A 144,179-nucleotide genomic window follows, 5' to 3' on the forward strand; every position below is an offset into this window, starting at 1 on the left:
CATAATTGCCCCCTGTGTAGTTTCTTGCACTTTCCCCCAAAGCATCTGATACTGGCTACTGTCAGTCAGCATATTGGACTATGTGGACCATTGGTTTGATCTGGTATGGAGATTCTTATGTTGAAAGTAGTAAGGGAAAAAATCCTTGTGTGTTCTTGAAACAGTACTCCTGAGTGCAGCAGTTTGACCATCCCACAAAATAGAAGATAAATTAGAATACAACATTAAATATAGCTGAGCAACACAACAGTAAACTGTATTTGGCATGCAATGCTATAAGTTGTAAACATCTCTAATGTTTTCACTGGTGATCTAAACCAGAATTTGAACACTGATTTCCAGCTGCTAAGCCTAGTGAAATATAGTTGCTCTGAAGCCTCCATTAAAATCAGGATGGGGGGGAGGGAGATATATGAAGGGAGTGTACTACATAGAATATTCATTCCTTAACGACTTTCCACAGGAGCTAACTGTGGATCCAGATAAAAGATGGTTCCACAGAATGGCTGAATCTCCACCGAATAGGTTTCAAAGATAAAAGATTTAGGCTCCTTAATATTCTGTTGAATACAGTCCTCAATTTGTGCACTTCCTTCCCAAGTCAGACAGCACAGAAATTAAAGAATTTACTTACTGAAAACATGTACCAAAATGTGTAGCTACTTCTTTTTACAAGTCTACTTAAATAACATTTTCTAACAGGCCTATTTTTTCTCTGCCAAACAGACAGTTTTTGCAGGCCAAAAAAAGGCAGAGGCAGCTTTAAGAGGAGGTATTTTTGGTTCCAAGGAGTGATTTACATCTGCACACAATGAACTTTTAAAATTTTCCAGAAATGAAAGTGTGTAAATCACTCTAGATAAGGACATGAGGAGGGATTGCAAGATTTCCTTAACATTCCTTTTGTCGCAGGATAAAAAAGACTTGAAATAGAAACAGAAGTGATTCTAAAAGGTTCAAATGCTTCTGAAAAGTAGAGGTTACTTACCTTGAATAGCAACAGTTCTTTGAGAGGTGTCCCCCTGTGGCTGCTCCATGTCAGTCTGTTCACACCTGTGCACTCTGGATCAGAGAGTTTTCATCAGCAGGGACTTTGGGTCTGCAACTGTGCCCTAGGCACCTTCAAGCTCTGCTACAAGGGCATACGGGGGGGCGGACTCACCACCAACACTCCAGTTCCTTCTCAACTATGAAAATCCAGTAAGAGACTCCAAGGCAGAGGGGAAGGAGGTTAGGTTGTGGATCACCTACAGGGAAACAAATCTCAAAGAACTCCAGTTACCGTACAAGGTGAGTGAGTGCTCCTTCTTTGAGTAGTGTTGCTAGGGTGCTCCCCAACAGGAGACTCCTGAGCAGTACCTCCATGATGGAGGAGGGTACTGATGAGGTGGATTCAGCTCTGGAAGAATTCACAAGAGCATAGTGCTGGTAGAACGAGTGTAATGAAGACCTGATGGCTGCTCTGCAGATATCTGAGATAGGTATGTTTCTCAGCAGGGCAACAGAGGTAGCTTGACCCCTGGTGGAGTAAGCAATAACTCTCAGAGACAGAAACCCCCTGAGGCTTTGTAAAAGGTTAAGATGCATCCAGCAGCCCATATGGACCATCTTTGAGTGGGAATTGCCTGTCCTTTAGTTCATTCTGCAATTGAGATGAAAAAAAATCTGGGTGAAGCCCTAAAGGACCTAGTCCTGTCTAGGTAAAATGCAAGAGCTCTTCTTATATGCAGTGTATAAAGGCTCATTTCTTCTTTTGAAGAACCCTCTAACATACAAAAATGAACTGTAGAAATTAAATTATCTATTTAATTGTGGGTAGGCAATGGGTTATTTTTGCTACACAGTTTAAGAAGCCACAGTTACAATCATTTTATCAGATACAGAATTTTATTACATTGTTGTGTGCATACAAATATTTTAAATAATTTACTAGCTAAATTTATGAGTAATTTGCTGGACACTGGCACCCTGAATATCCTTGGGGGCTACAAAGTTTATTGCAGTGTCACATACAAAAGAAACTCACATTCCTAAGGCCACTCTATGTTGTTAATAATAACTTGGCAAAATTGGTTTCACTGGACTTTCCCCATCTCCCATCCCTATTACATCTTCCTCCTTCAGAGTTTGAGAAACTTGCCCAAAGTTTCATATCTAACATTGTCTTTTGCTTAAACTAGGCTCACTTCATTCCAATACATTTCAAGATATGTATCTGGATGGAAACAAAGCATTGAAAGGGCATCATGTTTTGATATCTTAATAGAGAAAGACAGAAGATGATGCTTTAAGAAATTAGAACTTTTATGTCAGTGCAAGATTCTATTGCTAGGGACAAGATTCTGTGGAAGTCAACTGGGGGAAAAAAAAACTTGATATGGCTAAACTACAGAAAGTTTCCCCAAGAAACTTCAGTGGCCATGAAATGTAAAACAATGTAAATGACTGCTGGAAGCTGTTGCTAAGCAACTAGTGCTCCACATAAATGGTGAAGAAGTTCCAGACCAGCTTGTAGTTTGACAGTTGGAAACAGAGCTGGCTGGTCACATGACAAAGTTTGGGCTGCAGACCCCAAATCTTTGATCAGTAGGTTCTTTTGTTTTTGTGTTCAAAGACCACAATGGGAATTATTCTTTCCTAGCTCCTGCCCTGGGTACTTAGGCATTTAAATTGCCTAACATCAGAAAAAGGGGGAGGGAAGTGTTGGGGAGTGATGCCTGGGCAAGATGCCACTCTTTATTTGCTGAACAATCTAAAAATGTAGTTCCTATTAAGTGTCTCAGAAACTAAATGTTTACTGAATTGCCATGATGCTTCCTGTGTGTCGTCTTCACTCTGTTCACTGTCAAGTCTGCCTGGGAGATTTGTTTAAGGTTGCCAGAAGAGACCAAATTCTGACTTCATCTACCACATTGTTCATATTCACTGGCACTAAAATATTGTGGATCCATTCTTAGTGAAAAGAACTGGTGTAATGAAGTCTAATGAGCAATCCCTAGACTGCTTGGAAGCGCTCTGCCTGAGAGGGTCACCTAAGCGTTAAGCCTGAATACTCCCTTCAACCTACATTGAAGAGTTTGAATGAAAAACTCACATTAAAATAATGTCACTGACTCCTTAATTGTCAATTACAACTAACAGAAGAGTAGAGCTATGCATTATTATGAAAGAGCAAAAGCCATAGATCAGCCAAATCTCCTCCACATGAAATGGCAGCAATTTAAATCAATACATTTTATACAGTATGTGCCCACTGTTATGTGTAGATTGCTTCAATACATTACAGGTCCTGCCCTATATGTGAACTACTCATGACTTTTATATAAAATAGAAAATAATGATATCTATAAAAACAAGCTCTTTCCAGGACCCTATTCTGCAACTCCCACTGAAACATTTCAGCTGTTCACTGTCTCTCATTTTGAAACTGAAATCTGTTTGTGCAGAGGGTAAACCTGTACTTAACATATGGAGTTGTGCTCAGTTTCTGACCTCCACCTTTAGGTCTCAGTTCCATCATTGTGAAAGTTCTAGCAGTTGGGCTCCCATTCAGCAAAACGCTTAAGCATGTGTTTAAGTCCCATTGGCTTAAAGTTAAAATTAAATATGCATTTAAATAATTGGTTGAACTGGGGCCTTAATCGGGACAGCAAAGTTCTTTAATTTTCACAGATCTCTGTGAGAAACTGGTTTGAGGAAAGGGAAATCAGATCCATATTTCTCATAAACAGATCTATGTTTAGCTTGTATTGGCTTGAATGAGTTTTTTTCTCCTGCAGTATGACTCTGTTTGTCCTGATGGAATCCTCAGTAATTTCCTCATCAGACCTAACCTGGCTCAGTGCATAAACTTCTTACCAGTACTTACCTAGGGAGAAGATTCTAAAGCAGGGGTAGGCAACCTATGGCACAGGGGCCGAAGTGGCACATGAGCTGATTTTCAGTGGCACTCACACTGCCCAGGCCCTGGTCACTGGCTCGGGGGGCTTTGCATTTAATTTAACTTTAAATTAAGCTTCTTAAACATTTAAAAACCCTTATTTACTTTACATACAACAATAGTTTAGTTATATATTATAGACTTCTAGAAAGAGACCTTCTGAAAACATTAGAATGTATTACCGGCACGCGAAATCTTAAATTAGAGTGAATAAAAGAAGACTCGGCACAGCACTTCTGAAAGGTTGCTGACCCCTGATCAACAGTAATATGGTTCAACTGGTGGTCAGTGTCTTCTTGCATGCACATCTAAGCTGAACATCATTCTACAGCTTGGAAAGTGTGTCTGCATGTGGGATACTGAGAGACTAAGGAAGGCTGTGGAGAACAGAGGTTAGTTGTCAGGATTTTGAAAACAGATATAAACTGTGGTTTTAATTGTTTTCCAGCAGCACGGGGGGAGATGAGAGTTCGTTTTGAATTTTGGTCTCATCATTATCTTTACAAATCCATTTGCACACTTACTCCTTGGGACAAGTGAGGAGCCAGAGTTTTGTCAAATGATCTCTATTCAGATAGATCCCTATTGACTATATCCCTATACAATACTACATATGTAAATTATTTCACATCTGATTAGTGGTAATTAATGTTTTCTGCATGGGTCCAAGATCCAACTGTTTGAGTGGGTATCCTCAAAAATTTTAACTTTTTTTCATATATCTGCATTGTGGAACAGAGTGCCAGAATCAAGCCCTTAACAAACAGAACAATAAGACAGGGGCACAGGACAGCAACAATTTAAATGAAAGCAAGTTGGATAACTGAACCTTAAGTCTTTAGTGACTTCTCATTAAATAACCGTAAAATAATATTGCCCTACCTTGCACCGTGAGCCTTTTACTGAAATTCACAGTAAAATCAAACAATACAATAGACATTTCAGCAGCAGACTTTCCAATTTTCACTACCACCTTAAACAACTTACTCCGCTAATAATTTGGATTTAAGGATTTCATGCTCAATCCATAAACATAATTACATTTGGGAAGCTTTTAAACAGAAGGCATTATAGAGTTGAGATTAATTCTCCCAGTGTTTCATTAAGGGAGGGGATCTATCAAGTACAATCATGTAGAAAATATTATACAGCTTTAGAAATAATTGAGGCTTGTAGGGCTTAACACGGTTTGGTATGTGCCTTGCTTTGTTAGATTTGTACAGTCTCTGTTACTCTCAGTGTAAGGAAAATATTTTGTTCTATTTATTTCAAGTATTCAGAAGGTTAATGATGCATGTGCCTTGGAAGGGGGAAAAGGGTGTGAGAGGGAAGGCTGCACCATCCTTAACTCAGCCCACATTCCAGCTTTCTGAATAGAAGAAATGGCCTGATCGCTATGGTGTGATTTTTACTCATCAAAATGCAGCCTCCCCACAGAACAGGTCCCTCCCTCCTTCTCCTGGAATACCACGTGCCTCGCAGTCACATTACATTCCACTTGACTCAAACACAGTCTTGAATGATTACAAAGAGAAACACTGAAAATTCTCATGGTCTTAGAAAATTAAGAAAATGCACAAATACAGCAAAAATAACTTCAGCTTCATAACAACAAGGACAAGGTTACACCCTGTAATCTGGAAGCATTCTTTATTAACCCTTATAATCTGAAACTGTATATAGTTTATGCTTGATATTAATGTGTACCTTATGAAGGAGACTTTGCCTGATGCTGGCTTGCTGTACTTATCTTGCTGTTAGAAAGACAGTATTGGCTTCACTTTAGCAGACGTATATTTCAATTGGCTGTAGTGAAAAACATATGTAACACTGCAAGGCTATTAAATTCATACAATGCGCCTTTTTGAGTGGCATAATTCATGTACATAATATTTTTATTATATACAAACCATAATGAACATTTAAATGTTACTTTTAGAATTTTGTTAGATCACCGATACATGTTCTATGATTAAATCTCAGATGAAATCGAGAACCTTTTAAAATAAAACTCTTCAGGATTAAACCTGATCTTAATTTCAGATTTCTATTTTGCTATATTTTCTATTTAACATTTCTCAAATCAGAAGACATTTAATGAAATAATTATGAACACAGAATTAAATAACTTTTTGTAATATATAAATATAAACACACACAGATTATATTGAATTTATCAAAGGAAACAAGTAAAATAATATTTGGGTCTATAAAAAAGATCCAAATCTTAAAGTGCAACATTTTACTTAAGATTTATGCAGAATAGTTGTTAATTTCCTAGAAAACTCTTAAAGGATTTGATCCTGCAAATCATACTCATATAAATATTCCTTATTCATAGGAATATCACAGTGAACTCAGTAGGTTTACTTACATGAGTAAGGATTGGGCCACCAAAGTGTCTGAAGACTATGAGGTCTGAATCAAAGAGATCCACAGAATCATGCACAGTTAGGCTTTTCTAGTAGCATTTACTGTGTATGACATTCAGCTTTGGAACTACAATTATATTAAATACATCAAAATCAAACCTCAGCTAATCTAGAGAAACTTTGGAAAGGGAGAGCCAATGCAGGAGTTTTTCAAAGCTTTTTTTTTTTCTTTTTTTTTTAAGAATTATAAAATTATAGTACGCTTCTCAAAAGACCCACTTTGAACAGCATAATGTTTTGCAATGAAGCAGGCAAGATCTAAAAGAAATGTACGTAGTCTGCAATCAGTGTGCATATTTTATATTTTTCTTTTCAGAGCAAAACCTTTCAAAATTATACATTTATCATTACTATTCTGTTGAGAGGAAAGGATTAAAAAGAAGGCAATACAGTGGAATATCATTTCATGTTAGTGGAGACAAGATGTTAAGGATATACAAGTAATCTTTTGTCTCTACCCAAGGACAAACAGTATTAAATTTATATGCATGCTTCTGTCCTGACAGCAAAGGACTTCCACACAACTCTTACTGAGGGTTAATAGCTCTTTGAGATTCTACTCTCTAATGTACCTTGGCATGAAATGGTCTCTCCTGATTCATCTCCCCTTTTAATAGTAGCTCCAAGACTACAAGCACTTTTTTTTTTTAGGTTCTTTTATCCCCAGCTGAAGCAATCTGCATTTTCATTGGATCTGAGACCACATAGCGTGAACATTTTTTTCCTTTCCAGTTCTATTCTCCAGCAGCCCTCGGCAGACAGTTAGGCAATCTGAAGAACCTATTGAATATAGGGCACGATGTCATGCCACCCATAGAGGGGCCAATGAGGACTCTCCTTTGGACCATCACAAGGAGAAATGTACATATTGGACTGTATTTTAACAGCTTCTAGGAGCATTGTAAACCTCTGTGAGTTCACTGTAAATAGTAAGGGAACCTTAAGGGCTTTATTCCGTTGGTTTTTTGTTATTTTTTAAATTTATCTTTGCTAAGTCTTCATGGTGCAGGAGTCACACAGTAGCATTAAATATCAGCAAACATCTCTCTCTGCACTTCAGAAGATTTGTTTGGTTCCCATCGATATAAGATAAAAGCCCAAATCCTCGTGTCTGTCTTTGGAGTGGACAGTGCAACTCAGGAGGGCCTGGTTGTGAAGGGAGCCCTAAGGCCCAGGCCAGCTATGTGCCATGCTGGTCTGCAGGAGCAGTCCAAGGCTGACCGCACTTACACTAGCTGCCCACATTCTGAAGGTATGTCTACACTGCAGTTAAACACCCATGGCTGGCCTGAACCCAGGCTCCAGCCTGAAGCTGAACATCTACACTGCAATTTTACACCCCAGACCTACAAGCCCGAGTCAGGTGACACAGGCCAGTCATGGGTGTTTAACTGCATTATAGACATACTTTTAGGGCAGAGGTCCCCAAACTGTGGGGCGTGCTCCCCTAGGAGAGTACAGAGAAACACTCAAGAGGTGCGACTGGGGCCCAGGTCAGCCCACATGGGGGGCAGGGAGGGAGTGCCACCCAGCTCCGCTCTAGCCTTGGCCCCAGCTATTGGCCCTGGCTGTTGGCCCCATGCCCATACCCAGCTATGGCCCCAGCCTTGACCCCTTTATCCCTGTCCATGTCCCTAGTCTTGGTGGGCATGAGGTAAAAAGTTTGGGGACCACTGCTTTAGGGGTTAAGACAACCAAAAATCACCAGGGCACAGAGAAACCCATGCCTCTATGCCAACCTTGAGCTGGGCTTAGGGAGCCAGAGAGGGTTTTTTTTTAAGAGCGGTTACATCAGCTCTACACCACCAGGGGATCCCCCCATCCTTGCTTTGCGCCACTGGTTCAATACAATGCAGCCCTAAAGCAGGGGAGGATCTGGGCTAAAGAATGTTCGAGCTTCTTCTTGAAGTAGATGTTGGCATGACAGCTAAAATATTAACACATGGGAGTTACGGCTATAATATATGTCCATTACATAAAAGCAGTCAGGTGGTTGTCGTCCTCATAAATATTGATTTGGAATTTGTTTGCAGGTTCAAGCACTGCTAGGGTTGCCAACCCTCCCAGATTGGCCAGGAGTCTACCAGAATCAGCCTCAATCTCCCAGTGACTATTAAAAGCAGTCCGGTCGGCGACTCAGCAGGGCTAAGGCAGGCTCCTGGAAGTGGCTGGCATATCCAGCTCCTAGGCACAGGGGCGGTCAGGGGGTCTCTGTGCACTGCCCCTGCACCCCACCCATTGGGGACCACGGCCAGTGGGAGCTGCAGGGGGCAGTGCCTGCAGACAGGGGCAGCGCTGGAGCCACCTGGCCGCCCCTGAGCCTAGGGGCCTCTCTATAATAACAAGCCAAACAATTATTAGAAATCCTAACACCTCTGAACTCTGAAGATGTTCAAAATCTCTTCTACTTCAGACATTTCTAACACATCCCTCACCACCCCATCTAATTTCTGAAATTGTGGCCCAAACCCAGACATTAGTTTTTCAATTAAGGTGTCTCAGTAGAATGAAAACCCCAACTCCTCTGTGCAATGAAAACCTCAAATCGAAAAGCCCAAAATACTGACAGTTATTTTAAAAGCACTTACAAATAGTATCTTGTGTGTATAGATTGCTATTCTTTCTAGTGGATTAACGCATGCACCCTTACCAATATTCCCCATTGATTTTCCCCCAATAACTCCATAAATTGAAAGCGTGAAACCCTGGCAAGCCCCTTTCTCTGCTGCAGCTACACACTCTTCATGATACATCTTTTTCTCTCTATGAGCTTGTAATTGCTCACTAAGTGATTTATGAGGAGTGAGATGTGTCACAATAAGTGTCACGGGACCACCGCTCTCTTTGTGCTAGCTGGATCACCTGCTTATTTGGAATGGAGCCTCCTCTTGGCTATGAGGAGGCTATGAACAGGTAGGCCTTTGGGGAGACTACTCATGCAAAGCTTAACTCATTTTATACAGACCTGTGTTTTTTGTTTTGTTTTTTTTTGGAAAACTGCTTCTACCCCATCAGATGGATACAACTTTTGTATTTTTAAAACACTATTGCAGCAAACAGCCTTTGAGAAGTAACCATGCCTAAACAACTTATTAAGAATCTCTTACCTGCAGTAAAGCTTCTTCTAAGATATCAAGCCTTCATTGGGAACATGAAGAGATAACCTTGTTGCTGCAGCTATAGACCTCAGACTTCTGATGAAGAGGTTTCCTTTGCTTTTATATTGGAACTGAAAAGAGATTGGCTGAAAAGAGAGGGAAGGCTCCACTTAAGTTCCACTCCTAATGGAGGCGAGGCTACAAAAATGGGCCAGAGGGGACTGGAAGGAGAATGTGAGCAAATTTGCCATGTATGGATTACTAGGGGAGAATATCTAATCAGTGTTTTTCAGTTCTAAGGTACTTAACTCTAAGAAAATGTTGTATATATCTTTATCGGTAGGTTTTAAACTTTGTTGTTTAACACTTTCCTTTTCACTCATGGTGGAACATCACTATTACCACAGGCTTGTTCTGTTCTATATGTAGGTATTGCAAACTCATTAGACTATCAATGTTGAAGTACATCACAGAGTATGTCTGCACTGCAAGCATGCAGTGTGACTGTAGCTTGTACAGTCACACCCAAGCTAGCTTTTGGGGAAGTGCTGTGTACTTTTTGAGGGTGGGGGGCATTTTTCTTTAGACTTCTTGAAGTGGTGAAATTAATCTTTTTGAAAACTGGTAGTTACTTGAAATATCATTTTTATGTGATGCAGAGAGATACTTTGCATTTAATCTGCTCCCCCCTCCATTTTTTGTGGAAAAAATTAATTTAAACTGTCAGCAGCTGTCCCTTCCCAACTCTAGTAGGCATGGTTAATGCAGTTTTACATTAAACCTTTCTGAAGCATGCAGACTTTGAAGAGCATCCATCCCTGCATGAGGATAGAGTTTACTAACTATAACTAGTGTTCTCTATTTACATTAATATTTTAATTAGAAAATGTCAGGCTAAAAAATCAATATTTCTACTTGAATATTAGGTGAGCTGGGATCTCTGTAAGAATGCAAGGAGTAACTGAGAACAGTCAGATGTACAGAGAGGGGGGGAATACAGAAAACATGTATTAAAATGAGCCATGAAGACACAATACTAATGTGGTAAGTCAGGGCAATATGCAAATAACTGCATGTCCCAGAAACTCTAATCCTATCAAGAATGCCTAGGATGTTAATTTGACCATTTTTCACAGCTCATAAATCTATCCACTGCAAAGCCAAGCTGCCAGATGCCATCAAGTAGCACTTCTTTCAGGCTAGCAGCTTCAGCATAGATGCCTGGATCATGCCTCAGTAAAGACTAATAAAGAGCTTTGTATGTGTGGACTTGAGAGCAGCTTCTCACATTTTGCTACAATAGAGCAAAACAGTGGGAAATGTGAATGACTGATTGTCAGAACTGGTGGTCTCTTTTGTGCTGTCTTTGCCATACTGAGCTATAGATTTCAAACTGTTAATATGCAGATGAATTTATCTTGCTTCCTAACAATTAATAGTATAAACTACTGGAGGATTAGTTTATTTAATCCTCAACTATAAATACAAATTTAGCATAGTTCTTTTTATGTTAAGCAGACAATCCTTTTATATTTAAAACTCAAATATATACCAAACTGTTTCTGTTATGGTGTGATTTAATTATCTTATTTCATTCAGTGTTTAGACTGGAAATTATCCTGTTTTAAAGCAGAGTAATTTATATTTTCCTCTGAAACATGCATCACTTCTACCATTCACAGTGTCATTTTAAACTCTGTCTAGCAGTCTAGGCTTTTGAGTTTGAATCAGAAAACATCCATTCTTGAGATCTGTGCCTTTAAAGCATGCTGTTACAGAGTGGCTTTTAAAGAACCCAGTTAAAGAGGGTGAAGTGAAACAAAGGTTGTTCTCACCAGGCTTTCACCTTTTCATAACGGGGTTCAAATCTGACTTTGATCTACAGTGAAAGGAGTTTTTGAACAGTTCCTATTGGACATTTGTTCACACCACAAAACGACCACACAGAACTACCACCAAAGTGGTGGTAGTTCACAGGAAGAAACCAAGCCAAAGGGCAGTGTTTGATATTGAAATAGACCTGGCCCTAGAAGAATCATAGGAAAAAACGGTTACTCACCTTTCATAATTATTGTTCTTCGAGATGTGTTGCTCATGTCCATTCCATTGTAGGTGTGTGCTGGTGCTGGTACCCTCTGGAGTAGTGTGCATATGTGCTGGTATAAGGGGAGCCGCCAATCCCCTCCCTCCCTCAGTTTCTTCTTGTTAGAACTCCTTCTGAGGGGAAGGAGGGTGGGTAATGGAACAGACATGAGCAATGCATCTTGAAGAACAACAGTTACAAAAGGTAAGTAACCTTTTTTTCTTCTTCAAGTGCTTGCTCATGTCCATTCCATTGTAGGTGACTCCCAAGCAGTACCTCTGGAGGCTGGTAGGAGTTCAAGGACGTGTCGATTGCAACACAGCTCTGCCAAATCCAGCATCAACCCTGGCTTGCTGGGTAATGGCTTAATGCATTGTGAAGGTGTGTACTGATGACCACGTAACAGCTCTGCAGATATCCTGGATGGGGACATAAGCCAGGAAAGCGGCCAATGACGCCTGAGCTCTTGTGGAGTGAGCAGTTACTATTGGTGGAGGCGTCATCTGCACCAATTCTTAGCAAGTACGGCTGCAGGTAGTGATCCAGGATGAGATCCTTTGGGATGACACTGGGAGGGTCCTTCATTCTGTCAGCCACCACAAAAGAGTTGAATCCATCTGTGGAAAGGCGTAGCACATTCCAGGTAGAAAGCAAGGGCATGCCTGATGTTTAGGGTGTGCAGATGTCTATCTGTGTTAGACGCGGCTTTGGACAGAACACTGGGAGGAAGATGTCTTGGTTGATATGGAACTGCAACACCTCCTTATGCAGGATGGGGATGGAGCTGGATCTAATCCTTGTAGAACACCCTCCGATGTAAGAACTTTAATCTTGGAGACTTTCAAGAAGCTTGAAAGGAGGACCAGCGAGCCTGGAAAACACTAGATTGAGATCCCATTGGGGAACTAGATCCCAAATCAGAGGGGAAAGCCTCTTGAGGCCCTTGAGAAACCTGATTGTCAACTTATGTGAGAATACTGATCTTCCCTGGATGTGCAAATGAAAGGCTGATATTGCTGCCAAGTGCACCTTGATCAATGAAAAGGCAAGGCCTTGGAGCTTTAAATGCAGGAGGCAGTCCAAGATGGATTGTAAAGAGGCACTAAAGTGATTTTGGAAGGAGGCTCAGAAGCAATGCAGAAGCAGCACTTCCACTTTGTGAGGCAGGTAGCTCTAGTGGAGGAATTTCTGCTTTCCAGAAGAACCTGCTGAACCCGAGTGGGGCAAGCCTGTTCCTCGGAGCTCAGCCACACAGCATCCACCCCGTGAGGTAGAGAGAGGGGCAAGGTTCAGGTTCAGCAACCGTCCGTGATCCTGAGATAGAAAGTCCAGATGGCTGGGAAGAGTCCATAGGGATGCCACTGCCAAGTCCATGAGAGTGCCAAACAATTGCTGGTGAGGCCAGGCTGGGGTGATCATAATGACTCATGCCTTGTCCTTCTTGATCTTGAAAAGGACCCTGCTGATCAGCAGGATTGGCAGAAAGGCATATATGAGATCCTCTGATTGTGACAAAAGAAAGGTATCAGACAGTGAGCCGCTGTTGAGGTCTTGTAGCGAGCAGAATTGATGGCATTTTCTGTTCTGTCTGGTGGTGAACCGGTCCACTTGGGGAGCTCCCCACCTTTCGAAGAACATCCAGGCAACCTCCAAGTGGAAGGACCACTTGTGGTGATAGAAGAAGGACCTGCTGAGACAATCCGCCAGCATATTCCGAACTATAGGGAGGTGGGAGGCTTCTAGGTGGATAGCATACTGGATGCAGAAGCCCCAGACAGAAAGAGCTTCCTCGCACAGGACTGACGACTGAGTTCCCCCATCTGTTGATATAGAACATAGAGGCCATGTTGTCTGTCAGTACGTGCACTACCCAACCAGATAGATGGGGAAGGAACACCTCGCAGGCCAGGCGGATGGCCCTGAGCCCTCTGACATTTATGTGATACGACAGCTCCTTCTGCGACCATAGTCCTTGAGTTTGAGGGCACTAAGGTCGAGGTCGGATGCATCTGACACCAGGGACACTGTGGGCCGTGAAGCTGCAAACGGAACCCCTTCCATCACCGGATTTGGATTGTACTACCATTGGAGGGAGGCGAGTACCCGGGGTGGGACCGTGAGGAGCCTGTCCAACGGGTGCCTTACTGGGGAATAGACTGATGACAACCATATTTGAAGGGGCCTCAGATGCAGCCTTGTGTGCTGGACTACATAGGTGTATGCAGCCATGTGCCCTAGGAGTCAGACAGACCTGAGCTGTGGTGACTTGGGCAATCAGATCTGACATTGCTCTGAATCTGGCTTGTGGTAATTACGCTCTGGCTTGGGTAGAGTCAAGGACTGCTCCGATGAACTCTGTCCTCTGAACAGTGACCAATGGTCATTTATCAATAGGCCCAGGGTGTGACAAGTGACTCACAGCACCTCGATACAGCACTGCACCTGCCCTTTGGGGCAACCCTTGATGAGCCAGTCATCCAGATTGGGATAGATCTGGAGACACACACCCTGACGCAAGCTGCGACTACTGCCATGCACTTTGTAAACACTCTTGGCGCTGTCACTAGACTGAATGGGAGCACTGTAAACTGATAATGTGTCTGATAGACCAAAAACCATACAAATCTCTTGTGGCCAGGAAATATTAAGATGTGAAAGTAAGTATCTTTTAGGTTGAGCGCTGCATACCAGTCTCCAGGAAGGGATGATGGAGGCCAGGGAGACCATATGGAACTTCAACTTCTGGAGATATTTGTTGAGGTCTCACATGTCGAGGATGGGGTGTAGGCTCCCTTTGGAATGAGAAAGTAACGTCAGTAAAAATCTTTCCCTCTTGGTTCTACAGGAACTTCTTTCACGGCCCCCAGCTGCAGGAGGGCTTGTACCTCCTGGCAAGCAATTGCTTGTGAGAAGGTTCTTGAAGAGGGATGGGGAAGAGAGGTGAGAAGGGGGGGATAGAACAAAATTGGAGGGTATATCCTGCTGCCACCGTATTGAGGGCCCAGCAGTCCATAGTTATGGCGGTCCAAGCAGGAAGGTAAGACAACAAATGGGAAAATAAGAGGTGAGACAGATCATGGTTGTGGGTTGGGAGGGTCAAGCGTCCCTTCAGAATAACTGCCTGTTCTTAGGAGGGGTGCAGCTCTAGCCCAAATGAGCCCCTGCTGCTGACAGCTGACCTTGGCGGTGCCTATAACCCCTGTTGTTTTTGCGGTATGGTTCTGCTCTGGCCTGGTTCATGAACCTCTGAGCATGTTGAGGCTTAAATCACTTCCTAGCGTGGGCCAAGAGGTTCAGCGAGCAAAGATGGCCCTAGAATCTTTCAGGCCATGTAATCCGCTGTCCATTTGTTCAGCAAACAGGGCCGAACCTTCGAGTGGGAGGTCCTGGATCAATTTTTGGTCTTCTGCTGAGAGGCCAGACAACTGCAGCCACGATGCCCATCTCATTGACACCACCAATGCCATGGCTCTGGCTGTGGAATCTGCTGCGTCTGAGGTGGCCTGGAGGGAGACTCTTGCAATCGCCCTACCCTCATCCAGCATGGCACTGAATTGCTTAATGTCCTGTGGGAGCAAGTCAGCAAACTTGGCTGTGGATTGTCATACATTAAAATGACAACTGCTGAGCAGGGCCTGGTGGTTTGCTATGCAAAGCTGTAGGCTGGCTGTAGAATAAATTTTCCTGCTGTACAGATTGAGTTGCTTAACGTCTTCATTCTTGGGGGTTGAGCTGGATTGACCGTGCCCGTCATGCTCACTGGTCACTGTGACTACCAGTGACCTGGTGGAGGAGTCTGTATACAGGTACTCGAACCCTTTTGCAGGGACGTAGTACTGACGCTCTGCCCTTTGGGACATAGTTGGCAAGGATGATGGGGTCTGCTACAGGGCCTTTACAAATTTGACTACCCCATCGTGGACTGGTAGGGCCACCTTTGCTGGCACTACTGCAGCCAGCATGTCAAACAGGAAGTCCTCTGGTTTGGACATTTCCTCGGCCTTTAATCCCCATCTATGCAGCTCCTGGTGGGCTTTGACATCCTGGGGCACTGCCTGCGAGGGGCCTGCTACTGTCTCATCAGGCGATGAGGAGGCGGCAGCCAGCCCAGGAGGAAGGGTGGGTTGTGCATCCCCGCTGCCTGGGTAGCCACATGTCCTGGACGGGGTGGTTCCTGGACCCCTTGGCCTGACCCAACCTCCGAGCCCAGGGCAGGGCTAGACACTAATGCTGAAGGTCCTTCCGACACCCCCAAGACTAATCAGAGAGTCTGAGGTCCTCCAGCTTGGGAACACGCCCGTGGGTTATACCCCTACCAGGTCCATGGCCATTGACCTTGTGGCCACACACTTGCAGACTGACATGCTGGATGCGCAGGCGGTGGTAGGTCTCTGGGGGCTGGCAACTCCTAGCTCTCGGAGGAATAATCTTCCTCTAGCGACCATGTCGGAGCCACCACAGGGTAGGCTTGCCCACTGTATCTGGCGGCCTCACACCTGCCATTCTGGGAGCGGTACTGGGAACCCACGTATCCATCGATCAGTAGTGTTGTGCACAGATCCGCTAATAATCTAGGGAGTGATCCGACCTGCTTTGAGCATAGTGTGCCAGTTCCGATAACTGGGAGCGTGGGGACCATCCTTCACGCTGTAGTGATTGGCTACAGGGCTCTGATGATGAGGTTCTGGTGACTGGTGTCACGGGTCTGGCAAGGCTCCGAGGAGCGGTGCTAGGACTTCTGAGTGCCAAGGGGGCTCTGGTGAGCAGCGCTTGGGCACTAAGGAGTGATCTACGGGGCTCAGAGGACTGATGGTGTGCCTCTGTGGCTCAGTACCGTGGGTCTGGTGACTGGTGTCGGGATTCCCAAGGATCAGTGCCTGGACTTCAGCGATCCAGGTTGGGAACTCGCCACCTGCTTGCAGGCGTGTGCTCTGGGATGCAGCTCCAAAGGTTGTTGGCATGGCTCTGGGGAGTGGGATGAAACCAGGGTATGTTGCCTCAGGGATGGCTTGTGCAGGGGTACCACGGAAGGCTTTCCTCTTGAAACAGGTGGGAGGGAGGGGTCAGTGGGCTGCTCTTCCAAAGTAGGTGGCACCTGAGGGAGAAAATCTCTCTTGCTGCTTGCAAGGCTTCCGGGATGGATTGTACCATGAGGTACCGCATGCCTCTAGCACTCTCAGGAGTGGGAGGCAGCTTGTGTGGCGGAGTAAGTTCCATCAGTGAAGCTGTCGCCTGGCTGAGTTCCAGGGACGGCGAGTCGGTCTGGATTCCACCTGAGCCTTGTCCTTGTGGGTATCCGCGGAGTGCCCCCTTCCCACTTTTTTTTTTTAAATGTCTTTTGGCTGGTACCTAAGATGAAAGGATAGCCTATGGGAGAAAGTACAGAGCTTCTTCCATTGCACTTCATACTTCAGCTGTATCCAACTGCTTTGCACAGGCAGCCCTAACTTGGGCATAAACCATGTCTGAAAATCTTACTAACAAGGTTTTTAAATCTACCATGTGAAAAATTTCTTCTTTATCTCTACGGCATCATCCAGCTATACTGTAGGAAAATTAAAGAATTACTTAACCTGTGATGGAGGTTAAGGAAAATTAGTCCTTCCTTTCCTCGAGCCACCAAGTGAGGGACTTCAGAAAGTCTTAAAGAGAAAGCAACAGATTTTGAAGAAGAGAAAGGTTGATGGAATCAAGTCAAGAATACAAGATCAATGAATGATTCTAAGATAATCCAGAGCCAGGTCTCCTCAGGGGGAATAGGAGAAGAATGATGCATTTTTCTTTGTGATAGATAGTTTCTTCTTCTGCCCAAAAGGTAATGGAAGTGATTTTGTCAAGCTATGATATCAAATTCTAGAGAACCACTCATCCTAGATATTATTCCAACACAATTTCTTCCAATTCTTTTAAATAAGTTATTTCCTACTTACTAGCAATTAGAGCCATAGAATGTATACCTAAAGTGGAGCAATGATAAATCTATTTTACATTCTTCCCAATCTCCAAATGCTCAGCTGGAAATTCTGGATTGAAAACATTGGAACAAAACTGGCAAGAGGATAAAATTCCCAGTAGAGATTCTGCCATCTATGTTAGCAGTAATTTCCAAGAGGGTCTTATTATGTATAGATGTCGGGGAATCCTGCCTCCAGTGGTGTCACGGAAATTCTTCTTGTTTGCTTGCTCATGTCCATTCCATTCTAGGTGTGTGTGCTCACCATATGCAACAGTGCCAGAAGAGGTTCTTCAGTGGTTTCCGTAGGGGACTAGCTCTGGCGACCTCTAGAGTGGTCCGCATATGGACCGATATAAGGGGTGCTGCCAGCCCCCTCTCCCTCCTTCAGTTCCTTCTTACTGCCAGTAGGACTGTGCTGAAACTCTCCCCTTGCTCTAGCAAGCAGTTCCCATTCAGTGGTTCTTTGAACTTTTTCTTTATAAATAGTTGGATACAGCTAAAGTATGAAGTGCAGTGGAAGAAGCTCCGTACTTTCTCCCACGGCTGTCCTTTCATCTTGGTTCACTCAGGAAAAGTGCCATCCCCGAAGTAAGGTGGCTGTGCCTAAGGTGGATGCTGTACTGCTTCCTTGAGCCATTATTCAGGGAGGCATTACTGCAGGCATCTTAGGCAAACTGGCAGAATCTCCTTAGTACTAGGAATTGCGTAAAACTTCTGCACCTGACTGGAAAGACTTCCATATTTATTTGGCTGTTTCCACTCTTATTTGATGAAATATTTTAAGTAGTTTCACTTTCTTTCACATCACGACTGTCCTGCACTGGTGAAACCTCATCAGATTTGATATCAAGAGAAATCGTTCTGAGTAGCATTACCAATTCAAAGTGATCTGCTTAGATACTTGTTTCTTCCATGGTCTCAATTCAGGATCTGAGAGCTCTTCATCCTCAGAAGAGAAAGATTAAACCTATATTAGATCTTCAGAAATCACCTCTGGTAAGGGAGGTAAACAGGTATTTTTAAGTAACAATTTTCTTGAGCTTTTGTAGTTTTGATCTGCTGTCTTTGGTCTTTCTTTCTTATGAAGGAGAGATCTAGATGCCAAAGACTGTGAAGGAAGTGGGCTCTCTCCCACTTCCTCTTCTGTTCGGTCCTGGACAAAGCAATGGAGAACCTAAGCTTTGCCAAGGACACTCAATTCTGGGGATCCTTTCTGAGAGGATTAACAATCCTTTGGAGGGGCTCATACGTCATGGTAGGAGGGATGGACTGAGTTCAAGGAGGGCATTACTCTTTTGAAGGGAATAATTCCAGAGAGATGGGGAGTGAAGTTCATCTCCTCCTGGAATAGGGTTCAATCTCTTTCTCAGCAGAGAGTAGAGGGGGAGGATGGAGCATTGTAAGGATAAGAACGTCTCCTATGGCTAACATATACTCGTGGGATGGGATCTCAGAAGGTACCATTTTGTTAGAATGAACAGGAAAGCAAAAAGACCAAGGAACTGGTCCAAACACAGGTGGTTGTAACAGGCTCGCTGAGGTCAATAATTGTGGCGAAAGGGCCAGAAAGAAAGAGATGAGGGCTTAAATGGAGATGTCTTCCCCTGAAGTGGATCCAGGCACTACTACTGTAGGATCAGTGCTGTTTAACTCAGTCAGGTTCCCCAGAGATAGCTACAACAATGGTGGAGAAACTGCTGTTTGAGGCCACTACAGTTCTTGAGGAGGAAGAGAGCAACCAGAGGTGAGAGGAACAGGATCAGCTACCCTATTGGAGCACCCTCCTAAGTTAGTCAGGAGGAACAAAAAACAAAAAACACACTCGGGCAAGAAACTACCGGTGAAAGGTATTTAGTGTCCTACTTAAAGTGCCATCTTGACCCTCAGTGAGGGACAGCTGCCAGCTGCAGACCAAACCTGTTAGGGAACACTGAAACTAAATATTCCACTACAGCAAGCAAACACCAAGGATGGGGAAGAAAAACAACAAAACAGGTTTACAAACTAGAGCATATGATCTGTGAATTTGCCTGAGGCAGGCCCTTTCCTTGACTAACAGGTCTGGTCCGGTCTCATAACTAAGGCCCTACCCAATTCATGGTCCATTTTGGTCAATTTCATGGTTATAGGATTTTAAAGATAGTAAATTTCATGATTTCAGCTATTTACATGTGAAATTTCAGTGTCGTAATTGTAGGGATCCTGACCTAAAAAGGAGGGTTTTTTTTTGGGGGGGGGGGAAGAGTGGGGTTTCAGAAGGTTATTGTAAGGAGGGTTGTGGTACTGCTACTCTTACTGCTGCACTGCTGCTAGGAGCAGTGCTGCCTTCAGAACCAGGCAGCTGGAGAGCAGTGGCTGCTGGCCAGGGGCCCAGCACTGAAGGCAGACGCACCGCTAGCAGCAGCGCAGAAGTAAGGATGGCATGGTATTGCCACCCTAACTTCTGTGCTGCTGCTGGTGGGGCACTGCCTTCAGACATGGGCACGTGGCCAATAGTAACCGCTCTCTGGCCACCCAGCTCTGAAGGCAATGCCGAAGTACAGCTGGCAATACTGTGACTCTCCTGCAACTCCCTTTGGGTCAGGATCCCCAATTTGAGAAACTCTGGTCTCCTAATGAAATCTGTGTAGTATAGTAGTTCATAAGACCAGATTTCACAGGGGGAGACCTGATTTCATGGTCTGTGACACGTTTTTCATGGCTGTGAATTTGGTAGGGCCCTACTCATAGCTGATAGAAGTAGAGACAACCCATTGTCTGAAGCGATAAACCTGCAGATGTTGGAGAACGGTATTTCAGCATTAGTAGTTGGGAGTTTTCCCCATAGAATGAGACAGTGCACTTGGTTGAGAAGTCTACTGGACTGTTCCAATTAACAGCTTAAAAAATACCCTAATTTTATAATACTAGAACACCTATTCCCCTTTTTAATTTAGTTTTCTATATATAGCAACATCTAGAGCCAAACAAGCTTGGGTTAAAAAAATACAGGACCACCATGCTAAAGGTGATGAGCAAGTGAGCTCAAGGCAACCCACTGCCTTGACCAAAACTCAGTAAGCTGGAGGTGTTGAACTTCACAAAACTCTGTATCATGAAATGAGACTAGTGAGTTAGACATATTGAGCCACTGACTGTACAATAAATAGTCTTGTCTTGACAGTCGTACAAGCAAGCTAGAGCCACTGCATTAATAGTGTCAAGGAAGAGGACTGACGACAGCCCCAGCAGCTACTGGAACTATAAACGTAACCTCAAAAGAGCCTATGTCTGACACTGGCTCAACATCTCTAGCTTGCAGAGGGTCAGTGAGAATATCCAAGCAAGTTAGAGCTAGTGACCTGACAGAGAACTTATCCTTGATATCAACCCAGCAAGCAACTGCTGTTGTGCCAGTAATCTTCAGAAACCTGTGCCTTGACATCAGCCCCAGCTCAAGATTCTGAACGAGAGACTTCAAAGGGACTTGTGCCTTGAAATCAGCTCAACAGAGGCATCGAGCCAGTAACCAATTTGTTGCTCAGCAAGCTTTAGGTGCTGAGCCAGGAACTTCAAAGAGGTCCATGTCTTGGCATTATCACAAAAAGGTACTTAGCTAGTAACCTCATGAAAGGTGTTTCCATCAGGCAGCAATATAAAGTTGTTGAGTTAGTAGCTACAGGGGCCAGTGACTTGACATCAGCACAACAATCTGGAGCTCCTGATCAAGGAATCAAACTAAGAACTCTATGGAAGCACCCCTCCTCTTGCAGAGGTCATTCCTTGCTCTTTCTGCCTCTTCATGATCTACAGAAATGAAAATTCTGGAGAATTTGAAGTGAGAGCAGCAGAATGGGCTGGTGCCTGTCCCCAAGCTTTCCTGACAGAAATGGTAATGGTCCCCCTCCTACTTTGATTTACTTTAAAAACCACTTTTTTCATTTTTCTGGACAGGCAACACTAACCCTATTTGAAATTGGCTATAATGTACCTAATATTAATGTTCTAATATTAATGATGGTTTGTATGGTTAATCTTAGTCAGGGCTATATACTGCAAAGAACATTTTCCTGAATTGTTCTGATTTAAACTAAGAATTAAACTTGAAATTTGTAAAGCTTTCAGAAAAACTTTGCTATATTATTTCATTAACTGCAGGTAGGTTGCTATACATCTACCTACAGTAACTCCTCGCTTAACATTGCAATTATGTTCCTGAAAAATGCGACTTTAAGCGAAATGATGTTAAGCGAATCCAATTTCCCCATAAGAATTAATGTAAATGGGGGGGTTAGGTTCCAGGGAAATGTTTTTCACCAGATAAAAAACTATTTTATATAGCTATACACACAGTATACATTTTAAACAAACAATTTAATACTGTTCACAGATATGATGATTGTAAAGCTTGGTTGAGGTGGTGAAATTAGAGGGTGGAAGAGAGAGGGATATTTCCCAGGGAATGCCTTGCTGCTAAATGATGAACTGGCACTCAGCTGAGCCTTCAAGAGTTAACACATTGTTTTTAATGTAGCCTCTCATCAAGGCAGCACAAACAGGAGGGAGGGGAGACAGCATAGCAGACAGAGACAGATATACACCTTGTGTGTAGGGGAAAGAGATGCACACTGCCTCTTTAAGTAAGCTGACCCACTCTAAGTGCATTGTCTTTTTTAGTGGATCAGGAAGTTGAGACAGCAGCTGCTGCCCCAAGCGCTCTGTCTCTCTCTGTCCGTGTCCCCTCCCTGCTCTATATGGAGAAGGGGTAAGTGGGATGCAGGAGCAGGGGGGAGGGGGACACCCTGACATTAGCCTCCCCCTTTCCTCCCTGCACAGCAAGGAGTTGTCTCTGGGAGCAGCTCCAAGGCAGAGGGCAGGAACAGCATATGGCAGTGGGGGGAGGGACAGCTGAACTGCCGATTGATAGCCTGCTGGGCAGCTGCAGTACAGGGAACTTAGGGGAGTGGGGAGCTGATAGGGGTTTGCCGGTCCACCCTGGTTACAAGCCCCCACCAGCTAGCTGCAACAGGCTGCTCTTCCTGCAAGCAGTGGACAAGCCAGGCGGCTACCAGAAGATGTCAGAAGGGAGCATTGCACAACTTTAAATGAGCATGTTCCCATATTGATCAGCAACATAACAATGAAACAATGTTAACCGGGACGACAAAGTTAGGAGTTACTGTATTTAAAAAATAAATGTTATATGTAAACAGAGTCACAGGTTAGAGTTGTTTTATATCGGGGTAGGCAACCTATGGCACGGGTGCCGAAGGCAGCAAGCAAGCACATTTTCAGTGGCACTCTCACTGCCTGGGTCCTGGCCACCAGTCCGGGGGGCTCTGCATTTTAATTTAATTTTAAATGAAGCTTCTTAAACATTTCAAAAGCCTTATTTACTTTACATACAACAATAGTTTAGTTATATATTATAGACTTATAGGAAGAGACCTTCTAAAAACATTAAAATGTATTACTGGCATGCGAAACCTTCAATTAGAGTGAATAAATGAAGATTTGGCACACCACCTCTGAAAGGCTGCTGATCCCTGTTTTATATATTAAATACCTAGACATATATTAGGTGCTTTTGAAAATCTCACCTTAGTTTTTCAAGAGCACAAGTCCCAATGAAATTCAATGGAACTTGTGCTCTTATGCCGTTTTTGAAAATTCCACATTACAGTCTTAGTAGAGTCACATTCCTGCCCTCTAGTGGCCATAACTGTTCACCACCACCTCATAAGAATAGCCATCTTTGTGTTTGGAAAGCACCTACCACATTAGTGTCTGCTACTGGAATAAAAATATATTTTCAGTGTTACACTGACTGTTCCAAGCAATGCTCTCTGCCTTTACTCATTTAGATAAAATGTCCTCTGAAGCACCTGTACAGTAAAGGATAGGCAATTGTTTTGAATTCCTGGATTTGAAGATTATTATAGGTTTTACAAAACTGCCTCAAACAATCAGGTAGATTATTCCTTTTCAACCTTGACCATTTTTTCGACCAGCCGACAGTGTTTTAAGCGCAGAACTCTAAAAGTAAAATCTTAGTTTAATTCTTCTCTCTTGTACCAAAAGATGTTGAGTAGAATTTTCTTCTTCAATATCAAGCTGCAAATTACTCCAATACTCCACTCTTTTCATCTCTGTTAAGAACTTATCCATATTCCGAACTAAATTATGTTCTACTGCAATCAGTTTATTGTAATGATAATCTGCATTCTTGTACTCAGAAAGGTTGATCAATTTACTTACATTATGCCTTTAATTACTACCATGCTACCAGAAAACCAGTGAATTTAAATTTATTTAGTGTTAAATGGGTATGGAATGTGGTACAGTACATGTAAGACACTTTAAGATGAGTAAAGCAGACCTAATTGCACAAGAGATAAAAATTTCACCTCAAAAGTCAAGACTATCAAACCATTACAATTTCCACCTTCAGAATGCAAGGTATATCATGCAAAAACTAAACCAGACAATAACAACATTGTGGTGCCATTTAAATGCTATCTTACCACAATATTTTACAAGACATTAAGTAATCATTCATAGAGAATGAAATATTTTAGCAATGAAACTAAAATATCAATATTTTAATCATATTTACCAGATTTTACATGACCACCAGTTCCAGCATTACACTAAACCAAGGAGTGGGCAACATTCTGGGAAAAAATACCTTAAATAAAGCACCTTTTATTCACTGTCAATATTGCTTTCTGCAAGAGTTAGCTTTTATGATCTTGTTTATTACTTAGATTCCTCACATAATTTTGTACTTTTCAGTACACTTACTCATGTACAGAATAATTACATCATCACCATATCAGCAAGACAATTTAGTAGTCTTGACTAATTATTACATTTAAAACCATGTTACAGTCATATGACCTGCAAACAAATTAACTTATGGGGCAGAGTCCTAGATGTAAAAATATAACCAATTAAAATATGCTCTTATTCAGTTTAAAATTAAACCCATAGTATCAACTATATTTTGTTTGCATTATATTTACATTTTTAAATATGTAGGTAAAAATTGCAGATGGAGTAAAAATATAGAATGCAGATGAACTATGATGGGGGTGAACACGAGGACAGTGCATTCATTTATCTGTAATGTTCCTTGATCAGGTGGTTTATCTCCTTTCCTTCCTTATCCCCCAAGAGATAGTCACAGGGCAACTGTAGCCAATAGCTGCGTAGCTCTTTCTGCTCATGCACAAGTGTTTTATCTGTCAAACTAATGCAACAGACTAGGATCCTACAATCCTATCAATTTCATTCAGCACAAAGCACTGCAGCAGCAAACTTCAATTACTGCTGAAGCTACCAGCCTGAGCATAAACAAGGAGGAAGCATAAACAGAAAGAGACAGGAATGGCCTAAAGATGTCCACCCCATAATGTTTATATTCTGTGAGCACCCACAAGTTACATGGACTAACCATGATGTGCCAGAAAATAAATCAATTTATTCACTCTCATAGACATTATGTATTCAACTTCCTTGGGTTAATGTAAAGTGTTAGGGACTTAACTAGAAAGACCTCCTTGAAGTAAAGTTTCCGCCTACATTCAAGGAAAATCATTTATTAGCCATAATTCACAGGATCTACTAGCCTTGAAATAAGACTACTGATTAACTACAGATCTAGTCCAATACAAATTCTAGAAGACAATTTCATGACCATGAAATGTGAAATTCTGGTAAACAGGCAGCAAAATACTTCAATAATCAAATGGAGTGTCCTACTTTCATAGGCCATGAATCTCTGGAATGCATATTTTGTAAATAAAACCACAGGAGTATCTTTTGAATAACTGTTCAAGCATTGTATAATTCTAAACTGGTTAATTAAAATCAAATTTATTCTCCCCCTTCCCAAAAGACAAACCCTGGAATCAAAGTCTTCTCCTGTTTATCGTATATGATGAAACATAGATGAACAATGCAACATTTGGAAAAAATACTTTTTACAAGGTTGCAGTTCTAAAACACTTATATTACAAAGCAATGTAAATAAATATCATGCTAGTACAAAAGCTCTTATTTACAGTTTTACAAATGAAATTGTATTCAGTGTGAATGCAGTGTTTTAAAGAACACAGTATAAGTAAAATGAATTCCTGTGTGGAATATTATAGTTTCTGCTAGATTTCAATGTAGTATTATATAAAAGCATAGTTCAAATTAATTTATGCTTATAATTTAGTACAGACAAACCCAGTTTACCTGGAATGGTATCTGTTAAAGTGCTGAAAAAGAGGAAGTTTTTGAAATTTTAGAAAACAGACTGTACATTATTAAAGCTTTATCAAGTCAAAATGTTAGATTTTTTCACATTTTCTACCACAATGCCTGTGGATAAAACATTTTCATCAATTCAATGTAATTTAGAAGATGTTAGGTATTGGTATCTTCATTTTCAGATCTGTTGATTTCCAAAAGCAATCTGCTTCAAGCTTCCACGGTACCTTCAGGTTTCATAATCTGGTAAGTAATCAAATATTCTGGATAAGCCTGAAAGGCAAATGATTCAGTAAGGTTAATTTTCATAGCAAATTCAGAACACACATTTTACAGGATTGCTTGCCATCTGAGCAAAAGGTGGAACATGTATGTTATGGAGATGGGAGAGCAAAATATCTGCCAGAAGTTTTCAGTAAATAAGGACCTGTGATTCTCAACTTTAAAAGCTTAGGTTTTATTTATATGCACTGAAAGACAAACTCCAATAAATCCAGAGAAGAGGCTCAGTGTCAATGGCATACCAGTGAAAAATGGCATTTGGGCTTCTTAAAATTAAGTATATTTTGACAAGAAAAAAAAAACCCATTACCTGTTCTCCTCTGTATATGACGTACTCTGCTAAAGCTAGTCCATTTACACTAGGTCGACCAGTAACTGAATGATGTCCTGGAGGAGAATGAGCCATTTTCATTGCACTGAACTGCAGGAAAGACTTGCCCAATGTTACACGGCAAAACAGCAACTGCCTATATTAAAGAAAAACGTTTACAACCAAAAATGTATGGAAAGTAGGAAAAACATTTCTTGGTCATTCAAAAGCTCTATTCACAGAGAGAACTGTAACTTTAAACCACTTCAGTCATTTTCATATTCCACAAATTCTCAAGTTTTATAACGTTATGTTCCCCTTTTTCAGTCCTGGTTCCTTTCCCCAACCTCCAGAGATTTTTCTGACTACATACAATGCATGTTATATTAATTGTTTGTGGAAATAGAATGTTTAATAGTGAACTCAAAGACTGTCACCTCAGCTCTTTATTTTTTGGCAAAGTATATGTCACTCAGACAAACAGATGAAGTCTACATAAAAGTATGTAGTAGTTCTTAACACTAAAATTTGTGTATCTGTCTCAGAGAAGGAAGCCATATTCAAACTATTACCAGGGCCAACTACAACAGGTTTACTACAAACCCTAGCTCAAATTAGACCCACCACGTAGCGGAATTTGTCAGTATATTAGATGTGGTTGCTTTTTTTGTTATAAAAAGGGATACAAGGACACATTTCCTTATGTATTGCCAATTGTTATCTAAATACTTGGATACAAAAATGTAATTATGCTTTACCACTGAAGTTCGTATACTTGATTTCAACGTCCTGGGACATTTGCTTTCGGTCGCACAACCAGCAACGGTACAGACTATAAAAAGAGGAACCACCAGCGTTCCCACATACTTCTGGAAGGGATGGTCAGGAGACCTACAGCTAAGTTGGGAAGAGGGTGTGTGCAACAGAGAGGACCAAAGAATAGGAAGACTGAATTTCCTGTTTCCTCCCCAAAGGAAGGTGGCTCCTGTGGCAGCACAGCTCTTAATACACTCTAAACAAAAATGCATTTGCTGACCAGTTGACAAATGGGCCAGTCAAGGTGGCAGGTCATATAGCTCGAATGACATTTCTCTGTGTTCTGTCCAGGAAACAGCAACTGCCCAAGCAGAGTAAGTCCAGGAAAGGAGACTCAGCAGCTTTGTAGGTCAACTAAATACTGAAGCCAGTTTGTTGGGCTGTGCTCACTCAAGACACTTCTTGCCCCTTTTCAAACCTTTCACATAGATTAAGTAGTAAGTCCCTCTTATCTGATTTGTTGACAGGAATCCTGAGTCCTCCTCAAATCTAAACAGTGCCATACCTTTCTCTTCTTTGGCTGGGGCTTTCAAAGAAGCTTGGAGAGTCTTGCCTTGCTTCAAATGAAAAGGGGCACAAGTCTTAGGAAGGAAACTGAAGCAAGTCCCAACTACCACTTTGGAAGCCAGTGGGACAATGGTAGGACAAGGCTGCAATTTCATCACCATTTCTGGTTGAAGTGACAGCCAACGGGAACACTGTACAGTGAGAAAGCTTAAGTCTGCTGAGCTGAGAGGTTTCAAAAGGAAGTGCTAAGTTTCTAAAGCATGAGATTTAAGTTCCAAGGGAAAACAAGAGACACACATGAAGAATGCTTTTAGAAACCCAGAAACTCGTGGGAAGGGAAGTTCTACAAATCTACCCTGCACTTCCTCAGAGCAGTAAGGATCAAGGTCTGAACCTACAAGCTGGGGTCAAACATTACTGAACTCATCTTGAAAGAAAATACAGTATGATCATAATCTCGACGCATCTAGCAGACACCTCCCCTGCCATGAACCACATAAATATGCAAGTACTGTGCTCTTCTAGAATTCTCCTGGTTTGTGTACTGTCCAGCAGAAAAATAATTATTGATTAATTTTTACTGTATCTTTCATACTTTTAAAAATCTCTAGCAAATCCTCTCTTCATTTCCAGGCTACACAATTCTGGGTTTTGGTATCTGAAAGGAGGTGAGTCTTACAATGTCTTTAACTATCTCCATTGCCCCTCCCTGGCTCTTAAGTTTGCACTACAGCTTTAAAAAGTGGCAACCAAAACTCATATAGTGGTACTGTCCATTTTAACTGTTAGTTCATAGGGAGACATCTCTACTGACCTATAGTCTTTCTTCAAAGACTCTGCTGGGGACTTGACTGCCTCTAACACAGGCTGCACTTGAAAATTCAGATTTCTTGGTATGAATGATTCTAGTATAAAGTATTGTAACTTACCTGTGGCAAACATAACAAGATCTATCTTTGTGAACTGGGCATCCAGTGCCACCTCCAATTCCATATACATACTGATTGCTTTTGGAAGAGTTTTCAGCAAAATATATACCAGCTCCAAACATTCCACCTATGTATGCATGTCTCTCATCAAAACCTTTATGAATGATTGCATTCACAAACGGGGAACCTAGAAATAAATTAATACAGAAAAACATTTAAATTAATCACCTACAGTTTTTAGGTAATCATTAATTATTAAATCATTTCAAGAGCCTATTGATTGTTATATCCTCCCTGCCAAAAAACCCTAAGATTTACCAGTAAAGTTACCTTTTGTTTAAATAGATACATTTTCAACAAGTCAGAGCAACTATGTGATTCAGTATTAGTCTGCCACAGCAAACACTTAATATCCACTGTATTACAGCAGTGTGCACTGTTACATTCACAAAATATTAGACATCTAGGGACAATTCCTGACCTGTCTTTACAGGGAAAGCTGCACAGGTACTGGACACCCTTTCTGTAGAGCTTAGGTCTACAAGTTTCCCTGGAGGACTGGCAACCCAAGTGTGAATTATGGTGCAGCACTTTGGTGCACACTGCTATTCACACTAGGAGAGTGCACCAAAGTGTTGCAACATAACACTACCATATAGATACTATGGGCAAAAACTAAAAGGATCCTAGTTCACATTAATGTAGACTACTCGGGGTGATTACAGTGCAGCACTTCGGTGTGCACTGCTTTTCACACCCCTGTAGTCCAGCCTGCATGGCAACGTAGAGAAGCTCACAAATTCTGTTTCTTTCCAACACTGAGGATGCACTAGAGCTTCAACCCTAAGGCTGTAGTAGCTGCATAGCAGCTCTGCTTGCATTCAACAACTAGGGTAAGGAGAAGGATTCTTAAAAGTACATCTCTACCCCGATATAACATGAATTTGGATATAATGCAGTAAAGCAGTGATTGGAGGGGGCGGGGGGCGTGCTGCACTCTCAGGCGGATCAAAGCAAGTTCAATATAATGCAGTTTCACCTATAACATAGTAAGATTTTTTGGCTCCCAAGGACAGTGTTATATCAGGGTAGAGGTGTATAGAAACATAGGGCTGGTAAGGACCTTGAGAAGTCATCCAGTCTAGCGTCTTGTGCTGAGGCAGGACCAAATTAACCTTGACCATCCCTGATAGGTGTTCGTCCAACTTGTTCTTAAAAAACACCAATAATAGGGATTCTTCAACCTCTCTTGGAAGCTTATTTCAGAACTTATCTGCCCTTATAGTTAGAAAGTTTTTCCTAATATCTAACCTAAATCTCCCCTGCTGCAGATTAAGCCCAATACTTCTTGTCCTACCTTTAGTGGACATGGAGAACTGATCACCATACCCTTTGTAACAGCCCTTAACCTATCTGAAGACATCTCAGGTCCCTTCTCGACTTCTGTTCTCAAGACTAAACATATCAAAGTTTTTTAACCTTTACTCACAGGTCAGGTTTTCTAAACCTTTTATCATTTCTGTTACTCTACTCTGGATTTATTTGGCCACAACTTTTCTAAAGTGTGGCACCCAGTACTCCATTTGAGGCCTTACTAGTGCCAAGTAGAGTGGGATAATTATGTTTCATGCCTTACATATAACACACCTTTTAATACATTCCAGACTGATATTAGCCCTTCTTGAGACTACATCATATTGTTGTCTCTTATTTCATTTTGTGATTCATTATAACCTTCAGATGCTTTTCAGCAATACTACCACCTCACCAGTCATTCCCATTTTGTCGTTGTGCACTTGACTTTTCCTTGCTAAGTGAAGTATTTTCTACTTGTCTTGTTGATTTCAGACAAAATCTCTAATTTGTCAAGGTATTGAATTCTAATCCTATCCTCCAAAGTGCTTGCAACCCCTCCTAACTTGGTATAATCCAAAAATTTCACAAGCATACCCTCTACCCAAACAAGTGATTGAAAATACTTAACAGTACTGGACACAACACTGGCCTTTGTGGGACACCACTAGATACGGCTTCCCAGTTTGGCAATGAACCATCGATAACTACTCTGAGTACCGTCTTACAGCCAGTTGTGCACCCACCTACTTGTAATTTCATCTAGACCACATTTCCTTAGTTTGCTTATGGATCGTCATGGGGAACTGTGTCAAAACCCTTACTAAAAATCAAGATATATCATGTTTACTGCTTCTCCCCATCCACTATGCCAGTAACTCTGTCAAGAAAAGAAATTAGATTGGTCTGGCATGCTTTTTTTCTTGACAAACTCATGCTCACTATTCCATATCACCCTATTAGCCTCTAGTGCTTACAAACTGATTGTTTAATAATTTGTTCCAGTACCTTCCCAAGTATTGAGGTTAGACTGACAAGTCTGATTCCCCAAGTCCTCTTTGTCCTTCTTTTTAAAGATAGGTACTAGTACGTATGCCCTTCTCCAGTCCACTGGAGTGCTCCATGAATTCTCAGAGATAATTGCTAAATCATTCCAAGACTACTTCAGCTAGTTCCTTAAGTACCCTAGGATGAATTTCATCAGGACCCGCTGACTTGAATACATCTAATTCAGAGGTTCAGGAACAATTTGAACTAAACTGTAAACCCTGTATATGATGGAAACCACTTCAAGTCAGGGACTGTGGCAGTGTTCCCTATGACCTGATTTATGTAAATATTTTTTAACCACTTCTGCCTCTGCAAAACAATGTTTAGTTATTTGAGCTGGGTATTGATCATAAAATTTAATATTAAGTTACCCATTCAACCTGGAAGGTGCTCTGCATTGCAGCACCTATCTTTAAAGAGACCTGACATATCCGGTTTCACAAAGATGCTCCTTTTTACTAAAAAGGTTTTTTAAATTACATGTAAATATAAAGGTAGTTATAGGATTATTGGGACTGTTTTGTTCAGAAAGGAGATGAACAAGAGAGGACATGACAGAATTGAGACTTATGTAAAATAAAAATGTTATACTGAAAGTAGATCAAAAACTCTTATTTACCTTCTGTGTAATAAAAGAACAAGGAGACGTGAAATAGAAATGGATAATGAAAAATAATAGCCTTTTTTTTAAATACACAAACTCATTATTAACTTGTGGAACCATCACAAGATATCACTGAGATTAAGAGGTTAGCAGGATTAAAAAAGGGGAACATGTATGTAAACATCCATCATCACTTTAGATAGATACAGAATTTGTAAGGGATATAAGTGCTCATGCTTCAGCACATAATCCAACCACTATCTGACCAGGTTAGGAAGAACTTCCCCTACAGATGGGTTATATCATTAAAGGGCTGCCTGCACCTTCCTCTGGGCTGATACTGGCCATTTTCAGAGACAGAATAGCAAACCATTGGTCTGATCTGGTATGATAATTTCTCTGTTATTATTATGCCCATCCAAAGCCTGTATGAAAGAAACACTAAAGTTACACTGTTAAGCACTCAGCTGGGAAATGACAACATTGCATCAGCAGCAGCTGACCCCTTTCTATGTAAGCAAGACCATGATCTTTAATTACAATCACACATTGTAATTACACACATCACATACACACACACACAATCACATATTATTTGTCATCTATGTCACATTTTTCTACATGGTTTAGATATACATGGTTGGAATCTTATATGTGTATGCCAGAATTCATTAAAAGATTTTATATGACAAATACACAAACTATTCTTACACAACACACTACCGATGAAGTATAACAGGAGTGACAGCAAAGGTTTGTTGGCATATATAAATCATAAGTCTGTCACCAAGGTAGTGTTGTAGTTTCTTTCTGATCCCAAGTTATAGTTAAGGCAGACTGTGCTACTAGTTGGGGAAAAAATTGCAAACTACATGACTACAGACAGTTATCTTCTCTGAGGAATTTAATTATGTAAAAAAAAATCTGTCAAAAATATGGAAGACCATTATGATTATAAAAATAGTGTAAGTTTACAAGAATGAAAATATCTAAGATACCATACAAACATGTATATCTGTGGTTACAGAAGAAAATGTTAAATTATATTAGAGAAAGTTTGCAATCATGTAACTATCATAATGCATATCCACGAGGGGCAGAATTAAGGTTGGAAATGCAATCTTAATTCACATTCTGAATTTTGATTAGTCTGAATTATTTTTTTTTCCAAATAAAAAAAATCCAAGATGCTTACAACGGACACCACTGGACCACCGTATCCCACCAAATTCTAAACTCTGCAGTAAGGAGCTGTGCAGATTTTACTTATGCAGCTAACTTAGCCATTTAGTAAGTCACTGTGCATATGCAGGGGACAATTTTCAATAGGTTATAACTGTCGAATCAAAACTTAATTTCACTGAAGCTCAAGAAGACACTTTTGAACAAGGGCTAACATGCCAAATGTAAAATCCATCTTGGTCAGAGTTGGTAAAACAAATTGTAAGAAAGCTTCCTCACTCCTACCCCCTTCAAACTGAATTTGCTGACCCGTTTTTCTATTTTTCATCACACTAAATAATCCCCCCGCCCCCAAATCCATACCTCTCTTTGGGCAAAGACAGAGCAGAAAATTTAAGCAAAAAAAGCAAGGGGTTCAAAATTATAAAGCAACTGAAAATGGGAATTAGAATAAATATAGCTATAGTTGTCATCTCTGTGATAACATGCAATATAGGGTAACAGGCTTTATCAAAATTATGAAAAAAATGTAAATCAGAGTTTAGTTTATTTCCAGTTGTTAATTATATAGCATATTTACCTAAATTTTTGGCACCAACAAAAATATTCCCACCAAGATTAACAGTACTGATAATGGAAGAAAATGTAAATTTCGAAGTTCTTACCATGAAACAGCATCCTTTCATTAGCATGGTTATGATTTTCTTCAGAAACTTCTTTCCTCCTGTGAGTGTATCTTTCCCAGAGTTTTTTGTTATACACTTTTTGAATCTGAAATAATTAAATCAGAATTCAAATTCTATTTTGAAGACAAGACCTTCCGATTTTTTGCTTTATCATTTGACAGACATTTTGATGCACAATGGGTATATCACAATAGATCCACTCCAAAACTGGGAACATTTAGTCAAATTTCTAGAGAAGAAATGAGATTATCTCCCTCAGAGTCTAAGGAATTCAATTCTTCTTCTAGCATGATATAGTGAGTAAAAATCATCACTACCATAACCCTAAGTTAACCAAGCCATTCTGTTCTAAACCACTGTTCAGTGATCTCTCTAAAGTTTTTAGACTGACATTTATCAGGCTTAGTTACAACTTAAGACTTTTTTAGACTCCAACCCTGAATCCATCCAAACTTTGATAAAATAATTCTCTCTCTCCATTCAAAGAACTGCTAACCCCTTTTTTTAGATTTATTTACTGGCTTCCTCACTTTCCACATTAATTCAAGCTGCTTATCACCACCTTCAAGACCCTGCACCACCACTCCATCTCTGTTCTCAAGTCCTGGTGGATAAAAACGGATCTTTTTTCAAAACAAATCTGATTTTTAAAATTTAAATTAAATACATTTCTCTTTTTAAAAATAGATTTAAAATTAAATTTTAAATAATTACAATCTATATTAAGGCCCTACCTTACTATAAATAATTACAACTATTTAAATAAATAAAAAAGTAATATGATGCATCAGTGAGCCCTCTTCAAATCTTAATGAGTTAAAGGATGATGCTTTTTAAATTATATATAGAATCAGGGGAACACATCTTTAAATTTTGAGTTCAACTGACGTTTTCTAAATATATCATAATGCCCACGTTCTGCATTACATAGCTATATTCTTTTCAGTCATTACAAGGGCTGAATTGCCCCTAGCAACTGCAGACAGGAAATGACTATCCCATATATGAGAGATGCTAGGCTGCAGGCAGGAGAGAAGCAGATCTACTAATTCTAAAATCCTGCAGGACAAGGGATCAGATTTTAAACACCTAAAAATGCAGATAGGCACGTTGTGGGGTTTTCAAAAACACTTAAGCAGATTAGGTGCCTAATACCCACTGATTTCCACATCAATGATTTCAATAGGAGTCAGGCACTTAATTTTCAGTCATTTCTAAAAAAGATGCAAATAGGCACCTTGGAATTAACTGCCAAAATCCTCTTGAAAATCTGATGCATGGTGACTAGAAATAATCTGCCAATTCACTAACTACAGTGAGTACTTCCTTTGTTTAATAAACTTTATTTTTAGAAGCAAAACATGTTTTAATAAGCTTACTTTTTTATCTTATGTATCCAGCACATTTAAAGGTAGCTTTATTTAACTAAAAAAAATGGCATTTTTATGCATTAATAGATTTCCAGTTTCCATCCAAGTGCAGCTTGACAGACGTCCCAAATATAAAATTATCTTCTAGTAAACAAGAAATGATCATTTTCTAACATAATAAAATATAAAAATTAAGAATCAGAACAAACGTACATTGAGCTACATAATTGCTTAAATAAGTGTGTAGACATAGTGTATTCTCCTGGTTAGCTAAAGGAAGCATCAAAATTAATGTAAAGTCTATATTTAGCAAGCAAATCTGCATATTTTAATAGTCATACCAACCCATGAAAATGAACCAAAGGGTTGAGCGCATAGCTATCATTTAAGAACTACTAAACTGTGAATGGTACCTTCAGAAAATTGTATTTGTTGAACACTCCACCAGCATGCCCACCATCTCTGTGCTCTCGGACTGTACTCTGCATCTGAAGAATAAGAGTTTGAAGGCTGTACATTTTGGACAAATATTCTAATATTCTTTGTAATAATCAAAGCAGTTGATTCTATTCTTAAAAACAGAAGACACCTATTAGCTAAAAATTAGCACTGGATCCTCATCACAACAGGTTTTGTGATTTTTCTACAAAAGTTCAAAGATTCTGAATACTTTGTGGAACATGCAGTGCTAGTTCTTAATTTACACTCTTCAACTGATCACATCTACTTAGAATCACACGCTCTGCAATTATTCAAATACTGGGCAGAAAGTAGAAAAGAATTGATTAGAAATGGGGTCTGGTATATGTAGGGAAATGACTGTAGTGAAGATTTCCATGCTGCAGAAATAATTTAACCTCAGATGGAGACCTCTCAAGTATGTTACTAGAAGGAATGACATTAAGAGAGACAAAGAGTCTTGTCACTTACACTTTGGGCTGGAGTAGTAATTTCTAGCTCAAGATGACACAAATATGGTAGCTTTGATTGAGTGAATGCACTAAAAACAGACATGCAACCACAGCAGTAAGAGCAATGGAAGGGGCTAGCTGCCTGAGTACGTACCTAGTGCCTTGGATTGATACACAGCCTGCTGCAGAGGCTACACTTACATTTTTAATATGCCAGTTCAATTAAAGATAGTGCTGGTATGTCTCCTCAAGCTGGAAATTATACCTCCAGCTTGAAGTGTAGACATACAGTAGAACCTCAGAGATATGAACACCAGAGTTACGGACTGACCGGTCAACTGAACACCATGTGAAACTGGAAGTAACCAATCAGGCAGCAGCAGAGACAAAAAAAAATTAAAAATAAAAGCAAATACTGTAGTGTGCCTGTATTGCATCTTAAAGGTAGACACATCTGGGCTGCCTGTCCCCACCCCTAGCCCTAACTTCACCCCAACACGCAGGGGGAACGTGGAATCTGGGCTGGAGTGTGAACTGCTGGAGTCGGAGCTGTATTTTGTTCAGAGTTATGAACATTTCAGAGTTATGGACAATCTCCATTCCCGAGGTGTCCATTACTCTGAGGTTCTATTGTATGCTAAGCTGTGGACATGTCAAGCATGGATTATAACAGTGGGACAGCACTGACAAAGGAAAAATGGAATAAGTGTCTTGATGCAAGCTTTAATCCATTACGTTTAGTAGTATTTAAGTCTTATATTAATAGTCTCCCGGAACTCATGCATTGCCTACCCATAAGTGACAATGCTAAAAAGAATTTGAGATGCTAGGCAGCAAAACATACCTCCTCTTCCACTGACTGAAATTCCTTATCATCAGGAGAGAGATCTATAAGAACTGTTCCACTACCAGAAGTATTCAAAGTGAGGTATGGGTTAAGACCTATAAATACAATGAACGCACATATTTCAGACGCAGAGAACAAAAATTAAAAACACCGCCACAGTGCCATTTCCCAGGAATGAAAAGGTGGAAGATGTCATATAGAGACAAAGGTAAAGAAAAGGGGAACATTTGTGATTTTGAAGTTATATTAACTTTCAGTTTAAGTCTCACTTAAGTAGTTTAAAGTTTTAGTTTTTTACAACATATTTTGATTTGCCTTTGTAATTATGCTTCTCTGAAGATATCATGCAGGATACTCATTTCTTGGCCTCAGCTTCCTAGGTAAACACAGGCAGAATCTAATGGTAGTAGTGGTGGCCAGGGCCATAAGCCAACTTCCCTCATCCCCACAAGTGATTGATTGTGAACCACCTGAGACTCTGCCATCCCTGAAACATTTCAGTCAGTAAGTTCCTTCCTGAGTCCCAAGTAAAGGATCCCTAAAGTAATAGGCCTGTCACCTAACATTTTACAGAAAAATCATGCTTCAGAAGCAGAAAAACTTAAAGCACAGGTATCTGTGACCTAAACAGAGCCTATCCAAACTCAGGGGGGTGGGAGCGGGGGGGGGGGAAGAGAATGCGTGTCTTCTGCAAGACTTCTTTTCCCATCTACCAATAAGATTTCTCACATTGAGCAATAGAGCACCTGCTCAAATACATCAGGCAAGTGTCACTCTTCTCTGAGTCACATCCTGAGCCATAAGGTTGATGTATTTCTGGTGGGGCTGCCACAGAATCCAGTTATCTATGGGGTCAGGATGAGACAACGTAGTTCAGCATGAAATCTAAAGACTGAAACAATGGTTGCAACCAGACTCTGTGCAGACGGCAGCAAAACCTGATGGTGATGAGATCAGGGCTTCACGCACAGAAGAGAGCTGACTATTGAAGCATAAGCTCTGACCTCTGCATAAGAATTCCTTGACTGTGCTGAGATCTACTTTGGGTTTCTTACAGTATTTACTACCTTCGTCTGCAAGTGTTTCTGGCTCAGATTATGCTGCAGAGCAGAAAGAAAACTTTAAGGCAGTTTCCAAACCCAGGAAGCCAAAGTCTGATGCTGGCTATCCTCAGGACCCTCTCTGTCGAAAGCTCCAAATACACCAACAAACAACTGAAGCTTGATATGGTGGCCAACACCAATTCTGATAATGCCAAGAATTCTGAATGAGTTGGCAAATAACTGGCAATCATTTATAGGATTTAAGAACTCTGGGCATCCCAGCAATGCTTTCTGCCAGGAGCCTATGATGTTTGAATAGTCAGCAAACACTTGACTAGGGAGCCTATGCTCATGGATGTGTGGCTGGAACCTAGCAAATTATATAGAAGTGTCTGGAGGTAAGACACTCTGACTTAAGAAAAGCATCAAAATGAAGCTCCAAAAGAAAGTTCTAGTTAACCCTGAAACAATGGGTCCACTGTATCCAGGGAAGGGTGCAAATGCGCTAAAGCACCAGAACACTGAGGCAAAGCACAGAGACCAGAGGAAAGCTCCACAGCTTGAGTGTTAAATCAAATGAGGCGAGGCAAAGCTTTGAAATATTCAGGTAAGGAGTTGAACATCTAGAGATGACAATGCTAAGGCTTTTCAAGGCAAAAGAGCTGAAAATCTCTAAAGAACCTGCGCAAACTGCAAGACCAGGGCTCTAGGGACCACTCAATGTTCTTTGGTTAGAGTGTTTGACTGCAAATTCAAAGATAACAGATGAGACCCAATTGGAAAGCAAGGACACTGTATAAAATGATACTTGCAGCACTGTAAAACTACACTGGAAACAGGAACAGACTGGCAGCTGAAGAGAGACTCCCACCTAGAACACCTTCACTGATGGCAATTAAGACGCAACTGACTGTTCAAGGGACAGCTACTGAAGCTCCAGGTAGATACCAGAACATGATGAAGTGGTTGTTTTGTGGCCCTGATTACTACTCCTGCTCTTAAGGGCCAAAAAACCTTTAGAGTGTGGGGAGTTCTGCCTGTTTTATACTAGAGTTCAGATTTGGGAGTGAGAATCCACAGATGGTGCCTAGAAAAAAAAAATCAAACTAATTCTAACTAATATTCCATTTCTATGAAATGTAGTGAGACAATAGTAGCCAATGTTTCAATATAACAGAATCAATACAGCGTGCTCTTTATGTTTTTCTTCAGCTGTAGTCCAACAAAACATGTTATTCCTATGATTGTGCTGTCATCAACAATGCTGCAAAATAAAGAGGTTTTTATCATAAAACTCAGTGCAAGTTGAAGTTGTTAAACAAAGCAGCTATGCTAATTTCAGCTCCCTTGGAAAGATACCAACTATTTTTTTTAAAAGAAAAATATTTAAAAACATCAATTATCCTTTTGGGAGAAAGGACACAGCCCGTGTCACTCAGTAAATAATAATTCACCTTTCAATCTGTATTGTGATAGCACATAAGAACCCCAGTCACTGACCAGAACCCCACTGTGTAGGTACAAACAGAATAAAGAAATAGTCCCTGTCCCCAAACACTTACAGTCAAAGTTCTCTAAATCTACAATCCAACTAATGAAAGTAAACGGGGACAATGACCATGATAAAGCAGTCAAATATTAAAGGCAACAGAATGCTGGTGTTCATGATAATTTATACCACTAGTGAATGCGTCTCACACAAGCTTCAAGTTGAAAGATAGTGTATACTGCCAGTAAGCACAATTTTACATTTTGTTGTATAAAGAACTGCATTATCAGCTCTAATAAGAGATGATTTGGAACAAAACTGGTAAAGTTTATAAAAATTAACTCTATATTAAAGTAGTGCCACTTCAGTAATTTGATAAAAATATACCTTGCTGTCCAGAGATCAGTCTTTCAACTCCTTTAATGATTTTATGCCTATGTCCATAAGCATTGATCCCAATTTCCTTTAACTCTTTGTGGCCCATTTCAACCAATACATCCAGTGTTATCTAGAGCAAAGCACAATATAATTTGTTCAGATTGGTGTATACATTTTAATAAAAATTTCATGACAAATATTTCATTAGAAAGGATCAATAACCAGCTCAGAAATAAAATTTATGATAATTTAGTTAAGTTATAAAACAGAGTGGTGTACAGATATGCAGCCCCTGGAGACCTGTATATTATGCAGCAGAAGAAAAATTAGGGAAGTTGTAAAACAAGCCGTAGTTATAAAAGAAGCCATAAAACAAGTATATTAAATTAAAATTAGATTAATGGTAACAAGAGTCACATTCTGAATGTTTAATGTAACAGTTCATCCTTGGCTTTGTGTCTACTGTCTTCCTTAGCATGAAATTTTGCTTTTGAACATAAAACATGCTACAAGTCATAGCAGAATTGCTGTCATCTTCCCCATTTTTTTGTTCATCATTTTGCATGACCCTACCTAAAAAAATAGGCCAGTGGTACTTCAAGAGTCATTTCCCTGACTGGGGAATTTCACTTTCAGGATATATTACCAAGCTAACAGAATAGTCTACACATAATTTCATGATATTCACTTCCTATTGATTTCATCACCTGTGCTAAGATAACAGAAACAGGAACTTAATCTGTTGGTCTCAAATTGCAAGTCTTTCCTCCTACTTCAAAAAGGAACCCACTGGGAGAGTTTTCTAACCCAATATATGTATACAGCTACTCACTTGCTCTCTCTCAAATACGTCAATCAGATGTTCAAGTCCAAGACTCCTTACAAACTGATTTATGCTAAAATCTACACCTGGAACTGAATATAAAGAAGAATATATTAGAGATAATATGAATGTGAAAATATCTTAAACACAGTATAATCCATACCTACACTTCTGCTATAAGGGGAAATACAATAATTTTTAAGTATCAGAGGGGTAGCTGTGTTAGTCTGGATCTGTAAAAGCTGCAAAGAGTCCTGTGCACCTTATAGACTAACAGATGTATTGGAGCATGAGCTTTCGTGGGTGAATACCCACTTCCTCGGATGCATGTGACCAAGTGGGTATTCACCCACGAAAGCTCATGCTCTACTACATCTGTTAGTCTATAAGGTGCCACAGGACTCTTTGCTGCTTTTAAAGAATTTTAAAGAGTTGGTAACATTAAGAAAAATATTTAACTTATGAATAAGACACAATTATATATTACTGTTTCTGGTGGCACCTAGAACACACTAGGTTCTTAATAAAGAGAGAAATACATGGTCCTGGCCTCCAAAACAAGTAAGTGTTGAGCTACTAGTACTACATATTTAAGCAATGAACAGAAGTTATTAAAGCAACCTTGTTCATAAATTATCAGTCTTGCAAATCTTTTAGAACCTGTGATACCATTTCATTGCATATAAGACCATTCCAATAAGTATTTATTTGATTTCTATTTAAAACTTGATTTATCAGTAAGAGTCTATCTGGAAAAAATGCCTGAAGACCCCTGCCCAAGAGTTAAAATTTTTGTTCTTTTGGCTATCTGCTCCTTATCAAGCCACAGTTGGAAACAGAGATAACAGAAGGCGAAGGTGGTTAATGCATAAATAGAAAATTCTAGTAAGAGCTGAAGAGTACCCACAAAACTCACTAAATTAGCTAAAAATACTGAAAAAGAAAATTATTTTTCAACAAAATCATGCTTTATTTAACTTTATTTATATAAACTGCTCAAGAGTCATTACTTCATATCTACAATGAGAACAAAAATATGCCTCACCTTCCTTTTTCTCTAAAACAGTTGCTCCCTCTGCACCATTTGTACCAACAACTGAAGGGAGTTCAGAAAAGCTACCAGATAAGTTGTCAAGGCTACTGGCAGCAGACAGATTGGATGGGCTGGATGGAACGGAAGACAGGGAATCAGCTGTAGGTCCCGTGGTTTGAGATACATTTATAACCTGAGGTTTATAACAAGATGGCAAGGCAGAAGGAGGCATAGCAGCTGTCAACAGCGCATTAACATCATCTGCCTAAACATCAAAAGACAGTTTATTAAAATGGAGGAAGCCTTCCATGCAAAGTTATTTTCTGGAATAAAGGTAATTAAATACTTGAGAAAATTAAGCCCAAAGCCATAGCGAACAAATATGTAAGTATAATGCAAACATTTCAACCAATTAAAAAGCAATCTTTCATTTAAACAAAATTTAAACAAAACATAACTTAAACAATGTTTTTTAAAAAAACATGTTCTAAATTAAAAGTGCAATATATGAATGTTTTGATATTTGTAACATTTTTCCAGATAAACACAAGGTCAAACAAAACTCATTACTAATTTACTTTAGAAACAAGAAATCCCAATGAAGCAAGAGGATCCATTCAGCATTACTCTGAAAATGTGAAGCTTTTGATTGTATTATAATACTCTAAAACAAAACCTTAAAACAGCCTGATTAAGTTGTATAAAATTAGAAGGTTTAATAAAGTTAGACTAAATTTCACCTCTAACGCAGTTTTTTGAGGTCAAATATATTAGCCAGTAAAACAGGTAGATCAAGTACCCAAAGTAAAATTAAAAATAGATAAATGTCAATTCTGGAAGAAATCAATGTTTGTTTTCTTTCTCCATCAGGCAGTCAGAAATACTTTGCAGCAATCTTGTGCAAGAGAACAGAGAAAAGACGTATCCGGGTGTACTGGCTTGCATAACCAAACATGCATAAACACCCAAGAAACCAGAGTTTATAAATTGTGCACTAACTCCAAATTTGTACTTTGAATAAAAAAGTGTCTAAGAGCATCTTATATAAACCAGGCGAGCAACCACTAGCTGCAGCTAAGCACAAATTTCTCAAAAGATCCCATCACTTACGGTGACCAGGTCTAATGGTGTTTGTCCTTCCTGGTTTTTCAGAGTAGGATCAGCTCCATGTGCCAATAACAAGGCACAAAGCTGTGTCCTTCCTTTCTGGGCTGCTTCATGCAAAGGTGTGAAAGCCCATTTGTCCGTAGCATTCACACACGCATGATACTTTATAAGTAAAGCTGCTACATCTACGTGCTGGAAAATAAAATATCCTGTTACATTCCAAGATGGTAGTTTAATAATTCTGAGAGTTTCGGTATATCAACCAACCCTTTTTGTAACTTCATTCTGGATTTTCCTAGAATAGATCAAAAATAAAACACTAACAAAACAGAAGAGACTATTCTGAACTATAATGCACCTGTGTATAATTAAGTCATTTTCTTCTGTAAAACAGAAATAGACCGAACCAGAATCCCAAATACAAACTCCTTTGAATTTAAGGAGAGCTTATTTCTGCTCTGGGTTCACAGATGTCTGAAATCTCAGAAGATCACCCACAGAACCGTAAGTGAAATCTTTACTAGTGAAATTCTCCTAGTATGCGCACGTGAAAACCAGTTTTACAGGACATCTTTTAGGCTGCTTGTTTTTACGATAGTTTTTGAATGACATTTCTCAACATAATTCCCAACAGTGATTTTACAAATTTAAAATCTTCACTTCTGCAATAGTCAGCTGAATTTGATTTGCAGTTATAATTTAAGTAATTCCAAATATGGTGATATTATAACACAATGACAAAAGCTTTTTAGAGATTGTCAGGCTACACAATTAATGCCAATAAAAGCATCATAGCACAACTTTTTACAGAAGTTTCAATCTGTTCCAAAAGATAGTAAGTTAGAGATTCTTACCCCATAAGATGCAGCATTATGTAGAGGAATCAATCCTCCTTTATCCTGTGCATTCACATCAGCTCCATGCTGTAACAGGTACTCTGCAACCTCCAAATTGTTGTAACCAGCTAACAGTCAGTTAAGGAAGGAAGAGAAAAACTGTCACCAGAATACTACTTATGATTAAATTAAAAAAATTATTTTAAAATCACATTGGAGAGAAAAAAGTCTGCAAATAAATAGCCAAACTGTGCTATGCTGTGTGAAACCATTTACTACAGCTATGGAACAAATTAATCCCGTGTATTCAATTCCACAATAAATGTCACAATCAATTTGCAAAGAGAACTCCAGTGCTATATGTTTTTTTTTTTTAATATTTCAAATGTTTAAGCAAGCACATACTCCGATTCAACATCTTTACTTGAAAATAAAGATGTTAAATATCTGCACCTAGACATTTGGCGTTGAGTATTTAAATTTTCCAAAATAAAAATTAATGGATTTCAAATCAGCAGTGATTTTGGAAAATCTAAATTCTCCATTTACCAAGAGTTATATTTCTAATGGAGTGAGCAATTAAATAGGAAACTTCAGTTAAGCATTTTCATTCTGATGGACAAGAAAATTCTGCTTCCGTTCCTCTGATAAAAACAGCCCACTTTTATGCCACCCATCTCTGTTTCTGTTCTCCAGCAAGTTTTCCACCTTCCTTCACCTCTTCTACTGAATCCCACCGAGCTGTCAACCCCTTGCAATCTGTTCTGCTGGCCCCACATTAGCAAAGTCACTGTACTGACAGGGTATCAACTACATGTCGTCTCCTCTTGCTGGTGCCTGGTTTTAAGGAGAAATTGGGGAGGCAAGGCAAGCAGGAAGGGTACTTGTCAATAAGGACATTCCTCATTACAGATGAGAATCCTGATTTGGTGTCTCTCACTAAAAACTCTCTAGATTTGACAAGATCAGGTTAACAGTTCAGGTTACTACAGATAACACACCTGACACTAACCCAAAAAAGCAAGATAAAGAAAAGTTAAACCACCTAACAGAATATACCTTCTATTCCTTTGCCAACAGATGGTTAAGCAGCATACTTTTTTACACCGTGCTTTTGTGTTGCATATAGCAAACAATTATCTAATACAACTTGTACATTTACTTCCCAGTTTTTTTTAAAAAAGGGAATGTTTAAGCATTAGCTGTAACATCTCCATGTAAATCCACACAAGCCGTGCTTTTCTCTTCACCCCCTTGTCCCTTGGAATGGCAGCCTGTACCAGTCTTGGGCCAATTAACTTGTCATAGGAGATCCTCCTGAGGTAAGCCATGAGATCTTTATAGGACGCAGAAGCTAGCATAGTAAGAAAGCTTGGAGCTCAGCTCGCCAGGAGTTTGCCTGCCAGTTCTGCCTCATCCTGTAGAGTCTAGGGGCTGTGACATTAAGAAGAGGACAAATGGAGATTGCTGTGTAGGGGTTTGAGGGAGGGTAACAGAAACTATACTGTCAAATACAAGCATTAAAAAATAATGAGACTGGCTTAAATATAATACAATTTAGAAACAAATTACATTTTTATTTACCTACTGATTTTTGTGCCTTTAGATGTAAGTCACCCACCTCTAAATTGGGTATGATCATTTCGGATTCAAAGGTCAATTTTAAAGGGACAAAAGTGCCAACCTCTCCTTTGCCTGCTTAGAGAAGACTCCACTTATCCAGCTGCCACTCGGTCCTTCTCCCCATCACTATCCTGCTTCTTCCTCCTGGTCTTCCCTGTCCCACTCACGTTCTTCCCCCATGCTACCTACGTCTCATGTCTTCCATCTGCTTCCTTAATATTTGCTCTCCCTATCTCCCCAGTTTACTGTTCCTCATATTCTCCTTCCTGCCTCTATTTCCTTGTACTTCTCCCAACTTGCTCTTCTTGTCTTCTCCGTCTTCCCTCCCATATTCACCTGCTCCTCACAGTGCTATCCTTTGCTTCTTTGGCAGAATAGAGAGCCACCATCTTCACTGAGGACAGCTAGATTTCACTCTCTTTGCAAAGAGCAGCCTAAATTTCTTCATGAATAGGCTGTACAGAAATGGTGACTATCTTAACTGATGGCAACCTATAGGCTCACTTCCACTGAAAATAATACAAAACACCTACCCAGACAGTGTTAGTTCCAGTCACACCCCAGGGCAGAAATGTGGAAAAGGTTTCAAGGCATGTTGCTGCCATGAGGAGAGGAGGAATTTTGAGTAAGGAGATAAAAAGGGATGAGTGGCAGGGAGGAGAGACGGGCTGGGGGACTCAGGTGAAGGGTTGGGAGTTACATGAGATAGGAGGGTAGGGACACTGGGAAGGGGGACATGGAGATGAATGGTAAGGAGACAGGAAGAGGAGCAAGGGCACCTGCCAGCCCCACATTCTTGCTTCCCAATGTGTGCACCATAATCTGGAAGGGCTATTTCTCCTTGGAGGTCTGTGTCTCTCTCCTTACCTGCACATGTGTGCCAGAAATGGGGAGACCACTGCCCATACGTGGGGGTCTGGCCTCCCCTCATGTGAGCTGGGATAAGGGGGTGGGCTTATCTTTCTGGTAGTGTCCGAGTCCCTTTGCCTACCACCCTTCATGTGATCTCGGGGCGCCAGCCCCTCCTGGGTGTCAGAATTTCTCTCTACCTGCCTCATGTAAGCTGGGATCTGGCGGACCTCATCAGGATGGGGAGTATGGGGGAGCGGGAGGTGTCAAAGACTTCTCCCTGCAAGCATCTGGGTGAGAAGCTAAGAACAGGCATACCACAAGCATGCATCAACAACACACTGTATATCAAAGGCTCTCCAACACTGGGGGTCAGGGAAGGGAGAAATGGGAACATTCAAGGACATTAATGGAGCAGCTCATACATCTCGGAGTTATTGTTACACTTTATTCATCTCCATAAGATGTTCTCATTCAGCTGAGATCATCATACTGAGAGGAATAGGCCACTTCACACCTCTCAGAGTCTCCTAGGCTTTCAGGATTATCCTGTCACAGAAGTACATTTCCTTTCTAATGAATCTAACCAAGGGCTTGTCTACACTACCAAGTTTAGTTGACAAAACTTGTGTCGACACCCAAAAGTCAACAAAACAAAAAATTGCCAAAGGGTGTTCACACTTGCTCCTTCTGTCGACAGATCATATCCACATTGGGGACACCATCATCGACAGGGTGAGCAGTGCACTGTGGGTATACATCCCACAGTGCAGTGTTGTGGGAAGGAAGAGCTGATAGCTGCATATCTTGGGATTGTCTCCGAATTCTCCCACCGCCCCCTCAGCTGCCAAGAGCAGCATCATGAGTAGCTATGTGAGCTCTCCACGTTGAGGAATGGCAAAGCAGCACAGCAGTCTGTCCTTCTCCCTCTGCAGCAGCAGAACAGAAGCATTCCGGTTACTTGCTCCGTTTGTTCACCAAATGGAGCAGTACGCAGATATTTCCTGAAGCTTTGAAAGGGGAGGGGCGCATGCCTGCAGAGATCAAAACACTGACCAGAGCAATCAGGGCAGGCATTGTGGGATACTGGCGAAAGCCAGTTCTGTCAACAAAACAAACAGCAATGTCTACAATGGCTCTTTGTCAACAATAAACGGAGGGGAAAAGACAAAAGTCTCTCAGGTGGGTGGAAGTTTTTTGTCGCCAAAACTGGGCATTTTTCACGACAAAAATCCCATTGTAGTGTGTATGCTCTTGCTGTTTTGTTACCAAAAGGCAGTTTTTGGCAACAAAACATGGCAGTGTAGACAAAGCCCAAGTCAACTAAGGGCATGCCTACACTAAAAACTTAAGTCAACCTATGTTGGGTCAATTTATGGCCATCACATTAATTGTGGTAGCTCATGTCTACACTACACCTCACCAGTAGCGCTTCCACCGACCAAAGAGGGACAGTGTGAGGGGGCTGCAAGTCTAGGAGCCCAGCTTCTCCTCACCCGAAGGCTCTCAGCTCCCTGCTGTGAGCCTGGCTGCCCCCAATCCCCGCTTGGAGCAGGCAGTTACCTCGGGCTCCTAGCTGGGGAGCTCTGCACCCAGAGCTCGGGCAGCTGCTGTGCTCAGTGCAGCCAGGCTCCCAGCAGGAAGCCAGGACCCTGAGGTCAGCTGGGCTCTAGCTGGAGCCCCCCCACCTGCTCCAGGGTGACAGCACGAGCTGTGAGCAGCTTTCCTGTTAATTTCGTGGCTCCAGCATGGAGCCATGGAATTGCCAACAGTCAATGTAAGTCACCTACAGTGAACATGGACACTGCATCACTCTAACTACACTGACATAAACTCATCACCTCTCACGGAGGTGGAGTTATGTCGGTGTAGTGGGGCACTTACATCGGTGGCAGCAAGGTTGCAGTGTGTACACTGATATAATTAGGGTGACCTAGGCTGCCGTATGTTGACTTAAGTATGGACTAGGGCTAATCGTTTAGTATTTAATAGCGCTAACCTGCTAAATGTAGTGGTGTTGAATGTCTTCCTTGTGTGTCACGACAATTTACATTGTCCGGTGAACAAAGCTTCTTTACTCGGGCCAAACAACCCTTCTTGGCAGCATCTAGCAAAGCTGCATCTCCTCTAAGTAGGTCTTGAATATCAGTATCACCATCTTTAACAAGATCCAAGGCAGTATTTCCATCTCTGTTCTTCTTTGTGGAGTCAGCACCATGCTGCAGCATATAAAAAGCCCAGAAGAAATTAAGAACTCATCTCACGTTAGCAATTGTCAAAAATGGAAATAATCAGAATAAGTATTTCTAACTCTTAGATAGCTTATATACCCCATTGGTAATTTATTTCCATTCACATTCCACTTGTGTAGAGAAAAGCTATCATGTATCCAAAAGAATAAGAGTCCACACATTGCGAGAGGAAGGATAGTGTACCCTTAAAATTTATTTCTTAATTTAAAAATTCAGCTGTTTAACAACTATTGACTGGAAACCTGATCTGAATAAAATCCAATTTCTTACAGAAGCCCTGCCCCGTACTTCGGATTAAACATGACATACTTATTTCCAACAATTAACCTCCTCTCTATCAATCTGTAGAGTACCTGTAATAGAAGTCTGCAGATCTCATATTTTCCTTTTGCTGCAGCTTCATGTAAGGGAGTGAACTTCCACAAATCAGCTACATTTACAACTGCACCATGTTTAACAAGCAGTTCTGCTACTTCATAGTGACCATAGGAACAAGCATTGTGCAAAGGGACGAGACCTCTGAAAACAAGATTAAGCAAGCTTCTCTGAATACATGCTACATTTTAGGGTTACATCATTCTGTCAAAAACAGATCTAACTTTATTACACCATGAATATTCTACAACTTGTCTAAAAACAATCATTTTTTTTAAACCTTTGAAGAGAAATCAAGCCATTAAAATATGAAAAATAGGTAGTTACCTATATATTTAGAGATGCTGTAAGACTAATATTTAATTTTGCCATTGTGTGCAGGTATCCCTTGTGAATGCATGTTTGCCTTTCAATGGCTTTAAATCTTTAATAATCCAATGCTAAAAAATGCTCGTTACTTCTTTGTCAACTAAAGTGGCCTTAATTTTATCAATGAGCATAACTGAACAGATGAACATAAAGGCGGCCATACTACGTCAGACCAACAGTCCATCCAACTCAGTATCCTGTCTTCCGACAGTGGCCAATGCAAGGTGCTTCAGAGGGAACAGAACAGAACAGATCAGGGATCAGCAACCTTTCAGAAGTGGTGTGCTGAGTCTTAATTTATTCACTCTAATTTAAGGTTTCGCGTGCCAGTAATACATTTTAACATTTTTAGAAGGTCTATTTCTAGAAGTCTATAATATATAACTAAACTATTGTTGTATGTAAAGTAAATAAGGCTTTTAAAATGTTTAAGAAGCTTCATTTAAAATTAAATTAAAATGCAGAGGCCCCCTCCCCCAGTGGCCAGGATCCAGGCAGTGAGTGCCACTGAAAATCAGCTCGTGTGTCACCTTCGGCACATGTGCCATAGGTTGCCTACCCTTGGAACAGATAATCATCAAGTGATCCATCCCCTGTTGCCCATTCCCAGCTTCTGTCAAACAGAGCATAGGGACACTTCAGAGCGTGGTTTTGCATCCCTGCCCATCCTGGCTAATAGACATTGATGTACCTATCCTCCATGAACTTTCTAGTTTTTTTTTGAATCTTGCTATAGTCTTGGCCTTCACAATATCCTCTGGCAAAGAGTTCCACAGGTTGGTGTGTGTGTTGTGTAAAGAAATACTTCCTTTTGTTTGTTTTAAACCTGCTGCCTATTAATTTCATTTGCCGACCCCTAGTTCATGTGTTACGAGAAGAGTAAATAACACTTCCTTATTTATTTTCTCCACACCAGTCATGATTTTATAGACCTCTATCATATCATCCCCCCGTCATCCCTTTTCCAAGCTGAAAAGTCCCCATATTATTATTCTGTCTCATATGGAAGCTGTTCCATATCCCTAGTAATTTTTGTTGCCCTTTTCTGCACATTTCCGATTCCAGTTTTTTTTTTTAGATGGGACGACCAGATCAGCATGCAGTATTCAAGATGTGGGTGTACCATGGATTTATATAGAGGCAATATGATATTTTCTGTCTTATTATCTAACAATGCTGGGAATCATTAGGAAAGGGATAGCTTTTCTGACTGCCATCGCACATAGAGTGGATGTTTTCAGACAACTATCCACAATGACTCCAAGATGTTTCTTGAGCGGTAACAACTAATTTAAACCCCATCATTTTATATGTATAGTTGGGATGATGTTTTCCAACATGCATTACTTTGCATCAACACTGAATTTCATCTGCCATTTTATTGCCCAGTCACCCAATATTGTGAGATCACTTTGTAAGTCTTTTCAGTCTGCCTGAGACTTAACTATCTTGAGCAGTTTTGTGTCATCTGCAAATTTTGTCACCTCCCTGTTTACCCCTTTTCCCAGATCATTTATGAATATCTTGAACGGTACTGGTCCCAGTACTGATCCCTGGGGGATGCCACTATTTACCTCTCTCCATTCTGAAAACTGACCATTTAGTCCTACCCTTTGTTTCCTATCTTTTAAACAGTCACTGACCCAGGAGAGGACCTTCTCTTTTATTCCATAACAGTTTATTTTGCTTAAGAGGCTTAGGTGAGGGCCGTGCCAAAGGCTTTCTGAAAATGTAAGTCACTGGCTCACGCCTGTCCACATGCCTGTTGACCCCCCTCAAAGAACTCTAGTAGATTGGTAAGGCATGATTTCCCTTTACAAAAACCATGCTGAGTCTTCCCAAACAAATCGTGTTCATCTACATGTCTGATAATTCTGTTCTTTACTAAAGCTTTACTATAGTGTGATACTTATGCTGATGTTTAAAATGCATATTCTGTACTATATATACACACACATCACTATTTCTCACTTGTGTGTTTTGACTGGCCTAAAGTACATGATTCAGGTCCTGTAGACTATATGGTGGGTATATTTTAAAGTCCACACTAGAGTGAGTGAGAATTTCTTATAGCGTTATACAGGAAGGATTTTCCAAAGAAATATAAAGTATCTGAAGTAAGACGGAACACAAATCAGTCAGTAAAATTCAAGGACTCATAACTACCACAAAACACAGATAACATCTTTCAAGTACTTGTATAATAAGTACTGGGAAGAGTACTCACCCTTTATCTTTTGCATGAACATCAGCACCATGCTGAAGAAGATACTCAACCACAGACACCCTGTTATATCCTGCTGCAAAGTGAAGTGGTGTGGACTGACGCCCTTCAATATCTCTGCAGTTCACACTCTGAATTGTACATAACTTCTGCGAAACAGACAAAATATACATTACTATACATATAACAAAAAACAAACATGTAGACACTGGTCAGAAAATACTGTTCTGCATATCTGATTTGAAAAATTACTTCTATTTCCCAAAACCAGAAGATTTAATAAAACTCATTATAATCTGTACATGGCATTTAATTTGTCAATGAGTTTTTACATAAAGGCTTTACTTTTCAGAGATCCTATATCTCTGACAGAGCGAAGAGAATCACCTGTTTCCCTCTCTTTAAATCTGTAACTATTGTCAGAACTATTTCTTTTCAATGAAGAACTGAATAGGACTCCAGAAAAATGGTCAATATTACTCTTTAAATCTGACCAGCGGATTTTTGCACAGTATGAGGGGAATCAGGACAAGGATCATGAGTCTACAGCACTCAGACTGAGAAAGGCTCTCCCTCTTTTTAAGCAATGTAAATATAGTTTGACAAAATATGCATGCTAGTAAATATTAAAACTGCACAGTCTTACTTTTACAGTATCCACATCTCCTGCCTTTGCAGCTTCCAGCAACTGTCGATCTGCATCTGAATTACCTAATGGGATGCCTTCTACAAAAGAAAATAGGGTTATAAAGAAAGGAAAGTGTGTCATGGAGACTTGGCATTTGGTCTCCTGGGGGAAAGATGCTGTTTCTCAAGTCTTCCCCAGCACTTTTTCATTTTTAGAGTTTATTTAAGGGAACATTTAAGATCAGACTACTCTATAATACTTCAAGGGCTGCTCTTAAGTAAGTCGGGACATTCTAGTCGATGTATGTCTTTTCATATAATCCCCAAAATTTAACTTGTGGTTATACCTTTGAATTCACAGGTTTCCAAAATTGTGTTAACTTGCCCCTTGCATTGTCCTCAACTTTGGAATATTACAGAACCAGTCAAACTTCCCTATTCAGTCTTTGAATTTCAATTATCCCTAAAAAGCTTATATATGTTTAGCTTATACATTTATTATTCATGGCTTTTTTTCACTGAAAAAAATCTCCAAGCTATGTATATACTCTCTTACCTCTGGTCACAAAGGTAAAACAAAAATAGCTAATACTGATCCTCACTCTTAGCCTAAGAGATTTCTTTTCAGTGTTTCTCCAAACTGATTGGAAGTGTCAGGTCTACTAAATACACTGAGAAGCAGTTAGCAGATGACACAAACATATAAAATATGTTTTTGCTTGAGCTCAGTGCTATTCCTTAATGGCTGATGATACAGCAAATGAAACAAAATATGACACCATTTTTTAAATGGACTTATTTCCTAAAACAAACATAGTACCTTGTAGTAATTGTTGCACATTTTCCGACCCCATTTGTAAAGCTGTAAAACCCTGCAGTGACACAATTGAGGGATCACATCCAGAGCTTAACAACAATCTGCATGTTTGCAGATGGCCAGAATGTGCAGCTCTATGCAGAGAAGTCTGACCAAGATTGTCCAATGCATTAACCTAAAGAGAACATAGGATTTAAGAACATCAAGTATCTTATTTTCACAGATGACCAGGTAGAAGTTCACAATGAGCAATTAAGACAACAGATCTGACCCCTGGACCTGTGAAGGAGAATCCTGATTTTCACTTTAAAAAAAAGTTTGTAACTCATTTCCATGCAAAGGTACAGGGCTGGCCTTACCATGAGGCAAACTGAGGCGGCCACCTCAGGTGCCATACTAGGGTGTAGGGGGGTGTTGCAGGGCTCCAGCAGCAGGGCTCTGGGGACGATTTAAAGGGTCCAGGGTGGTATCGGCAGCTGGAGCCCTGGGCCCTTTAAATCACCGCCCGAGCCCCTGGCTGCTGCTGCTATCCCGGGGCTCTGACAGTACAGCTCGGGTGGCGATTTAAAGGGCTCAGAGCTCCCACTGCCTCAACCCTCTGGGGCCCTTTAAATCACCACCAGAGCCCCGCTGCTGGAACTCTGGGGTAGCAGAGCCCCAGGACCTTTAAAGCTCCACCAGAGACTGGGGCCCCCTCCAATGGTGATTTAAAGTGGCTGGGGCTCTGCTGTGGTAGCAACAGCTGGAGCCCTTTAAATCACCCCCAGGGCTCCCAGCTGCTGCTACCACAGCCCTAGCCCATTTAAATCCTGATTTAAAGTGCCTGGGGATTTAAAGCCTCTGCCTCTTCCGGTAGAGGCCATGCCCCCTCCTAAGGACTCTGGAGTACAGTAAGTCCTTTAAGTTACTTTCACCCCTGCTGACATGGGTCAGCTGACTCTAGTTCCACTAACCCATGGCTTACGTTGCTGTATAGACATACCCTTAACTTCAACATGGAGTTTAAAGAGCCAGTACCAGGGAGGAGTCTGGAGCTCTGCTTCAACCAACATCATGAAAGGGAAGGAAAACAGGCTTCCCTTTCATATCAGCCAAAGTAGACCAGACAACCTCAAGATACAAAAGGCACACATTCCCTGAATGACTACCCTGTCCACCATAAAGGGGGACCCACTCTTCACCTGTTTGCCCTATAGCTAGAGGCCTCAATATGACACACCACTGCCGGGTAGGGAAGCCACCCAGAGAGTGCTCTGAAGTGCTAGGGAGGAATAAACATGGTGAGTTGAGAGTTATTAGGGAAGATGGCTTAGCAATTCCCACTCCACATGACAAATAGTTCATTTAACTGACAACGGTAATGCTAAGAATTAAAAAAGGAACACAAAATCTAGTCTGCTCTTGAACACGGCATCTAGGCTAGAAGAGGATGCATTTTTCTCTGAAGTTCAGCACTTAACAACTTTTGGCAAGTACCACAGCTTCAAAACGAAAATCTTACTGCTTTATTAATACAAGTTCAGTAAGGCTGAAGCTATGTTAGACCACTAAAATATGACCTAGAATGCATTAGAAATGACTTGAAAAAGGAAAAATTGTGAAAATTCTTAACTTCAGTAATACATTCCTATTACTCTGCATATAGGGAAATATTCAGTACGTTACTGAAGTTTAAGGAATTTAACAGCATATTGGGCTGCATTATAGGAGCATTGCCAGCAGATTGAGGGAAGTGATTATTCCCCTCTATTTGACAAGGGGGGGCGCACATCTGGAGTACTGCGTCCCATTTTGGGTCCCCCACTACAGAAAGGATGTGGACAAATTGGAGAGTACAGCAGAGGGCAACGAAAATGATTACGCGGCTGGGGCACATGAATTATGAGGAGACGCTGAGGGGACTGGGCTTATTTAGTCTGCAGAAGAGAAGAGTGAGGGGGATTTGATAGCAGCCTTCAACTACCTGAAGGGGGGTTCCAAAGGAGGATGGAGCTAGGCTGTTCTCAGTGGTGGAAGATGATGGAACAAGGAGCAATGGTCTTAAGTTGCAGTGGGGAAGGTCTAGGTTGGATATTAGGAAAAACTATTTCACTAGGAGGGTGGTGAAGCACTGGAATGGCTTACCAAGGGAGGTGGTGGAATCTCCATCGTTAAGAAGTTTTTAAGGCCTAGCTTGACAAAGCCCTAGCTGGGATGATTTAGTTGGAGTTGGTCCTGCTTTGAGCAGAGGTTGGACTGGATGACCTCCTGAGGTCTCTTCCAACCCTAATCTTCTAAGATTCTGTAAATTTTGAAAGTTTGTTCCACTTTTAAACTACTTTTACTGAGGAAACAAAAGCCAATTTCAAAGACATTTGTGACAAATAATTAACAATGACAATTAAACCTACTGCTTGTGAGAGTTACAGCCAGAGCTTGGAGCGGCAGGAGCCTGGGTCTCATTTATGATCTTATATATTATCCCCACGCTCAGGTCACTGTTTAATAACTAAATAAGATGTAAAGAACAGCTTTGTCTACATCAGCTAATATTGGCCATTCTGATTTGAGAACCTCTGGATTTTTCTAATAACTAATTAAGAAATTCAGTAACTCGACCCTACAACAAGTAGCTCTCTATTCTTCTCTAGACTTCTCTCTGCTTCTCTCAATAGCCATGTCAGAAGTCCTACAGCAGTCAGCCTATAATCAAGTTCCAAAAATCAGAATCCTCAAGTCTCTATTTTAGCTGTCTTGTTCAATGTGATTACAGTAAGTGGCACACCCTATTTCCATACTTTCTCTATGTGAAAACTTGACCAAAATGCAGTGCATTATAGCAGCTGTGCAGCATCTTGACTTGATCTTAATTTTATTGCCAGTGACACCATTAAATTTTTCTCCATTTTATCTTTTCAAATTTAAGCCCCAGAGCTTCTACATACTATTCTTCTAACTAGTTTATTTGACACCTCCTCTTTTTGTTGTGTTTTTGTAAAACACCTTCACAATTCTATAGCTTGTAATTAAGCTTTTTTCCATAATTAGTGATAGTAGTAGTAGTAAAACTACAGGGTTTTGTGTCTTAAAACTGTACAAATGTATGACATCTATATACGTAATTTTATACAACTGTGTGTATCATCTCTCTGTCTTGCATATGTAAACATGTATACTTACAAAAACTAATTCTATGCACAATGCTGAATTTACAACAGCAGTCTTTCTGTCAACTTTGTGCTGCAATGTTACATCTTATAGATAATTCTAGCCAAAGAAATACAGGAAGTAATTCATACCTTAGCTTCATGCTTCACAACAACTTCAACAACATCATTATGAGCTTTTTCTGATGCCACATGGAGAGGTGTCAAGAAGCTTTATTAAAAAATAAATATTACAATTAAGTTGTATGCTATAAAATTATCCTGAACAATGAATAGCATCCATCAGTAGCACTCACTCTTTTGTCTTTTCATTGATGTTGGCTCCTTTTCTCAGAAGTAATTCACAGACTTGCTTTCTCTTGGGATACGGAGATGCAGCAGCACAGTGCTAAGTATTTCAAAATTGCAGCATTAATAATGCTCTTGTTATATACAGCATTTTATTAGTTGCTAATGAACAGCAAACTAAAGCAAAATCCTGTGTCAGGAATCGCTAGAACAGACCCATGCACAGTCTTATTAATTTCAATGGGACCTACATGTGGATTTGTACCACGATTTTCCAACACAGCATTTAACTAAAGTTCTAACATTAAGTTGCAGATTCTAAGGCCAGAAGGGACTATTTACTCTGACTTCCAGTATAATATTATAATGTTGGAGAAATTAATGAACACAGAACCAGTAAACTGAAAAACAGGTAGATAACATGTTCAATATTCCTCTGTTAGCTTAATACAACTGCAGTTAGACAAACTGGCAACAAGAAGATATAGGTGAGAAGAGAAAATATCTTAAGGGTAGAGTCCTCTCTCACCAGTGGAAAACACGTGATACTGTAAATCTACTGTTGATACATGAGTTCAGGAGAAACACTTTTAAAGTGGGAGACATTATCCTGTAACAATGTCCTATTACAATGCCATGATTTCTGTCCAACTAAATGGCTGATGAAGACTGTCACTGTACATTGGGGATGTTGCTGCAAAAATAGAACAATTATTATTATACAATTGTCCTTTTATGCTTAGATTAGCTTGCAGAACAGTTCTACTGATTATTTCAACCACAGAGCAGACTTCAGTACTTTTAAGCGTATGTAGTATCTTACTCCTGAGGGATTTAATAATTAATATATTAATACCTAGAGGCATAAGTTCTAGAAATGGCACAAATACATGAAAGGTATATGAGCACTTAAATTAAACTGATCTCAAAGTGCTTTAAAACAGGGAGGTTAGGCCCAGATTTTTAAAGTCATTCAGGAGTTACTGTGTTCAGAGTTGCAACACCTAATTGATCTATGAGCCTAATTCTCATCTTCAAAAGAGATTTAGGAGCCAAAAACCTACTGACAGCCAAAGAGATTTTGGCTCTTAAGTGACTAAATCCCTTTTGAGGGCAGCAAACAGTCTTACAGACTAACAGAAGTATTGGAGCATGAGCTTTCATGGGTGAATATCCACTTCGTTACACGCATGTAGTGGCCACTACAGGCATCTGACGAAGTGGGTATTCACCCATGAAAGCTCATGCTCCAATACTTCTGTTAGTCTATAAGGTGCTTTTACAGATCCAGACTAACACGGCTACCCCTCCGATACCTAAATCCCTTTTGAACATGAGACTTAGGTGCTGCAATGCTGAGCGCAGCAATGTCTAAATATCTGGGCCTTAGTCTCAATATTAATGGTAAAGCAAATATCTCCATTTTACAGATGAGGAAATAGGCAAAGAGTGATTAAGTGACTTGCTTAATGTCGCATGGGCATCTGGACCAGAGGTAATAGAACAAAGATTTCTGGACTTTTCACCCTACATCTTACCTTTAGACCACCTGTCCAATTAACCACAAGCTGGTCTGTCTCCATCTTAACAGATCCAGAATAGAAAATTACAGCTACCAAAGGGGGTTTAAGTGTGTGGTCTATAACTAACTATCAACAAGCTATGTTTGTATGTCTGATTGATAACCCATACAAAGGATACCAAGGTTAATACCAAGCCAAAGAAAAACAAACTAAAAATTCTAATATTAGTGTATGGGAGACTCAGTATAGCTCACTTAACTGAGGCGGACAAAGTTGGGTATAACAGTACCTAGGACTTCGAGAATCTTGAGGTCTATGTTAATTACAGAGATGGATCAATAATTTTTATATATTGGATGAAATCCTGGCCCCAGTGAAATCAATGAGTGTTTTGCCTTCAATTGAGCCAGGATTTTACCCATTTATTCAGTACAGTAAGAGTAGTTTTAGGTTTGGAGGTTGAACTTATAGAACTACTCAAATAGCTAGCAACAAAATGTATTTAATTATTATTTATATAACTATATTAGGAAATCTAGTTTCAGGCTCTTATATTTGCATAGTTTTACTAGACTAAATTCATCCCTGGAATAAGAAAAAGGCAAGGGAGTTACACTGGCTGACTCTGGACCAGGTAATCCAGTATTTCTGGAAAAAACTCTTTTCAGGAACTGTAACTAGGTCAATACCTAGGGCCCTACTAAATTTCAAATTTCTGGTCAGACCATTTTAAAAATCATGAATTTCTTGATTTCAGATATTTATATCTGAAATTTCATAAGGTTGTACTTGTAATGGTCCCCACAAAAAGGAGCTGTGTGGGGGTCAAAAGGCTACTGTGGGAGTCTGAGTTACTACTACCGTTACTTCTTCTGGCAGCAGCACTGCCTTCAGAGCTGGGCGGCTAGAGAGTGATGGCTGCTGGCCAGGAGCCCCGCTCTGAAGGCAGAGCCACTGCCAGCAGCAGTGCAGAAGTAAGGATGGCATGGGACCGTATTGCCACCCTTACTTCTAAGCTGCTGCGTGCAGAGCTAGGTCCTAGGTCAGCAGCCACACTCTCTGGCCGCCCATCTGTGAAGGCAGAAGTAAGGGTGGCATCGTATGGTATTGTCACCCTTACTTCTGCACTGCTGCTGGTGGGGTGCTATGTTCAGAGCTGGGTGCCAGGTCAACAGCCACCGCCCTCAAGCCACCCAGCGCTAAAGGCAGTGCAGAAGGGTGGCAATACCACGACCCCCCCTAAAATAAGCATGTGACTCCCCCACCCCTTTTTAGGCCAGGACTCCTTTGAGAAACATTCATCTACCCCGTGAAATCTGTATAGTATAGGGTTAAAGCACACAAAAGACCAGATTTCATGGTCCATGATGCATTTTTCATGGCCGCGAATTTTGTACCATAGGCCATATAAAGGATATTACACAATACCATTTTCTGTTCTTTCTTCCTCTCTCTTTCCTTTTATTTTGTTTGCCATTTCCTCTCTATCTCCCTCAACATATAACAACTATCAGAATAAAGTAATCAAGAGCAAGAGAGTGGGAATCAAGCATGAATTTGTAATGATCAAGCCACAAAAATCTGGCTTATTTTAACAATTACTAAAATTACTAGATGAAGGTGCCAAATAATTTTCATATGGAATGAAAACTGGCTGGATTCTAAGCAAAAAAAATTAGGATAAATGGCTGTGTCAGGAATAGAGGCAGAGAGAAAGCTGCCTACTGCAGCAGTTGGCATTAGACTGGGCTTATCTTAATTCTCTCAATTCACTGATGAAACATGCATACGAAATTACACTGAAAAGTGAAACAAACACCTACAAGGATAGAACTATAAAAGCCATTAGAAGAGATTAGAAATAGGAGCAGACAGTAAGTGTGGTTCAACCTGAAAAAAATAAGCTAATATATGTAGAAGAAAACGTAGAAACTCAAGTATTCAGTGGATTGAGAAAGATGACACACAGTGGTAGAAACGACCTAGAGAAAATAGACAAATTGGGTACAACCTTTCACTGATATGGCAGCAGAGAACTATCCAGCAAGACTCGACAGGAATGTGAAAAGTTTAAATTACAAAAGGATACTCTACTTGTGTTATCTTAATAACTTATTATACACTAGAGTTGACTTGCCAGTCTTTATCAAAGTCAGGTTCTCAGAAATTGGAATTTGTCTGTTTTAAACATTGCCCAACATATTTAGTTTAGCCATCACACATCTTAAATCACTAATAGATCTGAAATATTACCAGTGCTGTTTCATGAGTTTGAGGATGCTTGAAATTCACTGTTTCCAAAGAAAGATATTTTTTGATGCGAGCTACATCTGATTCTCTGGCCGCCTGCAGCAAGGAGTGACCTTTGAATTCATCTAGAAAAGAAAGATTATACTCTTAATAAGTCCGGAAAGTATTAAAGGGATTGTTTGCTTCCAGTAGGGAAATGCTCCTTTCAGTGCATGGGAGAGAACTTGGAAAGCCATTTCTAGTAATTTACTGTAAACGGGCTCATTATATGGATGTAGCCCAACACTCCAGAAAATTACTACTTTGTCCATGCACAGGCTGAGCATGAGGATTCCTTAGCTATGCCAGACAGAACTCATGTCTTAATTCTCCACTTCAGAAGTTTAGAGAAAGTGACAATATTTAATCTCTATTCAGAGTTCTAAGTAATTATGATGGTTTTTTTGTTGTTGTTCAAATGATCTTTGCTGAAGAGAAAAATGGTTTTGCTGTGAATACATTTTTGGAAAGATCATAGAGAGAAGTGGGGAAGCAGCAGGAAGAAACAAGATTCCAGGAAAGAAACAATCTACACAAGTCATTACAGCTACAAGACTGTTGAATAATAACTAAAATCAGTTTTTAAATCTAGGTTCAAAAGGTCCTGTTAGTTGTATATATTTGAGACTATTTCATGTTTTAGGATAATATAATCTTCAGGCAAGTATTACACAACTGTTTGCAAAATGTAAACATTTTCTCCCAAACTTGGTATCAGTGTGATACTGTTTATGAAACTTAGGGCACATATTACAAAGAAAAACAACTGATCAAAATTAGAGATGAGCTATGAAATGCCAACTATCCTATTCAGTTTCACATTCACTTTATACTCACATGCCAATCGTTCTTTTAATTGAGGTGTTGGGGCTAAATCAATGGTGCTTTTATTGTGACAGTTCAACAGTGTTGGATCAGCACCGTAACTTAGCAAGAGAGAACACACTTCCACCCTGTTCTTAGAAGCTGCTTCATGCAGAGGAGTGAACTGCCATAGATCCATAGCATTCACACATGCTCCATGCTGGGAAAGTTACAAAAACAAAGCAGACTATTAGAGAAAAACTGCAATAATAAATTGCAACAAAGCAGACAGCAAGATAAATATATAACTACAGTTTATAACACACAGTTTCCAAGATATTTTTCCAGAAATATCTATTGTAAGTCCTTATACTGCCCCCATTACCCATACCATCAGAGTACCTCATAATCTGTAGAGAATTTATCCTTACAACACACTTATGAAGTAGAGCACTATTACTATCCCCATTTTATAGATAGGGATGTGAGACAGAAAGAAACTAAAGGCCTAGTCTACTGTAGAAAATTAGGTCAGCACAATGAAATCACTAAGGGGTGTGAAAAATCCAAACCTGAGTGGCACAGTTAGGAGGACCTAAGTCTTAGTGCAGACAGCACTTGGTAGACTGAAGAATTCCAAGCCTTGGGGAGGTGAATTACTTACGACAACAGAATCCCTCCAGTTGGCATAGGTAGCGTCTACACCAGGTGTCAGCAAACTTCAGCACGCGCCTCATTAGAGTAATTCGCTGGCGGACTGTGAAATGTGTTTAGATTGACTGTCTGCAGGCACAGTCCCCCACAGCTCCCAGTGGCTGGGAACGGCAAACCTATCTGAGTAGGAGCTGCAGGGGGCCGTGCTTGCGGATGGTCAACCTAAACACAATGTCTCGCGGCCTGCCAGTGGATAACCCTGATGGGCCGCATGCCGAAGGTTGCCTACCCCTGCTCTACACTGAAGCGCTGCAGTGGCGGAACTGTGCCGCAGTAGCATTTTAAGTGTAGACAAGCCCTAAGTGATGTGCCCAAGGTCACCAAGAAAGCCAGTATCAGAGCAGGGAATTGAGTCTAGATCTCATGAACTCTAGGCTAGCTCTCTAGCCACTGGATCATCCTTCCTCTCACTGTGAACACAACTATATTATCACCCTTCCATCATTATTCTCTACATAACTGAATGGTTCTTTAGCCTAAGTAAGAGCTACCATTTGCCAAGAGGAAGTTGACAGTTTTTGACAAAATGATAAATCAGTCTGTGAACACAAGAAAATGTTTAGAAACTCAGTTGCTTCAAGGCAACTTCTATTTACTCTAAGAGTCACTTTTTTAAAAATTAACATTTTGTTACATAAAAAGTTTATTGCAACACTATATACAGTAGAACCTCAGTTACAAACGCCTTGAGAATGGAGGTTGTTTGTAACTGAAATATTTGTAACTTCGAATAAAACTTTATAGTTGTTTTTTCAAAAGTTTACAACTGAACACTGACTTCACAAAGCTTTGAAACTTTACTATGAAGAAGAAAAATGCTACTTTCCCTTTATTATTTTTAGTAGTTTACATTTAAAACAGTATTGTACTGTATTTGCTTTTTTTTAGTCTCTGCTGCTGCCTGATTGCATAATTTCAGTTCTAAATTAGGTGTGTGGTTGACTGGTCAGTTCATAACTCTGGTGTTTGTAACTCTGAGGTTCTACTGTATTATGCAAGCATTACCACCACCATCTGGTATGACCCTAAGTATTGGTTTGGTTCTTTAAAGGTTTGTACACCCAGATATAAGCATCCATGTTAAGTCTCACAGTACAACAACACACTTGATACACCAAATGGTGTACGCCAGAAAAGGTGTGAAAACCTATATCTTTTCCTAGTGGTCTAGTTACGTTCTTAAAGGCGGCAAAAACGGTCTTCTGTAATGTAAACACAGGTGCACAGCTGCTTAAGTGTATTTTGAACTACTGAATGCAGTTTAAATGTTTCAGTTTACAATTTAGCAGCAGACAATAAACCTAACAACAAGAGTAAGATAATCCAGTTAAACCACTTCAAGTTTTGTCAAGGCAGATTATTTCCTGGGGGAAAATGGTGTAGGACAGAGCACTGGTAAATATTATCTTAAACCTAATTTAAACTCAGAAAAATAACTGCATCAGCGTCCAGCAAGTTTCAGCAAGCACAGTACAAATCTTCTCAAACTTTGATACATCCATTCAAAATTGAGGAATAGGCTCCATCTATCCACTACATCAAAGTTGGTCTTCTGATACAGAATGCAGCATGGTCAAATGGACTTGGATTGGTAGTCTGCAATTCTGCATGCTTCTGATTGCTTAATGTTTCAAGCCTACAACTCTGCATTAATGTCATTTAATATAATCAAATGTTTTCAATGTTTATATAACATTGAAAACTGAAATATGAATCATGACACGTATAGATTCCTTGAGAAAATGGCAAACCAAAATGCAGACATCTCAATGTTCAGTATTTTAATTACATTACACCTACTGCAATTTTATTTTTCATTTGTACAAGCCTACCTTATTAACGGCAACTTGAATATGTAGCTAAAACTAAGTGCAATTATGAAGCAGTTTTTAAAACAGAAAATGCCTTAAAGGGGGACTAATTAGTTTTTCCTGGGGTGGATACAACCACAGTTTTACTGGTAAAAACCACCTCTGGTAAATACCAGCCACCCCTGATATTTTGAATCACTGATGCAATGAAAGTATATTGCAATGAAAGTAAATACACTTATCTCCTAGTTTGGATGGGGGGAGTGATTTGTGAGCAATGACACAGGGTCAGAGTGAAGGTGGTACTGTTCATTTCCACATGAAGACTGATAATTAATGTAGAACCCCTGAAAAAGTTAAATATTTGCAATCTCAACTACAACTTGAATTTTTTCATGGACCCTTCATGCTCTGCTTTCTCCTGGAAGAGAGGGGGTTTGTGTATGCATGCGCAGAAGTGTCTTGCCAGCACTTCTAGAACGTTCTTTTCTCATTTTACTGAAGAAACTGGAATTGCCTATAAACATTCAATATAGGGTAAAAGAGAGGATGGCAGGGAGGGAAAGTGTGTTTGTAAGGATAACGTTTCCATGCAAGCAGACAATACACACAGGGCAGTAAGGATTCTGTAGTTAGGCCCCAACTCTGTACCACTGAAATGGAGACCAAAAGGATGTTTTCAATAACCTTGCAAACTAATCAGTGGCTGAAGTGAGGGAAAAAGTTCAAAATGTCAGAACTGTTGCAGATATTGAGCCATCTCTGAACATTGTAGTTCACTAAATTTTTATATTCTCTAGATACAATAAAATTTGTAAAGATTGCTAATTGTTTAAATGTTACAGTCTGGAGTATATACAGAATATATATACACAAGTAGTTAAGGTTAATCTTTTTTCCTATGCAATTCTTTTTCCTTCCCTTTATCTCCGTCTGATTGATAGTTACTTTAACAAATCTAGTTTTAGGCTCTGAGGGAATATTTTCGAGACTCAGAGACTATTATACACGATAAATATTTACATTAAGTCAAATATTTTTGCAAGTGAACTGACAATGTAATTTCATTTATTAGTAATACTTGTGTCTGAGACGGATGAACTTCACTCTTTTCAAGACCCAATTCTGCAAATTTTTGCGTGCACACTGTTGCGTCAATGCAGCGCCCCAGTGGCTTTAATGGGACTTCACAGATATGCACTGTTGTGCCTGCATGCAAACAGTTGCATGATTCGTGCCTCAATTTGTACATGGCTGGAACAAGGCTTACAAATCATCTCTTTAGATGACAATTTTTTAAAAAGCTTTGCTAAATCTTAGTTTACATCTAGAATGCTAGAACTACATTAATCTTACAAGCCATTATGACACCTCCGTAACTTAAAAGCGAAATTATTTTAAATACAAGAAAGTAAGTGACACTCACAAACCAGGAAAAATTCACAATAGAAGAATCGACCCCGTTTGAAAGAGGAATGAAAATAAATACCAACCTTTACTAGAAGTTCTGTTACTTCATAATGACCATAGGAACAGGCATTGTGAAGTGGCACCAAATCTCTAAACAGTCGGGGGGAGGGAGAACATGATTATATATGCTTGGATTAGAAGTATGTAAACTCAGTAGATTACAAATAAAAATATGTAGCATTCAAACAATTCTAAAAATTTAAAAACCCAGCTATCCCACTGAAAAGAGATGGGGAAAACAGATATGAGAAAATAACCTCCAAAATTATTGAAATAAATGTCTGCTTAACATAAGCACAATAAATTGCACAATGAATTCCATAATTACATGGAAATTGCATTGTATTTGTTGTAAGTGACTTGGTTCCAGAGATTTTATTAAATTAAACAGTAATTACACTAAGTGGAAAGCACGGTGTTGGGAGAAACTATTTCAGGGAAGACAATAATTCTTCCTTTAGTCCTAAAAAGTTTTGTTGTGCAATCTCTTTTCTTTAGCATTCTAAGGAAGTCTGATTGGCTTAGTGGTTAATATCACTGAGCAAGATTCTGTACTATACATCTAAGAAACATGGCACAGACCCAGGGCCAGTGCAACCATTTAGGCAGACTAGGCAGTTGCCCAGGGCGCCAAAAAGCGCCCTCAAATTTTTTTTTTAATGGTTGAGCAGCCGTTGCTGCTGGCACAGAGAGGGAGTCTGAGCAGCCACAGTCATGCCTGCATGACCGCCCGCAGGCACCACTTATCACTGTTTGGAATGTTCAGTGTCCCCCTTAGAAATACTAACAAGCTTATTCAGGGAAGTTTTGATGTACTTGATGCATGCTATTAGATCGTCAATTAGGCATCAATGAGATAATTTAAGAGTAAATGTCTTTTTGTTTGAAGTACCACTGAATACTAATCTGTCCAGTGCCCCCTCCCCCTCTTGTGTTACTGCTTGAAGCAGAATCCTGGGTAACAGTAATGGGGATGATGGATAAACCTTTTAAAATATTTCCCCTTTATAATGCCACATTTTTAATACAATTTTAAAATTAGATCCCATAATTTCAAGGCATCCATTTCCCCGTTTAGACAATTAAATAGCAATTGTCGGCATGAATATCATTTTAAAGCTGGGTTTTGAAAATCTAATTTAACTTCAAAAATTAATGACCAAAAGATGGGCACGTGAAGTAAGGTAAAAGTAATTAACCGAGGGTCTAGCATTCACTCCTAACACCACAAAAGAGCTGAGGGATTTCCAAAGAACTCGACACCACTACAGTGTATCATTCAAACGTGAGACCATAGTTACTACAGATAATAAATAATAAGTTACCTGGGTTGGAAATAGATCTTTGTGGAAGGGAAAGCAGGAAACTTGTCTTTTTGATTACAGAATTATTTTGCTTCTGGATCCATTAAAATCATAACCGATTTTTTGGGGGAGAGGATGTGGGGAAGAAACTCTTTTCTCTACTAGGTTTATAGGCAGCTGAAAAGAAAAGTTAACTGGCTTTGCACAGAACTGAAACCTAAAGGTCTCTCCTCCCTCCTTCTCTACTCTGACCCCTCTGGGCTAGTCCAAGTTAATTGTCATCTAATTGCCCAGCAAAGAAAGAGATAGTGGCAGCAATTAGGCATAGCCCCCACCAGTTCAGGAGTCACTAACACAGTACAAAGATATGCTGCATGCTTTCCGTGCACCCAGGCCTAATGAGGGACTGGGGGCAAGAGGAGCAGGGCTGAGCCCCTAGGGAGTGAGCCGCAGAGAGCCAGTGCCCAGGAGGCTGAGAGGGCAAGGGGCTGCAGGGGCGTCCCCACTGCTATTTAAAATGCAGATCCCGCAGCGGTACCTCTCCACGGGACAGAGCCAATTCCTCACAGAAGCTTCTGTCCAACAGCTCTTCCTTCTGCAGCTGCTCTTTGTGCTCCAGCTCCAACCATGGCAGCTGAACCCCCTGTCCTGACTGCAGCCAACCCCTCATCCCCTGCCCTGCCTCCAGTCAGCCCCACACCCCTTCCCCTGCCTCCAGCCAGCCCCTCACCCCCTGCCCTACCCGCAGTCACCCCTGCTGCACCCCCTGCCCTGCCTCCAGTCAGCCCCACACCCCTTGCCCTGCCCACAGCCAGCCTCACACCCCCTGCCATCTCTAGCCAGCCCCACACCCCTGTATCCAGCCAGCTCCTCACCCCCTGCCCGCAGCCAGGCCCGCACCCCCTTCCCTGCCTCAACCAGCCCTGCACCAGCTCTGCCCTGCCCACAGCCAGCCCCTGCTGCACCCCCTGTCCTGCCTGCAGCCAGCCCCACACCCTCTGCCCTGCACGCAGCCAACCCCACACCCCATCTCCAACCAACTTCGCATCCCCTGCCCTGCCCAGAGCCAGCCAGCCCCACACCCTGTCAGGTTATTCAATTATTTTCATTAAATATGTAGGCTAAATAATGAAATTAATAAATTTTCAAGCCGAATATATATTAATTCTAATGAACAATGCCACATTATGCAGTATTCATTTTTGAAAGTTTATAATAAGCAATGCTCTGGGGGGAGGGGTGGGGGCAGAGGGCGCAAGGTGGAAGTTTCGCTTAGGGCACAAAATATCCTTGCACCGGCCCTGCACAGACCTCGCCTCCACAGGGAGGGAAAACTAAGGTGTTTAAGCCACCTCTGCTCCCTCCTGATCCTATGCTGTTCTGGTGGCTGGCTAGTGTAATTTATACAGCCAGAGAGACTCAATCTCATTGCAAGGGTAGCAAGGGAGGACTGACAAAGGTTTCAAGTTTACAAGGGCCTTGCAACCTTTTGATCAGGCATCTGCTCCATGCACCCTGAAGTGATACGTTGAGAATAAAGACTTAGTAAGATTCTATTTTCTGTAATTTCAGCCTATTTATTCAAAATTTAAAAAAAAAGGTTTCTGGAGATTAAATATTTTCTGTAAATTTGTATGAATTTACCATGTTTCAATTAGCATTTCTATACCAAGCAATAACAAAAGTCCCTTATATGCTAAGTGAATGCTTACAAATATATTCCTCTAGTGGGAATTCTGTGCTACTGCGTCTGGGCAGAATTCATGGCCCCCGCAGATTTCTTTGCTTCCATGCAGAAAAATGACTTTCTGACAGAGAAGCAAGGGGAAGCTGCAAGAGCAGTCAAGCACCACTCCCTAACGGCACAGGTACAATGTTTCAGGCACCCCGGTAGAGAGGTAAATCACTGCGGGACTGGGGATCAGCTGCTAGTCCTGGCTGGGCTGGAGGCACGAGAGGACAGGACTTCCTCTTCCCCTGCAAGAAGTAGCTGGGGCTGTGTCAGACTCACCCCCAGAAACCTTCCCCATCTGTAGGAAGCTCAGCATCCCCTCCTGCTTCTGCCCCCATCACTCCTCAGCTGTGCCGCTCCCTCATCCACCCAACTCCTGTGCATCTGGACCTCCCATACCCAGACACCCCTGCCAAGCCTTACCTGGTACATCCAGAAACCCCCCCTTGCCCTCCATACCTGAACCCCACCCCACTGAACCTCAATCCCTGCATCTGGAGTCCCCTGCACCCAGACTCCCTGCCTCTGGACCCCCATCCCTGCACCCACACCATCCCCCAACTGAGCTCTCTGCACTCAAAACTCCCACCCTGATATCCCCTCTGTATCATCCTGAGCCCCCACATCCAGACACCCACGCCACTGAACAACAACTAGCTGCACTCACACCCCCACCCCATCAAGCCCCACTCCACCAGCACCCAGACCCCCTTGATAAGATCCCCACACCTAGACCCCTTCACTGAACCCCAACAACCTTCACCTGGAAGCCCCTGCAGAGTCCCATTGTCCTTGCACCTGGAACCCCCCTCCCCAGCCTTTGTGTATCCAGATCCCGCCCTCCATCGACCTCCACTGAGCTGCCTGCACATAGATGGTCCCACACAGAATCCTCTCACCCCACACCTGGATCCCCCCACACTTGGATCCTGCCTGGTTGAGCCAACTTGCCGCACATCTGGTGCACCTGGCTCTGAGGGGCATGGCCCTAGGGTATTTCTGGGGCAAGTCCAGGCCTTGTGCTTTGTCAGGGTTTGGTGCAACCTCACCACTCAGTCCATGTTCTGAGGGTGGGGAGGCTGCAGGGTGATTTTCCACCTTTGTGCAGCCAGCGGCCTGTGCTCCCCACTGCCATGCTGGAGCCCCTACATTTATTTACTGACAAATAAAACTTGCAGAATTTTAAAATATTGTGTGTAGAATTTCTTATTTTTTGGTGCACAACGCCCTCAGGAGTAATATATTATTCAAAATCACTGTTTGGGAAACAAAAACAATGTTTATTCTTTTGATTATAACCTTTTAAAATGAGAAATCATGGGAATCCAATCAGAAAACTATTCTTAAAATGAAAGGAGGTCTTCAAAAGAAAATGAAAGCTGAACCAACCACAGATGTGTACTGAATTTTGATAGGTATGGTACGAAAGCATTTTTTAAAAATGTAAGCCTTTTAAAGTCTTTTGGACATATACAGGTTGGCAGTTCATCTATTAGAATGAAAATGTTTTATGGATGATTTAGTATTAGTTTTATTGCTTTGCGGGTTTCTCATAAGGTTGTGACCAAAAATTAGAAGGTCACAATTATAAAGTTAGAGATGGTACATCTGCTTCAACTTTGAGTTTTCTGGCATTTAATCCAGGTCAAGTTTTTTTTTAACATTAGAATTCTTTATTACATGTAAAAGTGCATTATTGACACATCCTAAACACAAGTGAAAGAAAACTCACCCTTTATCCTTGGCATGTACATCAGCTCCATGCTGTAGTAACAGCTGCACAATCTTAACCCGGTTATACCCAGCTGCTAAGTGTAATGGAGTTGACTGGAAAGATAGAATGAATTTAGAATGAATCAAAATTATAAGTTCAATTATTAACTAATCAAGCATTGTGAAATGTGAAAGGAATACAACTAATAAAGTTATCTGAGTCCTCAAAATATTTGTACCATCAGTAGAGAGAGAATGTTTGAAAAGTTATTTAATCAATATTTGTGCACAGGACATTTCTTCCTTACCTGCTCACTTTTTTTTTTTCTGTGATCTAGTTACCATCAATACATATTGCAAGGTTTTTCTCACCATTAATACATTCACGCAAACGACAACCACTGTGACAGATTTTTGGGCTCTGCACTCAGCTCCCACTTCCTCCCAGTTTAGTCCTTCCACAGATATGCCAAAGCCCTCCCCTGAGGCTCCCGCTGTGACTTAGCTGTTATCAGCATATACTGCCAGATTACCAAGTAACAAGTTAAGTTTAGAAATCAGCCACAATGATGGCTAACTGTGCTGGAGAGAAGAGTGTGACTACATGCAGAACAAACAAAAAAAGCTTCCTTATCCTCCACCTGAACTCCCAAGGCAGATGACTGCTCCATGATCTGTCCAGTCAGGAGGCATGAGAGTTTTTAGAGAGGAGTACCCAGCAAAAGGCCTGAAGCAATAGGATTTGCACAGCGATCTTATCTTCTTCATTCAGGAAGTGGATAGGTTCATCAACTTGAGGAGTCTGCACAGCTGGACGAGAGTCATGCTCCACGAGGAGGGGGAAGTAGTAGTACTGATGCTCAGACACTTAAAAGTTTTGGAGTGCTTCAGATATCCAACTGCAGTGTATAACATGTAAGAAACTATCTTGGGGAAAACTTAGAAACTTAAGGGAATGATCCCATGCAAATATCTAATGAGACAGGGCCATAGATAGTGACTTGAACTTTCAGGAAAGCTATGGGAACAAACTGAAGAAATTTCAAAAAATTTTGGATGAGAATTTTGGTGTTTTTAGCCAAGGTACCCTTACTCTGCCAGCAATAAGTCCATACCCTGTAAATGTAGCGTTAACTCTACTGTAAAAAGAGGTAATGTCAGAGCCAGTTCCAAGTCTTGGGGACACAGGATGGAAGTAGTGCAAAAGAAGAGCATGGATACAACTCTTCAACTCACTTGGCAACTATTAAGATCAAAGAAGGAAGGCTTTTGTTGTAACTTTGACAACAGCACAGCTGCAAAAGAGGTCAGTCAGCATAAGAAAGTTGTTCTGCCACTACTCTTTGATGCAGATCATCAATGCAAAAAGTAGTGGAAATAGTTCTTTTTAAGCAAAGAAGAAAAATATCTGACAGTTGCCACATAGGTACATTCTGTCTTCACACACAATTTTTTAAGTACAAGTTGAATCTGACATACCAAAAATCTGACTCAAATGGCAGTTTTAAATATAAACGTTAACATTTCAAAACAAAATGTCTTTAAATGTGGCTTTGAGCTAAAATACCTTTCTGCCATCACTTGCATGACAGTTGACATTTAATGGTGTAAGAAGAGCCATCATCTTTTCTTCATTACCACCCCTAGAAAAAAAAATAGTTTAAACACACACAGGACATTTTAGCCAATTGATACTGAATATAAAAACAACTTTAGTTGCCTTCAGTATTTACAGTGTGGCACAAATAGCAGAACCAACAAAACAGCTATCTGGAATGTTTCAAAATTTACTAAAAACAACTTCAACAAAGGATTTCAAATTATACAATATAAACATTGACATATTACAAGCCAGTAGCTACTGCGTATCACATCTTGTCTAACATTAATTGGCTATTTTCATCAACACTGCTTAAGAAAGAACCCTAAGGTTCTTCACTGTAAGTAGAACTTATGACCGGGTATACCAGATCCTCTGAGGCCCCCTGCTGGAGGCTCCTCCAAGCTGCCTAGAGTGGCTGTGTGGGACATAGCAATCAGGGCCCACCAGCCTAAGTATAAGAACAGCTCCATGGGGCAGAGGGCGTTTAGCTCCTTTCTAGAGCTGTAGGAGTGTGGTGGTTGATGGAGTGACAGAACCCTAGATAGGGCAGTGCTGTCAGAAGCTGGGGAGAGTGAGTTAGCTACTGGGACTCCATTAGGACAAGGTCCTGAGGTAAGGGTGCCATAATTGTTTTATTAATTTAACCCAAAAATGACTGTCCAAGGCCTTGTATGTACTCAGAAAGCAATCTTAAAGTTAATTTGTATGTGTTATTAAAAAGTGAGTTATTCTGAAAATATTGCCATATGCAAATTGTTTTCTACATTTAATACATACCTGGCACTTTCTAAGAGTTCATCCTTCTTGTAATCACCTGAAAGTGAAAAGAAAACAATTTCCTTACATAAACATAAACATACAATTCATGGATAAAAGTTTTCATAATCTAAAATTTTCTACTTATCCTCTTCTTTCAGTATTTGGAGAGCACAAAGTCTCCAGCTATTTCCCCTCTTTAAAACAATTAGTACTTTGTGCTCTTGAAATTCTGATAGGTTCTGTCATTTATACTTGGGGACTGACCACAAATAAATAGAAATTAAACTAATATTTGAGAAAAATCCAGAACAGCATATTACTTTTGAAATAGGAGCAATGGTAGCCATGCTCTTCAGTTACAGATTAAAAAAAACAGCACTTACCTGTCAGCACTGCTTTTGCAGATGGGTCTGCTAAATCCAAAGCTGTCCTTCCATCTGTATTTCGGATGGCTGGTTCAGCACCATGCTGCAGCAGTACTATAAAGTAGCACATGTGAAACAACTCTGATAGAAACTAGGCTTTTGAAATATGGCTTGTCATCCCACCAAGACCCATCAACAGAATGGCCAAGTTGGGGAGACTCTTGATTCCCTGGCCCAAACTTTACATATGTTGAGGCCACCTAGGTCATAACTAATATCCCTGACATGTCAGACATGCTCTTATGCCAAGGTAAACTTATCAAATCCACCTCTGGCAAACTGGACAAGACAACCGGAAGATGATGGCTCAGACACATATTTCACTACTTGACCACTTTATTAACTGTTTAATACTCTTCACAGCTCTCATAACTACCTAGTTAAAACATAAATTCAATTTAATCTGTTGGTTTGGGTGAAGACTGATGCCTCTGACTAATTTAGTGGGGGTACAGGGAACAAAAGACCACAACAAAGTCATTATGTTAAAAAAATGTTTCTATTGCTTCCATGTGTTATGAGGAGCAGCACAGGGCAGGATGAGTCTAAAACACAGTGTGGGAAGAGAGAAAGACCACTTAGTAGTCAAAATACTACTTATAAAATAAATCAAATTCACGACTACTTTTCCCCTTCCCCACCATGTAGTTCTCTCCACCTAAGAGAGAACCATATAAGGTGGCAGTGGGATTTTTGCATTTCTGTAACTTATAGGTATGAGTCAACAGATTTTTGTGTGTCAAGTTTCAGCTCACAGTAAATTTTTCATTTTTGTGAGTGTGCACCTGACAAATTAGAATTTAGTGACGGGCAGTGCTTGATTTAAAAAAAAAAAAAATTAAGAATTGGGCATTGCAGGGTTTTAATTCACACAGAAGTCAGTTGAGGGGGAAAATCTGATAAAGTTACCTATGCACACATCAGTCTTGCCCTTAATGGCAGCTTCATGAAGAGGAGTATAGTTCCAATTATCCCGAGCATTAGGATCTGCACCATGATGCAAAAGAAGACTGACAACTTCAGCGTGACCGAAAGAGCAGGCATTATGAAGAGGAATGAGGCCACCATCATCTCGTGCATGGACATTGGCACCACTCTGAAGCAAATATTCAACTACTTCCTTCCGACCAAAACCTAAAACAAAAATATGACTCTGTATAAACCACTAAGCATTAAAAGAATCAGGCCAAGATTAAAATTAGAAAAACAAGACACTTAAAGAGGGAAACTACTACAGAAGAAACCACAACTGAGTTCTCTGCTACAGCAATACTTTTATTGAAACCAATGTATTAAAAACTCTACATGTAATGCTAAAAAGTATACTGATACTATACCTAAGTATATAGTGTAACTACAGCTGTCTTGGTTAGAAATGCTAGGATAAACCGTTGTGACCTGAAAATATCAGATAACATTAGTCCAGGACATTGACAAGCATAGGGAGGAAAGATGGTTGAGTGCCTAAGGTGCCCACGGCACTTAGGAAAACTAGGTTCAATTCTCTGGGGTTCTGCTACAGACTTCCTCTGTGAGCTTGGGAAAGTCACTAAGAGCTTGTCTACACACACACCTACACTTTATCACTACAAGCCCCACAGTGTGGACTCTCACACTCCAGTCCCTGCTTCTCCCACCAGCAAAAACCCCTCTGTAAGGCTCTCATTTTTGGTAGAGCCCAGGCTAAAGACCATGATCTCCATGCAGCAAGTTAGCTAAGCTGCTACCTCTGAGAGGTGCAAGCAGCATCAGGAGGCAGCAGAATGATTTCCTTTGTGTGCAGCACAGACAGTCCAGGTGCCCTGATTTTCCAGTGATTCATGCTTTTCTGGTGTTTCAATTTACATACACACTATGGAGTTGCATAGTAGACCTTGCTTCACTTGGCCAACGAGTAATAAGAACATTCATAGTCCCCAGAGATAATCAGAAATATATAAAGAATTTATATTTCATTAGAGTTGGGCCTTTGACTGGTCATGTAGTAACTAGTCAATTGATCCGTCAAACACTGCCAAATGATGTAAAAAATGGTCACATATTTTAAAGCACTAATTTAATGGAACAGTAACAACAGTAACAAAAAAGAATAAAAATGTCTGGTTTTCAGTAGGCATAGCCTTACACCAGTGGTCTCCAATCTTTTTATGCACAAGATCACTTTTCAAATTTAAGTGCAACCCAGGATCTACCCTGTCCCTTCCCTGAGGCCCCGCCCTGCTCACTCCATTCCCTACCTCCTGCATTGCTGGCTCTCCCCCACCCTCACTCACCTTCACCAGGCTGGGGCAGGAGGGGTTGGGGTTCAGGAGGTGTGCAGGCTCCTGCCAAGCGGCACTTACCTTGGGCAGCGGGGCTAAGGCAGACTCCCTACCACGCCGCTCCTGGAAGCGGCCAACATGCCACTGCAGCCCCTGGGAGCCAGGGAGGCACGTGGCTCTGCATGCTGCCCCTCTCTGCAAGCACCGCCTCTGCAGCTCCCATTGGCTGTATTCCCCATTCCTGGCCAATGGGAGCTGTGGTGGCAGTGCTTACAGGCAGAAGCAGCGCGTGGAGACGCCTGCCCTGTCCCTCCTACCCCAGGGCGTCAGGGGCGTGCTGGCCGCTTCCAGGAGTGGCGCAGGGCCAGAGCAGGCAGGGAGTTTCCCTTAACCCTGCTGCACCATCGGACTTTTAGTGGCCAGAGATTGCAATCGACTGGCAGAGGCTCCAGGATTGACCAGTCGATCACGATCTACAGGTTGGTGACCACCTTAGATGCATACTTATGCCTAATTACAAAAAAGTTACTTTATTGAGTTATGTTAACTCAAGAAAAAATGCAAAAACACAATCAAATGAAGTTAAAAAAATTAGAGAATTACTACTTTTTAGCAATTAGATGTGCATGTTAGTCCAGCCTGAAAGGTTACAAAAGAAATATGAAATTAGCAATAAAACTATAAAGGAGTCATTTTTAAATGCACTTATGCTAGGCAAGTAGCAGGCCAACTCCTTGAACATCCTGCTTTCATCATCTGCTTCATCTATATCTGTCATCAAACACAGCAGTATTGCCTTCTTTGTCTGATAAATACCGAGTCAATTCTTCATCTGCCATTTTCCTCTCTAATCTTAAACTGTGATACATGCTCACTAGGTCTTCAGTCTATTTCTGGTTTTTAAAAGGATTACTTCTTAAACCTATACTAAAAGGATTTTTGCCACTGAAGCTAGAGTGCAAGGAGGACACAACCCTTTCCACTATGATGATGGTTAACTGTTTTGATTCAACTGCTGGGATTGTACTCCACATTGTTTTAGGACTGAACTGGATACTTCTTGCTTTATAATTTGCTACCTTCATCTGAACTGTTTATATAGCCTTTGCAACAACCCACTATGAGATGACAAGATTAATCAAATTCATCATCAGAAAAGTCTTGGCCCAGCAAGTATGGCTCAAGAAGGTAGGCAGCATTAAGGGTAGGAATGATCACTTGATTTTTTTTGTGATATTTTGTATTTTTGTTTTCTCTTGAGCTTTTATAAGTAGACTGTATTCAGTATTCTCACAGCTGGTGCACTGTCTACACTGGCGCTTTACAATGCTGAAACCTGCTGCACTCAAGGGGACTGTGCCTCTTTGCTTCTTGTGTCGGGGGAGGAGGTTTAATAACTTAACAATCCTATACCTCTTCCACTCCTTTTATCAGTTAACTTCTGTATGTTTGTCTAGTAAATTTAGATTGCAAGATATTTGGGGCAGGGACCATGTCTTCTGTCTTGTTTAATGTGCTTTGCAAACTACCATGTACTCCAATGCCTTAGTATACAAATAAAGATCTTCATACAATATTTTTCTTCAAGATTCCAGATAATCAAATATAATATATGGAGACATACCTATCTCACAGAAAGGTCATCAAGTCCAGCCCCCTGCCTTCACTAGCAGGACCAAGTACTGATTTTGCCCCCATGCCCAAGTGGCCCCCTCAAGGATTGAACTCATAATCCTGGGTTTAACAGGCCAAAGCTCAAATCACTGAGCTATCCCTCCTGCCCAAGCTCATCTTTCCATTAGTTCACCTCACCTCTTTCCCCAACCATTAGCATGTAATAAAATGATCAAGACATTTAGTAGGTTTGCTAACAGATGGTCCTATGATAAAAAAGGTAGGCCCAGGCTGCTGCCTACATTAGAGCATTCCTGCTGAAATATCTGACCATGTTTGACTGTGGTCAAACAACAGGTGGTCAACTGACTGGCTTGTCAATCCTTAAGAGCATAACCCAATCATTAAAGCAGGATCTACACATAGCTCTTTTAGTGGTATAACTATTTTGGTTAGGGGTATTTTTTTAACTGAATAGTTGTGATCAGGTACAACTTCCAGCATGGATGCAGTTATGCCTGTATAACAGCATCTTATAACAGTAGTTTATTTCTCTTCCTGTACAGGGGGGCAGCGTGGTGTACCACTTTTCACTATACCAATGTAGTTAATAAAGTACAACTTTTGTGTTTAATCAAGACTTAACCGCCTGGAATTAGGAAGAAATATGGTACTAGAGTACATGGACTATTGCTCTGATTTGATATGAAAATTCTTATGAGCTTCCAAGTGTACTGCACTGCCTCTGAGCACATCATCAGTAGCAGGATTTAAACCTGGGATCTCTGAATCTAAAACCATGAGCCTCTCTATTTCCTGAGTTAAAAGATCCAGTTAGCTTAAAGTCTGTGAAGCAAAAATGTCCTTGTAGTCCAGTCACTAGTGGGGGGAACAGATGGCCACACTGCAATACGGGATATGCAACTATGTTAAAAATCGTGATAATGGAAGGATGAGTTTTCTATAAGGAAACTTAAGACCTCAACAACAGCAGCTTCCTTCAAAAAAAATATGTATGTTGGATAGAGGCTAGATTTTCACAGTAGAGTACCCATTATTAAGTTTCATAGGAAAAAAAATGTTGAAAACTAGATTGTGTATAAACAACAAACAAACAAAAATGTGTTATGAATATGCTGGCGCTTAGCCTATTTTTAACATGTACTTACACTTTCTTGGTTTGGAAGCAAACTGGGTTCTGTATTCTAATTCACTGATCAAATTTTGCTGCAGCAAAAACTTGGGTTTTGGGTTGTTTTCTGTTTTTTAAGATATAGAAAATAGGTCTCTTGAAGAGCCAATGTCTCATTTCTCTAGTCAGTGTTTTTTCAGAGCAGGGAAAAATAACCAGCCACAAGCTTTTATTTCTTACCATCTCTTTTTTTTTTTTTTTTTTTGGGGGGGGGGAGGGTGAAGGGAGAGGGAGAGACACACAGACAACATATTCAAGTCTGTAAAGGTCAACATTACATAAGAAAGATCCTGATTGAAGGCAAGTAGATTTCTTACTTAAAGTTTTCATTATCTCCCCATTCATTGCTCAAAACAATCTGAATGTCCCCCACTTATAAAAATAAGTGTAGTTTAATTCTGAAATTGTACATTGGGGACAAATAGCCTATAAAGTAATTTATCATAGTGACTTTGCACAGCTACAATTTGAGAAAGTTCACCATTTCTATATTCAGTGATCCCTAATACAATGATATATATCTGATCAAAAATGAAGTGTGAACAGATTTTTAAATAAACACTTAGGTGAGGCTTTACATTCCAATTAAGTTACTGGAAAGCAAAAAATGTAGCCAATTTAACAAAGTACTGCAAAATTCTACTTACCTGCTCATATAGGGCAAGTAATATTTTGAAGTAAAATATCGATATTTGTCCATCACAGAGCAGACAGGCAAATTATGTACAGGCTGGCAAGTGACAATTATGCAAGCCTGATTTAATGTCATCTTGTACTAATACAAGCCTAAATTTACATAAAGCAGTTTTGTAATGTTGTTAGTCCAATGCTCTCTACATGTTAAATATTTCTCTAATTGAAAATGCACCAGCATTGCAAATCTTGTCCATTTATATTAAGTTTTTATAGCTGTCTCTTTTCAAGAAGCTAGGATGACTTAGGGCACTTGCTCATGCATATCCTACTCACAGAACGAAACCTTACAGGATGTGATTGATGCCTATGAAGGTCTTTGGGGCACTTCAGAATCACATTTATCTGTAAAGAGGTACAAGTTTGTGTTTCTGCAGAAACCAAAAACTCTAGTGAGCAGAGTAGACTGATTTTTAAATGAGGATTTAAAGCAAGTGGAAAACCTCAAATTAAATCAACTTTCCCATTTGTACTTCCTTTATTTTCTAAAGAGAGGTGCATTCTCATTGGTTGATATAACCATTAAAGCAGGGGTTCTTAAACTGGGGGTCACAAAGAAATGGGGTGGGTTTGGGGTGGAGCTGTCAGCCTCCACCCCAAACTCCACCTTACCTCCAGCATTAATGATGTAAAATATATTTTAAAGTGTTTTTAATTTATAAGGGGGGTGGGGTCGCACTCAGAGGCTTGCTATGTGAAAGGGGTCACCAGAACCACTGTATTAAAGCATGCTGATTTCAACAAAATAGAGCTTTTATACCAGATTAAGTACATCCTTCTGCTGCCTAGGAGGGGTACACATCTATATATTTATTCAAGCAATTATACAGCTACTGATGACAGCTGAAGATCTTCCTCTGTCTACTTCAGTGATAGGTCTTATTTAGACTTTTACTTGACTTACTTCTTGGACTTTTCTCAGGATTTGAAACGGATTTATATCCGTATTCTCTGGCATCTCTCTAATTCTAACAGTAATTATCTATAGTCACTAGGAGAGGCTCGAGTCCTCTCTTGGCATTGGGTTAATTTCCCTGCTATGCAATAAATACATACAAATAACTAGGAGCTGTAGTCACAGACCAGGACCCCACTGTTCTAGCTGCTGTACACACACAGAGACACACAATCCCTGCTCCAAAGAGTTTACAAACTAAATATATCTGTTCCTCATGTCTTCTGTTTAAAAACAAATAAACAAAAAACTTGAATGTTTTAGGAAGGGCATTCTGGCTATTACAAATCCCTTGAATCTGTGGATTTTCTGGTTGTCATGCTCCATGACAAAAAGGGTTACTTGCCTGATCGTCCTAGGCCCAGTCTACACCTAGAACTTAGGCTGACGTTGGAACATTGCTCAGGGGAGAGAAAAATTCACACCCCTGAGACACACCACCTCCTCCTAGACAAGTGGATTAGCTACAGTGACAGAAAAACCCTTTCATCAACTTAATGAGTCTCTACACTAGGGTCTTAGCTGTGCTTCTATAGCATAGACATAGCCTTACACATGCCCCTAACTTTTGCTAATTCGACTTGATTACATGCCTGCTTTGTTGTGCAGTGACACTCTTGACTTAAGCTTCAATACAACTTAACTGCCATACGTTCATCTTATGTGTGCAATGGAGTTAAGAAACATCAAAATTAATCTCCACCAAGATCCCCAGATCCATTGTTTCCAGACAGCAGCACATGAGAACAGCCTGTTCTCTCAACTCTTTCCAGTTAGTAAAGTCAACTCTAAAAGTAAGTCCTTTAGACCAGGAGGAAGAATGGAAATTATTTATTTAAGGAATGGGAGAGAAGTAGACCTTGTCTAACAGGCTGCACTTTTTAAAGTCTAAGCCAAAGTGACAATACAAGTTAAAACAGAACACAAGTTCCCTGGTATTGTGGCATCTCTGTTGCAAAGATGTCAGTACACTTCATAATCAGCACACTTCTCCAGAACTGAACTAAACCAAACAAAAAAGGTTGCCTAGCATATGCATTAATACAAAGGTGTGCACACCTACCCTCACTAACAAGAGGCTCTGCTGTGCAAAACTACAGCAGAGCCTTTGTTACCACTTCCTGGTAGGTTACGTCTATCTTCAGTAGTCTGGTAATCCTCCAGAGACAGAAGACCGAAAGAGCAGCCCTTCTTATTCACATCCGGAATAATGGAACAAAAAACCCAAAACACGAGTTTGCTACCAATCACGTTATTCTTTTTCACTTACTACGGTTATGTTCACAGTGGAAAAGTTCCATCCAATGGAAGACTATAAGTAGATCTTCTCAAGAGAGACTAACAGGTAGGTCTCTCTACCAGAAAGATCCTGCGGTCTTGGGAGGGAAGACATCAGTAACTGCCTTGTAATCCTCCTTTTTCAGGAACCAAAGGGAGGAATATGGAATCCTCCCAACATCTCTGCTACCTAGTGGCATACACCACCTATCTGTTTCTATTGTGAATTTAATAACTGTGTGATTTATTTTAAGGCTATTCAGAGCCTTGAAAGTTCTACTGGACAAAATTAAGCAGGGTTATTCTTATCTAGGCACTTAAATTTTACACAATCTGAAGAGAAATGTGTGTGTGTCTCCGTCCCTTCAGTAATTAGATTATCTTCTATTTCCCAAGCCTATAGTAGAAATAGCTTGACTGGCTAACAAAGGAATTTGAGTTTAAGAATCAACTGTAGGTGTGCTGTGTGTAAAGATCTTATTGAAAGAAATGAGTTTGGTACTTAGGTTTTGAAAGCATTAGGAGTTCCATAATCTATTAAAGTTGTCTCATGTGTTCATAGCTTCCCTTTAATGGTAAACTATTTCACAATTTCAGTGGAATACAGCTATCCTGCAAGAGGCTTTCAGGTAATTAGGGCCAACCCCATGAAGGCCTTTGAATATGAAAAGACACACAGCAGGACTCTATTCAGAGTGGAGCAGCAAAGCTACATGTTCATAATGACCTATGTTTGGCAAATAATGGGCTGCTGATTTTGTACCATTTATCCCTAGAAATGAGTTGCAATAGGCAAGCCTAAAGCATCCACATAAGTGTTTGGACAGCTACAGCCAGGTCTGTGCCTGAAGCAATAGAACACAATCTCCTGACCAGCTGCAATGACTGATTAGATTCAGTTTGTTAGGATGCAGTAATGTTCATTTACAAGTGACAACAAACAAAAAAAAGTGCATAAAGTTTGGGACTTACAAAAGGGACCTGTCAGACAATGTAAGAAGTTCTAATACAGGGCAGTTTTAAAATCAACATGAGATAAGCTGTCTAATTCTTAACTCTCAATCTAAATACTTAAAGAGTAGCTGTGTTGTATCTGCAATTTCCCCAGGTTAAGTATCCTCACACCTTGTCAACTGTCTGGAATGGGCTCTCTTGATTGTCACTACAGAAGTTTTTTTTCCCCTCCTGCTGATAACTAATTTTAATTAATTAGCCTCTTAGAGTTGGTATGGTAACTTCTACCTTTTCAGGTGTGTGTGTTTGTTTTCTTACTATATGGGCCATTCTATGCACCTGATGAAGTGGGCTGTAGCCCAAGAAAGCTTATGCTCAAATAAACGTTAGTCTCTAAGGTGCCACAAGTACTTCTGTTCTTATTGTAGTACATAGGATATCTCTAACATTTCTGTACAGCAGAAAGCATTAGTACTCCAATTTAACATGAGGGAAACCAACGCAGCTTCTGAGATTCAAAGGACTTGTCAAACAGGAAGTTTGAGAAACGCTGCCAAGACCTGAACTCAGATCCCCTGGGTCCTAGTCCAGCACCTTAGCGAGAAGGCCATACCACCCAGTCAGCGGCCACCGTCTTCCGTTCAATTGGGCAGGTCCCATTCTCTGTGGCGACTGGGACTAACTCTTACCGTCACCAGTGGGTGTTTGGAGCCCAGTAAGCTCGGCGGATCGCCAAGTTGGCGTATGTACAACTGACCGGGGGTGGGTAACCCCCCCCCCCGCTCGTCACTGAAGCACAGACACAGCCCCTCTCGAGGAGATACGCTGTGCAGAGCCAGGAGCCCCGCCACAAGAAGCGATCACAGGCTCCGACAGGGCCAGGCTGCCGGGTTCGCGCGTTGGGCAGTCCCCAGGCACCCCTGCACTCGGGGCCCGGTGCGTGGCACAGCCAGGAGCGGGTCACTCCCACACAGGCCCGGGCTGGAGGCGCCGGCCCCGCCAGAGCAGACGTGCCCGCGGTACCTGCGGCGAAGTGCAGGGGGCTGGACTTCCTGCCCGCCGTGTCCCTGCCGTTCACGCTCTCGGGCCGCACCAGCCGCTTAACCCGCTCCACGTCCCCGTTCCTGCAGGCCTCGAACAGCTCCCGGGCCGGCTCCGCCGCAGGCCCACAGCCCGGCGCCTCCGCCATGGGGGCCGCCCCGCCCGCGCCTCGCCGCCCGGCCATGGCGCTCCCCTGCCCAGCAGCAGCGTTCCGGGTGCCTGTCACGGGCCGCTCCTCGCCATGGCCCTGACTCCCGACACGCCTCGCCACAGGAGGAAGCGAGCCCGAGTCAGCCCCGGCCAGACTCCCTCCCTCTCACAACTCCAGCGGCCGGAACCAGACACGCTGCGCATGCGTGCGTTCAATTTGGGGGAGCGGCTGGGTATGCGGCACACAAAGCATGCGCAGAAAGGACAGCCGCCACGAGACAACACAGAGCGTGAGCGCTGCTGTTTGCGCATGCGCGAGGCGAGACTCACACAGCCTGAGCGCACTGCGCGGAGACTCGGAGTCGGCAGTGATATAGGCAGGGGGCGGGGCCCATTCAGCGTGAGAGCCCAGTGGTGAGGCGGGGGAGCCTGTCGGCGCACTGGTGCCGCGGCGCCTAGGGGCGGGTGGTGGGGTCCTTTGCTTCGCACTGTGCCGTGGCTGAGGACACGGCAGCCTGCCCGCGGTGCCATGCGGCCGCGTACCTGCTACTCCAAGGCAGACTGGAGCTTCCCCGAACCCCGTGGGGATCAGGGGTTGCATGCTCTAAGGCAGCCTAGAGCACTCCTGTTGGCCTCATAAAACCATCTCCAGGAGAGGGGGTAGCTATGTGTCTGGGCAGAGCTCTACCCTGCCCATAGCACCGTCCATACTGTGCTTTGGTCAGTATAACTTATCTCACTCAAGGGGTGCCTTATTCACACCCCTGAGGGACAGAAGTGCTTGTGTACAAGCCCTGAGATGTGTAAAGTGTGGGTCAGGAGTCTAGTTGCATTTTGCTGCCTAAATCACTACGTCATCTTTCCTTTTAAATCTCACAGGGCCCCTAGTGATTCTGTACACAGAGCGCCAAGGCATATGTTAGATGAGGTCAAGGGCAGCCCAGGTGTATATATATATTTAGGTGGATGCTGCCCATAGATTTCTGGTAGGTCCAAAGAGACCATATGCATAAAAGTAGTCACAATACAAACTGACTTTTAAATCACTTGGCAAAATGAGCCTTTAATCAGAGAGAACTGGATGTGTGTGCAGTCAGGTAAGAAGTGAAGTCAAACTCGGGCTTGGGGCTTGTATACTACCATCTTTCTCTAAGGCAGTGATTCTCAAACTTTTGTACTGGTGACCCCTTTCACATAGCAAGCCTCTGAGTGCAAACCTTCTAAATTAACATTTTTTATCTATTTAACATTATAACTGCTAGAGGCAAAGTGGGGTTTGAGGTGGAGGCTGACAGCTCGTGACCCCCTCACATAATAGCCTCATGACCCCGAGGGGTCCCGACCCACAGTTTGAGAACTCCTTAAGGGCATGGCTACACTTGCAGATGTAGAGTGCTGGGAGTTAAACAAGCCCTCGGAGAGCGCAGCAGGGAAAGTGCTGCCCTGTGTTTACACTGTCAGTTGAAAGTGCAGTGGCTTGGCCACATGAGCAGCTCTTGCAACGTCACAGAGAGCAGTGCATTGTGGTAGCTATTCCAGTGTGCAAGTGGCTGCAGCATGCTTTTCAAATGGGGAGTGGGAGTGTGAAAGGGAGGGTGTTGTGTGTATGTGGGGGGAGAGACTGTATTTTGGGGGGAAGAGTGTGTCAGCAGGCTGTCTTGCAAGTTCAGACAGCAGCAGGGGGAAGCCCCGACATCTGCCTTCCTCGCACTGCCTTGCTCGCTCTCTCTCTCTCTCACACACACATACAAGGCACAAACGCCTGCCTCTGCAGCAGAAGCATTCTACAGTAATGGTTTGCTTTGTCCTGGAGCAGATAAGAATGGAGGCTGTCAGAAACTGAGCTTTGAAAGGGGATATCCACATGCCCTCAGCCAAGTTCAGAACAATGACCAGAGTGGTCACTTGACTTCAGGGGATTATGGGATGTTTCCAGAAGCCAGTCACAGCGCAGTAATGCAACACATCAGCCTCACTGACACCCCAGCATTTCAGCCAGGGTGCAGCAAGCTCTTTGCGTCTCATGGAGGTGGATTTCCAGGAGTGCCCCAGCTGCACAGTCCAGGCGCACGAAGTGTCTTGCCAGTGAGGACACCTCAGGAGTTAGGGTGCCTGGGGCTGATTTAATGTGCTCCAACTTGCAAGTGTAGCCAAGGCCTACGGCAGCAACTGAGGCTAGACTTGTCTCCACTGCTTGCTTGGAGTTTATAGCTTGGTAAAACTAAAGTGCCTTCATTATTTACTCTTGAATAGCTCACGTGCGTTAGTGACAAGCCCTCTGTGAGCAGGTCAGTCCACCAGTCTATCACTCACTGAGCTCCTTCTAAACAACTGTGAGCTGCTCATATTCCCACCTTCAGGAATGAGGCTTTGCTTTCCTGAAGAATAAGCTTTATTAAACCAAACTCTGACCTTTGTTGAAATTTAAAAGGAGCTTCAGGCCAGATTTTCACATGCACAGTCTGCAGTCCCCCATTCTCCTGGAATTTGTGGGCAAAAAAGCATCAGAAGAGTAATTTAAAAAATCAGGTCTGTTTTTGGAGGACCTATATCTTTTGTCAAATTACCCTGATTTGACATCAGATATTATATGCCTATGTTTGAGGTGGCCTACCAGTTTCCATGGTAATCTTCCTAGGCATGTGGATTTCACAGCATTTTATAAAAGTGGCTCTTAAATAGAAAGTTTGTTGCAGTCTTACTTGAGGCAGGCGATCTCACAACAATTTTTTTGGTGGCCTCACAGTGCAGCAACTAACTCTTGGTGGTGGCCACTCTGACTGTCTTTCCTAAAGCACTTAATTAATTTTAGGAAAAACAAATAAATATGCCCATATACATGTCCAAATCATTGTAATTTATTTATGTAGGGGTTTTTTGTTGTTTTTTTTTCAGATTCATTAATAAAAATAATGTACAGTTTTCTCTATTCTTTACTGGACCTAAACAGAATAGAAACATAAATAAGGTGCTTTGCATAGTTTGCTTTTTTGGTTGCTTTTTTTTTTTAAGACTTGCTAGCTAGTAAGTCTGCTACTATGAAAAGTTATATTTGTATATTTGTTAATATCACTTTTCACAGCAGACTCACTCATCCCCGGCAAGCTGGGGGACAAACCCTGGATGTGGAGGTTGGTACGGCAGCAGGAGGGTCAGGGCCAATGGGTGACTGGATGGGGGGGTGGAAGAGGCAGTGCGGGTCAGAGTGATGCAGGTGGGGTGAGTCCAGGGCTGTAGCCTGGAGTCCTGCTGCATGGCTGGGGGCTGGAGGAGGCAGCGGGGGCCAAGGACAATGTGGGATGGGGAGCGAGCCCAGAGCCAGAAGCCCGGCGGCTGGCGGACAGAGCCTGTCGCTGCATGGCTAGAGCCTGCTGCTCACCACCCCAGGGCCCATAGCCCAAGCCCACAGCCCAAGCCCAAGGGTGCTGGAACAATTTGTATAGTGGGGGTGCTGAGAGTCATTGAACCAAACTTTAAACCCTGGATATAATGGAAACCACTTCAAGCCAAGGGATGTGGCAGCATCGCTAGTTCCAGCACCTATGCACAAGCCCCACCACCCCCAGGAAGGTGAGGAACTCATACTGGTCACCTGCTCCTACAGTGTTTGTGGTCCCAGAAGGGGCCAGGGACCAACCCCTGCTAGCGATCCCGGGGAAGGGGCGTCTACTTTGCCCCCTCTCCAATCACCACCAAGGAGGCTGTGACTGCAAGAAAAGCCCCTGGTGGCCGCATTTGAGAAACGCTGAATAGGGCAGCTAAGAGCTCTATTTAATTTAGGCACCTATGTGGCCTGATTTTTAAAAATGCAAAGCACCCAGCAGTTTCCACTGAAGTCTAGAGAGAGAGATTTCAGTGTGGGATATTTATCTCCCCCACATAAGATGACATTTAAAACCAGAGATATATTTCTCAGAAGCATACAGTTTATACTGTACTGTATTTCTTTTCCTGACAGAAGGGATTCTGAAACATTAATGAAATAAATTAGAAATCTGGTAGGGTTTTAAAATACATTATGCCTTTGAGGATCTAAAGTAAAACCATTTCAACAAGCCCGCATGATTATACTAAATAAAACCCACTTTGTCTGGCTTCATGCTCCAGGAGGGCTCTATAGCAGCTAGAACATGGAGCTGACCTATGGCTCACAGGACTTTGTGGACTTGCAGGGCCTGAATTGGAGAGGGGGGGAAAAAAGGGTTAACATTCTTTTGTGCTAAGAGGTTGATTCTTAAAAGTGCTAAGCATTCCGGCAAGGTGCTGAACATCATCAGCTCCCTCTGAGGTCAGTGAGAATTGAAGGTGGATCAGTCCCTTAATATCTTCCTCAGTCTTGCTGTTGGGGGCATTATACCACATCAGAATACCTTCAGTTTATTTATTACTATACTTTATGTGAAGGTCACCTTTAAAGTTCAGTAATTTTCCCCAGTATATTGTATACCAGCTGAAATTCAGAAAAAATAGAACCACATTTCTGGTCACCATTTATTAGTTACATCACAAACTATAAATTAGCAACTAATACACATATGGCGACCAGATGTCCCGATTTTGTAGTGACAGTCCTGATTTTGGGGTCTTTTTCTTCTATAGGCTCCTATTATTCCCCACCCCCGTCCCGATTTTTTACACTTGCTGTCTGGTCACCCTAAATACACACTGTAGCATATTAGTAAGTAAAGTTAGTGGCCTGAGATGGCCTCAGAAAATACAGTGACATCTTTAAAGTGTCTATAGATTTTTTTCTAAAAATATTTTTGGTTTGTCACTAGAGGGCAGAAAAATACAAGATGAAAAGTGCATGTGCAAGCCTGATTTATAAAAGGGAAACCAATGCATTTCTTATTTCCTTGTGAAAATAAAAGTTGTGCATGTGGGAATTCATGTGCAGAGACATCTTCAATGCCAATCTGCATGGTAGTCAATTAGCTTTAGAACAGGAGTACTTTAGCTTTAGGGTTTTCAGCTATTATCTCTTTTAACTCCCAATGAATTTCCTGAATCTTTCCGATTGGTCCCCCTAATGACTTGTAGTGCTGGTAGAAGCAGTGACTAATGTTGCCATTAAAAGTCTCAAAGTATCAACCAGTATTTTTCATTTCAAATGAATAATTACTAAAATGCACTTGCTTTAAACTTTTCCATGGTAAGACTTAGAAGAACAAATTCTATTAATTGGCAAAAAGAACAAGGAGTACTTGTGGCACCTTAGAGACTAACAAATTCATTTTTTCACATCCTGTGTATATGTATCTTCCTACTGTATTTTCCACTACATGTATCCAATGAAGTGGGTTTTAGCCCATGAAAGCCTGTGCTCAAATAAATTTGTTAGTCTCTAAGGTGCCACGAGTACTTCTTTTCTTTTTGCTGATACAGACTAACACGGCTACCACTCTGAAATCTGTTAAGTGGTACTCAAGATCTGGACATTGTGAAATGTGCTTTCCAGTCAAAAATTCAAAGTTAACATTTCTGACTACTGTGCTGGAGCAGAGCATGGAGAATCTAGCCCATAAAATAAACAAAAGTACTTGTAAGGAAAACTAAGGTGGTAGATTTTTAGTTAATAACTATTTATTATAAAATAGAATCATTGACAGTCTGAGTTATTTTTCCCTCTAAGTTGTAAGAGAGGCTGACTATCAAAAAGAGATAAGGGCAGTACAGATTTTTTGTTACCATGAGTGTACAAAAATAGATATTTTTAAACCTTCAGGGTTTTTTAATCATATCATTTGATCCATCAAAAAAGGATAATCTCACACAGACAGCCAGTTCCATTTTTCTTAATTCCTACCAACAATTTGTATCTAGTTGGTATTTGTTCTTTATTTGCTATCTTTGTGTGACCAGCAGATGGGTTTATAGTGGAACAACATTAGAACAAGAGACTGTGGAGTAATGAAGAAATGATAGAATCTTTAGAGCTCAGAGACCTGACAGACAGAGTTAAGCACTGTCTACACTACGGGATTATTCTGATTTTATATAAACCGGTTTTGTAAAACAGATTGTATAAAGTAGAGTGCACGTGGCCACACTAAGCACATTAATTTGGTGGTGTGCGTCCATGTACCGAGGCTAGCGTCGATTTCTGGAGCGTTGTACTGTGGGTAGCTATCCCGTAGCTATTCCATAGTCCCCGCAATTGCTCTGGCCCATTGGAATTCTGGGTTGAGATCCCAATGCATGATGGTGCAAAAACAGTGTCGCGGGTGATTCTGGGTAAATGTCGTCACTCAATCCTTCCTCCATGAAAGCAACGGCAGACAATCATTTCGCACCCTTTTTCCCCTGGATTGCCCTGGCAGACGCCATAGCATGGCAACCATGGAGCCTGTTTTGCCTTTTGTCATTGTCACCGTATGTGTACTGGACGCTGCTGACAGAGGCGGTACTGCAGTGCTACACAGCAGCATTCATTTGCCTTTGCAAGGTAGCAGAGATGATTACCATCCCTATTGCACTGTCTGTCATTGTAAATTGGTGATGAGATGACGGTTATCAATCATTTTGTACTGTTTGCAGTTGGAAATTGGCAATGACGGTTATCAATCATTTTGTACCGTCCGCTGCTGTCATGGGTGCTCCTTGTTGGCCTCGCTGAGGTCAGTCGGGGTTGCATGGACAAAAATGGGAATGACTCCGTGGGTCATTCCCTTCTTTATGTTTTGTCTAAAAATAGAGTCAGTCTTGCCTAGAGTATGGAGCAAGTCTACTGGAGAGCCAGAGAGCACAGCCGCTCTGGGTCAGAGCCCCAGAGATCCCGCAGAAATGATGAGCTGCATACCATTCTAGAGGGTACCCCTGCAACAACCCCACCCGTTGCTTTCCTCCTCCCCAACCCTCCTGGGCTACTGTTGCAATGTCCCCCCATTTGTGTGATGTAGTAATAATGCAGGAATAAGAAACATTGACTTTTTAGCGAGATAAAATGAGGGGGAGGCAGCCTCCAGCTGCTATGATAGTCCAGGCAGGACATTAAAGGATGCGGGGGAGAGGAGCGCAGCCTCCCGCTGCTATGATAGTCCAGGCAGTACAGAATCTTTTCTTTAGACACGAAAGGGGTGGTGGTGGCTGATGGAGCTCAGGCTCCAGCTGCTATGATGAGGACAGTTAACAAGCATTTTGTACTGTCTGCCAGGAATGACAGATAGTCATTCCCATTTTTACCCAGGTGCTCCCGGCTGACCTCACCGAGGACAGCCAGGAGCACTCACGGGATGATGACGGTTTTCCCCCATTTTGTACCATCTGCCATCAGGAAAGAAAGGGGAGGGCATGCTGGTGTTCAGCGCCGCAGCACCGCGTCTACCAGCAGCATGCAGTAGACATATGGTAGCATTGAAAAATGGCAAGAAACTATTTTTTTACCTTTTCTTTCCATGGGAGGGGGGGTAAATTGATGAGATATACCCTGAACCACCCCGGACAATGTTTTTGACCCTACAGGCATTGGGAGCTCAGCCAAGAATGCAAATGCTTTTCAGAGACTGCGGGGACTGTGGGATAGCTGGAGTCCTCAGTACCCCCTCGGTCCCTCCCTCTATGAACGTCCATTTGATTCTTCCGCTTTCTGTTACGCTTGTCACACAGCACTGTGCTGAGTCCATGCTGTGGCCTCTGTCTATCATAGCCTGGAGATTTTTTCAACTGCTTTGTCATTTCATCTTCTGTAACGGAGCTCTGATAGAACAGATTTGTCTCCCCATACAGCGATCAGATCCAGTATCTCCCATACGGTCCATGCTGGAGCTCTTTTTGGATTTGGGACTGCATCGCCACTCGTGCTGATCAGAGCTCCATGCTGGGCAAACAGGAAATGAAATTCAAAAGTTTGTGGGGCTTTTCCTGTCTACCTGGCCAGTGCGTTTGAGTTCAGATTGCTTTCCAGAGCGGTCACAATGGTGCACTGTGGGATATTGCCCGGAGGCCAATACTGTCGATTTGTGGCCACACTAATTCTAATCCGACATGGCAATACCGATTTCAGCACTACTCCTCTCGTTGGGGAGGAGTACAGAAATCGGTTTAAAGAGCCCTTTATATCGATATAAAGGGCCTTGTTGTGTGGACGGGTGCAGCGTTAAATTGGTTTAACGCTGCTAAATTCGGTTTAAACGCGTCGTGTAGACCAGGCCTGAGAGTGAGCACAAGAGAGTTTGAATCAGTTGTATATGAAGGTGGTCATTCCAGAAGGGATATAGTTGTGAAATGTAGAGAAGCTGTGGTGACAGGAAAGTCAATCCTTAGAATATTGATAGCTATGTATGCAGTGACCATGAAAACCATTAAGTGACTTAACTCTCAGGTATACAGGTGAGAGATCACATCATACATCTAGACAAAGGTGGAAGGATACCAACGACATAGAGGGGCAAAAGACTGGTCATGAAAGCTCAATTGAGCTAACTAAAAAAAAGCTTTAGGTCCAGGGCCTCTGTGATAGCTTTCTCTGAAATTTTTCCAGTTCCACATACAGGTCCAAACAGAAGCTTTAGGGATTTGAAACATGGGGGTAAAGAGAAAGATATTTTTTAGGCACTGCAGAACTTTCTGGAGAAGGGAGAGCTACTGGTACAGAAAATTGGCAAGAGTTTGGAGAATCATCCAAACTATTACTGGCAGAAAGCCAAGAGTTGCTGAGTATTGCTTAAAAATCAAGCAAAGAAATCTGCTAGAAATGTAGTGATATAACAGAATTCTGTACCCAGTACTGAATACAATGGGAGGAGGGACAGATTGAGATCAAAGACCTACATTGCTGAAGAGTAAAAGGGTGCCAGTGCCCGAGTTATAGAAAAAGCGTTAAATAAAAATAAGCCCAAGCCAAAAATAAAGGGCCAGTGCCTTGGCTGAGAACTGCTTGGCACAGAGGTCATTTACAGCTCCTGGATTCTTTGGCCCATGCCACAGGACAGTTTAGAACAGCTTGTGTGACTGAAAATAGCTAGAGCACAACAGTGCTCTGTCCCTGCCCCTTCGTGTCCTTGCATATCCCCTAAACTGGAGCCAGGACAGGGAAGAAAGGTGGCATTGAAGCTATGCCTGGTTCAGGCCAGTGATGCATGCTCTATGCTGAGTACCAGCAAAACTCTCAGCTGGTCAGATTTCATCACTTTTGTGCCTTCAGCAGCACAAAGGGATCAGAATGAAAAAAAAAAAGGAACCTGGCTGCAAAATTGTAGATATTGATAAACCGGGGCAAAAAGACCGAAAGGAAAACCAGGCAAACTAGAATGCCTACAGGGGAAGAGAAGCTTGACATAAGAAGCATTTCTGAAACACATAGGAATGAAAAAAAAATCAGTTAGGTACCTGGCTTATAAATTATACAGACCAGATCACAGAGATGTAAGGGTAGTGCTATGCTTAAAGGATTCCATGGAATCTAGTGAGAGAAAAAGTCTGAGGAGAGATGGCTATAGAGAGAATCTGAATGGATTCATATCAAGTTATATGAGTACAAATATTTGAGAAGAATTTTACTATTAACCTCCTGAGCAGGAAAGGGACACTGAGTACCCAATGTCAAGGAAGAGCAGAGAGGCAACTATTCTCTCATAAAAAGAGTAGTAATACGTAACTTCATTTACCCATGCATAAACTGGCTAAATGTCAATTTGAGACAAAGTTTAGAAAGGCAATTTCTCAATAATTTAAATGATGGCTTCTTGGAACAGCTAGTTCTGTATCACACAAAGAGGGAGATGGTTCTTGATTTAATGCTAAGTAACACTCAAGAGTTGGCTAAAGAAGTAACTATAGTGTTGGTACCAAATAATAGTGACCCAATATAATGAAGTTCAACATCCTTGGGAAGGGGACCAGACCCAAAATTAGTACTGGACACTAAACTTTAGAAAGGCTGATCTTGATAAAAAGGGAAAAAAGAAGAATAAAGGATGCTAGTCAAAAAAAGCCCTAAAATCAAAAGCAAAAACATGCTAAAATCCTTACACTCAACATGTTGGAGGCTATATTTAAGCACACATAAGTAGAGCTGTGCAAATAAATGATTTTTCAGTTTACTGGCAGTTCTGAAATATATATAAAAAAGGTTTGGGTTGAACAAAATGTTTTGTTTGACCTGAAACTAAATGTTTTCATTTGGGCCATTTTTAACCATTAGTAACAAAAGCAAAGGAAATACAGGGCTAGATTAATAAATTGAAGGAGAAAGTTGTGGCCCCTTACAACCAGTAGCCCAGTGGTTAGGACGCTTATCTGGCATGTGTAAAACACAGATTTGAATACTTGCTTTGGAGCAGATACTTGAATCCAGGTCTTTCCCAGCCCCCAGGCAAGTGCCCTATGCACCAGGCTATTGGCTATTCTGGGGCAATGTCTCTTAGGGCTTGTCTACATCACAAAGTTGCAGTGCTGGTGAGGGGGTTACAGCGCTGCAACTTAGGAGGTGTACACATCTGCAGGGCATCACCAGCGCTGCAACTCCCTGTTTGCAGCGCTGGCCGTACTCCAGTTTTGTCTCGGGTGTAGAGGATCCAGCGCTGGTGATCCAGCGCTGGTAATCAAGTGTAGACACTTACCAGCGCTTTTCTTGACCTCCGTGGAATAAGCAGGTATCCCAGCATACCTGAGGAAGCCTCTCTGGTAATCAAGCAGGTATCCTTCCCCGCGGTTTGCTCCGGTGTTCTCCGAATCCCCCCCCAAGCGGGTCTCCTTCCCAGCGGTTTGCAGGGGGGTTCGGGGAACGCGAGAGCAAACCACGGGGAAGGAGATCTGCTTGCTCGGGGGTTCGGGGAACGCGAGAGCAAACTGCGGGGAAGGAGACCTGCTTGCTCGGGGGTTCGGGGAACACTGGAGCAAAACCGAGGAAGGAGACCTGCTTTCCCGCGGTTTGCTCTCGCGTTCCCCAAACCCCCCTTGAAGCCGCCCAACAGCGCTGCAGTGTGGCCACCACTTGCAGTGCTGGTTGCTGTAAGTGTGGCCACTCTGCAGCGCTGGCCCTATACAGCTGTACTAATACAGCTGTAACAACCAGCGCTACAAAATTGTAGATGTAGACATACCCTTAGTATACATCTATACTGCAACTGGGAGTGTGCTTCCCAGACACAGGCTAAAAGTAGCTCTGTGGCCATGATGGCTCAAGCTAGTCATCTGAGTACAAGCCCATCTGACCTTGGGAGGACGGGGCCAAACTGCTATTTTTAGCATGTTAGCTTGAGCAGAGCTATCTCGTCTCTGGCCTTGTCTACACTAGCAAGTTTTGGCGACAAAACAGCAAGAGTGTACACACTCCAATGGGACTTTTGTCATGAAAAATGACCAGTTTTGGCAACAAAAAACTTCCATCCCTACAAGAGACTTTTGTCTTCCCTCCCCCCCCCCCATTATTTCTGATAAGAGCCAGGGTAGACATTCCTGATTGTTTTGTTGACAGAACTGGCTTCCCCCAGTATCCCACAATGCCTGCCCTGATTGCTCTGCTCAGTGTTTTGATCTCTGCTGCTTTGCAGGCATGCTCCCCTCCCCTCCGGGAAGTATCTGTGTGCTGCTCCATGTGGGGAATAAACAAAGAGCAAATCATTGGAATGCTCCTGTTCTGGCCAGCACTAGGAACACAGCAGGAGGCAGACTGCTGCTGCAGGGCGAGGGGGACAGACTGCTGTGCTGCTTTACCATTCCTCAGCATGGAGAGCTCACAGAGCTACTCATGATGCTGCTCTCAGCAGCTGAGGGGGCTGTGGGAGAATTCGGAGAGAATCCCAAGATATGCAGCGATCAGCTCTTCCTTCCCACAACACTGCACTGTGGGACGTATACCCACGGTACATTGCTCACCTGTCGATGACGGTGTTAGGTAATAAAGCAAGTCCTCACTCACCTCTCCAACACCCGAGGTTGTGCGGAGTTGGAATATGGGCCCACAATTCTGTCAGAGACCAGACACAAATGCGTTGATCAACGGGCACACACTACCCCAAAAGCTTTAGAATAAGTGTGGCCCCTTTATTAGGGGTGGGCATCAATATTTATACACAGAAGTAAACAAAGTGATTAACAAAAGATAATGGTCATGCATAATCAATCAAGATTTTACAGGAAGAGCAAGTTTAAGAAGTAAATGCATAGAGATAAAAGGCTAATGGCTACTTGAGGAAGGGGGTGTCATGAGTAGTTTGCAGGTCAGTGCTTTGTTCAAAAAAGGTTCAGAAAGGATTATGCAGAGACGGCCAGTCTGGGTGTTTTTTGGCTCCAAAGTTCACCAAAAGTTTAGACCCAACATTCCTCCATTTGTAGCTTTGAGATAACTATTAATCAAAAAGCTACACCCTATTTCAAGATCTCAAGGGCCGCTTGGCAATTTCAGCCTGGGCCAATTCGAAGAGAGTAAGGCTTTTAGCTGAAGTGGGAAAAGAATAAACTGACTTACATGAGTTTATGAGGGAGGGGACACACTGAATACAGCAACACAGTATTATAAGGACTACCATGGCCCCAACAACACCCACCAAGAGGTTTTTAACCCACCCAAATCCGGGCAGCCAATTCCATAAGGCTCCCCACCAATCATAAGGTGGCTGGCCAGAGGAGTAGTTTTTAGCCATTTCCCTTAGGTGTTTGGTACTTTGAAAAGTGTCAGAGTAGGTGTCATTTACAAAAACACAGCATTCTTCATTTATGAGGGCGCAAGTTCCTCCCTGGGCTGCTAACATCATATCTAAAGCCATTCTGTTTTGCAAAGCCAACTGGCGCAGCTGGGACATTTCCCCGGCCTGGTTCTCAAATAGGGTTGCAGTTTCATTGGTCAAAGATTCTAATAGTCCCTGTAGACGGATGATAGCACCCTTCAAGCTAGTGTGACCAGCCCACCGCTGCCAGGACAAACCATCACGGAGATTAATATCTCTGTCAGTTTCACGGATGTTACGAACGTGGGGAAAATGAGGGGGGGTGAGGGAGATCCGAGAAGGCGGTGCTAGCCATGCCAAATAACATGACCCTGCCCAATCAGGGGAGAGGAAATAATAAGCCTTGGGCCCGCACACCCAGTATGTTCCATATAATGCGTTTTGGGTATTCCATTTCTCAAAGTAGGAGGTAACCCACCGCCCGTTGTACCACTGTTCCCCTGGTAACGCAGAGGGGTCGTTGTGTGAACTGCAGAGGCACAATTTGGTAGTGTTGTCCTCAAAGGGCAGTGTAGTACTGCTTGAGCAGTTGTAGAAGGCAATTGTGTATCCTTTAACAATTAGTTGGACACCCTCGAGCTCTGAGCAGGGCTTTTTAAAAACTGACTCTGAAAACCTGCCCCTCCATGAAAAAGTTGAAAAGGTTGGATCGGGGTGAGGGATCCACATATGGGATAAGTGGGATGCGCAAGGCTTGAAGCCAAGATTTTTACTAAAGGCGGTGCCATTAAAATATATGTTGCATTTACTTGTTCCCACAAAAGTTGACCCTTTTTCTTTAACAAAACACAGTGATCCTGTTTGATTGGTTACCCTGAGATATTTGTTAATTGGCACTTCTGTTTTGTCCCATGTAAGATTGGGTTGGACTGGATCTTTTATTCTAGTCGGTGGCATCCAAGTCATATTAGCAGTGGTTAGGGGAATGGGTGTGAAGGGGAGTCCCTGTGCTGCATTTACTGGAAATTGAGTACATACCCAGCAATCACTTCTATTTCCTAAAATACGAGTTTTAACCTCATGGGAATATCTAATAAAAGCATTATCTTCATAAGCAGAAAATAAACTGAAAAAGCATAAAAAGCATACAGTTGTCAGAATAAAGGGTCCTCTCATTTTTTTCGAGTTAATTTAAGTCTAATGTCTGAGAGAGGTAAGCTGGTCCACTGGTCGAAGGCAGTGTCCTCAGTGGTGACAAGAGCTGCTGGTCCGTCACTGTGGTCCACTACGGCTGGCTTGACGTGGGAGTGGTGGATCCAAGATTTGCGTCCTTCCAGGAACACTGCAGTCTGGGTTGTCAAAAGAACCTGGTGGGGTCCAGTAAACCTTGGCTGGAGGGTGTCGTCACGAACGAACTTTTTGGCCCAGACGAAGTCCCCTGGTTGGAACGGGTGGATTTGTTCCTCCAGCGGCACGGTCTGGGAAAACTGCGAGGCTTTCCAAAGGGTACGGAGGCGAGCCTGTAGGGAGAGAAACTGACACGCAGTCATATGATCCCCTCCCAATAGTGAAACATCAGCACGTGGTAGCGCCCCGCCTTTGAAAGGGGGGTGTCCATAGAGCAGTTCAAAGGGGGATAATCCCAATGCGCGGGTTGGGCGAGTACGAAGGTGAAACAGGACCAAGGGAAGTACCTGAGGCCACTTTAATCCTGTTTCCTGACAGTATTTAGCCAATGTAAACTTAAGTTCCCTATTCATACGCTCAACTTTCCCGCTAGACTGGGGGTGGTAGGGTGTATGAAAGGAGTGTGAAATGCCCAGTCCTTGTTCTAAATGGCCAAGGACATGACCAGTAAAGTGAGGTCCGCGATCTGAGTCGAGCACAAGAGGGATGCCAAAACGGGGTACAATATCTCTAAGGAGAATCTTCGCCACTGTGGCAGCAGTACAATTAGCAGTAGGAAAAGCTTCGACCCAGGAAGTCAGAGGGCAAACCAAAACAAGGAGGTGCTTTTTTCCAAAAGCCTTTGGCATATCTGCAAAATCAATTTGAAGATGTTGAAATGGAGCAGCAGGCGGAGGTCTTCCACCCTTAATTTTGTTAAGAGGTGGAGCAGGTCCATTACGCTGACATGTGCTGCATGCTTTCACTATTGATAGGCAATAGGGTTGAATGCCTGGAGCATACCAAAAGCGAGCGATAGTGTCCACGAGGGCGTGCGTGCCGTAGTGACCCCCTTTATCATGGTGCCAGCGAACTGCCACAGGGTATGTGGAGCGAGGGAGGCAGGCTCGGCCATCTGGCATAAGCCAGGTCCCTTTGACCAGAGTGGCCCCGAGGCTTTCCCATGATTTTAGTTCAGCAGCGGGTACTGGTACGGGGTGCGGTGGAGTAAAGGAGGAGGTTGCAATAGCCAATGTGGGCATGGCTAAAGGTAAGGTGGCAGCCTTCTTGGCGGAGGCGTCAGCCAGGGCATTCCCACGGGTAACGGGGCTGCTATCTTTAGTATGGGCCCGGCAGTGAACTACAGCCAGGACGGAGGGTTTTTGGAGGGCGTCCAAAAGCTTGTGGATGAGGGGGAGGTGCTGAATGGGTTTACCGGCAGCTGTCTGGAAACCTCGAAACTTCCAGAGGTGGATATGACAATGCACAACTCCAAAAGCATATTTGCTATCAGTAAAAATGGTAACGGTCTTACCAGCGGCCAACTGGCAAGCTCGGGCCAGGGCATAAAGTTCAGCGGCTTGGGCTCCCCAGTTGCCTGGCAGTGAGGCGGCCTCTTGAATGTCCCATTCAGAGGTGACAGCATAACCAGTGAAACGCTTGCCATCAACATAGAAGGAGCTTCCGTCCGAGAAGAGGATGCAATCGGGGTTGTCCAGTGGCACGTCAAACAGGTTGTCTCTTATCTGTAAGATGCTGGAAACTACTTCCACACAGTCGTGCTGGTCCTGGGGGACTGGCAGGTCAGGAAGCAAGGTAGCTGGATTAAGGGGTCCACACCTTTCAAAAATTAGGTTAGTGTCTTCTAAGAGTTCGGCCTCTAGCTGTTGCTGACGATGGGCCGAAAAGACTTGGGTTGTGCCCCTACGCAGAAGGGCTGACAAGGCATGAGAGGTCCAAACCGTGGTAAAATGACCCAGGGTTAGGCTCTTTGCCTTTGTGATCAGCAGGGCAGCTGCTGCCAGAGTCCGGGTGCAGGATGGGGTTCCCTGAGCGACAGGGTCGATTTGCTGAGAATAAAAAGCAAGCGGGAAATGGTGGGGCCCGCTCAGCTGGGTAAGGACACCACTAGCAATTCCGCCCCTCTCGTGGACAAAAAGGTGAAAGGGTTTGCTGTAATTGGGGGGGCGGAGAGACATGGAGGAGGCCACACTGTCCTTGAGTAACTGAAAGGCTTGAATAGTGTCCGGGGACCACTGCAAAGGGTCAGGAGCAAGGTTAGCAGTGAGTCGGTGGAGCGGTTTGCTTAACTCCCCGCAGGACGGCAACCAGGGGCGACAGAAGCCAATTAATCCTAAGAAACCTCGAAGTTGTTTCTTGGTGTTCGGTAGAGGGCAGTTTTGAATAGTCTTTATGCGGGCTGGGTCCATCTGTCTTCCTTCTGGGGTTAACAGGAAGCCCAGATATCGGACCTTCTGTGAGACCCACTGAATCTTTTTAGGGTCTACCTTGTGGCCTCTGGTGTGTAGGTATAATAAAAGTGCCTTACCATCGATGCGGAGGGCAGCTTCTTCGCGATTACCTAATAGGATGTCATCTACGTATAGGACCAATGTGGATCCCTGCGGACTGGTGAAACCTTCCAAGTCGTGGCGGAGGCACTGGCTGAAAATCGTGGGGCTGTCTCTGTAGCCTTGAGGAAGTCGTTGCCAGACATAACTTTGTCCCTCCCAGGTGAAACCAAAGAGATACTGAGAGTCTGGGTGCACAGGAATGCTGAAAAAAGCTGATTTTAAGTCAATAACAGTGAACCACTCAGCATCCCAGGGGATTTGGCTGATGATAGTAGCTGGGTCAGGAACTACTGCATGAAGAGGGACCACATACTGATTAACAACTCGTAGATCCTGTACAAAGCGCCAACGAACAGGGTCTCCATCCTTTTTAGGAGGCTTTTTGACAGGCAGTATAGGGGTGTTACAGGGAGTGCGCTGAGGGCGGACTAGCTTTTGTGCAATGAATCCCTCAATAATGGGGCGGATGCCCTCCCGGGCTTCCAGCGACAGGGGGTATTGAGGGACTGACGGGGGGTTAAGGAAGGCTTTACCTGAATCCTTACGGGCTCTGCCGAAAGGAGCAGGCCAACATCAGTGTCAGAAATTCCCCAGAGGGTTGAAGGCAAGTCAGTGAGGTCAGGGGAGAGAGAGGGGGGTGTTTCCCAATTACCCTGAGTAGGGGCCGAATCTCCTAACACTGTCATCAATAATCCTACCCCTTCAGGAGTGCAGGTTAAAGTAGCCTCAAGCTTACAGAGTAAATCCCGGCCCATCAAAGGGATCGGACAAGCTGGGGAAAAAAAGAAAACGGTGAGAAAAACATTTATCAGCATAAATAACATTCAAAGGCAAAGTGAGTCCCAGAGACTGTGGGTTGCCCTCCACCCCAGTCGCAGTTTTAACCTCAGAGGATAGCCAGGGAGAGGGGGCATGATTTAAAAGAGAGAAAGTAGCCCCAGTATCAATGAGGAAAGAGACAGGCAGTCCCTGGACTGAAAGGGTTAAACGAGGCTCTTCGCTGGGAGGAGAGAAAGTGAGAAAGGAGCCGGCTAAAGACATTAAGGAAATAAGACCATCACATTGTTTGCCTTCGCCCCCGGGGTACCGTCATTGAGGAGGCTGAGTTTGCTGCGGCTGCTGCTGTTTTCCATAGTTGATCCAGGCCTGGGGGATGGGCTGAGCTGGTGGTGCAGGGGTGTATTCCTCACTTGTGTAAGCATCTGCGGATGCAGCCGGACCTTCTGGGCGTCCCCAGGGGCATTCACATTTAAAGTGACCAGGCTGTCCGCACTGAAAACAATTTCCTGATGGCTGGGGTCGCCAGGACCCTCTTCCCCGGGCACCCTGGAATCCCCTGCCACGGCCACGGCCTTTGCCTCGAACACCACCGTGAAAAGCTAAAGCCATCAGCTTATATTCTTCCTTTTTCTCTTTCTTTTTACTACTTTCCCTTTCTTTCTCCCAGGCAAAATCAGCTACTTCCAACACTGAAGTGACTGACTCACCTCCCCAACCAGGGCGAAACTTTAAGAAGTAATCCCTTACAGGGGGCACCGACTGATTCACAAAAAATGAAATAAGAGTAGGGTGGTCTGCTTCTCTCTCAGGATCCATCTGAGTGAACATTCGGGCCCCCTCCAATAGCCTCGACCAGAACTTTCTGGGCGGCTCATCAGATTCCTGCCGAATCTGCATGAACTTAGCCTGATTAGGCGAGCGGCGAGCCATTTCCTTGAGTCTCTCTAACAATCGCTCTCTATCTGTTCGCAGCTGAGTCAGCCTTAGCTGAGTCCAGTCTAGGGGATTCCAGCCAGCGGCCAGATCCCGCCTTTCCATCCAAGTAACATTAGCTGCATTGCTATCTCCCCATGTCCTTTCTGCCATCCACAATCTACTACGTTCTTCTCCAGTCAAAACTCTACTTAACAACTGATCCACATCCGTATAAGTAGGATTATAACTTAAAAACAATCTTTCTAGAAGTTCTATGATCTTTCGGGGATTTTCCCCAAAAGACCCTGACAACTGTCCCCACTCTTTCAAATCCCATTCTAGCCATCCTTTATATTCCACAATACTAGCATGTTGCAATCGTCCATCATTGCTCATATAAGGTTGATCGTGCACCTGTAAAGGCATCTCTATAACCATACTTTTATTATTCGCAAGAGATTTGACAGAGACATCCTCTAGGCTATCCTCAGGGGGGGGGCATGCACCCTGCTGTACCTGCTTGGACCTAAGCCTAGTAACTACTCCTCCCAAGGTTGGCCCCTCCAATTCCTCCTCATCCTTCTGCACAAATTCCAATCTGGGATCCTGCAGATTCCCCTCTGCTACAAGGAGAGAGTTCCCCTGCGGAGGAATAGGGGCAGGTGCAGAGGGGACCAGCTGACGAGTCAAAACACGCCGTGGTCTACACCCTTCATCGAAATAACCTGGAGGGGGTTCACTCTCGGGAGAGTACCTGACTGCCATAATTTTTAAAGATTTCCACAGCTCTGCTGCTGTGTCCCAACAAAACCAGTAACATAACTGTCCCGGATGGTCTTTTTCGATCTGGCTCTTTACTCCTCTTAAGGCAGCCTGCTCGAAAGAGCCATACGAAGGCCACCTCATCTCCGAGTCGGCCAATACCGCGGTATACCCAGTCCAATTCCTTACACATAGTGTGTACAACTTCTTCCTAGACATTCCTGTCTGTACTGGGAGTTTCCCTTCATTCCATAACTTATTTACAATCCCCAACGGACTCTCAAGAGGCACGCTAGTCCCTTGACCCATGGTGTCTGACAGGAGCCCTCCAACTGGCGTTTACCCTGCTGTCCAATACACGACCCCTCAATATTGAATTGGCTAGGAGAAATCTCCTGTGGCGCCTTGCCAATTCATATATGAGTGGTCTGACCACTGGACAGAGGTACCGCACCAGAAGGAATCCCGGACGAGCCCCCAAATTGTTAGGTAATAATGCAAGTCCTCACTCACCTCTCCAACACCCGAGTTTGTGCGGAGTTGGAATATGGGCCCACAATTCTGTCAGAGACCAGACACAAATGCGTTGATCAACGGGCACACACTACCCCAAAAGCTTTAGAATAAGTGTGGCCCCTTTATTAGGGGTGGGCATCAATATTTATACACAGAAGTAAACAAAGTGATTAACAAAAGATAATGGTCATGCATAATCAATCAAGATTTTACAGGAAGAGCAAGTTTAAGAAGTAAATGCATAGAGATAAAAGGCTAATGGCTACTTGAGGAAGGGGGTGTCATGAGTAGTTTGCAGGTCAGTGCTTTGTTCAAAAAAGGTTCAGAAAGGATTATGCAGAGACGGCCAGTCTGGGTGTTTTTTGGCTCCAAAGTTCACCAAAAGTTTAGACCCAACAACGGTGTCCCCAATGTGGACATGATCTGTCAACAGAGGGAGCAAGAGAGAACACCCTTTGGCGATTTTTGTTTTGTCGACTTCTGGGTGCTGGCAAAAATGGCCGAACTGAGGGCTGCTGTGAATCTCTGAGGCGAGCAAGTCTGCCAGAAAGCACAGAATCCACCAAAACAGAGGAGGAACTTCGTCACAGTAAGCATACCCCAAAACAAAAAGAAAGCAAGAAGCAAGGTTCAAGAGATTACTTGAATCAAACAGGAATCCTTCAGAACATGGACATCCAGCATCTCTGAAGCCAACAGAAATCGATAAAGATAGCAAACAAAGAGTCAGAATAAATGGTCAATTTTCAACATGGAAAAAGGTTACCAGTGGGGTTAATATGCTAGTGTTGTTAAGTGTTAGTATTGTTTAATATATTTATGAGTTATTTGGAAAAGGGGATGAGCAGGTGTCCAATTTGCAGATGACTCAAAATTATTTAGGTTGTTCAAATAGGCTAGAAAATAATACTGAAAATATTATAGTGCCATTGCATAAACAAAGGGTGCACACTCATATGGAATACAGTTCTGCTCTCCTATAGCAGAGATAGGAGCCCAGAGACAAATGACAAAAAATGATTAGACCCCCATAAAAACTTCAGTACCAGGAAAGATTGAAAAGATCACATCTGTTTAGAGAGTAGATTAGGTCTGTTTAGGAGTGCTCCTGGATTCCTCACTGACACCTAGCTCTCACATAGCAGTGTCTGTGATGAAAGCTTTCTACATCTCCGGTTGGCTAGGAAACTCCTTCCCGTCCTAGCAGAAAATGACCTGTCCTCAGTTATAATGAAAGAATGAGCCACACATGACAGATGTTATTCATGTTACTTAATTCTCTTCTGGAAGGTGCTTAGGGACTACAGTGATGAGGTTGGTATAACACCTGTATTAAAAAATAGAGACAAATAAAGGGGTGAGGCATGATGCATAGACTAATGAATGGTATGAAGACAGTAAATCAGATGTCCAAATTACAATTTCTTACAATACCAGAACAAAGTGAAATAGAAATGCAACACATTTAAAACAGATAAATGATGTAATGATTTGTAATATTTTTTATAAATCTTACGTGTGCCTCGCTTTTTCTTATATGTTGCATGGCTACGCAGTGGGGGAAAAGGATTAAGTTTGCTCTCAGGGAAGGCTAAGAGACATATATGTGTGTGTCACCTCTCTATCTGGATGGAATTAACACAGTCATTAAGGAACTGGATGAAACAGCCCTGGATCAACCAGGGGTCTAAAGAGACTGGAAGCTCCAGTGACTCATAGAGCCACATTCCCAGCAGGGAAGCAAAGCTGAGACCCCAGTTCAAGAATAAAAAGTGGGGTGGGGGTTAAGTGTTGGCTTCTGGAGCAAGGTGAGAGCGCTCTCACCTGGAAATTGATTAAGGAGATCAGTCTGAGAGAGAAAATGGAGTTTACTACAGCTTGGCTGGGGGCTCTGGGCTGACCAGAATGAACTATGCTTTAACCTTTATTTCTCTGTGTAACCTAAGGACTTCCTGTGCTATGTTCCAGTTGACTAATAAACCCTACTGTTTTGAAAATGCTGTTTAAGTGTCAGAGTAAATACTTGGTTACATGCATTAATCCCTGAGGAGTGTACAAGTCTCTGCCAAAAGTCTGTCTCAGTTGGACTTGCTGAATAGAGATCACAGTGTGAAGCAGGAGCGCTGATGGCCCCAGAGGTTCACTCTCAGGAAGCAGGGAGGCCATGTGTCCTTCCCTGAAGGAAGAGTAAGACCCCTTGGGGGTCAGGCACATTGAAGAAGTTCCTGGAAGAGACTGTTCCAAAGCTGGAGGTGGAGCACTGATCCTGTGGATCCGTGACAAATGAAATTATTTAAAAAAATAAAAAGCAAATCATGATATGGATACCGAAGAGCGACCTGTTAATAGTCTTCAAATATGGTAAGGGTTGTTATCAAGAGGATGCTGATCAATTGTTCTCCATTTCCACTGGAAGTAGGACATGAAGTAATCAGATTAATCTGCAGCAAGGGAGATTTTGGTGAGATTAGGAAAAACTATCTAACTATCAGGATAGTTAAGTACTGGCATAGGTTACGAAAGGAGGTTGTGGAATTCCTATCATTAGAGGTTTTTAAGAATCGGTTGGATAAACACCTGTTCAGGTCTTCTTTGAACTGACTACCAAACCTTTATGGTAGTATGTGTACCTGCTTTAACCCTCATCTTGATAGGCCCTTTTGCTGATCCCTCCTGTAAAGGAATCCCATAGATCTGTTATCATATCTGCTGGGCATTAAGCCAGCTCCTCCATTTAAATTTCACACATTGAGATTTCCCTTTTCAAAGGCTTGTGACATAATCTGGCCAGGAAAGCCCTAGGAATGTATAAGATCTGAATGGAGGGGCCCAGCAAAATCAGTGCCAGAATTATTGCATCTTATACAGTGGGATGGGTCAAAGGTAGGAGTACTTGCTTGTCAGAGAGTTATCACAGAGGGAGAGGCCTGGATAGCTTATTAAAAGACACAGAGAGGGAAGGAACTAACTGGAGGTCATGGGTATGAGGCGGAGCTGGAAACAGATGTGAAGCAGGATGGGAAAACTGGTTCAGTCAATTCTAATCAGAATATACAGTCTATATAGTCTTAGATAGCCAACATATTCCTTTTACAAACTCCATTTAATTTCTTAAGAAAATGCTTGTGATTTCACTAGTGTATAAGCCATAGACCTAGCCTTGTCTCCACAGGAAAATTAAAAGAAGCCCAAATAGTACACAGAAAAAGGGGGCACAATTTCAAATACAATGAACTATAATTCTTTTAGAATCTGACAAGAGTTTAAAAAAAAGGGGGTGGGGGGTCAAGTAAACCATGGAAGGAGAGGATTTTTTTCTGCAAACCCCAAGAGTTAAAACTGAGGGCCATTTTGTCACTCTCTGCTGGATTATACCAACAGATTATATAACTGACAGTACCACACTGATATCTACAAGTACAAGTCCAACGAGAGAGAGAGATTGACACCTTCCCCACAAGGTCAGTAACACCAACAGGGCTGGCTGTAGGCACCAGCAAACCAAGCACATGCTTGGGGCTGCATTCCGGCCATGTTTTTTTTTTTTTTGCTACCAGCAGCAAAAGCTTAGAGTCAGCCCTGGCAGCAGCAGCATGTTGTGCATGGGGGATGCCCCGGGGCCACTGTGGTTCGTGCCATGGGGGAGCAGCACCCGCACCTTGTGGCTGGGCCGGGCAGGCTCCGAGAGGGGGACGCTCAGGTTGGGGGCCGCCCTGCGGGGCACAAGGAGCCACCTGCAGGTGCCCCGCAGGGCGGCCGCCCCTCAGCGCCACAGCTGGGGCTGGGCGAAGCAGCCCGAGCCACCCAGGGACTGTGGCAGGACGGCCAGAAGCAGCAGTAGGGCCATAGAGGGCGGGGCGCTGCCTTGCAGGGCCCGCGTCCCGCTCTCGGGGGCTCCACTTCCTCTGGGGCTACCCTGCCCTGGCTCCTCAGCCCCCTGCTGGGGCGGTTCCTTGGCTCCTCAGCCCCCTACTGGGGCAGTCTCCTGGCTTTGCCCTCCCGGGTCCCAGCCGGACCTGGAGGCAGGAGCCCCAGCTGGAGGGACCCTGGGCTGAGGTGCAACCCGGTAGCCCCGCTGCTTACCTTGACCCTGCCGGTGCCGGACTGGCTGAAGGTGAGGGGGGAGCGGGCAGAATCAGCACTGGTGCGGGGGGAGCGCAGGGCTGTGACGGCAGGGGATGTGGGACGGGGAGGGCACTGGTGTGTGGGGAGAGAGCCCAGGGCTGGGGGGCAGCCAAAATTTTTTTTGCTTGGAGCGGCAAAAAACCTAGTGCCGGCCCTGAACACCAGAACATCTTTTATCCTGATTGACTCTGTGCACTCTAGTGCTAGTTACTATAGTTCATGAATAATTTTACTGGTCATACTTTCCACATTGTCTGAGGGAGAATTCAGTGGAGTTGCTGCTTCCTGCACCACCCAGGTGCAAGGGCTTTTTGGGTACATTAGAATACTCTCTCTAACATGTAGTAGGAGGCAAGCAGCATGTGGCAATAGTTTGTGATCAAGAAGTAGGGTGACCAGATGTCCCGATTTTATAGGGACAGTCCACATATTTGGGGCTTTGTTTTATACAGGTTCTCATTATCCCATACCTTCTGTCCTGATTTTTCACACTTGCTATCTGGTCACCCTATCAAGAAGTTCTAATCAGCAGACAAGTGCATGATAATTGTTGGAGACATTCACATTTATTCCAAGGTAAATTCCATTACTAGAAAAAATGATATGGAAAAGCATGTTAACATTACTACTAATGAAACTAATTTTATATATTTATTTTTGTAATAAATTACTGAATTTACCTTGGAACAACTGGGAAAGTCCCTAGCTTCATTCATTAATTCAACAGCACAGATCACTTCATGATCAAACTATAGTAGCACACAGACAAGATGGGGACTTCCTTTTCCTTTAGTAATTTCTCATTTTAACTATATTCAGTAATAATTGTAGGGCTGTCAAGCAATTAAAAAATTAATTGTGATTAATCTCAGTGTTAACAATAATAGAATACCTTTTATTTAAATATTTTGGTTTTCTACATTTTCAAATACATTGATTTCAATTACAACACAGAATACAAAATTTACAATGCTCACTTTATATTTTTGATTACAAGTATATGCACTGTAAAAAAACAAAATAAATTGAGTTTTTCAATTCACCTCATAAAAGTACTGTAGTGTAATCTCTTTATCATGAAAGTTGAACTTACAAATGTAGAATTATGTTCAAAACAATTGCATTCAAAAATAAAACAATGTACAATTTTAGAGCCTGCAAATCCACTCAGTTCTTCTTCTTGTTCAGACAATCACTCAGACAATGTCACCTGAAAGTGAGAACAGGCGTTCTCATGGAACTGTTGTAGCCAGCAAAATATTTACATTCCAGATGTGCTGAAGATTCATATGTCCCTTCATATTTAAACCACCATTCCAAGGCGCATGCATCCATGCTGATGATGAGTTCTGCTTAATAACAATCCAAAGCAGTGCAGACCAAACCATGTTCCTTTTTATTATCTGAGTCAGATGCCACCAACAGAAGGTTGAGTTTCTGTTTTGGGGTATGGGTTCTGTACTTTCCACATTGGAGTGTTGCTCTTTTAAGACTTCTGAAAACAAGCTCCACACTTCATCCCGCTGAGATTTTGGAAGGCACTTCAGATTCTTAAACCTTGGGTCCAGAGCTATAGCTATCTTTAGAAATCTCACATTGATACCTTCTTTGCGTTTTGTGAAATCTGCAGTGAAAGTGTTCTTAAAAATGAACATGTGCTGGGTCATCATCTGAGAATGCTATAACATGAAATATACGGCAGAATGAAAACAGATCAGAGGACATACAATTCTTCCCCAAGGAGTTCAGTCACAAATTTAATTAATGCATTATTTTTTTAATGAGCATCATCAGCATGGAAGCATGTCATCTGGAATGGTGGCCGAAGCATTAAGGAGCATACAAATGTTAAGCATATATGGCATGTAAATACCTTGCAATGCCAGCTACAAAAGTGCCATGCAAATGCCTGTTCTCACTTGGTGACACTGTAAATAAGAACAGGGCAGCATTATCTCCTGTAAATGTAGACGAACTTGTTTGTCTTGGTGATTGGCTGAACATGAAGTAGGACTGAGTGGACTTGTTGGCTCTGAAGTTTTACATTGTTTTGTTTTTGAGTGCAGTTATGTAAAAAAAATCTACATTTGTAAGTTGCACTTTCATGACAAAAAGATTGCACTACAGTATTTGTATAAAGTGAATTGAAAATACTATTTCCTTTATCAATTTTACAGTGCAAATATTTGTAATAAAAAATAACATACACTCTGATTTCAATACAGCACAGAATACAATATATATGAAAATGTAGAAAAACATCCAAAATATTTAATAATTTTCAATTGGTATTCTATTGTTTAACAGTGCAATTAAAACTACGATAAATCACAATTAATTTTTTATCACAATTCATTTTTTGTAGTTAATCACATGAGTTAACTGATTAATCGACAGCCCTAAATTTTATACAAATTGGCATTTTACCCACTTTACAATTTAATGAAGTGATTCTAAAGAATTCCATTGACTTCATCAGCTGTTGTATTGAGCAAACCTCAAGTTTTGTTTAGCAGAGGTATTTCTCCCCATGCAATTTTTATTTTTATCTGGGAAGCAATGATCACAGAAGAGTATGCAGAAAAACATCAGAAGCTCCTAAGAATTTCCAGTTTATGTAAAATTGTCAAAATAGCTCTGAGCAAGAGAAACTTGGAACTGAAGTAAAATTGTTCTATATTCTCCTAATGCTCAGCAGCTACTCAAGCATTACAGCGGGGCAGCAGCCAGTCTCAGGGTACGTCTACACTATGGGATTATTCCAATTTTACATAAACCGGTTTTGTAAAACAGATTGTATAAAGTCGAGTGCATGCGACCACACTAAGCACATTAATTCGGTGGTGTGCGTCCATGTACCAAGGCTAGCGTCGATTTCTGGAGCATTGCACTGTGGGTAGCTATCCTGTAGCTATCCCATAGTTCTCGCAGTCTCCCCCGCCCATTGGAATTCTGGGTTGAGATCCCAACACATGATGGTGCAAAAATAGTGTTGTGGGTGATTCTGGGTAAATGTCGTCACTCATTCCTTCCTCTGTGAAAGCAATGGCAGACAATCATTTTGCGCCCTTTTTCCCTGGATTGCCCTGGCAGACGCCATAGCATGGCAGCCAGGGAGCCCGTTTTGCCTTTTGTCACTGTCACCGTATGTGTACTGGATGCCGCTGACAGAGGTGGTACTGCAGCGCTACACAGCAGCATTCATTTGCCTTTGCAAGATAGCAGAGACGGTTATCAGTTGTTCTGTACCGTCTGCCATGCCATTGTAAATTAGCGATGAGATGATGGTTATCAGTCATTCTGTACCATCTGCTGCTGTCATGGGTACTCCTGGCTGAGGTTGGCTGGGGGCGCAAACACAAAAATGGGAATGACCCCCCAGGTCATTCCCTCCTTTATGGTTTATCTAAAAATAGAGTCAGTCCTGCCTAGAATATGGGGCAAGAGTACTAGAGAACCAGTGTACCAGACAGCACAGACACTCCATGTCAGATCCCGCAGAAATAATGAGCTGCATGCCATTCTAGAGAGTGCCCCTGCAACAACCCCACCCGTTGCTTCCCTGCTCCCCCAATCCTCCTGGGCTACCATTGCAGTGTCCCCCCCCCATTTGTGTGATGAAGTAATAAAGAATGCAGGAATAAGAAACAATGACTTGTTAGTGAGATAAAATGAGGGGGAGGCAGCCTCCAGCTGCTATGATAGTCCAGGCAGGACATTAAATGGTGCGGGGGAGAGGAGCCCAGCATCCAGCTGCTATGATAGTCCAGGCAGGACAGAATCTTTTCTTTAGACATGAAAGGAGGGGGCTGATGGAGCTCAGCCCCCAATTGCTATGGTGAAGACAGTTACCAGCCATTCTGTACCATCTACTGGGAATGACCGGGAATCATTCCTATTTTTACCCAGGTGCCCCCGGCTGACCTCACCTGAGGCCAGTCAGGAGCACTCATAGGCGGTGGCGGCGGCGGCGGCGGCTGCTGCTGCTGCTGCTGGATAGCAGTCATATTGTACCATCTGCCACAGAGGGGAGAGGGTGCTGCCGTTCATTGCCCCAGCACTGCGTCTACCAGCAGCATGCAGTAGATGTAGGGTGACATATAAAAAAGTCAAGAAACGATTTTTTTCCCTTTTCTTTCATGGGGGAGGGAGGTGGGGTAAATTGACGAGCTATATCCTGAACCACCCCAGACAATGTGTTTGACCCTACAGGCATTTGGAGCTCAGCCAATAATGCAAATGCTTTTCGGAGACTGCGGGGACTGTGGGATAGCTGGAGTCCTCAGTACCCCCTCCCTCCCTCCATGAGTGTCCATTTGATTCTTTGGCTTTCCGTTATGCTTGTCACGCAGCACTATGCTGAGTCCCTGCTGTGGCCTCTGTCTGGAGATTTTTTTTCAAATGCTTTGGGACTTTGTCTTCTGGAACGGAGCTCTGATAGAACAGATTTGCCTCCCCATACAGTGATCAGATCGAGTATCTCCCGTACGGTCCATGCTGGAGCTCTTTTTGGATTTGGGACGGCATCGCCACCTGTGCTGATCAGAGCTCCACGCTTGGGCAAACAGCAAATGAAATTCAAAAGTTTGTGGGGCTTTTCCTCTTTACCTGGCCAGTGCATCCGAGTTCAGATTGCTTTCCAGAGCGGTCACAATAGTGCACTGTAGGAAACCGCCCGGAGGCCAATACTGTCGATTTGCAGCAACACTAACCCTAATCCGATATGGTAATACTGATTTCAGTGCTACTCCTCTCGTTGGGGAGGAGTACAGAAACAGGTTTAAAGAGCCCTTTATATCGATATAAAGGGCCTCGTTGTGTGGACGGGTGCAGCGTTAAATCAGTTTAATGCTGCTAAAATCAGTATAAACGCGTAGTGTAGACCAGGCCTCATAAACTAGGAGTCAGAGTCACCTCCTTTGGCACAGATGGAGCAAATTGCAGCTCTTAGCACCTGTGAGAGCAATGACATTAACCCCAGGAGAGGGCAAGTGGCAATACCCAAGCGCCCAGCAAAGGAGAGCCGCTTTATTTTATGGCACAGTCTATCTGGAAGATGTGCTGAATCAGTGAATTTCCAGCTGTCCTAGCTCTCACCAGCAAAGCACTTCAGCACATGAGTAGTCACAGTGAAGACAATGGAGCTACTTGTGTGCTTAAAGGACAGGCAGGTGCTTAAGTGCTCTGCTGGATCAGGCCCTTAGCTGGCTGTGGCAGCCAGCTGTGGGGCCCTAAGGATTTGGGGTTACACTTGGATTGGCTGCTGTGCTCCTTTTTAAGGCAGATTTGCTGCTATCAAAGATAGTTTTGCCTTGGCAGAAATCATGGAGGAGTAAAGAAACAAATGCCATTACAGATTCCATTTAACTAATAATCACTCAGTACTATTTTATTTATTTATATTTCAGTTTAAAATGTACTTGAATGATAACACATCAAAGGCATATTTAAACTTCTGTATAGAGGAACTGCTTATTCCTTATGGAAGCAAGATTTTACACTTCAAAACAGTAAGAAAAGAAACATAAAAGTGGATCCCACCAGCTCATACAAAATATTGGTGCTATTCATAGAGCTGACAATGGCAATAGGAAAATATGTCATTAAGGGTGTGTAGTCACACTGCAGAGTTGACTTGTTTTCTAAACGTCAGTTATCCCCTTTTGAGTTAACCTCATGCCCAAATAAATTTGTTAGTCTCTAAGGTGCTATAAGGACTTTTTTTTTTCTTTTTCTGATACAGGCTAACACGAGTACCACTGAAACCTAGCTCAAGGGAAAGCAGCCACACTGATAAGTAACACTTGAGCCTCAGTTGTAGGTACTAGCTTGAGCATCAGCAGTGCTTGAGCTTTAACCCATAATCCCTGACAGGCCAGTTATCTCAAGTGTAAAGCACCACCTCACTCAAGGTAGAGATTTTTGTGTGTGAACAGGTGTTAGGTTGGGTCAGGGCCAATGCAACCATTTAGGCAGACTAGGCGGTTGCCTAGGGCGCCAAGATATGGGGGCGCCAAAAAGCTGCACCCCCGAATTTTTTTTAAATGGTTGAGCAGCCGCTGCTGCTGGGAGAGAGAGGGAGTCTGAGCTGCCGGCGGCAGTGGCCGCCGGCAGCCCAGAGTGTCCCCTGGGTCAGGGTGCCACTGCGGCAGCCGGCAGCCGAGGGGGTCCCCTGGGTCAGCACGCCGCCGCGGCAGCCGGCAGCCCAGGGCCCCCCCTGGGTCAGGGCGCCACCGTGGCAGCCAGAAGCCCAGGGCCCCCCTGAGTTAGGGTGCCACCGTGGCAGCTGGCAGCCCAGGGCCCCCCCGGGTCAGGGCGCTGCCGCGGGAGCCGGCAGCCCAGGGGCCCCTGTGGGTCAGCGGGCAACCGGCAGCCCAGGGCCCCCCCGGGTCAGGGCGCCGCTGCGGCAGCCGGCAGCCCAGGGGGTCCCCTGGGTCAGCGCGCCACCGTGGCAGCCGGCAGCCCAGGGGCCCCGTGGGTCAGCGGGCAGCCGGCAGCCCAGGGCCCCCCCGGGTCAGGGCGCTGCCACGGCAGCCGGCAGCCCTGGGGGTCTGCTGGGTCAGGGTGCCGCCGCGGCAGCCGAGGTTCGGGCTTCCTGTGGCGCGCTGACCCAGGGGAATCCCTGGGCTGCAGGCAGAGGTTCAGAATCCCTCTCCCTCCCAGAGCAGGGGCTCCAGCCAGGGCCGGCTTTAGGAAGTGTGGGCCCAATTCGAACAATTTCAACGGGGCCCCAGCAGGGATGACTAAAACAAAACAAAACAAAACAAAACAAAACAAAACATGTGAGGCTTGTACTCAGCAGGTGGTGCTCCGAGTCTTTGGCGGCACTGAAGACACAGAGTGAGCAAAGTACCCGCTGTCAAAGTGCCACCGAAGACCCAGAGTGCCGCTGGGTGAGTAAAAATTAAAAAGGCACCTTTAGCCAGGGAAGGGATTCTCGCTGGGCGCGGGGCCCTCTTAGACGCGGGGCCCGATTCAGGGGAATTGGTGGAATAGGCCTAAAACCGGCCCTGGCTCCAGCCTATGCCATTTTTCTCGTTGCCAGCGGGGGCACCGGCGCCTGGGCAGAGCTGCGCAGCTCTGCCTAGGGCATGTGGCAGGAGCCCTGCGAGGACAGCGCGACACCAGGGCTTCTGGAGGAAAGCGGGGGCTGCCTCCTGGCTCAGCCTCCACATCAGCCCCAGCGAGGGGCATGGAGAAGAAAAGAGCCTCAGCGGTGGTCTGGTGGAGTGGAGGAAGAAAGAGGACCCCGATGCTCATGCGTTGGGCAAGGTAAGCAAGTGCTTCCCCACAGCTTGGCCTCAGGTGCCTGTGCTCCTGCCCCCTTGGTTCTTGGCTGGTCCCTGCTGCTGCTCCCCTTGTGCCTGGATGGCTGGAGATAACAGCAGCCTGCAGAGCTGAGCTGCCCCATTGCCCCCAGGCACCCCCCTGACCCCCCCCCCCCACAGCCCTGACCCCCAGCTCCGAGCCTCGTCCCTCTGAGCTGGAAACCCCCTCAACCCCATCCCCCCCACAGCCCTAACCCCCAGCTCCGAGCCCAGTCTCTCTGAACTGGAAACCCCCTCACCCCATCCACTCCACAGCCCTGACCGCCAGCTCCAAGCCCAGTCTCTCTGAGCTGGAAACCTCCTGACCCCATCCTCCCCACAGCCCTGACCCCCAGCTGACAGATAGTGTCCCTAGCACAGTTATTGCTCTTCGCATCCTCTTGACTCTCCCAGTTTCTGTGGCCAGTGGTGAGCGAAGCTTCTCAAAGCTCAAGTTGATAAAAACATACATGCAAACATCAATGTTGCAACAAAGACCTGTTTGGCTATCTACCTTGTCACTAGAACATGACATTGCTCACAGCATTGACTTGGAGGAACTTGTTTCTAAATTTGCTAAACTTAAAGCGCAGAAACATAAATTCTAAATTATAACATGTTACTCTGTGACCGTGTATTGTGTATAATGTATGTGATTTTTTTTGGAGGGGGGGGCGTAAGATGGAAGTTTCGCCTAGGGCGCAAAATATCCTTGCACCTGGGTTGGGTTAACACTTGAGTTATACCATGAACTAACACAGCAATGAAGACCAGCCCTAAGACCCACATGGATATTTTACTTCCTGAATAAGAAAGTTTTATTTAGTGTAGAAATAGGTTTTTAGAGAAACCAGCAATGAATCCCAATATGCGTTTGTTTGTTATTTGAAATTGTCTGATGCCTTTTAGTTACCTTGCCAACATACTTTGTTTAGATACTTTCAGGATCGCTTCAAAGATAGTTTTATTACTGGTTATTTTTCCTTAGGCAGAATGGCACAGTGGTTCAAATTCTTTCCTCATTTAAATTTATGCTTCTGGAACTAACTGACCCCAGTACTAGCATAAATGCTTAAACAACTTCATATTTCCCAGACAGAATGCCCACGCTTCCATTCTATAGTAGTCTGATAGTAACTTGTATACAGCTATATAGGAGGGGATTTATGTAAAGAATCCAGGAACATGGTTACTTGTGAATATTGGCAAACTGTTTTTTTCCCCCACTGGTGCCAGGAAATCTGTTCATATCTTAAAACACAATCCATGCCAGTTGGAAACCTAGCCTTCTACCCACAAGTCAGTGAGAAAAAAACTAATGTTGACTAACGAGAAGATAGCGCTAACACATTGTACACATTGTGTCATCATGTGCTACTATTTCCAACAGCTTAGAACAGCAGGAGACCTTGATGCTCAGAGAACATGATGTCTAAATTTTGATAACAGCTGACATTAGAAATGCAACCAAGAAATTACCTCAGATTACTACATGCAGATTCTATTTTGTGTTGTGACTTTTTTTTTTTTTGCAAGGGACTTGAGCAAATACTTAATATAAGCACTTGAACTCTTAGCAACTCTAAATAAAAAAGCTGTGAGTGTTTGACAACTTTCATGGAGTTGGAATGATAAAGGGAATATTTTGTTGGATGTATGGCTGTAAGCCACACTAGGCCTGCTTCTTAGAGAGAATTGTGTTGCTATGCTCATGGGAAAGAACGTGTTTTTAAAAAATGCCAGCTGAAAGATAACCTGGAAAATGTGGGAATGGTGTGAATGACTAGGCTGGATCAAGGTCAAGGATCTCATCACTTCCGCAGTATCTTGAATTATACTTGCTTTAAATCTTGCTTCTTTTGAGCGGTCCCTGAAAATTCATGGCCTCTGGAACTACAGCTCTACAGTTAACTAATGCTGGCTACGTATGGAAATATACTTGAATGAGGTAATTTGTACATTTTGCTACTTGCCCTACTGTTATAAATGCATTAATCAAGTGAACCATCCTTCCTTTCATTCAGCCGTATCTATGAGATTTAGTCCAAGAAATCTGTCTACTGCCAGGAAAATAGATCTATCCTTTCACATCTGTGTGCCTGATAGACACTTTTGTGCCTGCTAATGCTGATCCTTCTTTAAGAACACACCACATACAGACCTAATTTCTTGACTTAGGCAGAGTTTGGAGTTGGATTTATCAGAGTTGGATCTTTTAAGGTCAAGAAAAAGATTGAAATGTTGATGGTTTTCAGGTGCCAAACTTAGTAAGGCTTGTGTTACTGTGAAACTGCGGTAAAGTTAACCAGCAAGTGTGGTACATTTTAACAAGGAATATATTGTTTGCTGAGGGAAGTTCCAGCATCTTGTGGGGAGTTTTAGAGCAACAAGGAAAAATCAGTTAGCAATAAGACACAGCTGCGGGAAGTGGTCTAAGTTTATAGCTTAAACTGAATCATCACGTCTCTCATGGTATAACTCAAGTGTTACCCCAACCTAACTCCTGTTCACACGTCTCTCCCTGCTTCTGTTCCTAGGATGTTTTATGTAAAAGGACCTCTGATTCTCTGGTATTATCTCTGGTATAGGTCCCTAAAGTAAGATCACTTCTATGAAAGAAGCATTCCATTGACCAGCACCCCAGCATGGTTTAGAGATTACTGTGTTATTAGTGATATTTTTAAGACATGATCTAAACCACAATCCCTTCTTCCTGGAGGTTGTTCCTGAGGTAGGTAGGTCTTGAGAATGAAAAGGTGATTGATAGCAGAGAGTAGGGAAATGCCCATTGATCTGTATTCCTTTGGTCACATATGGTCCAAGCACCTTAGTGTCAGCTTTTTCTAAATGATTTAGCAATGCATGTTTAAAACACAATTCAATCTTGTACTGTAGAATAGAACAAACCATGTTTTAAATGTGTTTCCAAATCATGCTAATTCCTTGACCTTCCCAGGGCTATAGTCTAACTCAGGATCATGTTTAAAAATGTGATTCAGTTTCATCCTCACTGCAAGATAATACAGACTTGAAGTGGGTTTCTGATTAGGCTAGATTTTATAGTACCAGTGGAGCCTTACAGATGGATTAAGTTAAACACATATGTATAATAGCTGTACTGCAGAAAAAAGTGCAAGTCTGACAAAGCTGAAAATCTTGCAGTGTGGAAACCAGATACACTTTGGGCCAGATTCTCAGCTGGTATAAATCAACAGGGTTCTACTGAGGTCACCGGAGCTATGCCAGATGAGGAACAAGGTCTTATATTTTATTATGTAGTTATTTAGCACTACTCAGTAGATGTGCCTGGTGCTCTACAGGTGAATAAAATGACATGGCCCATGCCCAAGGAGATCACGAACTAATTTCTAACACTGAGAACACAAGAAAGTAAACAGGCAAAAGACAGCAAGTAATAAAAAGGGAAGCGAGCACTTGGAGAAGTGGAAGTTTTGCATACAAATTGTTTTGGAGCACAGTGCCTTGACTCTTGCTTGCTCCTGGATGGCAGGGGATCGGGGACTACTGCAGAGACTTTCTAGTGAAATGAATAGAGTATATGGGCTTTGAAGGGGATGTCTTATCCAGCCTTCTTGTGCTGGAATAATGGGCGAACACGTGACTGAAGCTCAGAGGATACCCATTTCTCCTCACCTCTTGGAGGATTCCCCAGGTCTCTAAGCTGTGTAGTTCTGTCAGTTTTCTCCTGCTAAGTTATAGTTTGCATGACCCTAAAGACAAGCACTGCAGTCTTATAGTTGTTCCAGTCAGGCTCACATAGAATGAGACAAAAAGTTCAGCCTCAGGTTGAAGAATTTTTTTAGCATCATAATTTCCTCCTTGATTCCTTTGTCCTTAATGAGACAGCAAACATATAGTTACTGGTGCATTCTAATGCAACTTTAGCAGAAGCATGTGGGATATTCAGAGGACGATTATGAATTAATTATGAATATTAGTATAATGGAGAGAAACCAAATGAATCTTTGTGCAGCACATAATGGAAACACTGTTTATATAGTGCTGACTGCTAATACATCTAGAATTCATTCATTTTCCTATGCAGTATCACTATGACTAGTCTGAGATAAGCTGTTCTTTTTCTTACTTGGGAATAAGAATGGAAGTCCCTTTCACTTCCAGCATACTCAGTACCATCCTCTTCATTTAATTCACACTCTAACTCAAAACACGTAACTCCAGTCTCATTCTTTCTCTGCAAACAAACACTCCTCATACACTTAAGCAGGGCACGTAGATTTACTGTAAATATCAATCAGTGTTACCAAGATCAAAAAGGACAGTTACCTGTTCCGTAACTGGTGTTCTTCGAGATGTGTTGCTCAGGTGTATTCCACAGTAGGTGTGTGTGCTCGCCATGTGTACCGGCGCTGGAAGTTTTTCCCTTAGCAGTACTGTAGGTGTGTGCTGTTGGGGTCGCCTCTCTCTGGGGTGGCTGGGAGCCAGGCCGCCTCACTACTCAAGTCCGGTGAGTCGGCGAATTAGCCTGGTGGGGCAGGAAACAGTCAAGGGCTCAGGACAGAACCTCCACCAGGCCAGAATCTTTGACTCACTTGAGGGGAGGAGGAGCAGCAAAACCTGATCCCTGGGTTGGAAGTCGCGAGTCCGTGCATCCCGGTTTTAGGTCTGGGCCTGAGCTTCTTGGGCGGCCTTCAAATTCTCCCACACCAGGGCCCCAGCCTGCGTAAGGTGCTCCTGGAGCTGGAGTACGTATTTTAAGAAGCCCTGGGGCTTGCTCCCATGTTTCCCTCATTAGGTCCAACAGGTCCTGCGGGCAATGATCATATAGCAGTTCAAAAGGGGAAAACTTTGTAGAGGACTGGGGGACCTCCCGAACCACCAGGAGCAGAGGTGGAAGTAACTGGTCCCATCGATGGAGATCTTCTTGGGGGAACTTGCGTAACATGTCCTTAAGGGTCCGGTTAAACCATTTGACCAACCCGTTGGTCTGGGGATGGTAGATTGATGTACGTAGTTGCTTGATCCCCGAAAGCTCACACACCTGCCACAACAGTCGAGAAGTAAAGTTGGTGCCTTGGTCTGTGAGAGTCTCCTGGGGCAGGCCCATGCGAGTGAAGACCTTCACGAGCTCACCTGCGATAGCACGGGCTGTGATGTTTTGAAGGGGTATTGCCTCTGGGAAATGGGTAGCATAAACCACCATGAACAATATGTACTGAAACCCAGCAATGCTTTTTGGGAGAGGTCCCACCAGGTCCATGGCCACACGCTCAAAGGGGGTTTCAGTTAAGGGCATGGAGACCAGGGGGTCTACGGAGGAGCAGCCAACTGGCAATCTGGGCAGGACTTACAGTAGTTCTTCACGTCCTGGTGTGGCCACTGTGCCGCCTGGTGTGGATCAATGATGGAGCCATCGACAGTGGATCGTACGGCTGCTTGAGTGTGGGATCGGCCCTTTGATCATGACAAAAGTCTGTGTGATGCGAGGGCTCACCAATAGCTTCCAGGGGAGAGTCCTCAGGTTTTCCCCTCGGTTTGGTATGGTCGGGTGCTTCCCCTTCCTCTGCCCAGGCCTCGGGGTGTCTCCTTCCAAGACTGAGGTGACCCTCAGGCGTTCCCCGGTGTTGCAACGGAGGACTTCTGGGAACTCCAGCTAGTCCCGCACCAGGATCACCGGGTATGCAAGGCGTGGAGCTAGACCAACCACCATCAGTTGGATGACCCTATCCACAGTTAGCTGGGCTCGAGTACTGGGGTAGGGCCATACATCCCTGTGAATACGCTGTAGCCGGATCATCCCCAGGTGGGTGTTGGCCTGGGGGCCTAAGTTTTGGTGGATCAGTGTCTGGCTGCAGCCTGAACAATGAGGGCCACCGTTGGGTAACCCTCGACAATCACTGGCACCGTGATCTTGGTGGCTTGTGGATGTCGGGCACGGGCTTCTCCTGTGCAGACCTGGCCAAAGTTGCAATCCATCGCTGTGCAGTCCCGTTGTAAATGGCCATATCTCAGCAGGAAAAACAGGGTCCAAGGTCCGACCATCCCGGACGTGGTCATGTTCCCACCACTCCCCGGGGAGGGCTCCGGTTGATCCCTCGAGGAACTGGGGAAGATGCTAGGGCTTGTCACACTGGGGCCTCAGCCAGATGGGTTCAGGGCCCTGGACCCCATGAGGGGATTCATGAGTCAGTCCAGGTGGGCCCTTCTCTCTGCATTAGGGCATTCCAATCCTGGTGGGGCTGCTTGGATAGTCAGACCCACTGGTGTTTCAGTGGCTAGAAAATCCTCCACCTGGGTGATGGCGGCAGCTGGCATCGCAGGCTGCTGGTGGAGGACCCAGGCCCTTCCTTGCGGCAGGAGTATGTGGATGAATTGCTCCAGCACGATTTTTTTGGTGAGCGCTTCTGGGGTTCGACTCTTGGGCTGCAGCCACTGCTTGCATGCCTCCTTTAGCTCTTGAGCTACCAGCCGGGGAGGGGCACCTGTAGGGTAGGCCAGGCTCCGGAACCGCTGCCGGAAGGTTTCCAGACTCACATCCAGGGTTTCCAAAATTGCTGCCTTTACCTGACTAGTCCCATGCCGCGTCTGTGGACAGGCCCCGATAGACAGTTTGGGTGGTCCTGGTCAGGTATGGGGCCAGGAGGGTAGCCCATTGGACTGGGGCCCAGCCAGCAACTACCGCCACCCGTTCAAACATCACCAAAAAGGCCTCTGGGTCGTCGTTGTGGTTCATCTTTGTCAACCGAATGGGCAGGGCACTGCTGGGTTGTCCCGGGGAGCCCACAGCCTGGGGCTCCACGGGATGGGGCAGCAGTGTTGCCAACTGCTGCAAGCATTGTTGCTGGTGGTCCCAGTTCTGGTGTCCCAGTTCCAGAATCAGCTGCTGCTGTTGTGTCCCGAGTTGCTGCACCAATTGCTGCTGCTGCTAGAGCTGGGCAGTGACCTGTTGCTGCTGCTGTTGAAGCTGGGCCACCTGCTGCTGCTATTGACTCTCTGCCAAAAATTTAATAAGCTTGTTCATGTCCATGGCTGCCTTGAATAAGTCTCCTCAGATCCCTCCTCACAAGGATCGGGGTCCTGGACAAGAATCCCCACTTCTGGTACCACGTGTAGGCATGTGCTGTTGGGGTCGCCCCTCTCTGGGGCAGCTGGGAGCCAGACTGCCTCACTACACAAGTCCCATGAGTCGGCGAATTAGCCTGGTGGGGCAGGAAACAGTCAGGAGCTCAGGCCCTCAGGCAAAGGCTGAGCACAGAGTTCAGTACTAAGCCCAGGCCCTGGGTCAGGGCGGGGCAGCAAACAAACAGTTCAAGAGAAAAGCCCAGGCTCCTGGTACTGAGCGTTGGGGCAAGGGGGAGACTGCTACCCGTGAGTGGAGTGGCAGGGGGGACCCAGGCCCGCACACTCCATTGTGTCCCAGCCCGGGGCCCTGACAGCGGCAGGCGACCTGCTGCTGTGTCAGTGGGGATCCTGGCCGCAACACACTGACATCAGCTCTGGGTGTGCCACAGCCAGACTAGAGTTGGCTGCCCCCGGGCTACTTCCGACCTCCCCCTTTAGCAGTACCTGTGTCTGGTCGGCGTCCTCCACAGCATCGAGCACCATGGGCTCCTCAGGGTACTCTGCAAGCTGTAAGCTGAGCAGCTCCTCTGGGTCCCTTCTCACCGGTAGGCTTACTGGCTTCTCCAGCCTCAATGGGTCTGGCCAGTTCTCGAGGCAGTCACAAGCGGCAGGAGTCTCCCCAACGGGAGCTAGGGCACCAGCATCTGGCCTCTCTGGAGGCCAGGCAGCTTCTGAGCTCTAGGGTTGGATTTTTATACTTCCTGTCCTGCGCCTTGACCTCTGGCGGGTGGGCGCAGGCTCCAGTGGCTCCGCCCACTTTGGCCTCCGGGGAGGCTCGTCCCTCTCTGAGGTGGCTGGGAGCCAGACCGCCTCACTCCAAGTACCCATACTGAGGGAGCACCACTGTGACCCCTGGAGTGGTGCCTGTATATCGTGCTATAAGGGGAGCTGTGCGCTCCCCCCACCCTCGGTTCCTTCTTGCCAGACAACTCCGACACAGGGGAAGGAGGGCAGGATGTGGAATACACCTGAGCAACACATCTTGAAGAACAATAGTTACAGAACAGGTAACTGTCCTTTCTTCTTTGAGTGATTCATAGAATATTAGAGTTGGAAGGGACCTCAGGAGGTCATCTAGTCCAACCCCCTGCTCAAAGCAGGACCAATCCCCAGACAGATTTTTACCCCAGTTCCCTAAATGGCCCCCTCAAGGATTGAACTCACAACCCTGGGTTTAAACAGGCTAATGCTCAAACCACTGAGCTATCCCTCCCTCCATTGCTCATGTGTATTCCATAGTAGGTGACACCAAGCTATATCTGATGGAAGTGGGTAGGAGTTTAAGGGTTTCCGGGACGCAGTACTGCCCTACCAAACCCAGCATCATCACGTGCTTGGAAGACAATCGCATAATGCAAAGAAAAGGTGTGGACAGAGGACCATGTGGCAGCTCTACATATGTCCTGGGTAGGGACGTGAGCTACATAGGCGACCGATGAGCCCTGAGCTCTCGTAGAATGCGCCTTAACAATAGGTGGCGGGGGAACCAGTGCCAGGTCATAACATGTGCGTATACGTGAGGTAATCCAGTGGGAAAGGAGCTGGGTGGAAATTGGGTGTCCCCTCATCCGCTCAGCCATCGCAACGAACAGCTGTGAGGATTTCTGGAATGGCCTGGTTCAGTCCAGGTAAAAAGCCAGCGCCCTACGCACATCTAGTGTGTGTAGGCGGCACGCCTCATTGGAGAAGTGGGGCTTAGGACAGAGTTCCGGTAGGAAAATGTCCTGATCCATATGGAAGGTGGAAACCACCTTCGGGAGAAAAGCGGGATGTGGGCGAAGCTGGACCTTATCCTTGTGGAAGACTGTATGTGGGGATCCAAGGTCAAGGCCCTAAGCTCCAAAACACATCGGGCTGATGTGATAGCAACAAGTAGTGCTACCTTCCATGACAGGTGAGACCAGGAACACGTGGCCAAGGGCTCAAAGGACCTGTGAGGTGGAATAACACTAGATTTAGATCCCATTGTGGCACAGGGGGACCTAGCATATGGGAATGAACAATCCAGGCCCTTTCGAAAGCGGGAGATCATATTGTGGGAAAAGGCCGAGTGGCCCTGTACCGGTGGGTGTAAGGCCGATATAGCCACCAAATGCACCCTGACAGAGATGGGAGCTAGCCCTTGGGTCCAAAGGGACAGGAGGTAATCGAGAATGAGATGGAGCGATGCGGACAATGGGGAGGTTCCCCACTCCCTCGCTCACTTAGAGAACCTGGACCATTTGGCCAGGTACATCCGTTGTGTAGATGGCTTTCTACTTTCCAACAGAACTTGTTTGATGTTCTCCGAACACCTCCCCTCCTCCTCATCTAACCACAGAGCAACCATGCTGTCAGGTGAAGTGCGGTCAGGTTGGGTGGAGGAGGCATCCCCCCTTTTGAGAGAGGTGATCTGGGCAACGCGGCAGCCTCCATGGGGGAGCCACTAGGAGTTGCAGGAGAGTGCTGTACCAGTGTTCATGGGCCCAATCCGGGGCTATGAGGATGACCTGCGTCCTGTCTGCTTTTACTTTTTGCATGACTTTGCCTATTAGGGGAAAGGTAGGAAGGCATAGAAAAGTTGTCCCGACCACTGAAGGAGGAAAGCGTCCGAGATAGCCCCCCTTCCCACTCCTCCCCTGGAACAGAACTGGGGGCAGCGTCGGTTCTGGTCTGTTGCAAAGAGGTCGACCCGGGGAACTCCCCACTCCCGGAAGAGCTGTAGGACGACCTCCCAGTGGAGTGAGCATTCATATTGGTGGGAAAAAACCTTGCTGAGATGATCAGTTCACACATTGCAGACGCCAGGTAGGTGGAAGGCTCGCAGGGAGATATCATGGGCTATACAGAATTCCCACAGGCTCAGGGCTTCCAGGCATAGGGCCAAGGAACGTGTTCCTCCCTGTCTGTTGATGTAGTACATCGCAGATGTATTGTCCATGAGGACTCTGACCATCTTCCCGCGAAGGTGCCCACTGAAAGCTACGCACACCAACCATATTGCCCTGAGCTCCCTGACGTTTATGTGTAGGGATAATTCCGAGGCCGACCATCTCCCTTGTTTTTGAACATTCCCTATATGGGCCCTCCAGCCCAGGCCCGAAGCATCCAACACCAGGTCTAGTGAGGGGGAGATTTCTCGGAAGGGGACCCCTTGCAGCATGTTGCGCGGGAAGGACCACCATTGAAGGGCAGCAACTACCTGGGATGGTATCGTGACAACCTTGTCCAGCCCATCCCAGGCCTGGGAATACTGGGAGGCCAGCCAGAGCTGGAGGGGCCTCATTCTGAGCCTGACATAGTGAACCACGTATGTGTACGCCGCCATGTGCCCAAGGATCTGAAAGCACACCCTCTCTGTCGGCACGGGGAAGGCCATGACCGAGGCAATGAGACCTTTGAGGGTCTCAAACCTGTCCCAGGGAAGAGAGGCTGTGGCCTCTAATGAGTCTAGTAGCACCCCTATGAATTCTATGTGCTGAACCGAAACTAACGTACACTTGATCTCATTCACCACTAGGCTGAGATCTGCACACATGGACAGGAAAAGTCCCACCTGGGCCTGCACTTGGGTCGGGAGGCACCCTTGAGAAGCCAATCATCCACATATGGGAAGATCTGCACCCCTCTCCTCTGGAGGTAGTCTGCTACTACCGCTATGCATTTGGTGAAAACCCTGGGGGCCATGGAAAGGTCAAATGGGAGGACCATGAACTGGTAATGGTCCCCCCCTACCAGGAATTGGAGGAAGTGCCTGTGTCCCTTGAACATATGGATATGGAAATATGAGTCCTGGAGGTCCAGGGCCCCAAACCAATCCCCCGAGTCCAGGGAGGGAACGATAAAGGCCAGGGATACCAGCCGGAACCTGTAGTGGACTATAAAACTGTTGAGCTCCCGTATGGGTCTGAGCCCCCCTTTCGCCTTCAGGATCAGGAAATACCGGGAGTAGAAACCCTTGCCCTGGAATTCTACCGGTACCCTTTCCACTGCCCCCAGGCAGAAGAGGCGTGCCACTGCCTGGTCTAGGAGGCGTGCATGTTCCAGGTGCCTGAGGCTCACCCGAGGCAGGAGGTGGTGGGGGTATGTGTGAGGTGAACTGCAACATGTAGCCCTTGGAGATAGTGTTGAGGACCCACTGATCCAATGTTATACGGGACTACTCCACACAGAAGGCAGATAAACGGTTGCAGACCACAAACTTTATTAACTGAGGGTCTTTCCTGGCAACAGGCCTGGTGCCCCCCCCAAAGAGTCAAAAACCACCTCTTTCCCTGCCTTTTGCCCTTCGAGGGGCCTGGCCTTGGGGCCAAGTGGGCCTGATGTTGGGACCTACACCTCCGTTCCCTCGGTCTCTTGGGCGGGGGCTCGTATCTGCTCCTAGTAGGAAAAGCTGAAGCCTGTGGCCTGGGCTTGTCCTGCGCCAGAGGGATGTACAGGCCCAAGGTTTGCAGGGTGGTGCGGGAGTCTTTCATCCCATGCAGGAGGACATCAGTTTGGTCCGCGAACAACACTTTCTCATCGAAGGGAAGGTCACGTTGGCCAGGTTTATTGTCGAAGAGAAACACAGTCGCCAGCTCCCGGGCAAACAAAGTCCAAGGTGCTGCTAGCCAGTGCATATGTGCTCCCTGACAATGGACTCAGCTCAGTCAGTGGCGGGACTTTCCACTGCCCCCTAGGCAGGACAAAGACACTACTCCAGGGAGGCATTCTTATACACAGGTACAAACAAGTTACACATCACTTCTGCCATATTGAGGTACAACCCTTCTACATAGTAAGGTGCTGCCTCTCACCTTGTACATGTTGGTTCGAACAAAACAACTCTGTCTATCACATTACCCTTTTGGCCCTGTCATTGGGATGGGTCAGCCTGTTCCTTGTTATGTGTGGAGTGTACAAGTATGCGAATGTTCTGATATCTGGTGTCCAGTACCTTTTAGGTATGTCTCTTTTCGCAGCATCAGCCCTTTCCTTGCCAGCTTCTGTGAGCAGGGCCTGCCTCTGGCTCACAGCTTAACTTTGCTTTATGTTAGCAAAGTCTTGACCATTACTTTAGTTCATGCCTCATACTGGGCCTCTGATAAGGGTTTATGTTTCAGGGCCCCATCTTACTACATTCCCCCACTTTTTGTCTTTTTAAGGGGAGGATGTTTATCCTTCATCCCGGAAAAGCATAATGCATGGACTAAAGATAACCCAGTGGGCTAAACACTGTTATGTGGTTACCTTATTTTACCATCCATACACTCATGCCCTATATGTTGGTTTAGTCTGCACGTTCCCTCGTACAACTGTTAGGCAGATTTTATTATCCAATTATTTTTAGTCCCTTATGGTGGGCCTGGGAATGTTAGGCCCGGGACCATGGCTGAGGAATGTAGTATTATGACTGATCCTTAGAGGCACTCCCAAATAATTAATATATATGAATTATATGGATATGGCATATATATTTGTAGTGTGTATGGGCATATATGTATAGTATGTAGGTGTACATATGACACCACCTTATATCCAAGCATAAGCATGTTTTTCCAGTCTGCTGATGTACTCTGGTCCTTTTACTTTGATGACACAGATAGAAACACACTTCTATTAGGGCAATTCCAGTGACCACCTGTCTCTCCATTAGTAGTAGGCTGAGTGTTTTGAAATACTGGGATAGGGATTGTGACAGTGTGTCCGACAAGTGCTATGTATATGAGAAGTAAAACAGAAATTTGGAGTAGTGACACTACCACTGAGGCCTTTCTATATGAATATATTGTAATTAGTTACTACACAGTACTGTCCATTCATGTTATAGGTTACCCTTACTGCTGGTTGTCATCGTCGGGTAAGCTTTACTGGGCAGGAAACAGAAGTGGGTAGCTATTCTGTTCCATTGGTTGAACTGCTCTGTGATACACCAGCAGTTGATGTAGATCCAGTTGTTTCTTATGGATGCTGTCTTCCAGATAACCTACTGAATGGACAGTAACCAATTTATCAAATATTTCTGTGTCAGGATTTAATATTGGTACCCAGACACTGAACAAAATTGTTTTGAATAACATGTGCCTCAGTTAGGATGCAGTGTCACTGACCCAAATTATGACTGGTACTAACAGGCAATTTGTTTATCCAGTTTACAGTTACTTATGTAACTTTTTGTTTGTTTACCACTTTGTTTTTTCCTTGCCTTCAGGTTGTTTGCTGCCATTTGTTTGTTGATTTTTACCTGTGTGTTGGTTAAACGGTTTAGCAAGGCTATGCACATTGTACATGTTGTACAGCAATAATACAATACAGAAATAATACAGCAGTACAATGATAATACAGTAGGACAGCAATAATACAGTTGTTTTAACATAGTAATTAAGTTGAAAGTAAATGACGGTTTATCCTGGTCCAGCTAGTGTTTTTTAGCTGATTGTTAACTTAATTGTCCATATATGATAGATAGAGATGTATTTGACCAGTCTCTTATTTATAAAGCACTTCATTTTTCTTTTATTGATGCTTGGGGGTTTCTTCACTGTATACTGATATTATCTGGTGTCTTCAGGCTGTGATATTTTCTGGCATCTTTGGTCTGTGGGATGCAACTTAACTTTTGTTAGTTAACGTAGTAAAGTTTTTTTGTTTGTTTGTTTTCAGTAACTCAAACTTAATACACAGTTTTAACTTTGTTTACAATGTAATAAGAACAATGCAATAGGAACCGAGCTTTTTATAACACAAGCTATACTTGTGCAGTTGTTGTATAGACTTTCATTTGATGTGCATTACTAATATTTCATAGTAAATATAGTGCTTAACGGCTGAAATAAATGGTCACAATCTTCCATGAGAAGGTGTATTGCTTTCCCTTGCTGAACACTTTGTTTTTAGTAACATAATTTTAACAAGCTTTCTAGAGTTAATTTGCTTGTGATATTAATTTTACTCTTGTTAACTGTTTAGAAGCACAAACTTTAACAACCATTGCTTCCCATTAACATAACAAAAGAAAAGCATATAAAATTAAACTGAATTAAACCAAATTAAATTTTAAATACAGATACATGCAAATACTTTGAGGGTACTTGAGGGTATACTTTCATGATACTTTGTTATGTCTGGGAGCCAAAGGTGGAAACCTGTTGAAAATGTGGAAATCTGTTGAAATTGTTTGGTTAGCTTTATGCATAAATTGTTATTTTAAAAAATGTTGGTTATGACATACTTATAATTATATTTAAAAGTGCAAACAAGTTTATAAAAAGCCCAAACAAGAAATTGACATTTTGTTAATATTATCTTTACCTTAATGTTGAGGTTTCCCCTTACATTTTTTCTTTGAATAACAATTTAAAAAAAATGAAAAAACAAAACAAAACTGTGGTTGATTAAAGAGAATTGTTTTTGTTTGCAACTGCATTATTTGTTGAGGCAGAAATATATGTACATATATTTGTAACTGAAACCTTTTTGAACTTTGCACAAAAATTGGTGCTAATAATACTATGATTATACCCCAGCCATGATCTTAAAATAGTGTGGTAATATATATACACATATATTTTTTAAAAAGGATATATATAAAAAGTGTTGTCAGATGCCAACGGTGTGTTGCTCTGCTCTGTTCAATGTTGATATCAATCGGCTGCGTGCACGTGTTCCCTCTATGTGCTGCCCAGCTCTGCACAGATAGCTGACACAGCAGATCCCGAGAGAACCCCCAATGACCACAGACGCTAGTAAGGTACAAAGGTACGTCGGCCAGGTTTATTGTCGAAGAGAAACACAGTCTCCAGCTCCCGGGCAAACAAAGTCCAATGTGCTGCTAAGGTGCTGCTAGCCAGTGCATATGTGCTCCCTGACAAGGGACTCAGCTCAATCAGTGGCAGGACTTTCCACTGCCCCCTAGGCTGGACAAAGACACTACCCCAGGGAGGCATTCTTATACACAGGTACAAACAAGATACACATCACTTCTGCCGTATTGAGGTGCAACCCCTCTGCGTAGCAAGGTACAACCCTTCTACATAGTAAGGTGCTGCCTCTCACCTTGTACATGTTGGTTTGAACAAAACAACTCTATCCATCATATTACCCTTTTGGCTCTGTCATTGGGATGGGTCAGCCTGTTCCTTGTTATCTGTGTGGAGTTTACAAGTATGCGAATGTTCTGATATCTGGTGTCCAGTACCTTTTAGGTATGTCTCTTTTCGCAGCATCAGCCCTTTCCTTGCCAGCTTCTGTGAGCAGGGCCTGCCTCTGGCTCACAGCTTAACTTTGCTTTTTGTTAGCAAAGTCTTGACCATTACTTTAGTTCAGGCCTCATGCCTCATACTGGGCCTCTGATAAGGGTTTATGTTTCAGGTCCTCATCTTACTACATTAATACAGGTACTCATGGTCCTTAGCCAGCACGAAGTATTTCCTCTCCACTTCCTTGGAGATGGGGGCCAAGGAAGCTGGGGTTTGCCACAGGGTAGTCAAGACATTGGCTACGGCCTGGTGGAGAGGCGAGGCCACCTGGCCCAGCGCCAAGGACGAGAGCACAATAAAAAGAGAGTCAGGCAGCTCTTCCATCTCCTCAGCCTGGAGCTGGTGATTGGATGCCACCCACTTAAGGAGCTCCTGGTGAGCCTCGAAGTCCTCCTGTGGGACTGGCGGCGGTGCCGTTATGGTCTCCTCCGGTGCCGGTGAGGGGACCGGCATGGTGCCTAGGGCATCAGGGGGTACCTGTGGGTCGATGCCCAGGTCAGAGTCCGGGTGCAGTGCCATCGCCTCAAGACTCATTGACTTTTCCCTCTGCTGAGGAGGGAAGGCCGAAGGAGCCTGGGACGCTCTGGCCACTGAGCGAGATCTCGCCTGGGCAGGCATCTGAGGCCATGGTACCCATTGACACCATTGCCCCTGCCATGGTGTGCCATGCCACTGACTGACTTGGGGTCCAGGCAGCGCAGTTTGTTCTCGCTGAGCTGCACGACTTGGAGACAGGCGGCTGGGTGCTGATGCTGAAGCCACCATTGACCGTATGGTACCATAGGACCAACGAGAGTGACAGTGACTGTGACGGTGCCTTCCGTGTGACAGGGGTCTCGACGATGAGGATTGATACCCATCTGAGTGCTGCTCCTGAACTCGCCCCGGTGGCCGGAGCTACAATGCACCACTGCCGGTGGACCGCAAGGGGAGTCCCGCATGCGATGTCTGGTAGAGTGGGAACTCGAGTCGGAGCATCGACATCGGTGGTGTCGGGATCGACTACGGTAGCTGCGACACGAGGAAGACCGTCGGCGGTGCCTGTGCCGGTGCTTGTGTCCCCAGTCACGAGGTGTGGAGGAGCCCCGAGGTTCCTGTGCAGGTGGTGAGCCGGTCAGCCTGAGTGGAGTAGAGGGCTGCATGAGCTGCGGGAAGACCGCATCGAGTGAGGCAGCAAGCGGTCCTCAGAGCAGGGACTGTGCCACGTCGGGGAGGTCTGTTGTGCTCCCAGTGGTGGCTTTCCTCAAGATTGGGGCCCTTGTTTCTTGGAGGGGGAGTGGTGCTGGCTAGCGGAGGGGACTTTGCTCTACACTGAGGACGTGCTGAGTCCGTTCAGCGTGCCAGTGCCAGGGCCAGGGCTGATTCCATTAGGCGATCGCGAAGCCTAATGTCCATCTCCTTCTTAGTCCACGGCTTGAATGATCTACAGATCCTGCAGCGCTCACTTACATGAGTTTCTCCCAAGCAGCGGAGACACTGAGTATGTGGGTCGCTTCTTGGCATAGAACTGCGACAGGAGTCACACGACTTAAAGCCTGGGGCATGGGAAATACCCTGAGCCCAGTCAACTAACTTGAGAAACTATTCAACTATTGGAACAACTGTATTACTAAGGCTATCTACAGAAGCTGAAGCAAGGCTGGAGCATGAAGTTTCGACTACCTTCACTGGCGGCAAGAAGGAATCAAAGGTGGGGGGAGTGCACGGTTCCCCTTATAGCGCGAGATAGAGGTGCCACTCCAGGGGTCGCAGCAGTGCTCCCCCCCTACGGGTACTGCTAAGGGAAAAACTTCTGGCAGCGGTGCACATGGCGAGCATGCGCACGTACTATGGAATACACCTGAGCAATCAGTCGAAGAAGAATGAGGGTTTTGTGTCAGGGTGAGAGTCAGATTAATTGGGTGAATGCACTGTGTTTCTTTATATGTTGGAGGTGTGCAGTCTGTCAGATTGGTTACTGTGATATGTGGATAGTAAGGAGTGGTAAAGATGGTTCTCTTAGGGTATGTCTACAATGGAAACTTTAAATCGGTGCCACGGGAACACTCCTGCGGCAGTGCTTTGAAGTGCGAGTGTGGTAGCGCGTGAGCGATGGGAGAGAGTTCTCCCAGTGCTACTGGTAATCCACCTCCACAAGGGATTGGCTCTGAGGACTGGGAGTGTGGCTCCCTTGGAGCCTGTCTACACTAGCCCTTCAAAGCGCTCAGACTTGCTGTGCTTAGGGGGGTGATTTTTCACACTTTTGAGCCAGCAAGTTAGAGCGCTGTAAAATGTAAGTGTAGACATCTCTTTGCTTTTAAGGGTCTATGTGGGTGAGTTTGACACTTACACAATCGTAACTAGTTTGAATAAAGTTTTTGCTGGTGTGGTATTAGGACAGCATGGCTAAAGGGCAGCTGCCATTTTCTCTCTCAAACTCCATTTGAAATTGAGCTCTCTAGCAGTGTGAAGGTGAAATTGCCAGCTTGGATGCACGCTTCTCCCTAATACAGTGATTTGGATGTAGAGCATAATAAAAAGCCTTGGTGCTTTTAGCTGAGGTTAATAAAGAAGTGGGCTTTATGAGTAAATTGGGGTTTAAGGATGGCCTTAGAAGAGAAGGTGAAGGCCTGCTCAGGGAAGGGCATCCAGTCAGAGGACTTCATAGAAGAAGGCATAGAGATGAGAAATGAAGGGGATGGCAGTCATGTAGCTCGAGCAAACCAAAGGGGACAGTAGAAAGAGATGAAAGCAGTGAGGTAGGCGGGAGCTAGGATGTGCAGAAGACACAAGGCCTTCCAGAAAAGAACAGGGCTCTTAACATGTAGTGTGGAAGGCAAAGGGAGGCCCCTGAAGGGAAGCTGCATATCACAGGAGTAGCAGGCAAAATAAGTTATTTGTGCAGCAGCATTTTGCAGGATTGGAAGTCGCTGGAGGAGGTAAGGCAGACATGGGGGCAGATACTAAGGCAAAAGTCTAGAAGGTCAGGCAGAGGACGTTTGCATTAGTCGATACCATAGTGTTGCTTTTATTAAATATGAGGGGAAAACTCTGTCTGACAATGATCTCTCTACTTTTTGGGAAGTGATACCCAAGGATAACTGAGAAGCCAAACCATTACAAATGAGTTACTCAGGCAATAGCCCTAGCAGCAACAACTTTTTAATGCTCAGAGGCCTTCCCTAGCTCCCTCTCTGCCACTTGGTAAAACAAGAATGCTTCTGTTATAGGACTAGGACTTAATAGAAGTGTCATTCTTACTAGCAAATCTGAAAGCTATGCTGATTGCTACATAGCAATCATGACCCTAGAGAATCGGGGGTGGGGTGTGGGAACACATATGCAGGAAATTAAAGTGTAAACATATCAAGGTCTAGCAAACCCCTATTTTAAGGTTCAAGCTATTAGAAACTAGACTAAATCTGGAGGAAAAGGGGTTCATTCATCTTAGATCTATCCCATAGGGGAGCTTTCTTCGCAATGTAGCAAATCCAGGAAAAAAACTTGGACAGAGAATTCCACTCTACCTACTTCCGAGCTCAGATCCTTCCTCTATGATTCACAAAACAAAAAGAACCTTGTAAGAGAACCTAAAATATAGAAATGGACTGTGTGTGTTTGGTGATGGAATAAGAAAAGGAGCATTATTCAGACTCTAAGAAGGCCTCTTAAAACTCTGCCTGGGTGAGCAGTCACATTGCATGAAATACTGAGATCAGTGCAGACTTGAATGACTTGGGCTGTGATCAGAAATATTCACTCAGTAAACATAGCTCTCAGCAGTACTGAAGCAGGAGCCTTGTGCAAATGCTATATCATCTTGACAAAACTGAACCATTGCAAGGCTGTCAGGAACTGTTCCCATATCAATAAAGACATCAACCTTTTGGCAGACAAATGGCAACAAATTAGAACCCTTTGGTGGGAGTGGCCATTAAACCAACATTACTTTGCTGGCAAATAATCATTTGTATACATACTTAGTCTTACCAAAACTACACAAAAGGAGAACCATGACTGTTTCTCTGAAGGCAAGCTATAGCCAGATTTTTTCCTCCCTGTTGTTACTGGTGCAGAGTAAGAAGCTAGATAATAGAAATGGATTGTGCAAATATGGCAATACAATCGTATTTGATCATATGAATTGTTTGCCTCAGGGACAACTATGCGGACTACATAGCCTCATGGTTTGACTTTTGTGAACATTTAGTGGGAGGTCCAACCCCTCACCCCTCAAAACCAAACCCTTCCAGCATCCAAAGAAATTGAAACGCTACAGTCCTTCCAATGCCTCTGAGGGGCATATCTGCTTCTCAGCAAACTGACCAGTATATGCAAGCCCATGCATATCTTGTCTTCTGTGCTTTTGTGAATATTCCTTTATAGCACAGGCTAATGTAACAGTGACTACATACATTCTTGTTCTTTCTTATCTTACTCTATTTTTCTTTCCCCTCCATCATCCAAATAGCATCTATATATAAGCTACATTGATGGTTTATTTTTGTAACTGTATTTTTCTTTCTGCCCCAGCCAGTGATTGTACTATATAGAACCAGACTAGTGACACAACATTTTTAAAAAAGGCATGTCTTGCATAAAAGTTGTTTAAGAGACTCTTGCTCAAAATACTCTGGATTTAATATATGGTAATCACATTGCATAAACTTTGAGCGCATAGAATATACTTTCCAATTTTTTCATATGACCTTTATTTTTACTTCTCTGTCACAGACTTTTAAGGAAAAATGTTGAAAAATAAGCACTAAAAACTGAGAACTTATCTTGCACTTTACGTTTCCAAAGCATTGTACAAACATTGGCAGATCTATCACACACCAGTTTGATTAAATATTCTTTAATCAAGTTCTTGCTTACACAATTTAAATTACATTCTATGTAGTGTTACGGCCCTCATCTTGTGCGACTTGCAGTCAATGCAACTTTTGCCACGGATTTCAGTGGAAGCAGGACTGGACCCCTAGTTTGTCACTGCTTTGTGTGTCTAGCATTCTATATCTCAGGTGGTTCAGGCATACTGTTCTCACACGGGTTATTACAGGACAAGAACTATTTTGGGGGAGTTCTATGGCCTGTGTTATACAAGTCAGGCTGGATGATCACAATGGCCCCTTCTGTCCTTAGAATCTATGAATAGGAAGCATTATAATTGTTGCAGAAGCAGCAGTGATCTGTATGTTATGTATAACCTGTATGCTCAAAAGGTCTGTTACACTCCCCCCACCCTTTGTCTCCTCTCCCTCTTTGAATACCTGTGAAGTGGCTTTCCCCTACCCCTCCTTTCTGGAATACTTGTTGGATGAATGGGCTGCTTAAACAGCTGGAAGATCAGAAGAGCTCCCAGACAGACAAGGTGTCTGGGACTCTAATTAGGCAGAACTCACACACCCAATGCATGGACACTGCATGGACACTGGCTGAGGTGGAGTGTGACCAACCAAATGCAGCCAGGTCATCTCTAGTCGCAGGCCACGAGGAGCAGGTCCTTAAAAGGGGAACGGGCCATGTGCTCAGCTGTGCACTCACCAGCGTGTACCTCCCATGAAAGCCCTTCGCCCAGACGGCCCGGCCAGTGGTTTGCTGCGTTGCATTCCATCCTGCCTCAGAAAGACTTACCTTCATCACACCATTCATTGCTGTGCTGTGGGACACTTACCTTAAAGGATCCTGACATCTCCAGTGCCATGCCTATCCTGGGAGTGTGAGTATGTGAGTGTGAATGTGATCCCTCCCATCCCCCTCTTTTGAGCTTAGCTATCAGTATAATAAGAGTGCTGCTTTCTGCCAAACCCTGGTGGGTCATTAGTCCTCCCTAAGCTTACTAGCTGGCCCAATTTCAGGTAACAATAGTCACAGTTCTGGAATCATAGTAGTCCACTGATATTATAATTGGGAATCAGTGGCTTGGTATTTCCAGGTTCTCTTAAGGAATGAGAGTATTCAGTTGTTGCAGTCTTATTGGGCTGATTCCCACACAGAAGTTAGAGTGGAGCAAGAAATTGTTTTTGTGATTTTGAATTTTTTCCCATGTTAGGATTTCAATGATTTCTGCAAAACAATAAGCTGAAAAAAAATTCAGATCCAGTAAAAGTGTTTTTGAAATGTTTAATTTTGATTTTGACCTTTTAATTTTTTAAATACTAAATATGAATTAAACCAAAATTTCAAAAAAAGTTAAAAAAACCCTAAAATTAAAAATCCCAAAACTATTTGTTTAAAAAGTGTTGAAATGAGATGTTTTGACAATTTTGAAACTTTAAGGAAAAAAAAAGTCTAAATCACAAGATTCATCAAACCAAGCCTTTTCCATACACAGTTTAAAAAAACGAGCATTTTACAATGAAAATATTTCAGCAGAAAACTCCTGACTAGCTCTAACAAAAATGCTTTCAGATTCTACAGTAACTAAGGCCTATGCTGTGAGCAGTTGTTCTGGGACTACTGCTGTAGAATATTGTAGCATGTTTTGTAAAACTTTCATAAGAACAAATTGACCGTTCACTGAGTATGTGGTAATAATTCATTGACAAGTCCCTTTGGTTATCTTTGACAGAAAAGATCCTCTTGCTCCAAAAGGGTCTAGAGGAAGCTAGGCCTGATTTTGGGACGCGGGGTAGTGGAGTGTGCTTTGGGAAGTTTGGAAAGATGATTAACAGAATGTAGTTATCAGTTTATGTGGGGCGGTAGCAGAGGCAAAGAAATCCCCCAAAGCCACATTAAAAACCTAACATAACCATCAGAGATTTTATATGTTCACTTGTGTGATAGGGTATTGTAGGGTTCACTTGTGTGATCCAGATTTTACCAAAACAGTCTAGTTTTTGACTTCTGTGTCTGGGTGTTAGGGTTGCCAGGTGCCTGGTTTTCGACCAGAAAGTCCAGTTGAAAAGGGGACCTGGCAACCATATGTCACCCGAACCAAAAGTTCAGTTGCTATGGGGCAAGGGGAGGCACCAGGCCCTGCTCAGCCAGGATCACCTCCTACCTGGAGGCTGGTTCCTTGAGATGATCTAGGGAGCGATGGAGGGAGGAGAGAGCAATGGGGGTAGGGCCTTGAGGGAAGAGGCGGAGCAGGGACAGCACCTTGGAAGAGGCAGGGCAGGAGGTGTTTCCAGATTACTAGCAATTAGAAAGGTGGCAACCCTATAATGTGTGCACTGAGAGGACAGTAAAGAGAGTGCACTTTCAGTTGGGACTAAAGACTTTTACTGAATGTACGGGTTCAGCCATAACTCACTGAGGTTAAACGTCTAAAGGACTAGAAGCTCAGTTAGGAGCCCTAGAAGCTCGAGGTTTATCTGAATTATTATTTGTAATGCAGTAGCACTTGGAGGACCCAGTATTCCAAATTTTTTGACCTAAATACATTCCAAGGGATTAAAAGCAACTGAAATTAGGAGCCCAATCCAACTGTTAGTAAAGTCAAAAATAGTTTTCCAATGATTGCCAGGGATGTTGGATTGGGCCCTAAGAAACCACCAGCCACCTGTGATAGAAGAGAATGGATACGATACAGCAGCACCGTTTTCCAGCAGCCTTGGGGGTTTAAGCCCTAATTTGCCATGCTATATCTGTCACATTAACATGCTAGTGGTTCATTTACATATACTAAGTGATGCTGCATGCCTCAATGGTATGCTTGGCAACAGGCAAGTGGATAGAGTTTCCTGGGTGACTCCAATGGTTTTCCTTTTGAGAAATAATTCCTTTCCATTTTGGACCTATATTTGGACTTTTCCTGTTAATTAATAGCTATTACTCCAACATGCACTCTATTAATCTCCCATTGTACAACCAGCAGCAGTGCTTTCAGTGAATGGGAAGCAAATTGGGCATTTACAATTTTTCTCAAACACTCCCCCTGCCCCCAACTAAAAGGTGGTTGTGGCTTGAATATGTTCTGAGAAAATGCAGGCCTTATCTTCACTCAAATGGCTCTGATTAGCTGTCCGAGGCCTCTCAACACATCTCCCTTCCCTCGTTCTAGAGCTATGGGGCAGAGCAGCATGCCCTGCAGCAACAACCTAACAGCAATAAAGCCAAATAATGAACCCTGAAAGCTGTCAATTACTTTAGGCTAGTAACACAGGTTAAAGAAAACAGCTCTTTCATACTACCCCTGCAGCAAAATTACTGGAGACGGAAACAGACAAACCAACCATTAAGCGTCTGTTAGCTGACGTCAAAAATGCAAACATTTATAATCTGCTTCAAATGCTGCTGTTTAAAAACAGAGTTGGTTAGTTCTGAAAGGCTGGAGACAGCAAGAGCTGTGGTGTTACCTGCCTCAAAAGGATTCTTTGTGGAGTTAGAATGATATAATTTTGTCTTTGTCCAGAGGAGCCCAAAATTGATTTGGAGACTTGTGACAGAGCATGCTTTGTAAACTCACTGAAAAGTTAACCCATGTGCTGCAGGCTTATGGCGAATTAGGCTGGAAACTGTAAGAAAATCTATCATGTACTGCAGGTCAACCTCAGCATAATATATATATTGTGTGTGTTTTAAGGGGCAGAGAAAGTGAAATCTGGTCCGTTTTTTTGAAAAGGTGCTCATTAGTTTCAACACCTGACAGTTTGGGGACAGAAGGGTAGGAGTTTACAGTCACATTTGTCTATTTCTATAGAACTGTTTTTCTCTCCCATCTTGTGTGGAAGACCCACACAACCAAATGGATAACTAATTGCCTATGTACAAAATACTGTCATGTACAAAAATTAAAAAAAAAATTCTCACTAGTCTTTCAGTTACAGTGATCTTAGATAAAAAAATTCAAACAGAAATTTTGAAGTTGATGATGTCTCTTTAAAGTGAAAGATGCCAAATGGAAATCACAGGAAACTAGAGTTCTCTATTTATAAACCAGAACATGAACACTGGCAGTGCTATCTGCCTGGCTACTTTACACCACCCTATTAGTTTGCCTTACTGCAACCTAAAGAGTCTTCTTGTAGGGGTGAAAGAATAACTCAGATTCCATACAGAATCATTGTAGTGAGACTGCCAATGGGCAGCAACAGATATTTGTCCATGAGGTACTGATCTGAGATACAAATTTATTTCCAGTGGAAATGCATGACAGTTGTTAAGTGCCAACATAATTCCTGATCCTGTTTAACCTCATTCAGAGAATCCTGTGGATTGGTTAATGCTATCATGAAAGAGGTTAGGGTTGAAGGATCTTCAGGCTCTTACTCAAAAGAAGGAGAGATACTTTGCACACAAAGGTTCCCAACTTCATGTGAATTCTGCGTTGTTCTCCAGTACTTTCAGTGGCAATTTGGAGAAGTATCATCTGTACTTGAGCAGGACCTGGGCAGCTGCCTCAGTCATAAGGAAGAATAAGTGAGAGAGAGAGAGAGAGAGAGCAAAAAAGGGAAGGGGTTGGAAAGTAATAGACTTGGGAGAAGGTCTCCTTGAATACCTATGACTCTGGTGAAAAACAGACTCCATTCCGAAAAGCCTCATTTGTATCATAGATTAGTGCTTCAGAATATCCTTGCCTGTATGACAGGTACCTTCAAATACTGGCAAAAACAAGCATGTCAGTCTCCAAGGACCTTAGCTCAGAAATCCAAATCTTATTGCCACATGAATTTTCTAATGTACAAAAACACAATATTGATCATTGTGTGCAACATCTCAACAGAAAGTCAAGTAAATCATAATAATTCCAAACACAGCAGGGCTTTTCCCCGCCCTCCTTTAATTTAGCTTCTCTCTACTTTTAGATGGCTTGTGTCCAAAACAGAGAATCCATCTTTACACCTCTCATCCACATACTGTCATACTTTTATGCATTACTATTTAACAAGCTCTTATACACTCCCTGTTAATGCCTTTCATTCTGCTAGATCACAAACAAAATACAATCAACTAATGTGGTTGGACCAAAAGGCTTATAAAATCTACTGATTCATCATCTTAGGCCCACTTGGTTTTATGTAAGAACTAGGTCCACATGCTACCTATCTGTGGATAAATCTATGAAAGAGTAAAACATACACCCCAACTACCCCATATGGTTACCAACCCCCCAGGATTGTCCTGGAGTTTCCAGGAATTAAAGATTAATCTTTAATTAAATATTATATCATATGATGAAACCTCCAGGAATAGATCCAACCAAAATTGGCAACCTTAACTGCACCTCTACCCCGATATAACATGGTCCTCGGGAGCCAAAAAATCTCACCACCTTATGGGTGAGACCGTGTTATATTGGGTTTGAGCCAGTACGGCGTACCAGCAAGAGCCGGTAAGCAGTGCTGGATTGGACAGGCTTCCCCAGCAGTGATTTAAAGGGCCCAGGGCTCCCTGCAGTGGCTGGAGCACCAGGCCCTTTAAATCACTGCTGGAGCTCTGGCATCGGGGCTTGGGCGGAGATTTAAAGGGCCTGGGGCTCCCCACAGTGGCTGGAGCCTCTAGCCCTTTAAATCACCGCCCAAGCCCAGCTGCCGGAGCCCTGGCAGGGACTTAAAGGGCCCAGTGCTCCAGCTGCTGTGGGGAGCCCTGGGCCATTTAAATCTCCACCAGATTTAAAGGGCCTGGGGCTCCTTGCAGCGGCCAGAGCTTCGGGTCCTTTAAATCACTGCCCAAGCCCAGCTGCCAAAGCCCCTGGCAGCTGGGCTCGGGCAGTGATTTAAAGAGCCTGGGGCTCCACACAAATTTGGATATAACGCGGTAAAGCAGCAGGGCTTGGGTGGCACTTTAAAGGGCCTGGGGCTCCCCGCTGCTTTACCGCGTTATATCTGAATTCGTGTTATATCAGGTCGTGTTCTATCGGGGTAGAGGTGTACCACCATTTACAGGTCACAAACTTCAAGTCACATCTTCTGGTGCGGTGAGAGTCAACATCTTGTGGAGAGACCGAGACTGAGCCAGCAGTGAAATCAATGGACAGCTGGACCGCCTACACTGACTTGTGAAAACCACGGCCTAGCTCACAAGAAGCAGTAACTCCCATACGAATTGCCTTTGGGAAATCTGCACTCTGCAGATGGCAGCATGCTGCAGCCAGTTACGGCTTCCTGGCTATTGCGCACTTGCTGTAGACCCTTGCATGGCACTTGATGATTACCTGTTCTGTTTATTCCCTCTGGGGCACTTGGCACTGGCCTCTGTTGGAAGACAGGATACTGGGCTAGATGGACCTTTGGTCTGACCCAGGCTGGCCATTCTATGTAATCCTGCTGACCTTGACATAAATCAGTGCTGCCGGCAAGAAGAGCACGTATTAGTAGTGTGACTCCCCTCCCCCCAATGTGTACATAATGGAGAATTTTTTTGCTCCATATCCCCCCTTTTCCTAGCATAAAGAAAGGAAGCTTCTGACTCCTATGTAAAAAAGGTAACTCAAGCACTTTTATAGGTCCTATAGCACACAGACAGAACATAGAACTGTGTGTGAAAATAAAAACTAATTAAATTAAACGTGCAGAAGTACTTTTTCTAACTGGCAAAGAGATGGAGAGAGTCTTACATTGTGTATGGTGATACATATGTTCAGCTACATATAGATTTGTCTCCTGCAACAAATCATGGGTAAGAGCTAGTGCAAAAGTTTATTTTTCACAGTTTAGGCTGGGTATTATTTTTGTTCTAAGTAGGTAAGATCATTCCAGCAGTGACTGAAAAAAATAGCCATGATTAAACAATATCTATTTCGTTTTGAAAACCCATATTACAAATGCAGCATGCTTCCCTTCACTGCTGCTTGGAAACACAGGCCATTTGAAGAATCCATTTTAACCCCCTTACTTGAAAGCCTTTCAGTTTGAAAATCCATTCCACTGAGGCTGTAACCCTGCTGCTGTCTCTTTCTTTGCTCCCCGAATTACAATGAGATGCTAAACCACAGTTTAGACTTAGAATATTGGCAAACAGGCTTCTCCAAGTTTGTTAGTTCCCAGCTATTCACAATAAGGCTCCCCTTGAGCAGAGAAACTGCAGGTGTCTGACTGTCACTAATCAAGGAGTACTCTGCTCAGCTTCTGCACTGAAGCAATCAGTTGAACCTTCCTTCTCACAGCTAAATAAAAAGATTTAAGAGTGAGCTGAAAGTGGTGTGGGAGAAGGGGCAAAGAACTTTAATAATAAGTTATTTCAAATATAACAGTTCAGGAAACAGAGATTTAATGAAGTTCTTCACTCAGCAAGGGGCACAAAGGGAAAAAGAAAAGAGGAACATTTTAGTTCTATAATTATGTGGCCACTTCAATGATGATTCAAGTTTATACTTTAATGCAACCTCAATGAACAAACATCAAAATGGGAATCTCTCAGCACTGTGCCAAAACAAGGGGCAAGGGATATTTGTAACCATAATATCATTAAGTGCTTCTTATGTGAAAAATTTGTCAGTTTGTCTCTGTATTTTATAATTAAGCCCCCCATCCAATCTTATTCTATTAGCATTGAATGAATGAATAGACTTGATATTTGCCTGGTTTGTTGCTTGGAGAGCAGCTGTTTTCGCCTCTCTGTAAGTTAAATATATTTTAGAAACCAAAGAAGAGTAAACCTAATTGAGAAGCTGGTTATTACATGTTGGGAGAAAACAGCTGCTGGGATAAAAGAGATAAATACAGTGACCTAGGTTTTCTGACACACCTTCTCCCTCCAGTGATACAAAGGCCCCAATCCTGCACTCATGTCTGAGGTCAGTGAGACATCTCATGCGAATAAAATTATTTGTGTGCAATCCTGCAAAGCACTCATGTGGGCAGACTCTTCCATTGGTTTTAATGGGGCTCTGTGCATGTCTGCCTATTCAGACGTCATTGCAGGACTAGGGCTTTGCTTACCAGAGCCTCCATTCCACCCCCAGGCAAAGTTAGAATACTTGTTGAAGTCTTGTAAAGTCAGCAATAGTTATAAATTATACTATTATACTCTGGACTATACTGTTTTATATAACTGATCAAAACATCTTGTTTCCAAATGGTTGACTTTAGTGAATTTTTTCCTGCCAAGATGAAACTAAATTTAAAATACATTTTTCTCATTCAAATTATAAGAATGGAAAGTTACTTTCTTTCTGCAGTTTCCAGTGCTAGTGCTGATTTGAAGGTGACGGATCAGGGATGCAGAGGCATCACCTTATCATGACTAACACCGTAAAAATATATTGGTCTCTATCACTAAAACCAGCTGATCCTGAACTCATAGTTTCATGCTTTATTTCTCCTGCGTTAGAAGGCAGTCTCCAGCCAACAAGTCTACCGAGTCAAATGCAGTAACATGAGTATGTAACTACCCTGATTGCTTGGCAGGAGCTAGCTGCTAAGGGATTGGCTGCTCAAAGGCTTTCACGTGAAAAGAGCTGTGTGTAGGAGCAGGCAGCAGACTACGTTCTCTGGTAGTCTGCAAAGAGCAGCTACTGCAGAGGGGCGTTGCTAAGAAAGGGAGGAGATTGTGCAAAGGTTTAATCAAGCTAGAAGCACTTAATTAACGTTTACTACTTCTTCTCCATGCTCTTCTCTTCTGGCTTAGTTTGCTCTATTGAATGAATTGTACAAGGTAAGCCTTCTGTAAGAGTTAACATTGCTGATAGGGACTCATGCTCGTGCTAAAAAGTGCATTGCTGGAGTTTCTGTGGAGCATGGCACACCCCTCTCACAAGCACAGAAGCATTATATGGGTGTTTGCTAGTGCAGATTAACATAGTATTTAAATTGACTTTTGAGTCTATGAAATACCTCAGCTAGTGCATGCATCTGTGTGTGAAATCAGCCATTTTCTAAGAATTTAGAATTTTGCTTTTTGGGAGGGATCTGAGATATTAAAATTTATATCATTACTCTTGTCAAGTTTTGTATTACTTAAAATGTTAACATGCATCTGTAATACTAACATTTAATGTCTCTAGAATGGTCTTAAATTCTGACTTTCTGATGTTGTCAGTTTCCTAGTTCTTATGCCTGTTTGTTAATGCCCTGTGTATGTGCTCTAAAATTCAAAGAAGTACAAGGAGTTTCTCTCAAAATAGCCATAAGTGAAAGTTATTTTTGAAACTTCAATGTGTATGTTGTTTTGGTTCTGTTTACATAGCTGAATTTATATTGCTTTGGCTTCAGGGGCTAATAGGGCTCTTTTAATTCCCCCCTGCACTTGCCTTAACAGGCAGAATTAAGAAACTCAGTCTGCATAAAAGCTCCCCTTTCCCCCCCCACAAATATTTTGGCCCTGTTCTGCATGCAGTACCAATGAGAGCACTTAGAAGTAGAAAGCTTTCTTAAAATGATGAAGCAAATATTTGCTTCCTGTGACTCAACAGAATTTCATCTTCAAACTACACTAGTCTTCAAAGATGTATATTACATTTGAAAATCTGATCCACGAATATAGAATATACACAAATGTTTGAACTAGCCATGTCTCTTTCTACTGTAATTATAAGTAATCTTTCATCAGTAGAAAGATATCTTATAAAAATTGAATGAAGCTATGTAGCTTTTATGCAGACCTGTAAGTAGACTTACACATGGATTTAGAGATGTTTTAGGAAAGTATACCTTTTATTAAGGGCTACTATACTAGATTACTACAATGAAATGAGATGAGGTGAAGCATGCTCTTATTGCATAAATTAATCAGCTAAAATCATGATATGGTATGCCTCTAACACCTGCAGCTGGGTGAATTACTCTTGGAGAACAACTTTATCTAGTATTTTGACCATTCGTGTCTGAATTATTCACAAACTGGCTTTACAAATTATTCAGTTTTGTTCAACAAACACTGTGAACATAACAATTATTACCTATTTGGCACTATGTTAAGATGAGTCCATATAGTGTTATCTCTGCTCCCTGATTGAGGGAACTTGCAGGAATCTATGGGGCTTGGCTTGCAGCCTGTATGACTGGAATAAGATGCATGCAGTGCAGTTGTAGCTGTGTCAGTTCCAGGATATTAGAGACAAAGATGGGTGAGATAATATCTTTTATTCAACCAATTTCTGTTGGTGAGAGAGAAGCTTTCAAGTCTGGAAAATCTGTTCTATGCATTTTTGCTGTGATGTTGGGAGTTCCCTTTTCAGACCTGAAGGAGGGCTCAGTGTGGTTCAAAAGCTTCATTCTCATCAACAGAAGCTGGCCCAATAAAAGAGAGTACCTCGCCCACCTTGCCTCTGAAATGAGATGAGCACTTCCACTAGGGACAGCTAATACATATGCTGGTTTATGAAAATCTTCACCCATATTCCCACGTGAACATTTGTGTGAATCAAAACCTCTTTGCACAGATTTTGTTCATGGAAAAGCAAACAGCTGGGAGAGAATGTGGCTAAATCAAAACAATTCAGAATTTACAAATATGGTTGAATAACTTTTCATGCTATTCCTTAGCTTCTGTAATTGCAAGTCATTATCGTAATATTGGTTGCATTATTTAAGAGTATGTAAAGAGCAAGCCATGAATAATTAAGATGGTGAATGAAATCAAGTGTGCACAGCTTTTCAAAAGACTCTCTTCCCGTATATATTTGATGGAGCAGACAATCTTATAACTTACCATCTTCCTGATCACATTTCAGAATGATACAGATCTTGGACCCAAGACCTTTGCCCAGTTCCATGATGCCTGTTGATGTGGCCATGAGAATTTGCTTAGCCCATTCACCACCTCTGAAGAGAATTCTCAGCCCTCTTGATGAATATCAAAGAAGAAACTTTGTTAACAGATTCAAGCCTCTCAGATCATGTCTCAATGTGAAACGTGAATCTGAGTGTCGAAACAATGACTGGAACCGCTCCCCAAGCCGAGCCAAGAAGCGAGTCGTGTTTGCGGATTCAAAGGGGCTATCTCTGACTGCAATCCATGTCTTCTCTGAAATCCAGGAGCATCCGGTGTGGGATCTTCAGTATGACTTGTTAGACCTTGAAGACATAACTGCTGGTTTAAAACTACACGAAGAGAAAAATTTGATTCTAGGTTTTCCTCAGC

General features: G+C 43.1%; 2 protein-coding genes across 5 annotated transcripts in view; one reads left to right on the forward strand and one right to left on the reverse strand.

The window, feature by feature from the left end:
* Nucleotides 1-23,733: 23,733 nt before the first annotated feature.
* On the reverse strand, nucleotides 23,734-82,357 carry TNKS2 (tankyrase 2). Of its 4 annotated transcripts, none has more exons than XM_030568439.1 (27): nucleotides 81,991-82,357; nucleotides 72,930-73,154; nucleotides 71,979-72,074; nucleotides 71,614-71,650; nucleotides 70,801-70,876; nucleotides 69,253-69,347; nucleotides 64,508-64,574; nucleotides 60,523-60,709; nucleotides 59,650-59,771; nucleotides 55,882-55,973; nucleotides 55,718-55,796; nucleotides 52,443-52,614; nucleotides 51,642-51,739; nucleotides 50,999-51,141; nucleotides 48,381-48,546; nucleotides 47,775-47,994; nucleotides 43,322-43,431; nucleotides 42,471-42,659; nucleotides 41,373-41,625; nucleotides 40,337-40,419; nucleotides 39,514-39,634; nucleotides 36,592-36,689; nucleotides 35,250-35,324; nucleotides 33,446-33,551; nucleotides 28,592-28,778; nucleotides 26,340-26,496; nucleotides 23,734-26,020 (listed from the first exon to the last, which is right to left on the reverse strand). In XM_030568439.1, exons 1-27 carry the CDS (start codon nucleotides 82,190-82,192, stop codon nucleotides 25,958-25,960), a joined length of 3,519 nt encoding a protein of 1,172 aa, XP_030424299.1. In that variant the 5' UTR covers nucleotides 82,193-82,357; the 3' UTR covers nucleotides 23,734-25,957. The 4 variants fall into 4 exon arrangements, with proteins under 4 accessions (XP_030424299.1, XP_030424298.1, XP_030424300.1 ...); XM_030568438.1 differs by having other exon boundaries at nucleotides 50,999-51,144; XM_030568440.1 differs by having other exon boundaries at nucleotides 50,999-51,144; nucleotides 51,642-51,721; nucleotides 81,991-82,356.
* Nucleotides 82,358-141,604: 59,247 nt separating this feature from the next.
* PPP1R3C (protein phosphatase 1 regulatory subunit 3C) overlaps nucleotides 141,605-144,179 on the forward strand; it is a 4,673-nt gene continuing 2,098 nt past the window's right edge. The window contains exons 1-2 of the mRNA XM_030569556.1: nucleotides 141,605-141,752; nucleotides 143,770-144,179. The exon at nucleotides 143,770-144,179 is cut by the window's right edge and continues 2,098 nt beyond it. Of these exons, the coding sequence (XP_030425416.1) occupies nucleotides 141,739-141,752; nucleotides 143,770-144,179 (424 nt within the window). The 5' untranslated portion in view covers nucleotides 141,605-141,738. The remainder of the gene's footprint in view (nucleotides 141,753-143,769) is intronic.

This window comes from Gopherus evgoodei, chromosome 7, assembly GCF_007399415.2.
Source record: "Gopherus evgoodei ecotype Sinaloan lineage chromosome 7, rGopEvg1_v1.p, whole genome shotgun sequence".
Taxonomy (NCBI): domain Eukaryota; kingdom Metazoa; phylum Chordata; order Testudines; family Testudinidae; genus Gopherus; species Gopherus evgoodei.

Bases quoted from the DNA above. Each gene is read 5' to 3' on its own strand.
- TNKS2 (XM_030568438.1), bottom strand. From the start codon at position 82,192: ATGGCCGGGCGGCGAGGCGCGGGCGGGGCGGCCCCCATGGCGGAGGCG. The intron at 72,075-72,929 runs GTAACTTTATCA...GCTACTTTATAG, and splicing joins CAAGACTGATGTGTGCATAG to TACTGCTGCAGCATGGTGCT. The intron at 26,021-26,339 runs GTAATGGGTTTT...TTTGCCTTTCAG, and splicing joins TCATATACAGAGGAGAACAG to GCTTATCCAGAATATTTGAT.